A 144179-nucleotide genomic window follows, 5' to 3' on the forward strand; every position below is an offset into this window, starting at 1 on the left:
TACTTGAGAGGATTTAATTTAGATAGAATCTTGACTTCAGACGCCAATAGATAATGTCGCAATTTCTGACACATCCATACCAGAGCTAGGCATGTCTTCTCTATCTAAGAGTATTTCTTTTCATAATCAATAAAAGTCTTGCTCACATAGTAAATGGCATGTTCTATCAAGCTGCCTTCTTCGTATTGCGCCAAGAATCCGCCGCAAGCAACTTGATTAACTAAAATGTATAGCAATAGGGGGGTCCCTAATTCTGGCGGCTTTAAAACAGGAGGATTGAGAAGATATTTCTTGATGCGTTCGAACGACTGCTGACACTCTGGTCCCCATTCGAACCTCACTCCTTTTCTGAGCAAATGATTGAAAGGCTCACATCTCATGGCCAAATTAGAAATGAATCGCCGAATTGATTGCATGCGTCCTTGAAGGCTACGCAATTCTTTGAGATTAGTCATGGGCGACATGCCAATGATAGCTTTGGCCTTAGCGAGATCCATTTCTATCCCCTTCTTGCTGACCAAGAAGCCTAGCAACTTGCCTGATTCGACTCCAAAGACACATTTTTGTGGATCGAGTCTTAGCTTGTAAAGAATGAGTCGCTTGAAAACTTGATTAAGAGCTTCGATGCGATCTTCCTCTTCTTTGGATTTCACCAGAATATCATCGACATATGCATCCATAGTCTTGTGCATCTGATAATGGAATATAACGGCCATAGCGCGCTGATAAGTGGCTCCAGCATTCTTAAGCCCAAAAGGCATAACCGTGTAACAGAAAGTGCCCCATGGCATGGTAAAGGATGTTTTGGATTGGTCACGAGCGGCCAACTTGATTTGATTATATCCAGAGTATCCGTCCATAAAGGAGAACATAGCATGCCCGGCTGTGCTATCGACTAGGAGATCAATGTTTGGGAGCGGATAGTCATCCTTTGGAGTGGCTTTATTGAGATCACAGAAGTCGATACAGATTCGCACTTTCCCATTCTTCTTAGGAACTGCTACGATATTCGCCAACCAATCCAGGTAATCGATTGCTCGAATGAATCCTGCTTTAAGCAGATCCTCAAGTCCTTCCTTGACCTTTTGCTCGATTCGAGGATCCATTTTTCTCAACTTCTGCTTGACTGGTTTCGCCTCAGGCTTCAAAACGAGGCGATGTTCCACCAATTTCGGATCTAAACCTGGCATATCCTCATAAGTCCATGCGAATACTTCTTCATGCTGCTTGAGGAAATTAGTGAGCCTTTCTTTCTCTCCTGGGCTCAAACCACTGCCAATCTTGAGAATTCTAGGATCGTCTTCTGATCCGATATTGATATCCTCAGTCGGATCTTGAACTAAGGATGATGGCTCATCTTGCTTCTGAATCGATGCAAATTCTGACAGTTCATGAAGAGCTGAATCGAACTCTGCGGATTCTCCTGACTGCTTTGCAGTCTGACTACATTCTGTTCTTATTCTGACCTGATGAATTATTGCTGATTTCGAACAGGCTTTTGGATTAAAGACGAGCTTCTTGATAGATTGGGAAGACATTCTGAAAATTGGAGAATAAATTGATTTAGGGAAATTGCTCATCATGAAATAAATTGCTTTTATTGAAAATAATTGGAAAGATAAAAGAGCAAAATGATTTCAATTTTGTGAAGATTTAATATTGAGAAGTAAAGAGACAAATGGCACCAAGATAGACAAAGGAAACTGGCAACTTTATTGAAAGATAGAATTAATCAAAATGACAATGATGAAAATGAAATGGGGTATCATCCCGAATGTGGGAATAAAAGAATGGAAATGAAAAGACAAGCAAATGCCCTTAGTGCATTCCTTCAGAGATGACCGCTATATTATAAGGGGGAAATGGTTATTTCAGAATTTCTATATTCTCATCTTCGGCACCTTCTATCAGAAGATTTTTATCAATAAGGTCCTGAACGATGTTCTTTAGAACGAAGCAATTCTCAGTATTGTGCCCCACTGCTCGATGAAATTTGCAGAATTGGTCTTTGAATTTTCCCATGGGAGCGGAAGGATCAACCAACCTGGGCAATTTGACCATCTCCTTGGTCAACAGGTACTCGAGCACAGTCTCGAGTGATTGATCTAATGGAGTGAACTTCCTCTCATAGCTCCATCCTTCATGCTTCACTTTCTCTCAGGGTTTTGGTCCTTGCTCTAGTTGAAGCGGCTTGCTGAATTGCGGGATCGGTTTTCCTTTCTGGTCATTCTTGTTTGAGCCTCCTGCCCCATAACAGAAGTCTCTATTCTATCCCTTGCGATGATTCCATTTATTATTACTGACAGAATTAGTGAAATGAGTCTTCTTTTTTGACTCATTCTGATTGCTGTTCTTGGTGAAAGTGAAACCTTCGTAGAAACCATTCTCCATACTCAATTCAAGCCATTCGGCTCGTTCTGTTAACTCTATAAAGGTTCTGGATGGTGCGGTGGAGATGAGGCCTTTTAGAGGCTGCGAGAAATTGCTTAGAATCAAGGACAAAGCATGCCCTTCTGATATGGGGTCTCTCATCTTGTTGCAAGCTGACCTCCAGCGGTGGATAAAATCTCGGGCTTTTTCATTTTCTCTCTGTTTCAGGCCACAGAGGTGGCTGAGGGTCGGGAGCGCCTCAACATTGAACAGAAAGCGCTCAATAAACATATTCACCACCTTATCAAATTCTTTCACCTCTATGGGGTTGATGTGCTCCGAGTACCACTTAGCTGCCGTTCCCTCCAGACTGCGAGGGAAGCAAAGGAAGAGTGCCCGATTGTCACGCTTGAATCATGAACATTCAGCGAAAAACATGGCGAGATGAGCCTTAGGGTCGCCAGAACCATCAAACTTGATAAATTTTCTGGAGAGATTATCCAGATTGTCGTCCCCATCTAAACCATCATAGAAGTCTTCGCTGGTGAAGACTTTCTTGCCCTTGTCGCGGGCCTGCAGATCTTTGACCATTTTCATCATGTCTTTTAGCTGTGACTGAGTAGGGTCATCAACAGACTGATTTTTGGATTTGTAAGCCGACCCCTGGCCCTGAGTTGACCTTTTGAATTCATGTTTATTTTCACATTCCTTGTCAGCATCGTCAGCTGATTCTGATTCATCAGACATTTCCTCGTGACGACTCTGCTTTTTGCTGATATTCTTGACGGTATGACCCTTATCTTTCTGTTTGGTCTGAATTTGCTCAGTACTGGCCTCAGCTTGCTCTGCCAGCATCTTGGTCATTATTTTCTTGAACATGACGTACATTTGAGGATCAATGTCATCCTCAACCTGCTGTCCCTGATTTTTAGCTGATCGGGGGGAGTCCATCTCTTCTTCCGAAGCGATCGAGTATGCCACACCTTCGATTGATGAGGTTTTCTTTCCGAATCTTGTATGAACCATCGGGTATCACAAATGTTCTCTTGGATATTGCTGATGTTCTCTGCAGGGCAGAACTGATGGTTAGGCTTCTGAAGGAAGTTTGGTTGGAGGAAAATATTTATTGAGAATTTTGGTAGACAATTGAAATAATATCCCATCACTAGAGATTGAGTCGTCGCTGGAGTTACGACAATTGTGCTGCTATTCTTTGCAAAATAAACAACTGGAAATATGCCTTGTTACCTAGGCGAGGTCGTCAAACCAAAGTGAAATGTAAAATAAAGGAATTTTATTGAGGGGAAAAACATGATTTCATCAATAATACACTTGACAGAGGGGAGGGGGACAAACAATTTTCCACCACTCCGGATAATCAGAAGATACACGAGGACCAGGAAAAATAGTAAGACTGACAAAGGAATCCCAGCCATGCCTGGCAGAATGGTATGCTCCGGACCACTGATCTGATGTGAGATCAAATTCTTGTAGAACCCCTGATAGTGGACGAATCTCTACGCGCTTCTGCCTCTGAGAGAACTGCCTGACGCACCGCTCTGGATGATAGTATGCGTAGAAAAAGGGACCAAGTAGCCTGAATCGCTTGCCATATGCATAAGTATATCTGGGAGGTGATTCCTGATGATCAAAGTAATCCCATACGACTTCTTCCTCCTGAAGGTTGTCGATCAGGAACCGGTATCGCACAACTGGAAGAAGCTTTTCACCATTGTATCTGAATGAACTGGCTCGGGTTGGTACATGCCGGAGGAACCAAGATTGCAAGGCGTAGGTGCACCCTTCGACTAGGATCGACTCTCCGAGTGCAAAACGAGTCAACCCTCGGTATAGAAAGGCGAGTGCGGCCATGGCTATTGAGAGGTGGCTGGTCTGTCGACTTCCCCATCTCCTCATAAGCTGAACAATTCTGATATCCATGTAATTCCGTCCATCGAGAAAGAAAGCTAATCCCACCGTGCACAGAACCATCGCGTGTTGAATTCTCTCTCGAGCTGTCCTGGACAACGAGCTGACTTCTGCAAATGTTCCATACTGTCTATAGATTTCGAGCAGGTCCACATATTCGTTTCCATCCTCCTCTATCAATGGCCAAGACTTGCGTCCTGTCATGCGAGCTAAGGCATCCTTAGGGTCCAGACCCTTAACATTAATCAGAAACTGTTTCTCCAATGGATCTCCAGGCTGACCGGCTGGCTCGGGCAATCCCATAATCTCTGAAAATTCATCTATCAGCACCGTCATCTCGCCCCATGGGAACCAGAAGGTAGAAGTGCTCGGATTCCACCGCTCTGCTAATGCATGGATCAAGTTGCCGTTGACTGTATGCTTTCCCACTGCGGACGCCAGTTCTAACCCACAATCGTCCAAGTGATCCGGAAACATACGAGAGAAATTCTTGAACCATAAATAGTACCACCGGGGAAAGAAGGATCCGGTGCTGAGGACTCGATGTTCGAGAAGACTTTGTCGCACCTCGTAGGAGATGTGACCCTCAGGGAAGACTGAATCAAGCTGACTGGATGCCATCAGACTGGAAAACATGGAAAATTGGAATAAGACTTTGGAAAATACAGGAAATTTGAGGAAAATGCAGGCAGGATAAAAATAAAGTAGGAATTCGAGATCCAGAAGAAAGGAAAGACGGGAAATCACCTGGAGTTTTGAAGGAAATTAAGGGAAATTTGGAAAATCGTCCAGGGTTTGATGAAATATGAAGAAATAAATGGAAAATGAAGTATTTGGAAAATCGTCCAAGGTTTAAAACATGGACAGTACATGGACATAGATTGGGGAATTTTGAGAAAACCGTCCAGTATTTTTAGAAAATTGGGGAAAATATGGAAAATAAAAAGGAAATAACATATTCAATCAAATTCTGCATAAACAAGTATGCACAAACAGCATTCCCTAAAAGCTGACTCTAGATGCACAAATTTTGAAATAGCTGTAGGACCTTAATCCTAACTCTAAGGTTCAGATCATCTGTATCCAATCCAGTTATGCATATATACTCGAGCCAAGGCTCAATGTACGCTGCATAAAATCAATTTCTCCGGTTCTAGGTTCAAGTTTTCCAACATCCTTGAGCACCTGCCGATATACGTTGGACTATGGCCCTTGGTACGTGGCAGGGGGGTTTTCACCCAAATAAGTGGCCCAGTTGTGAGGCTCTGTCCTGAACTATGGTTCTGGAAGAGAGCCCAGCAACGTGAAGACCGGGACAATATAGGTGGGGTGATTTTTGAAAACATGAGCACATGCAAGCAAATAGAAGGCTCTAAGTCCTAAAGAGATAGATTTTTGAAATATTTGAAGAAGCAAGCATTGTTTTCATACAATTCCTAAATTGCGGAGTGTTGTATTAGACCTAAGTCTATGTGAGCATGAATAATTCTACTCAATATGGTCCTACCAAACCATACCTAGTCTATATGCATTCCAAGTCAGCTGGGTTCAAGTTTAGGCTCCTAGGTTCACATGATAGCATAAATTAAAAGCTGACATTCCATGGAAATCGATTTTGACAATTTGAACTAAGTAGAGCATTAGATTGATCAGGCAAAGACAGGTCCCATCACGGTCGCCAAACCTGTTATCATTGCAAAATTTTTAACCTTTTGCAAATCAAACTGACCTTTGAAAAAGATTTTGAAAATAACTCACCTCCGTTTTAAAATGCGAAAAAATTCCGTAGAATGGGACTCGCCTGTCGGTACGAGGTTCGACCGTTCCTGCCACCTTTAACAGGGGTAATCGAACCAAGGATCAATCTACTGCTCTGCTCTATTCAACTTGTCTAAATCATATTCTAATTTCTAAATGCACAAAGAATCAGGCATGTGCTATGAATTTTCAGAAAATGCACATTTGAAAACATGATGTTTGCTTTGAATGATTGAAATATTTAGAAAAAGTAAATCTTGGAAAATCGTGAATTGGGATTTGAAATGTACTTCTGAGAGAAATAAAAATGGATTTTGAGGAATCCTTGACATTTGGTGAAAATTGATTATGAGAAACTTGGTTTCTCTGAATTCAAACTTTGAAATTGAAATTCTAACTTAGAAAATTTGAATTTGGAACTTGGAAATACTTGAAATATCATTGGCAAATCCATATTCTTTTGAAAAAGACTTAGAAAAATTCTAACTTCAAACTTTGAAATTGACTGCATAACTTTGGAAAATTGAGTTTATGAACTTGAGAAACACTTGAAATATTCTTTGAAATTCAATGCTTTTGGGAAAATCGATTTTGCTATAAGACTTGGGAGATTTTGAGAAAATGAACTTCTTTGAATTGAGATTGGAATTGGAAAATGCATGAAATGAATGAATATGGATTTGAGGAATTGAGAAATACTTTTTGTATTTTTGAGAAATGCAGTGCATTTTTGAAGTTAGCCTAAGAGTGCAGGCTGAATGTGGCTAATGTGAAGATCATAAATCTAAGTATCATTCGTATTCTGACTATGGCCATAAATACAAATTCCACCAAGTTTATAAACTTCATAGAAGCTAGTGCATGTGCCATTCGTGTAGACCATAGTGAGTTTGAATGTGCATGAATCATCATCCATCACACATTAACATTATAAAAATAAACTATATGCAATGCAACCTAAGCTAAGCAGGAAATGTAAATTCTTATTCCAAAGTTTAATTACAAATTACATCACTATTGAAATTTAAATACATGAAAAATAAAGTCTTCAATGTACCTGCAAAACTAGAAAACTTGGTTAATGAAAATATGTTGGCTTTTCTAGATTTATCCAGTAATATCTAGAAATTACTGGATTTTGCTAGATATAAGCCTTTTCCTTGATTCCCTTAAATAAAAATGATAAAGTATGAAATAAAATGGAATAAATAAGGAAGATAAGATATGAAATTTCGAAATTGGGGTCCAAATGACCAAAATACCCCTAATAACAAGACTATGGCCTTGAAATTAGGGTTTTTTAGAAAGATATTTGGATAAAATGCAAGTTTTGAAATTTGAATGGAATAAGCTAAGCTAAATATGATGTGACATGATTAAAAATATGGAAATTAGGGTTAAGGATTTCGAAATTGAGGTCAAATGACCAAATTGCCCCCGATAGCAAGACTATGGCCTTGAAATCAGGGTTTTCTAAAATAGATTTTGGTAAAAACTTAGGTTTTATGCACTAAATGAAATCAAATGAGCATCAAATTAAACCTAAAGCATCCTAATATGATTATGAACATGATTAAACCCTAAAAATATATGCTTATGCACGAAAATCCAATAATATCACAAAAACTGTGATTTTAGCAGTGTTTTTGGATCTTTCAGGAACCTGGTTTTGCAATTTGCTTAATTCAGAGATCAAATGGATTCCAAAATCCATAAAAATTGGTACCTGCACTTTTTATAACCCTAATGTCGAATTGGAATTATAAAAATAATTTTTTGACATTGAATTAATCCGAAAATTGCATTAAACCCTAAAAATATGCTATTTTTGACCTAATTCACCAACCAGTCTCAGTCCAAGACCTGAACCAGGGGTCAAATCTCCATGGAAATTTATGAAATTTTACAGAGACTAACTAAGAAGAAAAAAAGAGATTTCACAATTTACAGATCGGAAAAAGCATCTCCGGTTAGGGAGAAACCCTTCCGGCAATCTGAGCTAAAATATATCACTTTTAACAGGGATTAAAACGGCTACTTCAGATTGAAAATATCGACATAAATAGCAATTATAAACAAAAATCTCTGAAATTTTAGTGGTGAACAGTAGACAGAAAAATAACAATACTCACTTTTTACAGATCATGAATCGGATCTGTGGTTTGGGATTTATGACTAACACAAGTCTGATTAGGGTTTTGGTAAACCCTAACGAGTTTTAAATTTAAAAACAGATTCTCTGAAAGGGGAAAAATACTAAACAGTGATCAAAAAATCCGAAAATTTCACAGCAGACAGATCTACTCAATGTGAATCTATAGTACTTACAGATCTAAAATCGGATATAAGATGAGAGAAATATCATCACAGCAAGTTACCTTCTTGATTTTAACCACGATTTTAAAGCTTTAAAAACCCGGTTTGATGTCTGATTGTTTTGACAGAGTTTCCGATATCCAAACCCTCTGATTTTTCTACAGTAACTCAATAACTCATGCATGCATCACATATAAAAAAATCAGAAATAAAAAATGAGTACTTCAATCCGAGATAACATTATCTTTACTGTTCTAAACCTAAAACACACAGAAATTTAAGAAACTTGAAAAACCATGCATTAACTAATGTAAATCATTAAAATAAACCATAAAACAGTAAATAAAAAATATTTCTATGCTATAGAACGTAAAACAAACATGAATAAATCATGAAAATAAAATAAAAACAGGGAATCAATGGCTGGAATTTGATATCACCTTTAAAACATAGATTTAACCCATTAAAAGAGTAAATCATATATTTTATTGGTTAATAATGTAAAGAATCATATTAAAATCAATTCTAATGGATTAAAATCCCTATGAATCACATAAAACAGGGTTAGATCACCTTCTTGGATCGTTCTTGCTGATTCTTGATGGTTCTTGAGGTTAAACCATGGTTGGATCTTCATAAGGAGGGGTGTCCAAGCCTAGATCTAGGTTTAAATCATTAAAAACACTAAATAAAATATTAAAAATTAAAGAAATTATTTACCTTGGAGTTGTAGCAATGGAGGAAGGCTGGAGAGGAGAGAGAAGCTCCAAGAATCCAATAGGAGGTGGCTGGAAAAATCATCCCCCATGGGGCCTCTTTATAAAGAAAATTTGTTTAGGTTAAAAAATCAAGTTTTCTAAAAATTTTGGACTCTCTAAGGGGGGCGATTTTGGGGTGTAAAGACTATCCTACCCCTAGCCTAAATTATCCTATTTAATACCTAATTAACCCCTAGACTCTCCTAAAAAATCCCCAAATGTAATGCCACTTGGCATTTTTAATATTTGAGTTTTAAAACACCTTTTAAAAACCTTTAAAAACACTAGTTTTAAAAACTAAACTTCAAAAATGAGTTTTTAAAATGAATTTTGACTCTTCTAAACCTCTAACACTAACCAAGACACTGACTAACCCTAGTCTAGCCCTGACTTACTCGAATATGGTGCCACCCTGAGTGGGCCCTACTTGAGTTTTTACAAAAAGATGATTTTAAAACTTGAAATTGAAGGAGTTTTCAAAAGGATTTTCAAAAGTAATCTTAAAATTAGAATTTTTGAAATGGCATAAGGTTCTAACTGAATTAGAATTCCTCTGGATATGGTGCCAACTGAGTGGGCCCACATCGAGTTTTGGAAATTTTGAAATAAACACTGAAAATGGCTTTGAAAAAGGGTTAAAATCGACATTTGAAATTCAAGATCTTTGAAAATAGGGTCTCAAGCGAACTGGAACTCCGAGTTAGAGTCCTGAACTCTTAGGACTCTGAGATTTTAAATTTTAGAATTCAAATGTAAATTTTTTTGAAAGATTTTATCGAGAAATGATGAAATAAGTCAGAAAACACAGTCAGGGTTAGACTCCTAACTCGACCGAACTCTAAAATAGAGTCCTGAACTAACTGGACTCTGTAAAATGACCTAAATGTCGAAAACAAACGGAAAAGATTGAAAATGGAAGTAAAACAGACTTCTGACCGGATTAGGACTCTGAGATAGAGTCCTGATCGGACTGAAACTTTCAAAAATTTGAGAAATTTGATGAAAAGAGGAATTCAGAAGCGACACCACCTCAATGGGTCTCATCTGTGAATTGAAATCGATTAAAATTTGAATTTGAAATGAATCCAGATTGTTTTCTTGAGAAAATATTTCGAAATATAAAGTCCTGGGGTTGGAAAATGACAGAGTGTTGAATAAAAACCCAGGTTTTAAAATTGATTTTGAAATAAAAGCTTTAAAATTCAAATCTGGATTGAATGTTTTGAAATAGGAGTGCTAGATCTCGAAAATGAAATGCAATGACATGCAACGACATGTAATGCTATGCAATGCGATGAAATGATATGCAGAATACATGTAATGATATGCAATGACACATGAAATGGACAAACATTGGATGAGGGTGAAAAGTTGGGGTGTTTACAGATGCCCCTCTTTGCTGCTAAGCCGGTTAGAAGCCGAGCTTAGTGGCAAAGAAAACACACCAAATTTGAACCATAAAAATGCCCCAGTTAGATAAATTTGACTGGGTATGAAAGAATTAGTTCAAGTGATGATGGTAGGTATGAAATGGAAAATAAGTAGAAATATTTATTTCAAAAGAAATGAGATTCAGGTTTTGCCTTTAACCTGGATGGGACGGGAAATACCTCGTATGGAACGAAGCTCAGGCTTAACCCTTAACCTGATTGGGAAATGAAATACCTCATCACGTGAGGCTCAGGTTTGTACCCTTGACCTGATTGGGCAGAAAATGAAATACCTCATCAAAGGAGGCTCAGGTTTGTACCCTTATCCTGATTGGGCAATGAAATACCTCATCAAAGGAGGCTCATGTTTATACCCTTCACCTGATCGGGCAGAAAATGAACGGAATCCTCGAAAGAAGAGACCGTGATGGAACCTTCGGATTTCTGCACAATGAATCCGATAAGGGTTTTGCAAAAGGAAGGAAATTGGGGTCCCTAAAGTTTGAAAAGGGATTGATTTTGGGCGTCTCATTGCTGAGACTAATTAACTTTTGAAATTGCCTTTTGCTGGAATTGGTGGCTTAACCTCAAGCCGAAATTGGACTGTCTATGGTGAGACAGTGGGGTCACAGGGAAGTGTGCGAATCTGAGAGCCCGTGCGCTCAGATTATACCGAAGAAGGGAAGGAATCTTGAAAACTCCCGTTATCAAGTCCTAAAAAGGGATGGTGTCAAGATGCGCCAAAGATGAACCCCAAGCTCTCGCTTCATGCCAGGATAACTAGAAAATATTGTCAGAATGTTGAAAATTGTTGTTGATTCAAAATAATTGAAAATGATGCACATTGTTTTGAAAGTATTCCCTCTTTTCTACCTGAAGTATTATCTCCGACTGAGCTTAACTCCGTAGAATCAAGATTCGAATTCAAATTGCTTGCGATTGGCTTTCTTTCAAGGAAGCTATCAATTTCCTTGATATGGACGGAAAAGAAAATATTCTTGATATTGCGAGAGCTATTGGTGAAAGAATATTGATAAAAGAATTTCACAAAATTAAAGAAGATTCTTGATAGATTTGGAAGTCTGATATCTTGGGATTCTTTTCTCATGATGATCTTTCTGCACTCTTTTTTTTAGCAGATTGAAGCTCTCTTGGATTTTTCGGGAATTACATCCTCCTTCATTTTGGAGATGTCCTGACTTGTCTCTCTCTCTTTTTTTTTTTGGAAGGGTACATCACAAACTCCTTTATCTCAGAGATGTTCTGATCCTTCTTTTCTCTCAGGGATTATCATGATGATTATTGGCTCATTGGTTGGGAATCTCTTGATGATAGCAGAAATTAAATACCTTTTAGGGTTTGTCGGTAGGCTCATCACACTCGCCTTCATCTCGACGGTAATCTGAACTTTCCCTGGAAGGATCCGTCACAAACTCCGTCATCTTGGAGATGATCCAAATCTTCTTTGGCCCCAGGGGTCGACTCGCTTAATTCGCCTTCATCTTGACGACAATTGAGAGATCCCTTTTGCAGATATTTAATTGCAGCTTAGGTGATTGAGGAGATATGGAGATTGAGTGGATTTTTTTGTATCACCCAGGATATTTCGACTGCTTTATTTTTCAAGAAAGGTCTTTAAAAATGTGCCATTGACTGCGATCAATATCAATCACTTATGGCTTTGCAACATCATTGAGTTTTCTTTACTGGCCATATCGCGGATTTATTCTTCATCCTTTTGGTTGGCCAATAGAAAGATTTTGAACTTTGAATCTTTTTTCGAGAAAGCTTTGTCCTTTCAGAAGTAATACTGAGGGTATTCTGAGGTAATAATTTTGTGCAATAAAGATTTTTGAAATCAACAAATATTTAATGACAAATTGGCAAAACTTTCTTGAAATCCTTTTGTGAAAGCGAGCATTTGAAGCACAACGCAACACATCCATGACAGAAATTCTCTTCTCCTTTCCCCAAAGGAGAAGATTCAAAAATTAGAATTTGGGAATTACTCCTCTCTTCCCTAAAGAGGAGGTGTTTGCAAAACGAACTTTCGAAGAGAAATTAAGCTATCGTCAAAACTTCCTAACATTAGGCTTCTCTTATGGAAAGGGGGCCGGAATTGGTGAGGTTGGTAAATTGGTCATGAAGGAACGAGTTCATCACACTCTCCCTAAAAAGAGGGTCCTTCATGATGAAATGGCCTAGTCTGAAATTATGGGGCCACAAGGAAAGCAAGTCTCCGTCGAGTCTCTCCCTATAAAAAGGGTTCCTTGTGTGAAATTTAGAATTTTGTTTTGCAAACGGTTCACAAAGACACGAGTCCCTTCAAACTCTCCCTGAAAAGGGGCTAAGTGAACGAATTGGATAGCATGCGGAAAGAGCGAGCTCACTCGAACTCTCCCTATAAAAAGGATCTCTCGCAAGAATTTTTTTTTTTTTTGGAATTGGGTATTGGGTGACCAAAAGGTCGAAATTTGGAAATTGGAATTTTGAAATTTGATATTTGAAATTGGAAATTGGAAATTGGAAATTGGAAATTGGAAATTGGAAATTGGAAATTGGAAATTTAAAAATTTAGAAATTTGGAAATTGATAATTGGAAATTGGAAATTGGAAATTGGAAATTGGAAATTGGAAATTGGAAATTGGAAATTGGAAATTGGAAATTGGAAATTGGAAATTGGAAATTGGAAATTGGAAATTGGAAATTGGAAATTGAAAATTTGAGAATTGATAATTGGAAATTGGAAATTGGAAATTGGAAATTGGAAATTGGAAATTGGAAATTGGAAATTGGAAATTGGAAATTGGAAATTGGAAATTGGAAATTGGAAATTGGAAATTGGAAATTGGAAATTGGAAATTGGAAATTGGAAATTTGGAAATTGGAAATTGGAAATTTGGAAATTGATAATTGGAAATTGGAATTTGGAATTTTGGAATTTGGAAATTGATAATTGGAAATTGAAAATTGGAAATTTAGAAATTGATAATTGGAAATTGGAATTTGGAATTTGGAAATTGATATTTGGAAATTGGAAATTAGAAATTAGAAATTAGAAATTTAGAAATTTGGAAATTGGAAATTTGGAAATTGATAATTGGAAATTGGAAATTGGAAATTGGAAATTGGAAATTGGAAATTGGAAATTGGAAATTGGAAATTGGAAATTGATGAGTGATCAACACGAGGACTGAACTCAAGAGGTCGACTGACATGACCATTCAGTGGAACACTAACACGAGTGCTCGATTTTGAAAAGATACCGGTATGCATACCGATTTAAAAATGTACCAGTTTGGATACTGGATTTTGGTTCAGTTCTGGTGATTGTCTTTCAATCTTGAATCGTTAGGAATTGTGATGGGATTGATAATTGAAATCTCAATACTGACCAGATCGTTATTAATGCGATTGTATGCAAATGAATACAAATTGATGCACATGAATGCATAAGTGCGTGAAATGAGAGATTTGTTTATCCTGCCTGCATACAGGATATTTGTAGATAAAAACAAAATTTTAAAATGCCCTAGTGTAACTGGGAAAAAGAATTTTGATTATTATTGAAGAAAATTTGGAAGAATTACAAAGAATAGGGAATTGTTCAAGTATAGAATTTTTTCAAATGTCGAGCATTGATGGGATCTGGTAATTCTATTCCATCAGCATTGATGAGCCGATATGAATTGCTAGGTAGTGCCTCTTTGACAACATAAGGACCTTCCCAATTTGGCGCCCATTTGCCACCCGGGCGGTGCCTGAGATAAGCTGTTGATCTGAGCACTAGATCATTGACCCAAAATTTTCTCTCAATGACAGATTTTGCATATTGTCGGGCTATCCTCTGGCGATAGGATTGAGCATGCTCTGCTGCTCTGAGCCTTCTTTCATCTAGCAAATCAAGTTGTACCAGTCGCTGTTGCTGATACTGATCAAGAGGTAATTCTAGAAGTGATGCAAATTTCAGAGCAGGTTTCTGAACATGTAGAGGTAGTACTACTTCAGTTCCGTAGACAAGTTCTGACAGAGTAGCATTCGTTGGAGTTCGAATGGTGGTTCTGTATGCCCATAATGCATCATGAATCTTTTCATGCCAGTCACGGCCCATTTCTATAGTTCGTTCCAGGATTCGAATCATAATCTTGTTGGTGGCCTCTGCCTGACCATTCCCTTGAGGATAATAAGGAGCGAAAAAATGATGATGAATTTTGAACTTTGAGCAGAATGTCCTTATTCTCTCATTCTTGAAATGACTGCCATTATCCGACACAATATCATGCGGTATACCGAAACGACAAAGGATATTCTTATGGATGAAAGAAACCACGTGTCGACCTTCTATGTGCGTAGAGTGACTGCTTCTACCCATTTAGTAAAATATTCTGTTGCGGCCAGAAAATATTTATGACCATTGGAGGCTGAAGGAATGATGGGGCCTACAACATCGAAAGCCCACATGGAAAATGGCCATGGCGAGACGACATATTGCAAGTATGTCGCCGGCGCATGAATGGAAGGCGCATGCATCTGACATTGAACGCACTTCTTCACAAAACGATAGCAATCTTGTTGCATAGTTCTCCAATAATATCCTGCTCGGATGATTTGTTTGACGAGAGTCTGATAGTCAACATGACCACCGCAAATGCCTTCATGTGCTTCTTGCACAACTTCTTTAGCTTCTTCTTCGTCCAAACATCTGGAATACTCAGAACTGAATCCACGACGATAAAGGACGTCGGCAAGAATAAAATATCGAGCAGACATGCGTTGAATTGCTCACTGCTCTCTCTTTGATAATTCTGGAGGAAATTTGCCAGTTTTAATGAAATTCTTGATATCATGATACCAAGGCTTCTTCTTCTGCTCAGCCTGGTTTATCTGCTCTACTGGGACGAAAGCGGGTTGATCAAGTCTGCCAATTTCAAATGAGCGACAAGATTCTCCACTCCTGAAAGACATGATGGATCCCAGATTAGCTAAACTGTCTGCAACTTGATTGAAATCTCTCTTGATATGGAAAAGTTGGAATTCTTTGAATTTGTTGGCAAGAGCTGAGACAATCTTCTGGTAAGGAAGTAATTTCTGATCTTTTACTTGTCATTCGACTAGGACTTGATTGACGACGAGCAAGGAGTCGCCATAAGCATGCACTCTTTTGACATTGAAATCCTATAGAATTTTCAGACCTTGTATCAAAGCTTCATACTCGGCCATATTGTGAGTGCACTGAAAATCCAGTTTGAGAGAAAAGGGAATCATCTCTTTCTCTAGTGTGATTAGCAGAATTCCGATTCCTATGCCTGCCATATTCTTGGAACCGTCGAAGAATAAATTCCAAATTGGGGATTGTTGAATATTGCAGATCCGCTCATCGGGGAAATCATCCTCAGCTTTAACATCCTCTGCTAGAGGAAAATCTACTAATTGGTCTGCAATTGCTTGGCCTTTGATAGATTGCTGAGAGACATATTCCAAGTCGTATTGCATTAATAGGACTTGCCATTTGGCGATTCGTCCGCTGAGAAATGGTTGTTCAAGAACGTACTTGAGAGGATTTAATTTAGATAGAATCTTGACTTCAGACGCCAATAGATAATGTCGCAATTTCTGACACATCCATACCAGAGCTAGGCATGTCTTCTCTATCTAAGAGTATTTCTTTTCATAATCAATAAAAGTCTTGCTCACATAGTAAATGGCATGTTCTATCAAGCTGCATTCTTCGTATTGCGCCAAGAATCCGCCGCAAGCAACTTGATTAACTGAAATGTATAGCAATAGGGGGGTCCCTAATTCTGGCGGCTTTAAAACAGGAGGATTGAGAAGATATTTCTTGATGCGTTCGAACGACTGCTGACACTCTGGTCCCCATTCGAACCTCACTCCTTTTCTGAGCAAATGATTGAAAGGCTCACATCTCATGGCCAAATTAGAAATGAATCGCCGAATTGATTGCATGCGTCCTTGAAGGCTACTGTTATCATCGCGAAATTTTTCCCCCGCCTTCCCTTCTTTGCAGAAGAGAAAAAGAGAGAAACGCTTTCGCGCTTCAAACTTGACCGGATTTTGGAAATTGTTTTGAAATACTCGCCTCCGTTTTTGAAAATTGCGGGAAAATCCATTGGATGGGGCTCGACCTGTCGGTACGAGGTTCGACCGTTCCTGCCGCCTTTAACAAGGGTAATCGAACCAAGGACCAAAAATTGTGCTTGACTTAGTAAAATCATCGAAATTGTGTTCTATCCTAAATGCACATAGAATTCAGGCATATGCTATGAGATTTGGTAAAATATAAGTTGGAAAACTATGATGTATGCTTAGAAAATATTTGGAGTTGAAAAGCATTTCTCAGGAAAAGATGGAAATCAATCTCTCAGGAAAACTCAGACGAAGAAGGTTTGAAATCTCAAGAAAGTTTATAAAGAGTTGGAAAATCTTGAAGAGATGAGAACCTCGGGAAAATCTTGAGAAAGTTTAGATGAAAATCTCAGGAAAATCTTGAGAAAGTTTAGATGAGAATCTCGGGAAAATCTTGAGAAAGTTTATAAAGATTTGGAAAACTATGAAGAAATGAGAATCTCAGGAAATTTTAAGAAAGTTTAGAAAGACTTAGAAAACTATGAAGAAATGAGAATCTCAGGAAATTTTAAGAAAGTTTAGAAAGACTTGGAAAATGAGAGAAAAAAAAAATAAGAATCTCAGGAAAATGAAGGAATTCTTGAGAAAAGATGATCGCTTGAAAAGAAAAACACTTATCAGGAAAACTTGGATTTTGAGAATTTCTTAAGAAAAGGATAGAAAATTTATAGGAAAGATTCATTGGAGAATGAAATTCAAAACTTAGGAAATTGAAATCCTGAGAATCTGGTCTTTGAAATGTTTGAAAATCAACTTGGATTCTTGAGAAAATGAGAAATTCCTTTGAAAAGAATCTTAAGGAAATAACTTTTTAAGGAAAATCACAGGAAAACATTTGATTTGGGAAATCCAACTCCGAATATCATCATAGTTTCTTGAGAAAATCGATTCCATGAAGTGAAAATCTTTTGAGAAAATCATGAGAAAAACAAATGATGCAGATGATGTGAATGAATGAATGCACTTTTGAAAATATTTCTGAAAATTTTATTGGAAAAATGTGGATTAAGCCAAAGTAAATCCTTCACATATTCTGACTGTGGCCATGAATATGTTCAGAATTTATTTGAGTTAATTCACAATATTTTGAAAACATTGGAAATATGAGGTGCATTTTCAAGATAGCCTAAGAGTGTAGGTTCAGTGTGACTAGTAGAAAGATGATGGATCTGGGTCTCGTCCATGTTCCGACTAGGGCCGTAAATATGGATTCCACCGAGTTCATCAACTCTCTAAGAGTTGGTGCATGTGCCATTCGTGTTCATCCACGGTGAATTTTGAAAAATTGAGATATATGCATCATAGAATCAGGATATTACTGAAATCAAACTATATGAGATGCGGCCTAATCTAAGCTGTAAAAGTAAATCTTATTCCAAGGTTTACATTGGATTGTTACATTGCATAACATAAAGTAAAAGAAAATTGAAATGGAGCCAAGGAATCAGCATCTTCTAGATTTTCCTGCAAAATGAGAGTTAGTACAAGATAACCAAGGGAATGGGTATATATATACTATATACAACAAAGATATACATATAGATATAAAAATACTTGAATTTGTGATGAATGATATATGACAATGAAGATATATTTACAAAAGTAAGAGAAAAGAAAAATATATGTAATAACAAGTACACATGAAGGGATATATATATATAAGTATATATATACATATATATATATATATATATATATACATATATACGTATACATATAGGTAGATATATATATATATATATATATACATATATATATATATAGATATATATATACATCTAATGAGAAAATATGTACATACTAATGGAAATTACATATAATGGGTAAAACCAGAAATTACAGGTATATGCAGTTTCTGTAGGCAATTTCACACAGCCGTATTTCCCAAATTACAAGGTAATTTTCGATAAAACTGGGTATGGAGCTTCCCTATATATCAATAACAAAGCATACAAAAGATGGTTTATAGATCATGAATGGATATAAAAATATCCATCCGTGAACATGACCGATTATCAAGACTGCACACCTGCAGAAAATGGTCAATACAACACATACGTGATGTGCAGGAAATCCACTATGGTAACAATGGGCTGTTTTCAAGAAAATTGTGATAAGGCTGTGAAAAGCTTAATGGAGAGATGTGAAGATGCTGTGGAATAGGTTAGTAGGGTTGGACTATAAAAAATTTAGATGTTCTAACCTACAGAAATTTTTATGCTGGGAATACATAGCCTTGACAATATATATTTCAACTAATACTTATATGAATAAAATTGGCTGTAGCAAAAGGTCATTATAATATAGTAATGTAATTTTTGAGTTTTAATTGGCAACTGTGGAATGGTAAGAGCATGCACAGGGCTTGAGCTACTGCTTCAGCCATGTTAAGGCCAATTGATGCACTTGGCAGCATATAGGTTGCATTTGAGGCAGTAGTTTGTTGACATATGAAAGCCTGTGGTTGCTGCCAATTCTAACAAGAATCTCAACAGACGTCCAGCTATCACCATCTGATGACAGATGTACTACCTAATGGAAAGTCTTGAGCAATGGTGCTAAGCCCAGGAGATGGAACCTTAAATATATCATAAGTTCCTGCCTTAAGCTAAGTAGTGTTTGTGAATGTGAGACTGCAAAAAAAAGAAAAAAGAAAAAAAATGTGCAAAATAGATTTTGGATGATAACATCCAAGCCTTCAACAAATCAAATTTGAACACAATCTGACTGCAGCATAGGCCACCTCAATGTTGCAGATTCAGGTTCTATTAGAAATGTGATCCAAACTATAAGAAATGTGTAGTGAAAATAGAGAGAGATCTGATCCATTAGAAACAAGATAACATGCACAATAAAGCATGAGTTCGATGGATAGAACATAGCAAATTCAGGAAATTATTTCAGACGTTGATGCTGCTATGGGTAATTCAAGATTGCACAAAGCTGTGTTTTGGGTGAACACAGCATGGGAAAAGGAAAATGTGAAAACACAAAAAAAAAAATGGGAAAAGGGGAAATAACACAGATCAAACAAGGTATGGCTTACCTTGAACCAGAAAAACCGATTTCTCTTTTGGTTTTGCAACTGGGAGGCTTTTCAGAGATCACCTTTTTTTTTAAAGATTCAAGATTTGGATGGCACCGTTAGACTTCCTTCTGCTGTAGACAGCAAGGCTGGTGGTCTTCTGCTGAGGGATTGAAGAAGAGGCAGCAACCGTGTGTTGGCTTCTACTGAGGGCTGAAGGAAAAGAGGCTTCACGCTGGTCTGAAAATGGATGAAGACTTGGTTCCTTTGTGGCTGGGCTGCAGGAAATGGAAACACGTTGGCTGAAGGTGGAAGAGCTCCACGCTGAATGGCTGCGGCTGAAGTGGGGATGGCAATCGGCTGGGCTGAAGAAGGTGGACAGCTGTTGTTGGAGGTCCTGTGGCTGACCTACGGCTGGGCTGAAGGAAGGTGGGTTGAAAGACAATAGGTAGGAGCTGGTGGAGGTCCTGCTGTTGGTGGTGATGGACTCCCTGCGGTGGGCTGAAGACCGATGGGAAGCAGCAGTTGTTTGGAGGTGAAGAAGAGCTCCCTCACGCTTCAGAGCTTCCTCCTGCAAAAAACCCCCAAACCAGATTTCAATTCCTCCCCCTTTTTCATCGGCTACCTCTCCCTTTCTTAAAGAATTTTGAATCTCCTTTCAAAAAGAAAACGCAGCCCCTTTCATTTATGAGGTTCCGTTACCTCATTTTTTTTAAAAAAAATTTGAAATGGCCGTTTCAAGAGAGGCGCATTCCCTTTTTTTCAAATTTTGGTTTTTATTTCCCTAAGTTTTAGGCAAAATCAAATGTATTGCTTTAGGGAAATTCGGCTGTGCCATTTAAGGCTGCCTCTTTCTAAAAAAATTTTTATTTAAACAAATAAAAAGAAATAAAAAAAAATGAGAGGCTTTTATGGAAATGCCACCTCAACCCACTTTTAAAATCCTTTTGAAAATAAAGTTTTGTTTTGTTTTTGAAAGTCTTTTATTTTCAATTAGGGTGCCACATGTGTGTGTGCCCACTAACTTTTAAAAATAAAAAAAAATAAAAATAAAAAAATAAGTAAATAAATAAATAAGTATTGAGAAATGAAAAAGACAATTTTGTAAATTGGTATGAACTCCAGGTGGGCCCCGCTTGAGAATAAACAACTTACCTGAGGGTCTGAGTATGATGCTAGTTCAAAGGCGGGTCCCGCTCCATTTATTTGAAGACGCGAGATAAAACATTATTTGTTTTTCAAGAATTTGGAAAAATTGGGTTTTCAGGGCAAAAATATGGATAAATGTAAAAACAAAATTTGTAAAGAGATTTAAAATCTTTTGCAAAAAATTTTGAGATAAAATCTTTAAAATCAATATCCAAACATCCAGATTGTTTTCTTGAGAAAATTTTTGTAATTCAAAGTCCTGGGGGTAAAATGGGAAAGATTGGCAATTTTGAAATCCCAGGGTTTTAAAAATCAATTTGAAAAAGTTTAAAAATCAAATCTGGATGGACAATTTTGAAAATCAGGAGTTCTGGATCTCAAACTGATATGCTATGCAGTGAAATGATGCAATGCTATGCACAGACATGTTCTATGAAATGTCACTCTGAGCTTGAACTTGGAAATTCTAACTTTTTGTCTAGAAAGATGATTTTGAAATTTTGCAATTTGAAGATGTCTCTGAACCTAAACATGGAAATTTTGAGGCTCAAGAATGAAATTTTGGACTTTCTGCAAGGTTTAATCTCGAAAATGACCATTTTGCCCCCTTTATTGCTTTCGGAGAACTGAAATGTGCCGATTGAGGGCAATGTCAGGGAGGTGAGTGAAAAATTGGGGTGTTTACAGATGCCTCTCTTTGCTACTAAGCCGGCTTATGGCCGAGCTTAGTGGCAAAGAAAACACAACAAATTTGGGCTATCTAAAAATGCCCCAGTTAGAAGGATCTGACTGGGTATGAAGAAATTAGCCTAAGGAAGATGGTAGATATGAAATGGAGAAATGAAGAGTAAAGACTCACTCTGTGAGAGTGAAATTCAGGTTTATGCCCTTGACCTAGATGGGACAGAAATACCTCGTATGAAACGAAGCTCAGGTTTTAACCCTTGACCTGATCGGGCAGAAAATGGAATACCTCATTGATTGAGGTTCAGGTTTATACCCTTATCCTGATCGGGCGGAAAATGAAATACCCCGTTGATTGAGGCTCAGGTTTTTACCCTTATCCTGATCGGGTGGAATACCTCTTTGAATGAGGTTCAGGTTTGTACCCTTATCCTGATCGGGTGGAATACCTCTTTAAATGAGGTTCAGGTTTGTACCCTTATCCTGATCGGGTGGAAAATGGGATACCTCCTTGAATGAGGCTCAGGTTTGTACCCTTATCCTGATTGGGCGGAATGAAATTTTGGAAGGTGAATAAGACAACTTTTCTTGAAGATGAACGAAGCGATGGAAATAGAATTGTAAGAGGCAATTTTGGAAAATGATCAAGACGATCTGATGAATTTTTCATCATTGTGAAATATGAATAAGGTAAGGAGTAAGACGACTATTTCGACAATGTGAAAGATGGATATGGAAATCCAAAGGAGTAAGGCGATTCTTTCGATAACGCGAAAGATGATAAAGGTAATCCTTTCGGAGAGAAGGCTAATCTTTCAACAACGTGAAAGATGACAAAGAAAACTCTCTCGAAGGGGTCAAGATGCATCAATATGGACATCAAGCTCTCACTTAACGTCAGGATAGCTAGAAAATATTGTCAAAATGTTGAAAATTTTGTTGATTTAAAGTAATTGAAAATGATGCACATTGTTACAAAGATATTCCTTCTTTTCTACCTGAAGCATTACCTCCAAACGAGATTCACTTCGTAGAATCAAGATTTAGCATCCAAATTTCTTGCGATTGACCTTCTTCAAGGAGGTTATCAATTTCCTTGATATGAACAAGAAAGAGAATTTGATATTATGAAAGCAACTGATGAAAGAATATTGATAATAGAATTTCACAAATTTAAAGAAGATTCTTGATAAATGTGGCAGTTTGATATCCTGGGAGCTTCTCTCATGACAATCTTTCTGCACTCTTTTGGCTCTCTTGAGTTTTTTGCTACATTTTTCTTCATTTTGGAGATGTTCTGACTTTTTCTCTCTTTCTTTTTCCTCTCTTGCTCTCTTTTGGGAAGAGTACGTCACAAACTCCTTCAACTTGGAGATGTTTCGATCCTTCTTTGACGATATTGGCTCTTGGGTTTAGAGATCTTTGGATGATAGCTGAAATTAAATATCTTTTAGGGATTGTCGGGAGGTTCATCGCATCTGCCTTCATCTCGACAGTGCTTTGGACTTTCCCTGGAAGGATCCGTCACAAACTCTGTCATCTTGAAGATGTTTCAAATCTTCTTTGGCCCCGGGGGTCTACTCGCTTAATTCGCCTTCATCTTGACGACAAGTGAGAGATCCCTTTTGCGGATATTTAATTGCAGCTTAGGTGATTTTAAGTAGACAGGGCTTGGATGAATTCTCTCTTTTTCTAGCGCTCAGGATATTTCCACTGCCTCATTTTCATAAGAATGGTCTTTAAAATGTGCCATTGACTGCGATCAATATCAATCATCTATGGCTTTGCAAAAACATTGAATCTTCTTTTCTGACCATATCGAGGATTTATCCTTCATCCTTTTTGGTTGGCCAATAGAAAGAATTTGAATTTTGAATCCTTCTTCACAAAAGCTTTGCCTTTTTGGAAGTAATACTGAAGGTAAACTGAGGTAAAAATTTGTGCAATAAAGTTCTGAAATCAACAAATAATTTGATTGACAATTTGACAAAGTTTTCTTGAAATCCTAGGTGAAAAAGAGCATTTGAAGTCCGGTTTAACGCATCCGTGACAAAAATTACCCTCTCCTTTCCCCAAAGGAGGCGACTATCAGTTCACTGGGAACACTATCAGTTCAATTAAGAACAACCATCGGTTCGTTGGAAACAATATCAGTTCAATTAAGAACGTCCATCGGTTCGCTGGGAACAATATCAGTTCAATTAAGAACGATCATCGCTGGGGAATAATATCAGTTCAATGAAGAATGACCATCGGTTCATTTGGAACACTATCAGTTCAATGAAGAACAACTATCAGTTCACTTGGAACACTATCAGTTCGATGAAGAACGACTATCAGTTCGCTTGGAACACTATCAGTTCGATGAAAAACGACTATCAGTTCGCTTGGAACACTATCAGTTCGATGAAGAACGACTATCAGTTCGCTTGGAACACTATCAGTTCAATGAAGAACGACTATCAGTTCGCTTGGAACACTATCAGTTCACTGAAGAACGACTATCAGTTTGCTTGGAACACTATCAGTTCGATGAAGAACGACTATCAGTTCACTTGGGAACACTATCAGTTCGATGAAGAACGACTATCAGTTCGCTGAGGAACACTATCAGTTCAATGAAGAACGATTATCAGTTCGCTGGGAACACTATCAGTTCACTGAAGAACGACTATCAGTTCGCTTGGAACACTATCAGTTCGATGAAGAACGACTATCAGTTCACTTGGGAATACTATCAGTTCGATGAAGAACGACTATCAGTTCACTTGAGAACACTATCAGTTCGATGAAGAACGACTATCAGTTCACTTGGAACACTATCAGTTCAATGAAGAACGACTATCAGTTCGCTTGGAACACTATCAGTTCAATGAAGAACGACTATCAGTTCACCTGGAACACTATCAGTTCGATGAAGAACGACTATCAGTTCGTTGAGGAACACTATCAGTTCAATGAAGAACGATTATCAGTTCGCTGGGAACACTATCAGTTCAATGAAGAACAAGGACCATTATAGAGAGTTGAATCGCTTCTATGAATGGTTTCAGGATTATCCCCTTATCCTGAACGGGGAATGAGAATCGGATGACCTGGCGGTCGAAATTGGTAATTTGAAAATTGGAAATTGGATGACCCAGAGGTCGAAATCGAAGAATTGGATGACCTGAGGGTCGAAATTTAAAGAATTATGGAAAATGATTCAGGTTTATCCCTTAACCTGAAGGGGAAATGTTGAGGTAAATTTAATGCAAATGAATATGATTAAATGCAAATTGATGCAAATGAATGCAGAATTTATGCAAATGAGTGCATGTATATGCAAAATGAGAGATTGGTTTATCCTGCCTGCATATAGGATGTTTTGAGGTAAAGATAAATTTTCTAAAAAAAAATGCCCCAGTGTGACTGGAGAGGAAATTTTGAATAAAAGAAGGATAATTGATGAATAAGGCGACAAGCTTCTTGACTGATAGATGTCTTCAAGATATTCTTCACAAGAGAGACATTATGAAAAGGAAGAGGAAGTAAATAAGACGACACCAAGCTATTGAAAAATTCGATGACTTTATTGATGCTTTAAAATCAAGGAAAGAGAATGGGATTACATTATTATTTTGAAAAAGCAAGATGGGAAATGGGAAATTGTTGGCATTATCATCTTCTTGAATGATTGTAGAAAAAATCTTTGTCAGGATGACTAGTCTTCCTTTTCATCTTCAACGAGGAGCTTCTTGTCAATGCAGTCTTGAACAATGTTCTTAAGGACGAAGCAATTTTCTGTATCATGCCCTACTGCTCGATGAAACTTGCAAAATTGTTCTTTGAATCTGCCCATAATTGCTGGAGGATCAGCAGCTTTAGGCAACCGGACAAGGTCTTTCTCAAGCATATACTCGAGGATACTCTCGAGTGTCTGATCCAGAGGGGTGAATTCTCGATCAGTTCTCCAGTCCTTGCGCTTTGATTTTTCCTGATCTTTCTTTTGATGTTGAGGGCTGGATTGGAGAGGTTTATCACTGTTGATGTCCTTCCCCTTTTGCTTTTTGATTCTCTCTAAACTATGATCATTCTTGTTGCCTTTGCTATTATTGAAAGATTTGGCCGCAAAAGTGAAGTGAGCCTTCTTCTTTTGTTCACCTTGACAGTTATTCTTGGAAAATGTGAAGCCTTCATAGACTCCATTCTCCACACTCAACTCGAGCCATTCTGCTCGTTCAATGAGTTCAACGAAAGATTTGGATGGTGAGGTAGAAATTAATCCTCTCAGAGGTTGCAAAAAATTATTGAGGATCAATGATAAAGCATGTCTTTCTGATATAGGATCCCTCATTTTGTTGCAGGTCTCTCTCCATCTGCGAATGAAGTCCCTTGCCTTTTCATTTTCATTCTGCCTTAGATTGCAGAGATGGCTCAATGTTGGGATCGCTTCAATATTGAACAGAAATCGCTCGATGAATAAATTGACCACCTTATCGAATTCTCGCAGCTCGATTGGATTGATATGCTCGGAGTACCACTTGGCGGCAGTGCCTTCTAAGCTGCGAGGAAAACAGAGAAATAGAGCTCTATTGTCTCTCTTGAATTTGGAGCATTCGGCGAAGAACATGGCGAGATGGGCTTTTGGGTCGCCAGAACCATCGAACTTGATGAATTTTCGGGGAAGATTCTCCAGATCTTCGTCTCCTTCTAAGCCATCATAGAAGTCCTCGCTGGTGAAGACTTTCTTGCCCTTGTTGCGGGCTTGCAGATCCTTGACAACTCGGGCCATTTCTTTGAATTGTGCTTGCAGGGGCTCTTCTGCGACCTGACTTTTTGATTTGTGACTCCTCCTTTGGCCACATTTATGAAATGCCGGAGGCACCTCATATTCTTCATCGGTATCATCTTCGTCTGAAGTATCTTGAACATTCTCCTCAGAGGACTTGGTTGACCTCTTGGCCACACGATCCCTAATTTTCTGACTGAATGGATTTTTGTCTGAGCTGGTGCCAGCCTGCTCACTCATCATCCTCTTCATCATCTTCTGAAACATTGCGTACATCTGAGGGTCGATACCGTCATCTTCTGGCTGCTCTTGGTCTTTGTCTGACCTTGGCGAATTCATCTCTCCTTCTGATGTTGATGAGTAACTGATATGCTGAATTAGTGCGGTCTTCTTCCCTGACCTTGTCTGAACCATCAAATGTTGCGAAGGCTCTCTGCAGGATAAGGTCTTGATTAGACTCTGAGGAAATTTTTGGATTGGGAAGAAAATTATATGGTGGACAATTGGAAGAATATCCCATTACTAGGGATGGAGTCGTCGTTGGAGTCACGACAATTATGTTATCATTCTTTGTAAGAGAAATGAACAACGAAAAATGTGCCTTGTTACCTAGGCGAGGTCGTCAACCACGAGGAAAATACCATTTTGAAGGAAAGAGATACCTCTTGGAAAAAAAATCCAGAAACAGATTTAAAGTAAGAAGAAGACAAGTGGGTAAACAATTTCCACCACAATAATCAAGGTATGCACGAGGAAAATGCGGTGAAGAATTTTGCAAGTAAACAACAGGATCGAAAATCCAATGAGAGAAAACATATGATTTTGAAAAATTGCAGGCAGGATAAAAATGCAGCTGGAAATTCGAGATCCAGTAGAAAGGGAGAATGAAAAATCACCTGGAGTTTTGGAAGAAAAGGGATATTTGGGAAAAACCATCCAGGGTTTTAGAAAATAAAGGAAAGTATGAGGATATGGATATTTGGAAAGATATTTTTGAAAAAAATATAAGAGAAATAAAAGTAGCATACAAACTCACATCCTGCATAAACATTTATGCACATTCAGCACTCCCTAAAAAGCTGACTCTAGATGCATCATTTTGAAAACAGCTGTAGGACCTTAATCCTAACTCTAAGTTCAGATCATCTTTGTCCAATCCAGTTATGCCGATATACCCGAATCGAGATCCGAGGTACGTGGCATAGAATTTTCACTCCGGTTCTAAGGTAAGGTTTTCCAACATCCTTGAGCGCCTACCGATATACTTCGGACTGTGGCCCGCGGTACGTAGTAGGGGGGTGTTAACCCAAATAGTTGGCCCAGTTGTGAGGCTCTGTCCCGAACTATGGTTCTGGAAGAGAGCCCAGCAACGTGAAGACCGGGTAATGATAGGTAATGGAGATTTTGAAAAATGATCACATGCAAGAAATAGATGGCTCTAAGTCCTAGAGAGATAGATTTTGAAAACTTTGAAGAAGCATACATTGTTTGCATTCAGATCCTAAATTGAGGAGAGTTGTATTTAGACCTAAGTCTATGTGAGCATGAAAATTTCTCCTCAATCTGGTCCTACCAAACCATGCCTAGGCTATATGCAGTCAATGTCAGCTAGGTCAGAATCTAGGCTCCTAGGCTCACATGATATAAAAAGTAAAGTAGCTGACATTTTGTGAACATAATTTCGATAATTGAACTAAGTCAAGCATAATTTAGGTCAGACAAGGACAGTGTCCCATCTCGGTCGCCAAACCTGTTATCATCGCGAAATTTTTCCCCCGCCTTCCCTTCTTTGCAGAAGAGAAAAAGAGAGAAACGCTTTCGCGCTTCAAACTTGACCGGATTTTGGAAATTGTTTTGAAATACTCGCCTCCGTTTTTGAAAATTGCGGGAAAATCCATTGGATGGGGCTCGACCTGTCGGTACGAGGTTCGACCGTTCCTGCCGCCTTTAACAGGGGTAATCGAACCAAGGACCAAAAATTGTGCTTGACTTAGTAAAATCATCGAAATTGTGTTCTATCCTAAATGCACATAGAATTCAGGCATATGCTATGAGATTTGGTAAAATATAAGTTGGAAAACTATGATGTATGCTTAGAAAATATTTGGAGTTGAAAAGCATTTCTCAGGAAAAGATGGAAATCAATCTCTCAGGAAAACTCAGACGAAGAAGGTTTGAAATCTCAAGAAAGTTTATAAAGAGTTGGAAAATCTTGAAGAGATGAGAACCTCGGGAAAATCTTGAGAAAGTTTAGATGAAAATCTCAGGAAAATCTTGAGAAAGTTTAGATGAGAATCTCGGGAAAATCTTGAGAAAGTTTATAAAGATTTGGAAAACTATGAAGAAATGAGAATCTCAGGAAATTTTAAGAAAGTTTAGAAAGACTTAGAAAACTATGAAGAAATGAGAATCTCAGGAAATTTTAAGAAAGTTTAGAAAGACTTGGAAAATGAGAGAAAAAAAAAATAAGAATCTCAGGAAAATGAAGGAATTCTTGAGAAAAGATGATCGCTTGAAAAGAAAAACACTTATCAGGAAAACTTGGATTTTGAGAATTTCTTAAGAAAAGGATAGAAAATTTATAGGAAAGATTCATTGGAGAATGAAATTCAAAACTTAGGAAATTGAAATCCTGAGAATCTGGTCTTTGAAATGTTTGAAAATCAACTTGGATTCTTGAGAAAATGAGAAATTCCTTTGAAAAGAATCTTAAGGAAATAACTTTTTAAGGAAAATCACAGGAAAACATTTGATTTGGGAAATCCAACTCCGAATATCATCATAGTTTCTTGAGAAAATCGATTCCATGAAGTGAAAATCTTTTGAGAAAATCATGAGAAAAACAAATGATGCAGATGATGTGAATGAATGAATGCACTTTTGAAAATATTTCTGAAAATTTTATTGGAAAAATGTGGATTAAGCCAAAGTAAATCCTTCACATATTCTGACTGTGGCCATGAATATGTTCAGAATTTATTTGAGTTAATTCACAATATTTTGAAAACATTGGAAATATGAGGTGCATTTTCAAGATAGCCTAAGAGTGTAGGTTCAGTGTGACTAGTAGAAAGATGATGGATCTAGGTCTCGTCCATGTTCCGACTAGGGCCGTAAATATGGATTCCACCGAGTTCATCAACTCTCTAAGAGTTGGTGCATGTGCCATTCGTGTTCATCCACAGTGAATTTTGAAAAATTGAGATATATGCATCATAGAATCAGGATATTACTGAAATCAAACTATATGAGATGCGGCCTAATCTAAGCTGTAAAAGTAAATCTTATTCCAAGGTTTACATTGGATTGTTACATTGCATAACATAAAGTAAAAGAAAATTGAAATGGAGCCAAGGAATCAGCATCTTCTAGATTTTCCTGCAAAATGAGAGTTAGTACAAGATAACCAAGGGAATGGGTATATATATACTATATACAACAAAGATATACATATAGATATAAAAATACTTGAATTTGTGATGAATGATATATGACAATGAAGATATATTTACAAAAGTAAGAGAAAAGAAAAATATATGTAATAACAAGTACACATGAAGGGATATATATATATAAGTATATATATACATATATATATATACATATATACGTATACATATAGGTAGATATATATATATATATATACATATATATATATAGATATATATATACATCTAATGAGAAAATATGTACATACTAATGGAAATTACATATAATGGGTAAAACCAGAAATTACAGGTATATGCAGTTTCTGTAGGCAATTTCACACAGCCGTATTTCCCAAATTACAAGGTAATTTTCGATAAAACTGGGTATGGAGCTTCCCTATATATCAATAACAAAGCATACAAAAGATGGTTTATAGATCATGAATGGATATAAAAATATCCATCCGTGAACATGACCGATTATCAAGACTGCACACCTGCAGAAAATGGTCAATACAACACATACGTGATGTGCAGGAAATCCACTATGGGAACAATGGGCTGTTTTCAAGAAAATTGTGATAAGGCTGTGAAAAGCTTAATGGAGAGATGTGAAGATGCTGTGGAATAGGTTAGTAGGGTTGGACTATAAAAAATTTAGATGTTCTAACCTACATAAATTTTTATGCTGGGAATACATAGCCTTGACAATATATATTTCAACTAATACTTATATGAATAAAATTGGCTGTAGCAAAAGGTCATTATAATATAGTAATGTTTTTTTTGAGTTTTAATTGGCAACTGTGGAATGGTAAGAGCATGCACAGGGCTTGAGCTACTGCTTCAGCCATGTTAAGGCCAATTGATGCACTTGGCAGCATATAGGTTGCATTTGAGGCAGTAGTTTGTTGACATATGAAAGCCTGTGGTTGCTGCCAATTCTAACAAGAATCTCAACAGACGTCCAGCTATCACCATCTGATGACAGATGTACTACCTAATGGAAAGTCTTGAGCAATGGTGCTAAGCCCAGGAGATGGAACCTTAAATATATCATAAGTTCCTGCCTTAAGCTAAGTAGTGTTTGTGAATGTGAGACTGCAAAAAAAAGAAAAAAGAAAAAAAATGTGCAAAATAGATTTTGGATGATAACATCCAAGCCTTCAACAAATCAAATTTGAACACAATCTGACTGCAGCATAGGCCACCTCAATGTTGCAGATTCAGGTTCTATTAGAAATGTGATCCAAACTATAAGAAATGTGTAGTGAAAATAGAGAGAGATCTGATCCATTAGAAACAAGATAACATGCACAATAAAGCATGAGTTCGATGGATAGAACATAGCAAATTCAGGAAATTATTTCAGACGTTGATGCTGCTATGGGTAATTCAAGATTGCACAAAGCTGTGTTTTGGGTGAACACAGCATGGGAAAAGGAAAATGTGAAAACACAAAAAAAAAAATGGGAAAAGGGGAAATAACACAGATCAAACAAGGTATGGCTTACCTTGAACCAGAAAAACCGATTTCTCTTTTGGTTTTGCAACTGGGAGGCTTTTCAGAGATCACCTTTTTTTTTAAAGATTCAAGATTTGGATGGCACCGTTAGACTTCCTTCTGCTGTAGACAGCAAGGCTGGTGGTCTTCTGCTGAGGGATTGAAGAAGAGGCAGCAACCGTGTGGTGGCTTCTACTGAGGGCTGAAGGAAAAGAGGCTTCACGCTGGTCTGAAAATGGATGAAGACTTGGTTCCTTTGTGGCTGGGCTGCAGGAAATGGAAACACGTTGGCTGAAGGTGGAAGAGCTCCACGCTGAATGGCTGCGGCTGAAGTGGGGATGGCAATCGGCTGGGCTGAAGAAGGTGGACAGCTGTTGTTGGAGGTCCTGTGGCTGACCTACGGCTGGGCTGAAGGAAGGTGGGTTGAAAGACAATAGGTAGGAGCTGGTGGAGGTCCTGCTGTTGGTGGTGATGGACTCCCTGCGGTGGGCTGAAGACCGATGGGAAGCAGCAGTTGTTTGGAGGTGAAGAAGAGCTCCCTCACGCTTCAGAGCTTCCTCCTGCAAAAAACCCCCAAACCAGATTTCAATTCCTCCCCCTTTTTCATCGGCTACCTCTCCCTTTCTTAAAGAATTTTGAATCTCCTTTCAAAAAGAAAACGCAGCCCCTTTCATTTATGAGGTTCCGTTACCTCATTTTTTTAAAAAAAAATTTGAAATGGCCGTTTCAAGAGAGGCGCATTCCCTTTTTTTCAAATTTTGGTTTTTATTTCCCTAAGTTTTAGGCAAAATCAAATCTATTGCTTTAGGGAAATTCGGCTGTACCATTTAAGGCTGCCTCTTTCTAAAAAAATTTTTATTTAAACAAATAAAAAGAAATAAAAAAAATGAGAGGCTTTTATGGAAATGCCACCTCAACCCACTTTTAAAATCCTTTTGAAAATAAAGTTTTGTTTTGTTTTTGAAAGTCTTTTATTTTCAATTAGGGTGCCACATGTGTGTGTGCCCACTAACTTTTAAAAAAAAAATAAAAAAATAAAATAAAAAAATAAGTAAATAAATAAATAAGTATTGAGAAATGAAAAAGACAATTTTGTAAATTGGTATGAACTCCAGGTGGGCCCCGCTTGAGAATAAACAACTTACCTGAGGGTCTGAGTATGATGCTAGTTCAAAGGCGGGTCCCGCTCCATTTATTTGAAGATGCGAGATAAAACATTATTTGTTTTTCAAGAATTTGGAAAAATTGGGTTTTCAGGGCAAAAATATGGATAAATGTAAAAACAAAATTTGTAAAGAGATTTAAAATCTTTTGCAAAAAATTTTGAGATAAAATCTTTAAAATCAATATCCAAACATCCAGATTATTTTCTTGAGAAAATTTTTGTAATTCAAAGTCCTGGGGGTAAAATGGGAAAGATTGGCAATTTTGAAATCCCAGGGTTTTAAAAATCAATTTGAAAAAGTTTAAAAATCAAATCTGGATGGACAATTTTGAAAATCAGGAGTTCTGGATCTCAAACTGATATGCTATGCAGTGAAATGATGCAATGCTATGCACAGACATGTTCTATGAAATGTCACTCTGAGCTTGAACTTGGAAATTCTAACTTTTTGTCTAGAAAGATGATTTTGAAATTTTGCAATTTGAAGATGTCTCTGAACCTAAACATGGAAATTTTGAGGCTCAAGAATGAAATTTTGGACTTTCTGCAAGGTTTAATCTCGAAAATGACCATTTTGCCCCCTTTATTGCTTTCGGAGAACTGAAATGTGCCGATTGAGGGCAATGTCAGGGAGGTGAGTGAAAAATTGGGGTGTTTACAGCTACGCAATTCTTTGAGATTAGTCAGGGGTGACATGCCAATGATAGCTTTGGCCTTAGCGAGATCCATTTCTATCCCCTTCTTGCTGACCAAGAAGCCTAGCAACTTGCCTGATTCGACTCCAAAGACACATTTTTGTGGATTGAGTCTTAGCTTGTAAAGAATGAGTCGCTTGAAAACTTGATTAAGAGCTTCGATGTGATCTTCCTCTTCTTTGGATTTCACCAGAATATCATCGACATATGCATCCATAGTCTTGTGCATCTGATCATGGAATATAACGGCCATAGCGCGCTGATAAGTGGCTCTAGCATTCTTAAGCCCAAAAGGCATAACCGTGTAACAGAAAGTGCCCCATGGCGTGGTAAAGGATGTTTTGGATTGGTCACGAGCGACCAACTTGATTTGATTATATCCAGAGTATCCGTCCATAAAGGAGAACATAGCATGCCCGGCTGTGCTATCGACTAGGAGATCAATGTTTGGGAGCGGATAGTCATCCTTTGGAGTGGCTTTATTGAGATCACAGAAGTCGATACAGATTCGCACTTTCCCATTCTTCTTAGGAACTGCTACGATATTCGCCAACCAATCTGGGTAATCAATTGCTCGAATGAATCCTGCTTTAAGCAGATCCTCAAGTCCTTCCTTGACCTTTTGCTCGATTCGAGGATCCATTTTTCTCAACTTTTGCTTGACTGGTTTCGCCTCAGGCTTCAAAACGAGGCGATGTTCCACCAATTTCGGATCTAAACCTGGCATATCCTCATAAGTCCATGCGAATACTTCTTCATGCTGCTTGAGGAAATTAGTGAGCCTTTCTTTCTCTCCTGGGCTCAAACCACTGCCAATCTTGAGAATTCTAGGATCGTCTTCTGATCCGATATTGATATCCTCAGTCGGATCTTGAACTAAGGATGATGGCTCATCTTGCTTCTGAACCGATGCAAATTCTGACAGTTCATGAAGAGCTGAATCGAACTCTGCGGATTCTCCTGACTGCTTTGCAGTCTGACTACATTCTGTTCTTATTCTGACCTGATGAATTATTGCTGATTTCGAACAGGCTTTTGGATTAAAGACGAGCTTCTTGATAGATTGGGAAGACATTCTGAAAATTGGAGAATAAATTGATTTAGGGAAATTGCTCATCATGAAATAAATTGCTTTTATTGAAAATAATTGGAAAGATAAAAGAGCAAAATGATTTCAATTTTGTGAAGATTTAATATTGAGAAGTAAAGAGACAAATGGCACCAAGATAGACAAAGGAAACTGGCAACTTTATTGAAAGATAGAATTAATCAAAATGACAATGATGAAAATGAAATGGGGTATCATCCCGAATGTGGGAATAAAAGAATGGAAATGAAAAGACAAGCAAATGCCCTTAGTGCATTCCTTCAGAGATGACCGCTGTATTATAAGGGGGAAATGGTTATTTCAGAATTTCTATATTCTCATCTTCGGCACCTTCTATCAGAAGATTTTTATCAATAAGGTCCTGAACGATGTTCTTCAGAACGAAGCAATTCTCAGTATTGTGCCCCACTGCTCGATGAAATTTGCAAAATTGGTCTTTGAATTTTCCCATGGGAGCGGAAGGATCGACCAGCCTGGGCAATTTGACCATCTCCTTGGTCAACAGGTACTCGAGCACAATCTCGAGTGATTGATCTAATGGAGTGAACTTCCTCTCATAGCTCCATCCTTCATGCTTCACTTTCTCTCGGGGTTTTGGTCCCTGCTCTAGTTGAAGCGGCTTGCTGAATTGCGGGATCGGTTTTCCTTTCTGGTCATTCTTGTTTGAGCCTCCTGCCCCATAACAGAAGTCTCTATTCTGTCCCTTGCGATGATTCCATTTATTATTACTGACAGAATTAGTGAAATGAGTCTTCTTTTTCGACTCATTCTGATTGCTGTTCTTGGTGAAAGTGAAACCTTCGTAGAAACCATTCTCCATACTCAATTCGAGCCATTCGGCTCGTTCTGTTAACTCTATAAAGGTTCTGGATGGTGCGGTGGAGATGAGGCCTTTTAGAGGCTGCGAGAAATTGCTTAGAATCAAGGACAAAGCATGCCCTTCTGATATGGGGTCTCTCATCTTGTTGCAAGCTGACCTCCAGCGGTGGATAAAATCTCGGGCCTTTTCATTTTCTCTCTGTTTCAGGCCACAGAGGTGGCTGAGGGTCGGGAGCGCCTCAACATTGAACAGAAAGCGCTCAATGAACATATTCACCACCTTATCAAATTCTTTCAGCTCTATGGGGTTGATGTGCTCCGAGTACCACTTAGCTGCCGTTCCCTCCAGACTGCGAGGGAAGCAAAGGAAGAGTGCCCGATTGTCACGCTTGAATCATGAACATTCAGCGAAAAACATGGCGAGATGAGCCTTAGGGTCGCCAGAACCATCAAACTTGATAAATTTTCTGGGGAGATTATCCAGATTGTCGTCCCCATCTAAACCATCATAGAAGTCTTCGCTGGTGAAGACTTTCTTGCCCTTGTCGCGGGCCTGCAGATCTTTGACCATTTTCATCATGTCTTTTAGCTGTGACTGAGTAGGGTCATCAACAGACTGATTTTTGGATTTGTAAGCCGACCCCTGGCCCTGAGTTGACCTTTTGAATTCATGTTTATTTTCACATTTCTTGTCAGCATCGTCAGCTGATTCTGATTCATCAGACATTTCCTCGTGACGACTCTGCTTTTTGCTGATATTCTTGACAGTATGACCCTTATCTTTCTGTTTGGTCTGAATTTGCTTAGTACTGGCCTCAGCTTGCTCTGCCAGCATCTTGGTCATCATTTTCTTGAACATGACGTACATTTGAGGATCAATGTCATCCTCAACTTGCTGTCCCTGATTTTTAGCTGATCGGGGGGAGTCCATCTCTTCTTCCGAAGCGATCGAGTATGCCACACCTTCGATTGATGAGGTTTTCTTTCCGAATCTTGTATGAACCATCGAGTATCACAAATGTTCTCTTGGATATTGCTGATGCTCTCTGCAGGGCAGAACTGATGGTTAGGCTTCTGAAGGAAGTTTGGTTGGAGGAAAATATTTATTGAGAATTTTGGTAGACAATTGAAATAATATCCCATCACTAGAGATTGAGTCGTCGCTGGAGTTACGACAATTGTGCTGCTATTCTTTGCAAAATAAACAACTGGAAATATGCCTTGTTACCTAGGCGAGGTCGTCAAACCAAAGTGAAATGTAAAATAAAGGAATTTTATTGAGGGGAAAAACATGATTTCATCAATAATACACTTGACAGAGGGGAGGGGGACAGACAATTTTCCACCACTCCGGATAATCAGAAGATACACGAGGACCAGGAAAAATAGTAAGACTGACAAAGGAATCCCAGCCATGCCTGGCAGAATGGTATGCTCCGGACCACTGATCTGATGTGAGATCGAATTCTGGTAGAACCCCTGATAGTGGACGAATCTCTACGCGCTTCTGCCTCTGAGAGAACTGCCTGACGCACCGCTCTGGATGATAGTATGCGCAGAAAAAGGGACCAAGTAGCCTGAATCGCTTGCCATATGCATAAGTATATCTGGGAGGTGTTTCCTGATGATCAAAGTAATCCCATATGACTTCTTCCTCCTGAAGGTTGTCGATCAGGAACCGGTATCGCACAACTGGAAGAAGCTTTTCACCATTGTATCTGAATGAACTGGCTCGGGTTGGTACATGCCGGAGGAACCAAGATTGCAAGGCGTAGGTGCACCCTTCGACTAGGATCGACTCTCCGAGTGCAAAACGAGTCAACCCTCGGTATAGAAAGGCGAGTGCGGCCATGGCTATTGAGAGGTGGCTGGTCTGTCGACTTCCCCATCTCCTCATAAGCTGAACAATTCTGATATCCATGTAATTCCGTCCATCGAGAAAGAAAGCTAATCCCACCGTGCACAGAACCATCGCGTGTTGAATTCTCTCTCGAGCTGTCCTGGACAACGAGCTGACTTCTGCAAATGTTCCATACTGTCTATAGATTTCGAGCAGGTCCACATATTCGTTTCCATCCTCCTCTATCAATGGCCAAGACTTGCGTCCTGTCATGCGAGCTAAGGCATCCTTAGGGTCCAGACCCTTAACATTAATCAGAAACTGTTTCTCCAATGGATCTCCAGGCTGACCGGCTGGCTCGGGCAATCCCATAATCTCTGAAAATTCATCTATCAGCACCGTCATCTCGCCCCATGGGAACCAGAAGGTAGAAGTGCTCGGATTCCACCGCTCTGCTAATGCATGGATCAAGTTGCCGTTGACTGTATGCTTTCCCACTGCGGACGCCAGTTCTAACCCACAATCGTCCAAGTGATCCAGAAACATACGAGAGAAATTCTTGAACCATAAATAGTACCACCGGGGAAAGAAGGATCCGGTGCTGAGGACTCGATGTTCGAGAAGACTTTGTCGCACCTCGTAGGAGATGTGACCCTCAGGGAAGACTGAATCAAGCTGACTGGATGCCATCAGACTGGAAAACATGGAAAATTGGAATAAGACTTTGGAAAATACAGGAAATTTGAGGAAAATGCAGGCAGGATAAAAATAAAGTAGGAATTCGAGATCCAGAAGAAAGGAAAGACGGGAAATCACCTGGAGTTTTGAAGGAAATTAAGGGAAATTTGGAAAATCGTCCAGGGTTTGATGAAATATGAAGAAATAAATGGAAAATGAAGTATTTGGAAAATCGTCCAAGGTTTAAAACATGGACAGTACATGGACATAGATTGGGGAATTTTGAGAAAACCGTCCAGTATTTTTAGAAAATTGGGGAAAATATGGAAAATAAAAAGGAAATAACATATTCAATCAAATTCTGCATAAACAAGTATGCACAAACAGCATTCCCTAAAAGCTGACTCTAGATGCACAAATTTTGAAATAGCTGTAGGACCTTAATTCTAACTCTAAGGTTCAGATCATCTGTATCCAATCCAGTTATGCATATATACTCGAGCCAAGGCTCAATGTACGCTGCATAAAATCAATTTCTCCGGTTCTAGGTTCAAGTTTTCCAACATCCTTGAGCACCTGCCGATATACGTTGGACTATGGCCCTTGGTACGTGGCAGGGGGGTTTTCACCCAAATAAGTGGCCCAGTTGTGAGGCTCTGTCCTGAACTATGGTTCTGGAAGAGAGCCCAGCAACGTGAAGACCGGGACAATATAGGTGGGGTGATTTTTGAAAACATGAGCACATGCAAGCAAATAGAAGGCTCTAAGTCCTAAAGAGATAGATTTTTGAAATATTTGAAGAAGCAAGCATTGTTTTCATACAATTCCTAAATTGCGGAGTGTTGTATTAGACCTAAGTCTATGTGAGCATGAATAATTCTCCTCAATATGGTCCTACCAAACCATACCTAGTCTATATGCATTCCAAGTCAGCTGGGTTCAAGTCTAGGCTCCTAGGTTCACATGATAGCATAAATTAAAAGCTGACATTCCATGGAAATCGATTTTGACAATTTGAACTAAGTAGAGCATTAGATTGATCAGGCAAAGACAGGTCCCATCACGGTCGCCAAACCTGTTATCATTGCAAAATTTTTAACCTTTTGCAAATCAAACTGACCTTTGAAAAAGATTTTGAAAATAACTCACCTCCGTTTTAAAAATGCAGAAAAATTCCGTAGAATGGGACTCGCCTGTCGGTACGAGGTTCGACCGTTCCTGCCACCTTTAACAGGGGTAATCGAACCAAGGATCAATCTACTGCTCTGCTCTATTCAACTTGTCTAAATCATATTCTAATTTCTAAATGCACAAAGAATCAGGCATGTGCTATGAATTTTCAGAAAATGCACATTTGAAAACATGATGTTTGCTTTGAATGATTGAAATATTTAGAAAAAGTAAATCTTGGAAAATCGTGAATTGGGATTTGAAATGTACTTCTGAGAGAAATAAAAATCGATTTTGAGGAATCCTTGACATTTGGTGAAAATTGATTATGAGAAACTTGGTTTCTCTGAATTCAAACTTTGAAATTGAAATTCTAACTTAGAAAATTTGAATTTGGAACTTGGAAATACTTGAAATATCATTGGCAAATCCATATTCTTTTGAAAAAGACTTAGAAAAATTCTAACTTCAAACTTTGAAATTGACTGCATAACTTTGGAAAATTGAGTTTATGAACTTGAGAAACACTTGAAATATTCTTTGAAATTCAATGCTTTTGGGAAAATCGATTTTGCTATAAGACTTGGGAGATTTTGAGAAAATGAACTTCTTTGAATTGAGATTGGAATTGGCAAATGCATGAAATGAATGAATATGGATTTAAGGAATTGAGAAATACTTTTTGTATTTTTGAGAAATGCAGTGCATTTTTGAAGTTAGCCTAAGAGTGCAGGCTGAATGTGGCTAATGTGAAGATCATAAATCTAAGTATCATTCGTATTCTGACTATGGCCATAAATACAAATTCCACCAAGTTTATAAACTTCATAGAAGCTAGTGCATGTGCCATTCGTGTAGACCATAGTGAGTTTGAATGTGCATGAATCATCATCCATCACACATTAACATTATAAAAATAAACTATATGCAATGCAACCTAAGCTAAGCAGGAAATGTAAATTCTTATTCCAAAGTTTAATTACAAATTACATCACTATTGAAATTTAAATACATGAAAAATAAAGTCTTCAATGTACCTGCAAAACTAGAAAACTTGGTTAATGAAAATATGTTGGCTTTTCTAGATTTATCCAGTAATATCTAGAAATTACTGGATTTTGCTAGATATAAGCCTTTTCCTTGATTCCCTTAAAAAAAAATGATAAAGTATGAAATAAAATGGAATAAATAAGGAAGATAAGATATGAAATTTCGAAATTGGGGTCCAAATGACCAAAATACCCCTAATAACAAGACTATGGCCTTGAAATTAGGGTTTTTTAGAAAGATATTTGGATAAAATGCAAGTTTTGAAATTTGAATGGAATAAGCTAAGCTAAATATGATGTGACATGATTAAAAATATGGAAATTAGGTTTAAGGATTTCGAAATTGAGGTCAAATGACCAAATTGCCCCCGATAGCAAGACTATGGCCTTGAAATCAGGGTTTTCTGAAATAGATTTTGGTAAAAACATAGGTTTTATGCACTAAATGAAATCAAATGAGCATCAAATTAAACCTAAAGCATCCTAATATGATTATGAACATGATTAAACCCTAAAAATATATGCTTATGCACGAAAATCCAATAATATCACAAAAACTGTGATTTTAGCAGTGTTTTTGGATCTTTCAGGAACCCGGTTTTGCAATTTGCTTAATTCAGAGATCAAATGGATTCCAAAATCCATAAAAATTGGTACCTGCACTTGTTATAACCCTAATGTCGAATTGGAATTATAAAAATAATTTTTTGACATTGAATTAATCCGAAAATTGCATTAAACCCTAAAAATATGCTATTTTTGACCTAATTCACCAACCAGTCTCAGTCCAAGACCTGAACCAGGGGTCAAATCTCCATGGAAATTTATGAAATTTTACAGAGACTAACTAAGAATAAAAACAGAGATTTCCCAATTTACAGATCGGAAAAATCATCTCCGGTTAGGGAGAAACCTTTCCGGCAATCTGAGCTAAAATATATCACTTTTAATAGGGATTAAAATGACTACTTCAGATTGAAAATACCGACATAAATAGCAATTATAAACAAAAATCGCTGAAATTGTAGTGGTGAACAGTAGACAGAAAAATAACAATACTCACTTTTTACAGATCATGAATCAGATCTGTGGTTTGGGATTTATGACTAACACAAGTCTGATTAGGGTTTTGGTAAACCCTAACGAGTTTTAAATTTAAAAACAGATTCTCTGAAAGGGGAAAAATACTAAACAGTGATAAAAAAATCCGAAAATTTCACAGCAGACAGATCTACTCAATGTGAATCTATAGTACTTACAGATCTAAAATCGGATATAAGATGAAAGAAATATCATCACAGCAAGTTACCTTCTTGATTTTAACCACGATTTTAAAGCTTTAAAAACCCGGTTTGATGTCTGATTGTTTTGACAGAGTTCCCGATATCCAAACCCTCTGATTTTTCTACAGTAACTCAATAACTCATGCATGCATCACATATAAAAAAATCAGAAATAAAAAATGAGTACTTCAATCCGAGATAACATTATCTTTACTGTTCTAAACCTAAAACACACAGAAATTTAAGAAACTTGAAAAACCATGCATTAACTAATGTAAATCATTAAAATAAACCATAAAACAGTAAATAAAAAATATTTCTATGCTATAGAACGTAAAACAAACATGAATAAATCATGAAAATAAAATAAAAACAGGGAATCAATGGCTGGAATTTGATATCACCTTTAAAACATAGATTTAACCCATTAAAAGAGTAAATCATATATTTTATTGGTTAATAATGTAAAGAATCATATTAAAATCAATTCTAATGGATTAAAATCCCTGTGAATCACATAAAACAGGGTTAGATCACCTTCTTGGATCGTTCTTGCTGATTCTTGATGGTTCTTGAGGTTAAACCATGGTTGGATCTTCATAAGGAGGGGTGTCCAAGCCTAGATCTAGGTTTAAATCATTAAAAACACTAAATAAAATATTAAAAATTGAAAAAATTCTTTACCTTGGAGTTGCAGCAATGGAGGAAGGCTGGAGAGGAGAGAGAAGCTCCAAGAATCCAATAGGAGGTGGCTGGAAAAATCATCCCCCATGGGGCCTCTTTATAAAGAAAATTTGTTTAGGTTAAAAAATCAAGTTTTCTAAAAATTTTGGACTCTCTAAGGGGGGCGATTTTGGGGTGTAAAGAATATCCTACCCCTAGCCTAAATTATCCTATTTAATACCTAATTAACCCCTAGACTCTCCTAAAAAATCCCCAAATGTAATGCCACTTGGCATTTTTAATATTTGAGTTTTAAAACACCTTTTAAAAACCTTTAAAAACACTAGTTTTAAAAACTAAACTTCAAAAATGAGTTTTTAAAATGAATTTTGACTCTTCAAAACCTCTAACACTAACCAAGACACTGACTAATCCTAGTCTAGCCCTGACTTACTCGAATATGGCGCCACCCCGAGTGGGCCCTACTTGAGTTTTTACAAAAAGATGATTTTAAAACTTGAAATTGAAGGAGTTTTCAAAAGGATTTTCAAAAGGATTTTCAAAAGTAATCTTAAAATTAGAATTTTTGAAATGGCATAAGGTTCTAACTGAATTAGAATTCCTCTGGATATGGTGCCAACTGAGTGGGCCCACATCGAGTTTTGGAAATTTTGAAATAAACACTGAAAATGGCTTTGAAAAAGGGTTAAAATCGACATTTGAAATTCAAGATCTTTGAAAATAGGGTCTCAAGCGAACTGGAACTCCGAGTTAGAGTCCTGAACTCTTAGGACTCTGAGATTTTAAATTTTAGAATTCAAATGTAAAATTTTTTGAAAGATTTTATCGAGAAATGATGAAATAAGTCAGAAAACACAGTCAGGGTTAGACTCCTAACTCGACCGAACTCTAAAATAGAGTCCTGAACTAACTGGACTCTGTAAAATGACCTAAAATTTGAAAACAAACGGAAAAGATTGAAAATGGAAGTAAAACAGACTTCTAACCGGATTAGGACTCTGAGATAGAGTCCTGATCGGACTGAAACTTTCAAAAATTTGAGAAATTTGATGAATAGAGGAATTCAGAAGCGACACCACCTCAATGGGTCTCATCTGTGAATTGAAATCGATTAAAATTTGAATTTGAAATGAATCCAGACTATTTCCTTGAGAAAATATTTCGAAATATAAAGTCCTGGGGTTGGAAAATGACAGAGTGTTGAATAAAAACCCAGGTTTTAAAATTGATTTTGAAATAAAAGCTTTAAAATTCAAATCTGGATTGAATGTTTTGAAATAGGAGTGCTAGATCTCGAAAATGAAATGCAATGACATGCAATGCGATGAAATGATATGCAGAATACATGTAATGATATACAATGACACATGAAATGAACAAACATTGGATGAGGGTGAAAAGTTGGGGTGTTTACACTGATGCGAATGCCAAATTACGATTTTTGCTACTTCAGATAATGTAGTTATCAACGTATAGTAGATCAATTGAGGCTTCACAGTGGACCAGATCTGAAGAGGCAAATGCCTTGAGTACAAATTGATTCTCTATTAGGTGTATTTATAACCGCATCCAGTTATCTCGCAAAATCCGATCATGCCTTTGGCTTACTTTTGCAAGAGCATGAGTAGATGGTGTCCTAGGATGACTTACAGTATGGGTTAAGCCCTTGAGAATTTCTTGAGAAAGCCTCCTGTCAATGGTTTCAAATAGGTGGATGCAAGTGCTTCCAAAGCACTACAACATTACCCCTCCCCACCAACACACACAGACGTATATATGTATACCCATGAGAGTGGCTCAAACTTTAGTCCACAAAAATTGAGTGTGATGCAGAAATGTTTTGGTTGAAGGCTAGCTGATAGAGTGAAAGAACAACTCCTAATTCAATTATAGTTATTTCCTTGATTAGTTACTCTATAGGCTATGAGTTTGAGTGCAGAGGCGAAGAAATTGAAGCAAGTTCTGGAACTCCAGGCTGGATCATTTGCTTCATGAGTAATTGTTGACGCTCAATATCAACATTACTAACTGTGGATGGAGTACGATGGGAACAAGATGAGATGGTGAATGAAGGTGCCATGAGGTGAAAACTACAGAGGGGTTATAATGGAGTATGCAGTGAAATTATAGATGCAGAAATGCTAGAGATGAAGTGCAATGATATGCTGGTGTAAATAAGCAAATGGGATGATGTGATGAACTAAAAGATAAGAAGCAATGCCTAGATCATGAAGATGATGTTGTGTATGTTAAAAAAAAGAAAATAGGGAATAGAAAGGGAGCGCAATGATCAGATGCATCCACACAGTGTAATAGAAATCAAGTAGAGGAACAAAAGAAAAATAAAAGCAATACGTGGTGATGCTGAATTAAGACAAAGGGTAATCTATGCAAAAAGAGTTACAACACATTGCAGAAACGTAGAAAAAGCAATAGAGAACCTCAGATGTAATAAATATTAAAACAAAAGCAATGGTGTTGTTGCAATATGTAGCATCGATGCTGCTATAGGCAGATCAATGCTACAAAACATGCTTTCGGTGAACAGTGAAATAAGAAAAAGGAAACAAAATCATGAAGATCAAAGAGAATGAAGTGAGGAGAAAGGAAAGAAATTGCATCGATCAGAAAAAGTGATGAGCTGCTTACTGCGAATCAAACGAGGTGGTGCTTCCTATGTGTATTGGGGTGAATCGAATTCTTCCACCAAATCAGAAGAGGAACCGAAAGATGGAGAAGGAAAGAAGAGGGAAAAGGAGGAAGAGAGGAAGAGAGGAAGGGGAAAAGGAAAGAGGAGAGGAAGAGAGGAAGGCAATTAAAGATGAGAGATGGATACTTGGTCGATGATGTTGAGAAACTATATTTTGATGATGCATATGTGATATGATAAATATGATATGCTTTCATATATGAAATTGAATATGTTATATTATGACAGGATATGATGTGCCATGAATCTAACGTGTATTTGATGCAAGAATCTTTCACTTGAAGATAGTGAAGGCTTTATGTTCAAGTACAACATCTTGATGTAATCATACTCATGGATTGAAGAAAAAGCTTGATGAGCCAAAGAGATGCATTAAAGACTATCCAAGATGATCGGCTACTTCAAGATGTCTTTTTTCTTCTTTAGAGTCGTATGTAACAGAACCTTCAGAAGCATGCATATTTCATATTAGAGTATATGCTTTAAAATCATACAAAGTCATTCATATACAAAAAGACAAGCTTTCATAAAAAGAACCATTATGTATATTGTAGTATTTCAAAAAAAGACCTTTTAAAAAAAATAATAATCATTATACTTTCTAAAAGCATTTATGGAAAAAGACAAAAGTGATAAGATGTGCTAGCTCAAAAGATAAGAGCTTTCACATATGAGTTGGCAATTTTTCAAAAAGCATTAATTACAAAGAAATGACCATTTGTATTTATTTACTCAAGACATGACAATTTGTATTCAAGAACATTATTTATTACTCACACATTAATTGTACCTCTAAGCATTTACTCAAGAAAAGACCATTTGTAAAATAAGCATTTATTGTACTTTCAAGTATTTACTCAACTGGCGATTTTTTTTATACTCAAATATTTAATGTATTACAAATCATTTATGTAAAAAATAACAAATTACAATATAAATCTTTAATGTACCATAGATCAATTAATTCAGATATGACGACTTGAAAAATCAATCATCACCTTTTATAATACACAAATATTATAATATACAAACCTCTATCATTTTCCAAAAAGCATTTATTTAAAAATAACAACTTGTGAAAAAGTAAATAGCACACACATTACTGTATTCCAAAAAGCACACAGTCATTTCATAAAAGAGAGGATGTCTTTGATGAGACAAGACAACTCTCATAAAAAAGTACTCTCATTTGAATAAAGTATTTTCAAATAAACTCGACTCTTCTTTTACTCTGATATATACAGAAAATACTTTTTGAGATAACACTTAGAGCTTTAAAAGAGAGAGAAAAAGACAGAGAAAGCTCTCTGACAAAAAATGAGTGTGTGTTTTAGAAAGAAGAATATTTTGTTCTCCTGAGTAATTATTCTGAATACTTTTGAAAGAAAGAACATTCTGAGAGAATCTTCATACGTGCATTCAAACTCTGCATATCATTCTGAAGGTTCAATAGAAAAGTGTTGTAACTTTCTGTTTTCTGCTGTATTCCTTCTTGGTTTAAGAAGAAGACCTCTGAGGAAGAGGGTGTTTTCCTTCTCTGTTGAGAGAAATAAACCTCTGAGGAAGAGGGTGTTTCCCTTCTCTGTTGAGAGAAGTAGACCTCTGAGGAAGAGGGTGTTGTATTATTTATCCCGTAACAAGGATTAAATAGTGGAAAGCTCAAGTGTTTTACTTGAGGACAGGATGTAGGTCAGTAACTCGACCGAACCAGTATAAATCCTATGTTTATTGTGTGGTGCCTATTGTTTTATAATTTAATTATTGATCTGTGCTCATACATCACTATTCATCCCCCCTCTAGTGGTATTTCATTTGGTATCAGAGTAGATTCTGCTGGTTTCGACATAACAAGTCTTCCGGCACAAAAATGGCATCAACCTCTTATGCTTGTGACATTGAAGGTCAACACTCACCTCACCCTCCTTTTTTCAATGACACTAACTACGGCTACTAGAAACTCCGCCTGTGTATAACTATTTAGTTATACACTGCCAATCCTAAGCCCGGATAAAGGAGGAGGGTTGCGGTAGGCTTGTGACAGCCAACATAAAAACTTAGTCATACCCTATGAATATGAACCAATATGAGAATTTTGTTGAGGCGTTCCCTACTGAGCGACACGCTGTACTCTATAGGCCCGGAGGCAGTGATAAATGGGCAAGGGTTTCTAGGTCATCGTCCGGAAGCGATGCGTCACACCGGCGCCCGGGTGTGGTGTCAAATAGGCAAGGGTTCCTTCACTTTGTTGTACGAGTGGGGGGTAAAGAAGTTAGTCCAAGACCATAAAATTAGGTTAGCCACTTGAAACATAGGGTCTTTAACTGGTAAGTTGGTAGAGTTAGTAGATGTTATGTGTAGGAGAAAGATTGATTTTTTATGTCTACAAGAGACCAAATGGGTAGGTGAAAAAGCAAAAGTGATAGAACCTTGGGGATATAAGATTTGGTATACAAAAATAAATAGGAATATGAATGGAGTAGGGATTGTTATGAGTCGTGAGTTTATAGATAATGTAGTTGAGGTCCGTAGGAAGGGTGATAGGATTTTACTTATTAAATTAGTATTAGGTACGGATATTATTAATATTATTAGTGTTTATGCACCTCAAGTAGGTTTAGATGTTCCATTAAGCGTCAATTTTGGGAAGATTTAGATAGAGTAGTACAAGGGATATTTTATGGAGAAAGGCTTTTCATTAGCGGTGACCTTAATGGGCATGTAGGCATTATTAGGGATGGATTTGAGAGTATCCATGGAGGCTATGGTATAGGAGAAAGAAACGAAAGTGGATAAAGGATTTTAGATTTTGGTTTGTCCTATGATATGATCTTAGTAAACACTTGGTTTAGGAAGATGGAGTCTCACCTAGTAACATTTAAAAGTGGGGTTAATACGAGTCAAATAGATTTTTTCCTACTTAGAAAGAGAGATAGGGGTTGTTGCATTGATTGTAAGGTTATACCGGGAGAAAGTGTAGCTACACAACATAGAGTCTTAATTTTAGATCTTAGAATTAGACAACGCCGCAAAAGGGATAGACATAGGATAGATCCTAGAATTAAGTGGTGGGCACTGAAATGAGCTAAACAAGGAATGTTTGTAGAGCAGGTAGTCAAGAAAGCTGATTAGTGTCTCGAGGAGGATTCAGAATCAATGCGAAATAAGATAGCGGGTGGCACGAGAAAGGTGGCTAAGGAGGTATTGGGTGAGTCTAAAGGCGGTGCACCACTAGGTAAGGATACATCGTGGTAGAACAAGGATGTCAAATTAGCTATTAAGGTTAAAAGAGAGTGTTATAGAAATCTAAGTAAGAGTCGTGATAATGAGAATTTGGAGAAGTATATGATAGCAAAGAAGGAAGCTAAAAAAGTAGTTCGGAACGTGAGGGATAAGGTATATAAGGAGGTTTATGACAAGTTGGATACCAAAGAGGGCGAGAAGGATATTTATAGGCTTGCAAAGATGAGAGATAAGAAATCGAGGGATCTGGGTATGGTTAGATGTATTAAAGATGAAACACAAAGGGTTTTAGTCAAAGATGAGGAGATTAAGGAGAGATGGAAAGATTATTTTGATAAGCTATTTAATGAAAGTCATGCTCAGGATCTTGGAGACTTCTCCATTCCTTTTCATGAGATGAATCGTGACTTCATGCACAAGATTCAAAAGAAAGAAATTGTAGAGGCTTTGAAGAAAATGAAATAAAGAAGGACAGTTGGCCCAGATGGTATACCTATCGAGGCTTGGAAATGCTTGGGAGAGAAAGGTTTAGAATGGTTGAAAAATCTTTTTAACAAGATTTGACGGGCAAATAAGATGCCTAATGAGTGGAGGAAGAGTACTTTGGTGCCTCTATATAAGAATAAGGGTGATATACAAGATTGCAGAAACTATCGTGGTATAAAACTCATGAGTCATACTATGAAACTTTGGGAGAGGGTGATTGAGTGTAGATTGAGGAAAGTTGTCATGATATCGGAGAATCAATTTGGTTTTATGCCTGGAAGATCAACTATGGAAGCTATACATCTTCTTAGACAACTTATTGAGAGAAATAGAGAGAGGAACAAAGATTTACATATGGTTTTTATTGATTTAGAGAAGGCATATGATAGAGTACCTAGGGATGTTCTCTGGTGGACAATGATGAAGAAAGGTGTTTCTCTCAAGTACATTAGTATAATTAAAGATATGTATGAAGGAGTAGTAACCAATGTCCGCACTTGTAGAGGGGTGACAACCAATTTTCCTATAATGGTTGGGTTACATCAAGGATCTGCTTTAAGCCCTTTCCTATTTGCTATAGTGATGGATGAGCTTACGAGATTGTGAACACCCCAAAATTTTCAAAGTTTTGTAAAAATGACCCTTTTGCCCCTAACCCCATTTTCTGAGAAAATCAAGTCATTTCTTCAGATTTTCTGAATTAAAAACCCATATTGACATATTCAAAATCAACTTCGGATCCGAATCCAATATTTTAAATCCATATTTCCTCAAAATCCGGATCCAAACCCATTTTTCTGAAGAAATTTTCTCAAAATAGTTTTTAATTCTCAGAAAATTCCTCTTTTTGTAAATATTTTTGCAAAAAACACAAAAAAATTAGTTTAATCTTTGGTTTCTCGTAAAACTTTAGGATTTTATTCTAAAAATACAAAAAAATAGAAAGATAACACCAAAAGCCAAAAAAAAAAAGTGGAAAAATTTTGAGAAAAAAAATGAATTAGTTTAAACTTTAAAAGTCAAAATTTTTGCTAAAAAACCCTGAGAGCCTCTTTTTGTAAAAACTCAAAAATTAGAGGGAGTCTTATGCGAAATACTCTTTTAGGGTTTTGAAAACCCTTCGTGAATGAGAAAAGGGGAAAGAGAGCCGCCTCCCTCACTCGGGTATCTCCACTCTCTCTCCACCAAAACCCTAAAAAGCCCTCTTCATCGCCCTTCTCTTTCTCTCTCCTCCATGGTCGATCGCTCGAAACCCCCTCTTCATCACCCTTCATCCTCAACTACCTACCTTTCCCGAACCTTCCCTTTCTTTTCTTTTTAAAAGGAGCCTGCAGGAAGCTCCATTCCTTCACCGCCTTCACCCCCGCACCCCTCTTGTCTTCATACATCGACTGCTTTCATTCCACCGATTCTCCCATTCTTCTTGACGATTTTCCTTCTCCGTTCCTTCAGCGGTAAATGGATTCCCCTCAAACAACGAGAGATTGATAACAGCTACAATATTAATGTTGATCGATTGCCTCAGCAACTAGGAGTCTCTGCGAATCAGGAACTCCCAACAACTGGAAGTCGATCAGCCACTGTAGAAACATCTCTTTCTACTGACCAGAGTACAGACCGCGATAGCAGAGAATATTGAAAGAACAAACCCATCCATCTGCAATCGGATTTTCATCAAATCACGATAGGTAATCTCTTTCCTCTCCTGCTCTTTACGTTGCTCACTGCTGTTTCGATTTTACGTTATTATTTCTTGAAGTTCCCCTTTTGAGTTTCTTTTGTTTTGTTTTAAAATTCTGCAGAAATCTCACTTTTATCGTTCTAATCCTCCCATTTCATTTTGCTAAAATGCACAAAAGGTGGGGTCGACCTGCACATAGCAGGACCGACCCACCCTACGCGACATCAATGGAACATCTTTGTTCCAACATGGTTTCTTGTCATCCTTTTTTTTTGTATTTCATGTTTTGCGTATTTCTATTAGCAGTTTATTTTGATTCTTTGATTTCATTACAATTTCCTGTTTACATTTGAACTTTTGATCCCATTTTCGGTGATTGGCTGATATTTTGATTCAATCTTCTGATAATTTTGATCCCCACTTTACTTATAATTCATTCTCTGTTATGCAATACATTGCATCATTCTCGTTTGTTTCTACATTTTCCCGCATCATTATCGCAATGTTCGCATATCACTCTTTCGTCTTTCACCATCACATGCATATTTTTGTATAATAGATCAATGCATCCATGTCATATTATAACATGATTCAGTTACATCTCGGATCCCTGCGTATGCGTCCCTTTGTACTAATGATCACCTACATCCCTGCCCTTCCTCAACTGGAAGGCAGAATCTGATGATAAAAGCTCATCGAAGATGGGGAAAATATCAGCAGGGGAATTAGATACTGGTTGCTATGATATAGAAGGCAGTTGGCGTGCTAGACATGAATAATTCTTGAGACAGAGAAACAATTCTCAGAGCCCAAAAAGAAAAGGATGTGCTGAAATCCCAAAAAAAAAAATATGGAGAGAATCGTGATGCATAGCCCCATCTATCAGAGTCAGATCTTCGGTGCTGACTTAGCCGTTTAGTGAATTTGCTATAACAGAGACAATGGGTGTCACTGTATACCCGATTTTTGAAAAAAAATGGACCACGATGCTCAGGGAGACCCTGACACCTCTCATGTGAACTGGCGAAAATAGGTCTCTATCCACCATCATGGAACCTCAGAGCCCGGAATTAAAGATGCAAACAATGTCCATTGAGTATATTTCAGTCGTCTCTAATATTCTTGCTTTGTTATATGCTATCGTTAGGAATCGTGAAGGGCCCACATTGAGATTCTTGGGCCTACTATCTTCAGGCTATTGGGTTCAACTTCATCAGATAAGACAATAGCCTGTCGCTGGATTTCTTTTTCATCTGAAGGTCACTTACAGGAGGATGCCATGCCTCAACCCTATGATTCAAGTTTATAGCATCAGAAGATCTATTGCAGAAAAGTTTTATGGCAAGTTTCATCATAGAGGATGATGCAGATCAAGTTTTCGCAGGAAGTGTCAATGGTCGCACCTGGCCCCAATGCATTCGCAGGGGTTTGAAATTAGCTGTTTAGCCTCCAACTGGCATCTTCTGAATTCATAGAGGAGTCATAACAGACATTGCGGCACATGCAAGCCTGGATGTTTTGTGGGTTTGGAAACTTGGTCATCATTGATAAGAGCCGGATTGTATTTCGATTACTCGATCAAACCCACTTCAGTACAGCATTGAAAGCACCATTTCGACCTAAGTAGCTCTGAGATTCGGTCTCCAACCATGGATTCGCTGGATCAATATAATTGACCTGATTGTATATTGCATTTGTTTCTGTTTCAGAGAATATGTGGAAAATCTCATTACTTGGAGTCCTAAATTCAACTTTATGTGTTGTAATAGTTAGACCTTAATGAAAATTTATATTTCCAGTTTTAGATAGAATGAATGAGCATTGTAGATATCATGAATCACTCGTTCTTCATGCATTTTTTTTCTTTTATTTCTCAGATTCTCACAATGGTGAAACACGAATGGCACGTGCACCATTTTGTAAGAGATAATTGATACTAAGTTGATGATCCACATCAATGGCCATAGTCAGGGTGTTGACAAAACTTAGCATTTTTTATCTTTTACAAAATAACACTGGATCCACACTGGATCCATTTTCAAAGTTCATCATATTTCCCTAAAATATTTTCTTCTTTTATCAGAATTTAACTTAAAATTAACTCAAAATATATACCAATGGCCATAGTCAGGGTATGTCGAGGGTTAATTTCATTTTAAATTCTATAAAAGCACCAAATGTATTTTATTCTTCCCTTGAATTTAAATATAGATCATTATATAATACGTTCAATGACCATAGTCAAGGATGTATTATATCTTCAATCTTGTTTTAATTCATTTAAAGAATGAAATAGCTTTTCAAAATCTAATTTCAAATTCATTCATCATTTAGGATAGAATTACATCATACTTTCAAAAATTCATTTATCAAAAACTCCAAGTAAAATGTAAATATCTTCCTCAATCTATCTTCAATCCTAATCAAATTCGATTCATCCTTTTATTTTTTTCAAAATTCTATTTTCAAATCTCAAAGTTCAATTTAACTTTGAGATTTCAAATTCATTTTATATTCAAATTCAAATCAGATTTCAAGAATCAAAGTTGACTTTGAAATTCCAAATTCATTCAAAACTCCAATCCAATCTCCAAGTTCAATTTAACTTTGAGATTCTTGATTCATCTTCTAAATTTCAAAATCAAGGTCTAATTTGACTTTGAAATTCATTTGTATATTCAAAGATTCAATTTCTAAAATTCATTTTCCAAGTTCAAAATTAAACTTGGAAGTTCTTGATTATCTTCTAAAATTCAAAGTCTAATTTGACTTTGAAATTCATTTGTATATTCTAAGATTCAATTTCTAAAATTCATTTTCCAAGTTCAAATTAAACTTGGAAGTTCTTGATTCATCTTCTGAATTTAACTCCAAATCCATTTTAGGATCCAGAATTCAACACTCATATTGGATCTCAAACTTCAGATCCAATTCCTCTTTAGGATCCAGAACCCAATTCTACATTTGGATCTCAGACTTTAGATCCACTCCATTTTAGGATCCAGAACCCAATTCTACATTGGATCTCAGACTTCAGATCCAAATCCATCTTAGGATCCAGAATCCAATTCTACTTTGGATCTCAAACTTCAGATCCAATTCTATCTTAGGATCCAGAGTCCAAGCCTATCTCAGATCTCAGATTTCAGATCCAAATACCATCTTGGATTCCAAGTCTTGAATCTGATTCCCTTCAAAATTCCAAATCCAAAATTCCACTTTAATTCCAATTCTTAAAGCCAATTCCATTTCATTCAAACCAAGTTCCTAGTTCGGATCCTAAATCCAAAAATCAACTCAAAACTCTATTCAGAATCCGGAACTTGGATTCGGATTTCATCTTGAAATTCCAACTTTTTTTCAAATCCCATTTCTCAATTCCTTTTGATTTACCACATTTCCTTCTAAATTCAAAACTTCAAAATTGGAATTCAATTCCATTCCAAATATTCATCCAAGTTCAAACTTCTAAATTCAAAATCCATTTATGACTTTGAAAATTTCCTTCATTCTCTTTTTATCTCAAGACTTCAAAATCAATTTCCAAATTCCAGATTTATTTTTCCAAGCTCTTGATTATTCTAAAAACTTAGAACTTTAAATCTTAAGTTCTAAGTTAAGAATCATTTCTTCACTTTATCAGATTCACTTGGAAATTCTCCAAAATATTTTTAAAAGAGCATACATCTTTGCATTTGCACAAGCATGATTCATTGTGCATTTAGACTTAGGATAAATACTTAGATAAATTCTTTGCAAAGCAAAAGGCATAAAATTCGACCCTTGGTTCGATTACCCCTGGTAAAGGCGCCAGGAACGGTCGAACCTTGTACCGACGAGCGGATCCCGTCTCCCAGTTTTTTCCGCAAATATTTCAAAAACGGAGGCGAGTTATTTCAAATATTTTTAAAATTAAGGTCAAGTGAGACCCGCAAAAGAGTTCCTCTTCTCTTCTCTTCTTTCTTTTCTCTTCTCTCTTTCTTTCCGTTCTTTTATCTTTTCTCCCTTCAAAAAGGAGGAAAATAAGAGGTTGGAAAGGAAAAGAGAAGGAAGAGAGAGAACATTACGAGAGGAAAAATTTTGCGATGATCACAGGTTTGGCGACCGTGATGGGACTCGTCTTTGTCCGGTCGAATTTAATGCCTTTTTATTTTTGCTTTGATATTATCTAAGTCTTTATGTCAGCTTCATTTCCATGCAAACCTTAGGGGCCTAGATCTTGTCCTAAGCTGACATCATTGCATATAGGATTTAAGTATGGTTTGATAGGACCATATTGAGGAGATTATTCCATGTTCACATTAGACTTAGGTCTGAAATACAACTCTCCTCAATTTTAGGGATTGAATGCAAAACAATGTATGCAAGTGTATGCTTCTCTTCATTTTAATCTATCTCTTTAGGACTTGCATTAGAGCCTTCTGATTTCTTGCATGTTGCCCATATTTTGAAAAACCTCCTTACCTATATTGTCCCAGTCTTCACATTGCTGGGCTGTCTCACTGAACCATAGTTCGGGAGAGAGCCTCACAACTGGGCCACTTATTTGGGTTCGCGCCCCCCTACCACGTACCTAAGGGCCATAGTCCGAGGTATATCGGTAGGTGCTCAAGGATGTTTGAAAGCCATTACTTTAGAACCGGAGGAATATTTCTATGCCACGTACTTCGAGCTTTGGCTTGAGTATATCGGCATATCTTGATTGAAATCAGATGATCTAAACCCTAGAGTTAGGATTAAGGTCCTACAAGCCATTTCAAAATATTGCATTTAGAGTCAGCCTCTAGGGAGTGCTGTTTGTGCATTCTTGTTTGTATATCTATGATTGTATGATATTTTATATATTTTCCAAAACCCTGGGTATATTATTATTCAAAATTTCCTCTTTGTTTTAAAACCCAGGTGTATTTTCCCTTTTCTTCTCTTAATTTCTTCTAATTCTTTTTTATCCTGCCTGCAATTCTTCAAAAATTTTGAAATCCTTTTCTATATTCTATTTCTTATCCTCATTTACAATAAAACATCTTTGTCAGGAGATGTCCTTTTCAAAATTAAACTTTTGTTTATATTTTACTTGTTTATCCTTTTTTTTCAGAAAAACAATGCGGTTGTCGCAAATTTTGGTGACAACCCGATCCCTCGTCATGGGATATTTTTATTGTCAAATTGTGATTTCATCCTTCATTAAAAATTCCTTCCTAAAGTCTTTTTCTAAAAACCCTCCATTCATTTACAGAGTGAAAACGTCAACGTTTCATCATGGTTCAAACGAGAGCGAGAAGAAGGGCAGCTCAGCAGCACAATGACAGCGAAGTGGAAGAAATAAACTCTTCCAAATTGTCTCGAAAACATAAATCAGAAGATAATGTTGACCCGGCAATGTATAAGATCTTTCAAAAAATGATGGCAAAGATGATGTCTGAGCAAGGAGGGGCAAGTTCAAAGAAGATATCCTCTAAGAGCAAGACCAAGAGAAAGCCAGTGAAGAAGCATATTAGGATCAACAAGAAGAGGGTCCAGCAGGACATCACATCTGAGGGCACGAAATCAGCAGACGAGGACTCCGAAGAAGAGCAGTTTGTATTCATCCCAAAACATCTGTGACAGCCCAAGAAAGTGGCAGAAGAACCTGAATCAGTCAATAAACCTAAAGATGGAATCCCGGCAGAAGATTTAGTTCAAGCATTAACTAAAATGGTCAGAGATCTGCAGACTCGAGATAAGGAAAATAGGGTGTATACCAGACAAGACTTCTACCTTGGTTTAGATAGGGACAACAACTTGGAAGATCTTCCCCGAAAGTTTATTAAGTTCGATGGGTCCGGCAACCCAAAGGTCGATCTCGCAATGTTCTTTGCCGAATGTGCCAGGTTCAGTGAAGACAATCGAGCCCTCTTCTTATGCTTTCCTCGCAGTTTGAAGGGCGTAGCAGCTAAGTGGTATGCAGAGCACATCAACCCTGTCGAGCTGCGTGATTTTGACAAAGTTGTCAACTTGTTTGTAGAAAGATTCATGTTCAATACTGAGGCATCGCCAACCCTCAATCACTTATGCAATTTGAGACAGGATGACAACGAAAAGGCCATAGATTTTATCCGTAGGTGGAGAGATATCTGCAACAAGATGAGGACCCCCGTCTCAGAGGAACATGCCCTTCAACTCATCCTCAATAACTTCTCTCAACCCCTGAAAAGCCTCATTTTCCCATACCCTTCCAAGTCATTTATTGAGTTGACTGAGCGAGCTGAATGGCTCGAGATGGGAATAAATAACGGAGTCTATGATGACACCACTCTGGCAAGGGGCAATCAAGATGCAAAGAAGAAAACCCATTTCACTCTTTCCGCTGGTCCCTCATCCGACAACAAGGGTAACAAGGAGGATCATGTTAGCAATTCAGAAGGATTCAGGGGTCAAAAAGGAAGGTCTTCCAACAACAATAAGCCTTCTCAACCTAATTCTTAGCAGCGGGAAAAGAATCAGGAAAAACCAAAGCGCAAGGATTGGGGTCCTGACCGCGAATTCACCCCTTTGGAGCAGACACTCGATGAGGTTCTGGAATATATGCTCACAAAGAATATGATTCGTCTGCCAAAAGCTGGCGATCCTTCAGTAGTCTTGGGCAGCTTCAAAGAACAGTTCTGCAAGTATCATCGAGCAATGGGGCACGACACAGAGCACTGCTTCGTTCTGAAAAATATCGTTCAGGACTGCATCGATAAACACCTTCTGATAGAGGAGAAAACTGAAGAGCAGCCCGCCGCCCTGACTTAGCCTTTTTCAGATCGTTCAAAAGGCCGATGACACTAGAGTCTTTTCTGTTATCCTCCATTTTCTTTCCTGTAAGGGCAAGTCAGCCCGAGTCTTTTTACGACCTTTCGTTCAAGAATGCTTGTAAATATTTCAGTCTTTACTATCAATTTTGCTTATAAGTACAATGACAATTTCCTTCCTATCTTTGAGGTTCAATTCTTATTTCTTTTTGCTATATTGGGGCATTAAAATTTCTTTTTCAAAAATTCGGGACAATCCTGACATCATTCATGAGAGAAATGATATTACCTATGAGGGTCTTTCAAAAATCATGAAAATTTTAGTTCAAATATTTTATTACAACCTTTTTCAAAGATCAACCCTTGTGTTGATCATATTTTTCTACAAATTGATTTCAAATCATTGCATTTCAAAGATCAACCCTTGCATTGATCATATTTTCTGAAAATTGATTTTGAATTATTGCATTTCAAAGATCAACCCTTGTGTTGATCATATTTTTCCAAAAAAAATTGACTTTGAATCATTACATTCAAAAATCAACCCTTGTGTTGATCTCATTTTCCAAAATTTGATTTCATTGTATTCAAACATCAATCCTTTTGTTGATCATATTTTCTAAAAGTTGATTTCAAATCATTTGCATTCAAAGATCAATCCTAGGTGTTGATTATGTTTTCTAAAAATTGATTTCAAATCATTGCATTCAAAGATCAACCATTGTGTTGATTATATTTTCTAAAAAATTGAAATTGATTTCATTTGCATTCAAACATCAACCCTCGTGTTGATCATATTTTCTATAAGTTGATTTTTCAAATCATTGCTTTAAAAAAATTAACCCTCATGATGATCTCTCATGAATGATCCCCTTTCAAAGATTAGCTCTCGCAGATAATCTTTCTTTCCAAAAATGATTTTCTCATCTTCTTCTCTCATTTCATCCCACATGCAGGCAGGATCAAACTCTTTTTCTCATCTTTATCAGTTTTATCAAATTTTATTCATTTTTATTATTCATCCATTTTTCTTAAATTCTTATTAATTCTTATTTCAAAAATTACCCTTTCAGGTTAAGGGATAAACCTGATGCCTCCTTTTAATGAGGTATTATTTTTTATTCTTCTCCTCCCCTTCAGGTTAAGGGATAAACCTGAAACCTCATCATACGAGGTCCTTATTTCTTCAAAACAAGGAATAGTCTTGAATGTCTTTCCTCCTCTTTTAAAGCTTCATTAATCTCTGCCAAATCTCTTCTTTATCGAATTTTCAAAGCTTTGCTGATTCTTTTGATTCTTTATCAAACCTTTTATCAATTCTTGCCAAAATTTTATTTCTGCCCCATTCAGGATAAGGGTTTAATCCTGAAAACCAGGCCACATACAGCTTAACTATGATGGTCTATTTCAATCCACAAGTTGAATCCTTTCTTTAGGTTGAATTCCTATAGAATCAAAAGCCCATAGGTTGAACCCCCTGTCAAACCAATATGGCTCACAAGTTAAATTCCTCTTGAACTAAAATTCCTTCTCAAAATAGTCGATCTTTAGGTTGAAGTCCCACTGATTCGCAGTCCTTAGGTTGAAATCCTTTAGGACCATTTCTTTCGATCTTTAGGCTGAACCCCTACTGATCAGCGAACTTTAGGTTGAAGACCTACTGATTCGCAGTCCTTAGGTTGAAATCCTTTAGGACCATTTCTTCCGATCTTTAGGCTGAACTCCTACTGATCAGCGAACTTTAGGTTGAAGACCTACTGATTCGCAGTCCTTAGGTTGAAATCCTTTAGGACCATTTCCTTCGATCTTTAGGCTGAACCCCTACTGATCAGCGAGCTTTAGGTTGAAGTCCTACTGCTTCGCAGTCCTTAGGTTGAAATCCTTTAGGACCATTGCTTCCCTCGATCTTTAGGCTGAACTCCTACTGATCCGCGATCTTTAGGTTGAACACCTACTGCTTCGCAGTCCTTAGGTTGAAATCCTTTAGGACCATTCCTTCCCTCGATCTTTAGGCTGAACTCCTACTGATCCGCGATCTTTAGGTTGAACACCTACTGCTTCGCAGTCCTTAGGTCGAAATCCTTTAGGACCATTCCATCCCTCGATCTTTAGGCTGAACTCCTACTGATCCGCGATCTTTAGGTTGAACACCTACTGCTTCGCAGTCCTTAGGTTGAAATCCTTTAGGACCATTCCATCCCTCAATCTTTAGGCTGAACCCCTATTGATCAGTGAGCTTTAGGTCGAACACCTACTGCTTCGCATTCCTTAGGTTGAAACCCTTCAGGACCTTTTCTTTCTGTCTTTAGGCTGAACTCCTACTGATTCGCGATCTTCAGGTCGAACTCCTACTAATTCGCAGTTCTCATTTTAAATTCCCTTCAGATCATTCATAAGTCAGTCTATAGGTTGAATTCCTACTAATCCATATCCTTTTTACGGTTCTTAGGCTGAATTCCTATCGAACCACATTCATCTTTCAAGAAGTAAACCTGTAGGATGAATTCCTACCAATCCATATTCTTTTGCAGTTCCTAGGTTGAATTCCTATTGAACAAAATTCATTTTTTGTAGGCTGAATCTCTACTGATCTATATTCTTTTGTTGAAATCCTATTAAACCAAGATTCATTTTTTTCAAAAATCCAATTTGTAGTTTGAATTCCTACTGATCCATACTTCTTTTGCTGTTCTTAGGTTGAAGTCCTATTGAACCAAATTCGTTCTTCGAAAATTCAGTCTATAGATAAATTCTTATTTGCCACAAATTCTTTTGCAAAATTCTTAGATTGAATTCCTATTGAATTAAACTTTATTTTTCAAAATTTCAATCTGTAGGATGAATCCCTACAGATCCAATATTCTTTACGGCTCCTAGGTTGAGTCCCTATTGAGCCAATGTTATATGATAAAACCAATATTTTCATGTTATTTCCTCCAAAATTTCAGCCAAAGGATGCATCAAAATCTATATTGAGTGATTGTTTCACAAAGGAATTCTGGAACATTATGCCAATTTGCTAAAAACAGTTGTTGACTCCAATATTCTTGCTACACAAAAAGAATTTCCTTAGATTACCTCCTGTATTTCCTTCCAAGAAGGTGAAACTCTTTGCGAAAAAGAGGTAAAATTCAAATCTTTTCCTGTTGATCAACCAAAAGGATGTAAGAAATGTCCTCGATATGATCAATGAAAGAAATCTTCAATGATGTTGAAAAGTCAGAAGTAAATTGATATTGATCGTAGCTATGGCGCATGTTTTAAAAATGACTTTCTGGCAATCAGGCAGTGGAAATATCTTGAGCTATAAAAAGAATCCACTCAACCCATATCTTCTCATTTCGTTTAAAAGTTGCAATCAAATATCCGCAAAAGGGATCTCTCAATTGTCGTCGAGATGAAGGCGAATTAAGCGAGTGGACCCCCGGGGCCAAAGAAGATTGAAAACATCTCCAAGATGACGGAGTTTGTGACGGATCCTTCCAGGGAAAGTTCAGATCACCGTCAAGATAAAGGCGAGTGCGATGAACCTACCGACAAACCCTAAAAGATATTTGATTTCTGCTATCATCTAAAGACCTTTTGAGCCAATATCATATATAATCCCTGAGAGAAAGAAGGATCGGAGCATCTCCAAGATGAAGAAGCTTGTGACATACCCCTCCCTGAAAAAGAGAGAAAAGTCAGGACATCCAAATGAAGGATGATGTGAAAAACCGAGAAAGCCCAATGACTCAAAAGAGTGCAAAAAGATCATCGTGGGAAAACACCCAGATATCAAACTGCCGAAGTTGCCAGAAGTCATCTTTTCTCATGCAAAATTCTTTTATCAATATCTCTTCATTTTCTGCTTTTATGAAATTAAGAATATTTCTTTTATTCTCATATCAGGGAAATGGATAGCTTCCTTGAAGAAAATCATCAGTGCTAAAATTTTGAATTTGACTCTTAGAACTGAGGAGTTAACCTCATTTGGGGGAAATACTCTAGGTAAAAGAGAGAATATCTTTTGCACATACGTGCACTTTTCCAAGTGTTTGAATCTACTATGATTTTATCTTATTGGCAAAATTTTCTAGCTATTCCAAAAATAAAATAAACATTCAATATCCATTTTGATGTAACCAAGCATTGTTTATATTTCCCAAAAAGAGTTGCCTCAGAAGAAGTATCTCCTCCTGTCCCACCACGGTTTTCTCATTAACGAATTCCGTATGGATGACCCACTCAGGATAAGGGTCAAAAACCTGAAATTTCTTGCGAAAGATTCTTTGATTTCAAAAGCTATTTCAGTCTCAGCAATGAGACACCCAATTTCTTCTCCCTTTTCAAAAGCTTTAGGGACTCTCTATTTCCTCCTTTCGCAAAAACCCCTCTCAGATTTGTTCGTCCAAATTCCGAAGGTCCCATCGTGCTTTCTCCATTTTGAGAAACCTGTATGGTAGATTTCCCCCACTCAGGATAAGGGTCAAAAACCTGAAATTTCTTGCGAAAGATTCTTTGATTTCAAAAGCTATTTCAGTCTCAGCAATGAGACGCCCAATTTCTTCTCCCTTTTCAAAAGCTTTAGGGACTCTATATTTCCTCCTTTCGCAAAAACCCCTCTCGGATTTGTTCGTCCAAATTCCAAAGGTCCCATCGTGCTTTCTCCATTTTTGAGAAACCTGTATGGTAGATTTCCCCCACTCAGGATAAGGGACAAACCTGAACCATTTGCGAAAGATCATTTACTTCAAAAGTTATTTCAGTCTCGGCAATGAGACGCCCAATTTCTTCCCCTTTTTCAAAGCTTTAGGAACTCTATATTTTCTCCTTTCGCAAAAACCCCTCTCGGATTTGTTCATCCAAATTCCGAAGGTCCCATCGTGCTTTCTCCATTTTTGAGAAACTCGTATGGTAGATTTCCTATCCAGATCAAGAGTTAACCCGGAACCTCGCTTCGCGAGGTATCTTCCTTGTAGGTTTGGGTTAAACCTGAGTCACATTCCAGTGAGATTCCTCGTTTTTGACGAGATGTTTTCTTCCAGTTCCACCATGGTTCTTCCCATCAAGGAACCCATGCTTCATATATTCCTCCAAGAAAGGGTCATACTCGAGCTTCATTTCACAGGGTCTTTTCCAAAATGTCCCATCAAGGTCCTCATATATTCCTTTCCTTATTTCCAAATTCATTTTTGATATATCTTCGTCCCATCCAGGTTAAGGGCTAAACCTGAATCATTCCAAAAAGAGTATTTTGTCTCACCCATGAGACCTGATCAAAATTTTCATTTCCCACCATTTCAGAACTTTCACCCAAAAGTCCCATCACGATTTTCTCATTTCTATTATTTGATTACATCATCTCCGAGGATTTCGTCTCCCCAAAACCGTTCAGGATAAGGTTCTAAGCCTGGAAAGCCATATTTTCAAAATAATTCTTCCACACCCAGTTCAGATCTACTGACTAGGGCATTTTTAAAAATTTGGAGTGTTGTCGTTGCCACTAAGCTCGGCTTACAACCGGCTTAGTAGCAAAGAGGGGCATCTGTGAACACCCCAAATTTTTCAAAGTTTTATAAAAATGACCCTTTTGCCCCTAACCCCATTTTCTGAGAAAATCAAGTCATTTCTTCAGATTTTCTGAATTAAAAACCCATATTGACATATTCAAAATCAACTCCAGATCCGAATCCAATATTTAAAATCCATATTTCCTCAAAATCCGGATCCAAACCCATTTTTCTGAAGAAATTTTCTCAAAATAGTTTTTAATTCTCAAAAAATTCCTCTTTTTGTAAATATTTTTGCAAAAAACACAAAAAAATTAGTTTAATCTTTGGTTTCTCGTAAAACTTTAGGATTTTATTCTAAAAATACAAAAAAATAGAAAGATAACACCAAAAGCCAAAAAAAAAAAAAGTGGAAAAATTTTGAGAAAAAAAAATGAATTAGTTTAAACTTTAAAAGTCAAAATTTTTGCTAAAAAGCCCTGAGAGCCTCTTTTTGTAAAAACTCAAAAATTAGAGGGGGTCTTATGCGAAATACTCTTTTAGGGTTTTGAAAACCCTTCGTGAATGAGAAAAGGGGAAAGAGAGCCGCCTCCCTCACTCGGGTATCTCCCCTCTCTCTCCACCAAAACCCTAAAAAGCCCTCTTCATCGCCCTTCTCTTTCTCTCTCCTCCATGGTCGATCGCTCGGAACCCCCTCTTCATCACCCTTCATCCTCAACTACCTACCTTTCCCGAACCTTCCCTTTCTTTTCTCTTTAAAAGGAGCCTGCAGGAAGCTCCATTCCTTCACCGCCTTCACCCCCGCACCCCTCTTGTCTTCATACATCGACTGCTTTCATTCCACCGATTCTCCCATTCTTCTTGACGATTTTCCTTCTCCGTTCCTTAAGCGGTAAATGGATTCCCCTCAAGCAACGAGAGATTGACAACAACTACAATATTAATGTTGATCGATTGCCTCGGCAACTAGAAGTCTCTGCGAATCAGGAACTCCCAACAACTGGAAGTCGATCAGCCACTGTAGAAACATCTCTTTCTACTGACCAGAGTACAGACCGCGATAGCAGAGAATATTGAAAGAACAAACCCATCCATCTGCAATCGGATTTTCATCAAATCACGATAGGTAATCTCTTTCCTCTCCTGCTCTTTACGTTGCTCACTGCTGTTTCGATTTTACGTTATTATTTCTTGAAGTTCCCCTTTTGAGTTTCTTTTGTTTTGTTTTAAAATTCTGCAGAAATCTCACTTTTATCGTTCTAATCCTCCCATTTCATTTTGCTAAAATGCACAAAAGGTGGGGTCGACCTGCACATAGCAGGACCGACCCACCCTACGCGACATCAATGGAACATCTTTGTTCCAACATGGTTTCTTGTCATCCTTTTTTTTTGTATTTCATGTTTTGCGTATTTCTATTAGCAGTTTATTTTGATTCTTTGATTTCATTACAATTTCCTGTTTACATTTGAACTTTTGATCCCATTTTCGATGATTGGCTGATATTTTGATTCAATCTTCTGATAATTTTGATCCCCACTTTACTTATAATTCATTCTCTGTTATGCAATACATTGCATCATTCTCGTTTGTTTCTACATTTTCCCGCATCATTATCGCAATGTTCGCATATCACTCTTTCGTCTTTCACCATCACATGCATATTTTTGTATAATAGATCAATGCATCCATGTCATATTATAACATGATTCAGTTACATCTCGGATCCCTGCGTATGCGTCCCTTTGTACTAATGTTCACCTACATCCCTGCCCTTCTTCAACTGGAAGGCAGAATCTGATGATAAAAGCTCATCGAAGATGGGGAAAATACCAGCAGAGGAATTAGATACTGGTTGCTATGATATAGAAGGCAGTTGGCGTGCTAGACATGAATAATTCTTGAGACAGAGAAACAATTCTCAGAGCCCAAAAAGAAAAGGATGTGCTGAAATCCCAAAAAAAAAATATGGAGAGAATCGTGATGCATAGCCCCATCTATCAGAGTCAGATCTTCGGTGCTGACTTAGCCCTTTAGTGAATTTGCTATAACAGAGACAATGGGTGTCACTGTATACCCGATTTTTGAAAAAAAATGGATCACGATGCTCAGGGAGACCCTGACACCTCTCATGTGAACTGGCGAAAATAGGTCTCTATCCACCATCATGGAACCTCAGAGCCCGGAATTAAAGATGCAAACAATGTTCATTGAGTATATTTCAGTCGTCACTAATATTCTTGCTTTGTTATATGCTATCGTTAGGAATCGTGAAGGGCCCACATTGAGATTCTTGGGCCTACTATCTTCAGGCTATTGGGTTCAACTTCATCAGATAAGACAATAGCCTGTCGCTGGATTTCTTTTTCATCTGAAGGTCACTTACAGGAGGATGCCATGCCTCAACCCTGTGATTCAAGTTTATAGCATCAGAAGATCTATTGCAGAAAAGTTTTATGGCAAGTTTCATCACAGAGGATGATGCAGATCAAGTTTTCGCAGGAAGTGTCAATGGTCGCACCTGGCCCCAATGCATTCGCAGGGGTTTGAAATTAGCTGTTTAGCCTCCAACTGGCATCTTCTGAATTCATAGAGTAGTCGTAACAGACATTGCGGCACATGCAAGCCTGGATGTTTTGTGGGTTTGGAAACTTGGTCATCATTGATAAGAGCCGGATTGTATTTCGATTACTCGATCAAACCCACTTCAGTACAGCATTGAAAGCACCATTTCAACCTAAGTGGCTCTGAGATTCGGTCTCCAACCATGGATTCGCTGGATCAATATAATTGACCTGATTGTATATTGCATTTGTTTCTGTTTCAGGAAATATGTGGAAAATCTCATTACTTGGAGTCCTAAATTCAACTTTATGTGTTGTAATAGTTAGACCTTAATGAAAATTTATATTTCCAGTTTTAGATAGAATGAATGAGCATTGTAGATATCATGAATCACTCGTTCTTCATGCATTTTTTTCTTTTATTTCTCAGATTCTCACAATGGTGAAACACGAATGGCACGTGCACCATTTTGTAAGAGATAATTGATACTAAGTTGATGATCCACATCAATGGCCATAGTCAGGGTGTTGACAAAACTTAGCATTTTTTATCTTTTACAAAATAACACTGGATCCACACTGGATCCATTTTCAAAGTTCATCATATTTCCCTAAAATATTTTCTTCTTTTATCAGAATTTAACTTAAAATTAACTCAAAATATATACCAATGGCCATAGTCAGGGTATGTCGAGGGTTAATTTCATTTTAAATTCTATAAAAGCACCAAATGTATTTTATTCTTCCCTTGAATTTAAATATAGATCATTATATAAAACGTTCAATGACCATAATCAAGGATGTATTATATCTTCAATCTTGTTTTAATTCATTTAAAGAATGAAATAGCTTTTCAAAATCCAATTTCAAATTCTTCAAATTCATTCATCATTTAGGATAGAATTACATCATACTTTCAAAATTTTATTTATCAAAAACTCCAAGTAAAATGTAAATATCTTCCTCAATCTATCTTCAATCCTAATCAAATCCGATTCATCCTTTTATTTTTTTCAAAATTCTATTTTCAAATCTCAAAGTTCAATTTAACTTTGAGATTTCAAATTCATTTTATATTCAGATTCAAATCAGATTTCAAGAATCAAAGTTGACTTTGAAATTTCAAATTCATTCAAAACTCCAATTTAATCTCCAAGTTCAATTTAACTTTGAGATTCTTGATTCATCTTCTAAATTTCAAAATCAAGGTCTAATTTGACTTTGAAATTCATTTCTATATTCAAAGATTCAATTTCTAAAATTCATTTTCCAAGTTCAAAATTAAACTTGGAAGTTTATGATTATCTTCTAAAATTCAAAGTCTAATTTGACTTTGAAATTCATTTGTATATTCTAAGATTCAATTTCTAAAATTCATTTTCCAAGTTCAAATTAAACTTGGAAGTTCTTGATTCATCTTCTGAATTTAACTCCAAATCCATTTTAGGATCCAGAATTCAACACTCATATTGGATCTCAGACTTCAGATCCAATTCCTCTTTAGGATCCAGAACCCAATTCTACATTTGGATCTCAGACTTTAGATCCACTCCATTTTAGGATCCAGAACCCAATTCTACATTGGATCTCAGACTTCAGATCCAAATCCATCTTAGGATCCAGAATCCAATTCTACTTTGGATCTCAGACTTCAGATCCAATTCTATCTTAGGATCCAGAGTCCAAGCCTATCTCGGATCTCAGATTTCAGATCCAAATACCATCTTGGATTCCAAGTCTTGAATCTGATTCCCTTCAAAATTCCAAATCCAAAATTCCACTTTAATTCCAATTCTTAAAGCCAATTCCATTTCATTCAAACCAAGTTCCTAGTTCGGATCCTAAATCCAAAAATCAACTCAAAACTCTATTCAAAATCCGGAACTTGGATTCGGATTTCATCTTGAAATTCCAACTTTTTTTCAAATCCCATTTCTCAATTCCTTTTGATTTACCACATTTCCTTCTAAATTCAAAACTTCAAAATTGGAATTCAATTCCATTCCAAATATTCATCCAAGTTCAAACTTCTAAATTCAAAATCCATTTATGACTTTGAAAATTTCCTTCATTCTCTTTTTATCTCAAGACTTCAAAATCAATTTCCAAATTCCAGATTTATTTTTCCAAGCTCTTGATTATTCTAAAAACTTAGAACTTTAAATCTTAAGTTCTAAGTTAAGAATCATTTCTTCACTTTATCAGATTCACTTGGAAATTCTCCAAAATATTTTCAAAAGAGCATACATCTTTTCATTTGCACAAGCATGATTCATTGTGCATTTAGACTTAGGATAAATACTTAGATAAATTCTTTGCAAAGCAAAAGGCATAAAATTCGACCCTTGGTTCGATTACCCCTGGTAAAGGCGTCAGGAATGGTCGAACTTCGTACCGACGAGCGGATCCTGTCTTCCAGTTTTTCCCGCAAATATTTAAAAAACGGAGGCGAGTTATTTCAAATATTTTTAAAATTAAGGTCAAGTGAGACCCGCAAAAGAGTTCCTCTTCTCTTCTCTTCTTTCTTTTCTCTTCTCTCTTTCTTTCCGTTCTTTTATCTTTTCTCCCTTCAAAAAGGAGGAAAATAAGAGGTTGGAAAGGAAAAGAGAAGGAAGAGAGAGAACATTACGAGAGAAAAAATTTTGCGATGATCACAGAGATCAATTCAAGAAAATGTGCCATGGTGTATGTTGTTTGCTGATGATATTGTTTTGATTGATGAGTCTAGAGCTGGGGTTAATGCTAAGTTAGAATTATGGTGACAAACATTGGAAGCAAAAGGTTTTAAGTTGAGTAAGAGTAAGACATAATACATGAAATGTCGGTTTAGTAAGCAACGAAGTAGTGATGAGAGTGTAGTGAAGCTTGGTGAGCAAGAAATATCGGTGGATGATTGTTTCAAATATTTGGGATCTATCATTCAAAAGTATGGAGAAATTGATGGAGATGTAAATCATAGGATAAAGATTGGGTGGATGAAATGGAAGAGTACAACTGGAGTGTTGTGCAATCGTAGAATGCCATAACTGTTGAAGGGAAAGTTTTATAGGATGACTATTAGGCCCACTTTACTATATGGTATGGAATGTTGGGCTGCCAAGAGACATCATATTAAAAAAATGAGTGTAGCTGAGATGCATATGCTGAGATGGATGTGTGGAAATACAATAAAAGATAAGATTCAGAACAAGGAGATACAGAAGAAGGTAGGCGTTGCACCCATTGAAAATAAGATGAGAGAGAATCGTTTATGGTGCTTTGGACATATTCAGCGAAGGCCTAATGATGCTCTAGTTAGAAGGATGGAGAAATGGGAAAATATATTAGTTAAAAGAGGTCGGGGTAGGCCTAGAAAGAAATGGATGAAGGTGATAGGAAAGGATATGAATGCTTTGAACCTCACCGAGGACATGGCATTGGATAGAAATGATTGGAGGAGAAGGATTCATGTAGAAGACCCAGAATGATTTTCTTTTTTGGTTCATATCACCGACCCCAATTGTTTTGGGACGAAGGCGTAGTTGTTGTTGTAACTATGGCTACTGGAAATGTATAATGACCATATTTCTTAAGTCTGTAGATTTTGTTGTATGGAAAATTGTAGAATGTCCATATTCTTCTCCTACAACAGACTATTCTTTATGGACTGATAAAGAAAGAAAAATAGCAAATCTAAATGCTAAAGCCATGAATGCGCTATACTGTGCTATATATCAAAATGAATTTAACAAAATATCTATATACGATTCTACCTATGATATTTGACATTCTTTGGAGGTTATTCACGAGGAAACAAACAGAGTAAGAGAAGCTAAGATCTCATCATTGGTTCGAAAATACGAACTTTTCAAAATGATCAAAGATGAAACCATTTCTGAAATGTTCACTAGATTCACCAACATCACAAATGATCTTAAATCACTGGGAGAAAATTATTTCCAGTTTAACAAGGTAAAAAAGGTGTTGAGATCACTTACTTCTGATTGGGAAAAAAAGACTACTACCATTGAAGAAGCTCAAGATCTATCAAAACTTACCTTAGACGATCTAATAGGTAACCTTATGGCCTATGAAGTCCATATGAAAGAAAAAAGGGAAGAAGAACAACCTACAAAGAAAAAACTAGCTTTCTCAGCTCTCTCAGAAGATGACGATTCAAAAAAAGATTCTGAAATTGCTCTTCTTACCCGACGATTTCAAAGATTCATGAGAAAGAACAAGTTGTTCAAAAAGCTCAAAGAAAAACAGGATCCAAAAGAGGAGATTGTGTGCTATCAATGCAAAAAACCAGGTCATGTGAGACGTGACTGTCCTTTTCTAAAAAGAAGATCCAAAGAATAAAATTCAAAGAAAAGGTTCTTCAAGAAAAATGCTCTCTATGCTCAATGGGATGACTCAGAACCATCCAATAGTAAAGAGTCAAGTGATGATGAAGCTGAAACTGCAAATATGTGCTTCATGGCGAAAGAAAGCCCTGTAAGTCCAAATTCAAACTTTTCTTTTGATGATCTTCTAGAGGCTTTTCAAGAGATATTTGAAGAATCTAGAAAAATGAGTCGCAAGAATAAAGTTTTAAAATCTGAAATCTTAGAGCTCTCTCAGAAAAATGAGAAACTTTCCATTGAAAATTCTGATTTAAAAAGGAAGAATCTCATGCTTACCTCTGAAATTATGTCTACTAATTCTAAGACTAAAAATCTTCAAGTAGAAATTTCAAAATTAAAAATTAAATATGAAAACCTTATGAAAACGATTTTCAAGCTTACCAAAAAAAAAGAGAACTTGGATAAACTTCTAGCCTCTCAAAAAGTTTCTTTTTACATGCACGACAATGGGTACTCTCATTTTTGTGCAAATAAAAAAACCTTTTCTGTCAAAAGCTCTGCTGATTTTGAAAAAAGTTATTATTCTTACAATAATTGTAATTCTTATTCTATGTACTCCTCTTAGATCATAGATAAACCCAAATCTAAATGGATATGGGTTCCTAAGTCTAACAAGAAGGGACCCGATTGGGTACCAAAAAAGTCTTTTACTTGATTTGTTGCAGACATTGAAAAAGAAGAACATGTGGATATTAGATAGTGGATGTTCAAAACATATGACAGGATGTCCAAAACTATTTGTTGTTTCTCAATACAAAGAAGGAAGAACTGTCACCTTTGGAGATAACAACAAAGACTTAATAATTGGTATTGGTAATATTGAAAATATCGATTATCCTCTTATTAAAGACGTTCTCCTTGTGAAAGGATTAAAGCATAACCTTTTAAGCATCAGTCAAATGTGTGACATAGGATATAATGTCAATTTCAAACATGATGCATGTCTCATAGTTGACTCAATCAAAAATATCATTTTAAATGGAACAAGAAAAAATAATGTCTATGAATTATATTTAGATAATATTTCTGAACAATGTCTCATAGCAAATAATGACTCTCAAAACTTATGGCATGAGGATGGGACATGTAAATTTTAAATATATATATAAACTTGTCAAAAATAATTTGGTTCGTGGATTACCTAAAGTATCATTTAAAAAGGATTATTTTTGTGATGCTTGCCAACTAGAAAAATTATCAAAATCATCTTTCAAGTTAAAGAATGTTGTGTCAAGCAAAAGACCTCTAGAACTTCTTCATCTGGATCTTTTTGGTCCTTCTAAGGTAGCCAGTCTTAATCATAATAAATATGCTTTTATCATTATTGATGATTACTCAAGATTCACTTGGGTAATATTTTTGAAAAATAAAAGTGATATGTTTTGTGAATTTGAGATTTTATGTAAAAAATTACAAAATGAAAAATCCTCTACAATTATTAAAATTCGTAGTGACCATGGAGGAGAATTTGATAATGATCTTTTTGTAATTTTTTGTAACTTGCATGATATTTCACATAACTTTGCCTTTCTTAGAGCTGCACCCCAAAATGGTGTAGTAGAAAGAAAGAATAGAACTCTTCAAGAATCTGCCAGAATAATGCTCCAACATAACAAGCTTGCTAAATATTTTTGGGCTGAAGCTGTAAACATTGCATGCTATATCTCAAATAGAGTTCTTATTAGGCCTTTATTGAATAAAACTCCCTATGAATTATTCTATGACAGAACTCCAAGAATAGGCTATTTTAAAGTCTTTGGTTGTAGATGCTTTATCCTGAATACTAAAGATAGTCTTGATAAATTTGATGCTAAATCTGTTGAAGAAATATTCTTAGGATATTCAAGTCATAGTAAAGCATATAGAGTATTCAATAAGAATTCTAATACTATTGAAGAATCTATGCATGTCAGATTTAATGAATCCATTTGTCAAACTGTACATAATAACACTAATGATGATGACCTTGAAAGTATAATTTTTTTTTTAGATAATACAGCTGAATCTAATGAAGATGATCATCAAAGAACATTTGTTGAAATCAGAGATCATCTTCAAACGCAGATTGTAAGACCCACAAATTTTCAATATCTTTCTGAAGAAATTCACGAGGCATTTCCAAATAAAAATATCATTTGAATCTGAAATACAAATCGAATCGATTTGTACGAACCCGTTATACTTAGAATATTCATCGCTTCATGAATATATGTTCAAACACTCTGGAAGTCATAACTTCCTACCTGAACAAAATCAAGAGATTTCCACGAGCCAACTTTCTTAGTTACGTCAATACGAAGAGAATGACGTACTCAGAATTTTTCGGAAAAAAATTGCCGAAAACCAAAAATTTTTGTGGGACCCACGAAAATGTTGGTGGAACCCACAAAAATATTTCTCAGAAAATATCTAGTGGGACCCACAAAATATCCCATGAAAATATCTGGTGGGACCTACAGGATAAGATCAAATATGTCATCTGGATAAGATCAGTGAGTAATCTGGATAAGATCAGTGAGTAATCTGGATAAGATCAGTGAGTCATCCGGAAAAGGCAGGGGCATTAAGGTAAATGGGGTTACTTAGGGGCTAAGCAACCTTGGCTATAAATAGAGGAGGCCCCCCCTTGAAAAAATCGTCTAGCCCTCTCTCTCTCCTCCTTTTTCCAAACATCCCCTACCTAGCCTAGCCCACCTGAGTCTACCTGATCTGGTCCTAGCCTGCATGACCTGATCCTAGCTCACCTGACCTGGTCCAAACCCAGTTGACTTGACTTGAACCTAGTTGGGTTTGAAGTCAAAGTCAAAATCCTTTTTGGTCCAGAAACTTGGTTTGATTTTTCTGAACCAGACCCAACCTACTTGGGCTAAGTCTGAACCTGTTGAACCCAGTTGACTTGGACCGAACCTAGTTTAGTTCAAACCACTTGGGTTGAGTAGCTTGACCTACTCTTCCTCTTTCTCAACTAGGTCAAACCCATCTGACCTAGTCTGACCTCTCGAAGGAAGAATCAAACCTCGTTTGAAGCAGTTGGAGCGTTTCAGAGTCGTTTCTTCCGCGATTTGAAGTAAGTTTGCTTAGTTGATCCATCTCTCTCAAGTATTTGCTTGTTTGTATATAGTATATACTTTCTGAAGTAGTATCTGATCTTAGTTCTTGGTTGAGCCCTCTAGAACACTTTGGTGTTCACGCGCTCGCCTCGTAACTATCGTTAGATATATACGTTTGAATGTGCAGTATATGTGTTCTTAAAAATGATCTCGCCCTAGTTTCTGGTTGAGCCCTCTAGGACACTTCGGTGTTCACTCGCTCACCTCATAACTATCGTTGGATACGGATCTTGGTGTATATCGTTTGGAAATGAGTCGTCACATCTTATATTGCCAAGGCTGTGTAATTTACCATTCACCGTCGCGTCGTATAATGCCAAGGCTCCCTGCTTTCTGCAATTTCTGATTAATGCACTTCTGATTATGCATTTACTTACGCCGTCGCGTTGAATGACGCCAAGGCTTCTACTTTATGCAAATATATATGTAAAATATTTCGTTCAGTTACACACCCTGGACACTAAATATATTTTTTCCTTTACGCCGCTGCTGTATAAGGCACAAGCTTTTGCTTATACTAAATATATGGCGCATAAGTGAGAGTTCAAATGGAGATCAAACTCCAAATCACCAATGTGATTCCCTTGCCGCAACTCATTCAAGATTTTGCTTGACGAATGAAGCCCCTATTGAAAAGGCTTCGCTTTTTGGCAAAACTGCTCTTTACGTAAAGACTAAGTCATTTACGTATGGCCTGACCATGGCTCAGGGTTCCCAACAACCTTGATGTATGCAAGGTACGCACAACAGTGAACATCCATTTCCCAAGTTAAGCGTAACGATTTCCCGCAAAAGAGGAGAGATGTCTCTGAAATGGATAAAAGAAACACACGCTTTCTCTGTCAAAGAGAGAAAGTGCTGCTGAAATTTTTGAAGAAGCTAAAAATAACTCAGAAAGAACGTAGCAGGTTACTCCGTCATATAGCGGAGTGCTACCCAGTTCATGGAATGCTTTCTACAACGTAGAAAGGATCGTCGCACCACTGCCGATAGAGCAGAGGAGGTGCTGACGAAATGGTTGGCAGAAGAGCTGCCAGAACCAGTTGAATGGCACGACGATGTTAGTTGTTGGAATGAAGCCAGAATGACTCGTATCCCTATTGCCTGTAAGGGCACCTTACTACTAAGGGACGCTACGCCAGAGTAGAGGCTGCACCTTGACAAGGCTATGTGCTCGTTGCGTAAAAATACGCCGAGCGGTCGATCTGTTAAGATCGAGTCATATGCATGCTCATTGAGAACTGTTATACAATCAAACTCGTAAGGGTCGCAGAGCCAGAGTGTGTTGTTTCCACCCAAAAGAGGTGAGATGCTCATGCTGGCCGCAATGCCGATAGCAGAGTTAAGCATACATATGAATAAAACTTAAGGTTGCACATACCCCGCGGTTGATGATCGTGTTAGGGGTATCCTCCTCGGTTGATGACCGTGCTTGGGGCATATTGAATGAGTTCGGATACATATCCGCACAGTGCTGAGGCACAGGCTGCCTAAATGGCATGCAATATCTGGCCAAGTAATCGTAAGACTGTCAGACCCCTTCAGGAATTATGCTCACTATAGAATGATAGTGATGGTATAACCTTGAGTGACACATATTAAACTTTGGACCTGATAGAGTCCACGATGGCCTCAGTCACTCATGGGTTTTGGGGTCGTGGTTATCCTTAAGATCTAAGGATTGAACCCAACTACTGCAAGTAGTAGATGTATTCCAATATGGGTCTAGTAGGGTTCTCTCGGTTGAAACACACCGCCCTACTATGGATAGGGTCAATAGGACTCTGGGGTATCTAAAATATATGGAATAATCAACCCCCAGAACGTCGAGTTGATGCCCGGACAATGCTTCGCCCGCGTACCAAGGGTGAAAGAGGTTAAATATCGAAACAATGCATTAGTTCTAGGTTCAGCGATGCTTGAATGTATGAGTGGATGGACGTTGTTGAGTCAGTCCTGCATAACCTTTGTGAAGGTATCATGATCGGTATACGACTGGACCGACTGGGCAAAGACCCGTGTTATATCCGCACGACTAAGCGAGGCTCGAAAAGTTGTCCTTAGATGCATGAGATACAGATGTACCAAGTATAAAGACTTGAGTACAATATTCATCCCGAAAGAGGCTTGCGCTAAGTCATGAAAACTTGAGCGGATGTTCAACTCATAGCCCTGAGGAGGCTCTTGCGATATACGCTAAGTCGTGGAGACTTGAGTGTCGTTATTGTGAACTGCGACCTTGAGTGGTCAACGTAATTACTTGAGTTGAATGGATGTGTGATTACTTGCTTACCAGACCATCAGTGGTTCTGACCTCGTTTAATGGGAATTTCAGGTGTTGTACCTACGTTGCGATATGCGTAACAAGGCGGCATCGAGTTCCAGGGTTTCTCTAGACAGAGTTGTACTGCTTTCTTTTATTGTACCTATACTTCTTTTTCAAGCAGTGATGTTGTAATAAATATGTGGTTTTCGATAAAATGGAACACTTTGGTGGTCAATGGGTTGCTTGGCCACATACCTATAGTGTGCCAAGAGTTTTCTAAAACCGACGACTCATTATCGTCTGATTCCGCTGCTAAAAGCTTTTGTAAGTTCCGCTGCAAAGAAAAAAAAAGAAATTTATGAAAATTTTAACTTAGCTTTGTTTTGGAAATCCGGGGCGTTATACAGATTTTGGGAGACCTAACCAAGAGAGTTCAAACAAGAGCTCAGTTGGAACGTATTGCAAATATGGCCTTCATTTCTCAATTTGAACCTAAAAAGATTGATGAAGCCATCTTAGATGAGTCAGTTCCAAAGAAATGATGTGTGGGACCTTATACCAAAACCAAAAGATCATCAAATCATTGGGACAAGATGGATCTTCAGAAACAAGCTGGATGAATCGAGTAATGTTGTAAGGAACAAGGCAAGGCTGGTGGCTCAAGAATACAATTAGAAGGAAGGTATTGACTTTAGACCCTTTGAGAAGAATCAAGAAAGATCCAGAGAGCTCGAGGGAGAGAGTGGTTGACCTTTAGAAACCGAAAGTTGTTAGGGTATTTTTAAAAACAGAGTCTGGTTTTTAGAGATTTTGAAAAAGGTGGTTCATTTTTATAACTTTTTTTTTCAAAAAGGGCGATAAAAAGCCATTTTTTTTTATTTTCTCTTTCTTTTTTTGATCTTTTGTTCTTTTTCTAATATATTCTATATTTTTTTGGTATTTTCGAAATAAAAACTATGAAACTAAGGGAAAATAAGGGATTTAAGAACCATTTTGTAATTTTTGAGAAATATTTACAAAAGAAGGGTTTTATGAGAATTCGGGTTTGATTTCTTCAGAAATGGGTTTGAATCCGTGTTTTGAGGAAATATTTGAGTTTTTAACCTCGAATTGAGAAAATATAGAGCCATGGATCCAATTGGATGCCGAACCGACTATCTGAGCCTTTCAAAAATTATTTTTGGCATTTTTGTAATTTTAGTTTGAAAATTATATAACGAGACTCAGATTTGGATTTTAATGCTGAATCCGGATCCAAAATTGAGTCAGATATATAAAAATGGAGTTTATTCCAGAAAATTTGAAGAATAACTAAAATTTATATTGAAATTGACTCAATTTTCTTAGAAAATGGGGCTAGGAGCAAAAAGGGAATATTTATAAAATTTTGAAAAATTTGGGGTGTTCACAATCATCAAATCTCCAAATCAATTTAAGTTAATGTTTTGATCCTTAATATCAATTTAAGATATTGTTTTGATTCTAAATATCGATGTTTAAGATATCAATACAAATTTCCAAATCAATTTGATATATTGTTTTGAATCTTAGTATCGATTTCTATGCTGATTCTTAATATCAATTTACGACATTGTTTTAATTCTTTATATTGATTTAAGATATTGTTTTGATTCTAAATATTGATTTTTAAGATATCAATATGAATCTCCAAATCGATTTAGGATTTTTTTCTGAATCTTAATATCGATTTTTATGCTGATTCTTGATATCGATTTAAGATATTGTTTTGATTCTTAATATTGATTTCTATCCTGATTTTGTATATTGATTTATAAGCTATCAACAGGAATTTTTATATCGATTTGTGGCCGACAAAGACGCCATTGCGTAAACCGCCTAAAATGTGAACCGCTTAAAGGTATATGTTATTTTATTATAAAATCTTTGGAGTGTCCCATAAACATTAAACTCCTCTGCTATAAAAGGAGATCCTCGCAATATTACCGTGACCCAAAATTTACTTGCTTTTGCATAAACCACAGGTTGGTTTTTTCAGAAAGATGTTGGGTGTCGACATTGGCCCGTGGAGGCTTCATGTCGCCGAGGATCTTCCTTTACAAAATAATGTCATTGATTGTGGCATCTTTATAATGAAGTATATTAAAGCAATATGCTATGAACGAGTACCAAAATTCACCATTGTATGTTGTACACTTAAACATGTTTTATTATCCTATATTATTGCTGACTACATTTCTATATCGATCTGACTTTCATTTTTTTCTTTTTCAGGATGATATTCCTGGATTTCACACAGAACTATGCAAAAAATTGATGGATTTTCTAATTGCGAAGGATACAAAACTACAGACTGCAAGATTACCTAGAAAGCTATGAAGAATGCGAGGCCCCAAGTAGTAAGAGGAAGCCTTTTTAAACGTCTACTTGTTCTCAAGGATAACGTGAAGAGGGTTATGTTCTACTACTGAGAGAGAGAGAGAGAGAGAGAGAGAGAGAGCAATTTTTGGTTCAACATTCAATTTCCTGAACATGACAATTTTTTTGTGTACAAACATTTGTAACAGATTTTGTAGATTGTGTATACAAATTTTGTAAGACTGTGTACAAAATTCACTTTGACCCATAAACCAAAATTACCCACTGGCATACGTATGTTGAATACACAAATCCCCACCTCAAGCACGCAACTCACAATAATGTCAATTCTATAGACACGTTTCAAAATCATAATACAAATATCTTACAAATTGAAACATCTTACAAAATTATGCACATGGCACTTGTTAATATCGATTTGTAATATATTATGCTGAATTGTTGTATATCGATTTGTAAGATAATATGTGTTTTATAGTGTCGATTTGTGAGATATTGTTTTGTTTGTTAATATCAATTTGTAATATATTATGCTGAATTGTTGTTTATCGATTTGTAAGATATTATGTGTTTTTTAGTGTCTATTTGTGAGATATTATTTTGATTGTTAATATTGTTTTGTAATATTGTTATCGTCGCAAAATTTTTCTCCCGCCTTCCCTTCCTTGCGAAAGGGAGAGGGAAACGCTTTCGCGATTCAAACTTGACCGGATTTTGGAAAATGTTTTGAAATACTCGCCTCCGTTTTGAAAATTGCGGGAAAATCCATGGGATGGAGCTCGACCTGTCGGTACGAGGTTCGACCGTTCCTGCCGCCTTTAACAGGGGTAATCGAACCAAGGACCAAAATTGTGCTTGACTTAGTAAAATCATCGAAATGGTGTTCTATCCTAAATGCACAGAGAATTCAGGCATGTGCTATGCAATTTTGTAAAATGCAAGTTGGAAAATATGGTGTATGCTTAGAAAACATTTGGAGTTGAAAAGCATTTCTCAAGAAAAAGATGGAAATCAATCTCTCAGAAAAACTCAGACGAAGAAGGCTTGAAATCTCGGGAAAGTTTATAAAGACTTAGAAAATTTTGAAGAAGTGAGAATCTTGAGAAAGTTTAAATGAGAATCTCGGGAAAATTTTGAGAAAGTTTATAAAGACTTAGAAAATTGCGAATCTCAGGACAATGTTGAGAAAGATTAGAAAGACTTGCAAAAATGAGAATCTCAGGAAAGTTTTAAGAAAATTTATAAAGACTTGGAAAATGAGAATCTCAGGAAAATTTTGAGAAAATTTATAAAACTTGGAAAACTATGAAGAAATGAGTATCTCAGGAAAATGGGAAGAATTCCTGAGAAAAGATGATCATTTGAAAAGGAAAGCATTTGTCGGGATAACTCGGACTTTGAGAATTTTCTCAAGGAAATGATAGAAAATTTATAGAAAATTCTTTGGAGAAAGAAATTCAAAACTTAGGAAGTTGAATTCCTGAGAATCTTGTCTTTTGAAATGTTGGAAAATCCACTTGGGTTCTTGAGAAAGATGAAAAATTCCTTTTGAAAAGAATCTTAAGAAAATAACATTTTCAAGAAAAATCATAGGAAAACTTTGATTTGGAAAATCCAACTCCGAATATCATCATAGTTTCTTGAGAAATCGACTCCATGAAATGAAAATCTTTTGAGAAAATAATGAGAAAACGAATGATGCAAATGATTTGAATGAATGAATGCACTTTGAAAAGATTTCTGAAAAATTGGTTGGAAAAATGTGGATTAAGCCAAAGTAAATCCTTCATATATTCTGACTGTGGCCATGAATATATTCAGGGTTTATTTGAATTAATTCACAATATTTTGAAAACATTGGAAATATGAGGTGCATTTTCAAGATAGCCTAAGAGTGTAGGCTCAATGTGACTGGTAGAGAGATGATGGATCTGGGTCTCATCCATATTCCGACTAGGGCCGTAAATATGGACTCCACCGAGTTCATCAACTCTCTAAGAGTTGGTGCACGTGCCATTCGTGTTCATCCACGGTGAATTTTGAAAATTTGAGATTTATGCATCATAGAATCAGGATATTACTGAAATCAAACTATATGAGATGCGACCTAATCTAAGCAGTAAAAGTAAATCTTATTCCAAGGTTTACATTGAGTTGTTACATTGCATAACATAAAGTAAAAGAAAATTAAAATGGAGCCAAGGAATCAGCATCTTCTAGATTTTCCTGCAAAATGAGAGTCAGTACAAGATAACCAAGGAAATGGGTATATATACTATATATACAACAAAGATATACAAGTAAATGTAGAAATACTTGAATCTATGATGGATGATATATGATAATGAAGATATATTTACAAAGAGTAAGAGACAAGGAAAATATATGTTATGACAAGTGCACATGAAGGGATGTATATATATGTATCTAAGTATGTATACATGCATATATATATATATATATAGACATATATATATATATATATATATATATATACGCATACATATAGGTAGCTATACAATAAATATACATATACATAGGTATATATATATTTATAATGAGAAAATATATATGCTAATGGAAATTACATATAATGGGTAAAACCAGAAATTACAGGTATATACAGTTTCTGTAGGCAATTTTACACAGCCATAATTCCCAAACTATATTATATTTTTCGATAAAATTGGGTATAGAGCTTCTCTATATATCAATAATGAAGCGTGCAAAAGATGGCATGGAGATCATGAACGGATATGGATATATCCGTTCATGAACATTGCCGATTGTCAAGACTGCATACCTGCAGAAAATGGACAGCTTAACAAATTGTTTACAAAGGGGTTGATGGATTTCCCCTTTTGTAGATATCAATGAATAGTTATATCTACCAATCAACCTATGCATAGATCCGAGGTATATCTTCTTGAGCACGCGTATGTCGTCCTGACTTGGCCTTCAAAAGAAATGCTTCATAAAAAATAATTTTCCATATCTCATTGAAACAGGTTTTTGCAGCAACTTACACAGTTTCCTTGTGTAATCATCTCCATTTAGGGGTCAAGATCTCTATCAAGAGATAGGATCAAAATCCATGTAAAAAAAAAAAAAAAAAAATTTATGCTAAGACATAACTGCATGAGAAAATGAAGCATGGCAGGTGGATGATATGTTACTGATATGAAAACTCAGCTATGCACATGACATCAGTAGACATAATGTTATGCAATAATGACTCAGCAACACGCAACTATGAGTGAAACATATGAATGAAGTGCAAAATAGGTATTATACACAAATAATAAAATGAAAGGGGAAAATGACTGCAGATATGTACATATAAACTATCGACCAAAGCCCTCAATTGCAGAGTATACAACTACCAATTTCGAATGCTGATAACGGTAGTGATCCACAAAAGTAACGATCAGCATGACTTCAAAAGAATCTTATTGTAAGAGATACAAAATGGGCAGCAAATGGAATGTACATTGAGACGCAAATATGAGCAATGAGTGTCCAAATCTGGATCTCCTTCGATATATTCAGTCAAGCAATGAGCTTGATTTTGAATGCTCAAACAGGGTATGTCTTTCTCTAAACATTAACAACATACTGGGCAATAGAACAAAGATGAAAAAGGTGAGTTTGTAACATACAGAAAATGGATGATAAAACCTGATAGCAGTAAAAAAAAATAAAAAAATGAACGTATGAATTCTTGAACAGATATCATATAGATCTACACATTAATCTCATAACAGATATGTTTATGCCAAGATTCTTATCTAAGCCATACATCAACTGAGATCATTTTAAGTCAATACGAATTAAAAAAAAAAAAAAAATATTTTGATTTCCTGTTACCTGGTGGATCCCTTGCACTGTAGGAACCTTGAAATCAGCAAATGAGGGCCATCTTCCTGCTGCTTGTCTGAAAGAATATGAGAAGGAGCTGGAACTTCTGCTGGCTGGATTGAAGAAGATCTCAGCCACTTGCTGGAGGTGTGATGGAGACTAGGTTAATCAATTCCAACTAAACAGCCGTGTAGATCCCCTGCACCACTCGACCAGATAAACAGCAGGTAGGAGGCGTTCTCTGCTGCTGGGCTGAAGGTGGATGAGAAGCCTCCTTCACGCTGGATGGCGTTTTCTTGCAGCTGATGGGCTCTGAAGAAAAGGCAGCCTCTGTGGCTGGGCTTCTTGCTGATGGATTGAATGCAAATGGGAGGTAGCTGGACCTCCTTTGCGTGGACTGGAGATCTGTGAAGGGCTGAAGAAGATGATGGGAGGCTGCCGCTGGAGATGGGTGAAACGCAGATCCTCTCGATGCTCCCCTGCGGCTGGGGCTGAAGAAGGTGAAAAAAAACCCCCCTTTACGCCCTTGAGAGCCCCCTTTATGGCTGGGCTGAATCCCCTAAAAACGCCTCTCCCCTTTCCACTTTGAGCTCCTACCAAAAACCGAAAATCTCAATCAAAAGATCCTCCCTCCTCCGTAAATGCCTTGTCCCCCCCCTTTTTTAAAAACCTTCCCTTCTCACAAGAAACGCAGCTCTCCCTTCCGTTACAAATTTTTATTTTTGAAAACTTTTCAAAGTTTTTGTAACTGAATTTTAAAAACTCGCCATTTTAGAAGCTGGACAAAATCTTAGGTTTTTAAAACCATTTTGGGTTCATTTACCTAAGTTTTAGGTAAAAATGAACATCTTTGGGAAAGTTTGGCTGTGGCGACGTTTTGGGGCTGTTTCTTTTTTTTAAATGAATAGTAAATAAAAGAAATAAATAAAAAGAATAAAATTAAATTGAAGATGCCACCTCAGCCAATCTTTTAAAATTCTTTTGAAAATAAAGTTTTGTTTTTTTTTTTTTTTTTTAAAAGTTTTTTATTTTCAATTGGGGTGCCACATGTGTGTGGGCCCACTACTTTAGAACATAACATAAAAAAAAAAAAAAGAAAAATAATAATAATAATAATAATAATAATAATAAATAAAATAAAAAATAAGAAAATAAAAAGAAGAGAAATTTACGAAATTGGTGCCATCTCCGGGTGGGTCCCACTTGAGAATAAGATACTTACCTGAGAGTCTGAGTATGATGCTAGTTCAAAGGCGGGTCCCGCTCCATTTACTTGAAAATACGAGATAAAACATTATTTATTTTTCAAGAATTTGGAAAAATTGGGTTTTCAGGGCAAAAATATGGATAAATGTAAAAACAAAATTTGTAAAGAGATTTAAAATCTTTTGCAAAAAGTTTTGAGATAAAATCTTTAAAATCAATATCCAAAATTCCAGATTGTTTTTCTTGAGAAATTTTTTGTAATTCAAAGTCCTAGGGGTAAAATGGGAAAGATTGGCAATTTTGAAATCCCAGGATTTTAAAAATCAATTTTGAAAAGTTTAAAAAATCAAATCTGGATTAACAATTTTGAAAATCAGGAGTTCTGGATCTCAAAATGACATGTTGTGCAGTGAAATGATGCAAAGTGTTCATGCAATGCGATGCAAAGACATGTTTCAATGAAATGTCACTCTAAGCTTAGACTTGGAAATTCTAACTTTTGTCCAGAAAGAGGATTTTGAAATTTTGCAATTTGAAGATGTCTCTGAACCTAAATATAGAAATTTTGAGGCTCAAGAGTGAAATTTAGGACTTTCTGCAAGGTCTAAACTCAGAAAATGACCATTTTGCCCTTTATTGCTTCCGGAGAACTGAAATGTGCCGATTGAGGGCGATGTCACGAAGGTGAGTGAAAATTTGGGGTGTTTACAGATGCCCCTCTTTGCTACTAAGCCGGCTTATGGTCGAGCTTAGTGGCAAAGAAAACACACCAAATTTGGGCTATATAAAAATGCCCCAGTTAGAAGGATCTGACTGGGTATGAAGAAGTTAGCCCGAGGAAGATGGTAGATATGAAATGGAGAAATGAAGAGGAAAGACTCACTCTGCGAGAGTGAAATTCAGGTTTCATGCCCTTAACCTGGATGGGACCGAAATACCTCGCATGGCACGAAGCTCAGGTTTTAACCCTTGACCTGATTGGGGGAATGAAATTATCTCATTAAAATGAGATTCAGGTTTGTACCCTTAACCTGATCGGGCAGAAAAATGGAATACCTCAATGAAGGAGGCTCAGGTTTATACCCTTATCCTGATCGGGCGGAAAATGGAATACCTCCTTGAAGGAGGTTCAGGTTTATACCCTTATCCTGATCGGGCGGAAAAATGGAATACCTCATTGAAGGAGGCTCAGGTTTATACCCTTATCCTGATCGGGCGGAAAAATGGAATACCTCATTGAAGGAGGCTCAGGTTTATACCCTTATCCTGATCGGGCGGAAAAATGGAATACCTCCTTGAAGGAGGTTCAGGTTTATACCCTTATCCTGATCGGGCGGAAAAATGGAATACCTCATTGAAGGAGGCTCAGGTTTATACCCTTATCCTGATCGGGCGGAAAAATGGAATACCTCATTGAAGGAGGCTCAGGTTTATACCCTTATCCTGATCGGGCGGAAAAATGGAATACCTCATTGAAGGAGGCTCAGGTTTATACCCTTATCCTGATCGGGCGGAAAATGGAATACCTCCTTGAAGGAGGCTCAGGTTTATACCCTTATCCTGATCGGGCGGAAAAATGGAATACCTCATTGAAGGAGGCTCAGGTTTATACCCTTATCCTGATCGGGCGGAAAAATGGATTGGTATGATGGAACCTTCGAATTTTGCACAATAAATCCAACAGGGTTTTTGCAAAAGGAAGGAAAATGGGGTCCTTAAAGCTTGAAAAGGGGTTGATTTTGGGTGTCTCATTGCTGAGACTAAATAGCTTTTGAAATTACCTTTTGCGACAAATGATTGTTGGTTCGACCTCGAACCGAAATGGGACTGTCTATGATGGGACAGTGGGGACACAGGGAAGTGTGCAATCTGAGAGTTCATGCTCTCAAAGAAGGGAAGGAATCAAGTCCTTCAGAGGGATTAAAATTGGTGTCAGGATGCATCAAAAACGGACATCAAGCTCTCACTTCACGTCAGGATAGCTAGAAAATATTGTCAAAATGTTGGAAATTTTGCTGTTGATTCGAAATTTTTGAAAATGTTGCACATTGTTGCAAAGATATTCTTTCTTTTCTACCCAAAGTATTACCTCCAAACAAGGTTCACTTCGTAGAATCGAGACTTGAAATCCAAATTGCTTGCAATTGACCTTCTTCAAGGAAGCTATCAATTTCCTTGATATGAACAAGAAAGAGAATTTGATATTGTGAAAGCAGTTGATGAAAGAGTATTGATAATAGAATTTCACAAGATTAAAGAGGATTCTTGATAGATTTGGCAGTTTGATATCCTGAGAGTTTCTCTCTTGATAATCTTTCTGCACTCTTTTGGGCCTCTTTGGTGTTTTGGCTATATTCTCCTTCATTTTGGAGATGTTCTGACTTTCTCTCTGTCTCTTTTTCCTTTCTTGCTCTCTTTTGGGAAGGGTACGTCACAAACTCCTTCAACTTGGAGATGTTTCGATCCTTCCTTGACGATATTGGCTTCTTGGCTAGAGATCTTTGGATGATAGCTGAAATTAAATATCTTTTAGGGATTGTCGAGAGGTTCATCGCATCTGCCTTCATCTTGACAGTGCTTTGAACCTTCCCTGGAAGGATCCGTCACAAACTCCGTCATCTTGGAGATGTTTCGAATCTTCTTTGGCCTCGGGGGTCTACTCGCCTAATTCGCCTTCATCTTGACGACAGGTGAGAGATCCCTTTTGCGGATACTTAATTGCAGCTTAGATGATTCTGAGGAGACAAGGCTTGGGTAAATGCTCTCTTTTCTAGCACTCAGGATATTTCAACTGCCTCGTCTTTACAAGAATAGCCTTTAAAGATGCGCCATTGACTGCGATCAATATCGATCATCCATGGCTTTGCAAAACATTGAATTTTCTTTGCTGGCCATATCGAGGATTTATCCTTCATCCTTTTGGCTGGCCGATAGAAAGAATTCGAGTTTTGAATCTCTTTTCGCGAAAGCTTCACTCTTTTGGAAATGATGCTGAAGGTAAACTGAAATAAAGATTTGTGCAATAAAGATTCTGAGATCAACAATTGATTGACAAATTGACAAAATTTTCTTGAAATCCTTGGTGAAAGTGAGTATTTGAAATCCGGTTTAACACATCCGTGACGAAAATTCTCCTCCCTTTTTCCCCAAAAAGAGAGACTCAGGCTTAGCCCTTACCTGAATGGGAAATGGGAAATACTCCTCTCTTCCCTGAAGAGGAGGTGTTTGCAAAACGAACTTTCGAAGAGAAATTGAGCTTTCGTCAAAGCTTCCTAATATTAGGCTTCTCTTATGGAAAGGGGGCCGATAATAGTGAGGTCTGAAAATTGGGTCATGAAAGAAATGAGTCCATCATACTCTCCCTGCAAAGAGGGTCTTTCATGACGAAAATGGCCTAGTATGAAATTGGGGGGTCACAAGAAAAGCGAGTCTCCGTCGAGCCTCTCCCTTAAAAAGGGTTTCTCGTGTGAAATTGGAAATTGTTTTGCAAACGGTTCACAAAGACGCGAGTCCCTTCAAACTCTCCCTGAAAAGGGGCTAAGTGAACGAATTGGATAGCATGCGAAAAGAACGAGCTCCCTCGAACTCTCCCTAAAAAGGGTCTCTCGCAAGAGAAAATGATTGAAATTGGATATTGAGATTGATTGACCCAAAGGTCGAAATTGGAAATTGGAAAATTGGTTGTTGAAAATTGAATGACCCGAAGGTCGAAATTGGATGACCTGACGGTCGAAATTGAGAATTGATTTGACCACAAAGGTCGAAATTGAGAATTGGTTGACCGAAAGGTCAAAATTGTGTGACCTGAAGGTCGAAATTGAGAATTGAGTGACCTAAAAGTCGAAATTGTGTGACCCGAAGGTCGAAATTTGGAAATGAAGGTCAAAGATTGGAAATTGATTGACCCGAAGGTCGAAATTTGGAAATTGATTGACCCGAAGGTCGAGAATTGGAAATTGATTGACCCGAAGGTCGAAATTTGGAAATTGATTGACCCGAAGGTCGAAAATTGGAAATTGATTGACCCGAAGGTCGAAAATTGGAAATTGATAGACCCGAAGGTCGAAATTGAGATTGGTAATTGAAATTGAGAATTGGAAATCAGGTGACCCAGAGGTCGAAATTGGAGAATTGCCTGATTTGAGGATTTAAATTGAAATTTGGAGGACAAAATATCAAATTTGAGCAATTGACAGACCCTGATGATCGAAATGACTTGGATCAATAAAGGAGAATGATGAGTTCGAGTCAAAGCTCGAATAAATAACAGAGATCACGAGTCGGAACCCGGATCAATGAGAAAAATGAAGGGCTCGAGTAAGGTATAGAGATCGCGAGTCGGAACTCGGATCAACAAAAGGAAAACGGAAGGCTCGAATCAGAGCTCAAATAAGATAATGAGATCACGAGTCGGAACTCGGATCAACAGAGAAAAATGAAGAGCTCGGATCTGAGCTCGAATGAAGATAAAGAGATCACGAGTCAGAACTCGGATCAATAAAGAAAACGAAGAGCTTGAGTCAAGGCTCGAGTAAGATAATGAGATCCCGAGTCGGAACCCGGATCAACAAAGAAAATGAAGAGCTCGAATCAAAGCTCGAATGAATAGGGAGATCTCGAGTCGGAACCCGGATCAATAAAGAAAATGAAGAGCTCGCATCTGAGCTCGAATGAATAAAAAGATCTCGAGTCGGAACCCGGATCAACAAATGAAAATGAAGAGTTCGAGTCAAGGCTCGAATAAGTTAGAGAGATCCCGAGTCGGAACCCGGATCAACAAAGGAAAATGATTTGAATAAAAACCCGAGTCGAAACTTGATTTTCTGGAAAATTGGAATTTTGAAAATGTGCTAGTTTGAGTACTGGATTTTGGAATAATACTAGTACGAGCGCTGGGTTTTGGTTCAGTATTGGCGATGATCTTTGAATCATTAGGAATTGTGATGGGACTGTTTGTTAAAATCCCAATACTGACCGGATTGTTATTAATGCAATTGAATGCAAATGAATATGGGTTGATGCATATGAATGCACATGTGCATGAAATGAGGAATTTGTTTATCCTGCCTGCATATAGAACAAAATTTTAAAATGCCCCAGTGTAACTGGGAAAGAAAGTTGGATCATTATTTGAAGGAAACAGGAAGGATTACAAGAGGAGAATAAATGTTTCAAGTATAAAACTTTTTTAAGTGTCGAGCATTAATAGGATCTGGCAATTCTACTCCATCGGCGTTGATGAGCCGATATGAGTTGCGGGGTAATGCTTCTTTGACGACATATGGGCCTTCCCAATTTGGCGACCATTTACCGCCAGGATGATGCTTGAGATAAGCTGTGGATCGAAGCACTAACTCATTGACTTTGAATCTTCTTTCGATGACCGACTTCGCATATTGCCTGGCTACTCTCTGGCGATAAGATTGAGCATGCTCTGCTGCTTTTAACCTTCTCTCGTCGAGTAAGTCTAACTGTACCAGTCGCTGCTGCTGGTATTGATCAAGGGGTAATTGCAGAAGCGATGCAAATTTCAAAGCGGGCTTTTGAACGTGTAGCGGCAACACTACTTCTGTTCCATAGACCAGCTCTGATGGGGTAGCATTCGTTGGTGTACGAATGGTGGTCCGATAGGCCCATAGTGCGTCATGGATTTTCTCATGCCAGTCACGGCCTGTTTCCACAGTTCGCTCCAAAATACGAATTAAAATCTTGTTGGTGGCCTCTGCCTGACCATTCCCTTGAGGATAATATGGAGCGGAAAAATGGTGATAGATCTTGAATTTTGAGCAGAATGTTTTCATCTTTTCATTCTTGAAATGACTGCCATTGTCTGACACAATGTCATGTGGGATGCCGAAACGGCAAAGGATGTTCTTGTGAATAAAAGAGACCACGTGTCGGCCTTCTACTGTGCGAAGAGTGATAGCTTCTACCCACTTGGTGAAATATTCTGTTGCAGCAAGGAAATATTTATGGCCATTTGAAGCTGAAGGAGTGATGGGACCTACGACATCGAAGGCCCACATAGAAAATGGCCATGGAGAGACAACAGACTGTAAGTAAGTTGCCGGAGCATGGATGGAAGGTGCGTGTATCTGGCATTGCACACACTTCTTCACATAATGATAACAGTCTTGTTGCATAGTCTTCCAGTAGTAACCTGCTCTGATGATTTGCTTGACAAGGGTTTGGTAACCGACGTGGCCACCACAAATGCCTTCGTGTGCTTCTCGCACGACTTCTTTGGCTTCATCTTCGTCTAAACATCTGGAATACTCTGAACTGAATCCACGACGATAGAGGACATTGGCCAAAATAAAATATCGAGTAGACATACGCTGGATTGCTCGTTGCTCTTTCTTTGAGAGTTCTGGAGGAAATTCGCCAGTTTCTATGAAAGTTTTGATGTTGTAATACCAAGGCTTTTTCCTTTGCTCAGCTTGGTTTACTTGTTCCGCTGGAATGAAAGCAGGTTGGTCAAGTCTGCCAATTTCAAAAGAGCGACAAGATTCTCCATTTTTGAATGCTATAATGGAGCCTAAACTGGCGAGACTATCGGCTACTTGATTAAAATCTCTCTTGATGTGGAATAACTGAAATTCTTCAAACTTGCTGACAAGAGCTGAAACAATCTTTTGATAGGGAAACAACTTCTGATCTTTGACCTGCCATTCGGCTCGAACTTGATTGACAACAAGTAATGAGTCACCGTAGGCATGTACTCTCTTGACATTGAAGTCTAGTAGAATCTTTAGACCTTGGATTAGGGCTTCATATTCAGCCATATTATGAGTGCATTGAAAATCTAACTTGAGGGAAAATGGAATCATCTCCTTCTCAGGAGTGATTAATAAAATTCCGATGCCTATTCCGGCCATATTCTTAGAACCATCGAAAAATAAATTCCACACTGGAAATTGCTGAATATTGCAAATGTGCTCATCAGGGAAATCATCTTCGGCTTTCACCTCTTCTACTAGAGGAAAATCTGCCAATTGATCTGCAATTGCTTGGCCTTTGATTGATTGTTGTGAAACATATTCTAAGTCATACTGCATCAATAAGACTTGCCATTTGGCGACTCGTCCGCTGAGAAAAGGTTGCTCCAAGATGTATTTGAGAGGATTGAGTTTAGACAAGATTTTGACTTCTGATGCCAACAGGTAGTGTCTTAGCTTCTGACACATCCATACCAGAGCTAGGCAGGTCTTCTCTATATGAGAGTATTTCTTTTCATAATCTATGAAAGTCTTACTCACATAATAAATGGCGTGCTCTATCAGGCTGCCTTCTTTGTATTGTGCCAAGAATCCGCCACATGCGACTTGATTGACTGAGATGTATAACAGAAGAGGTTTTCCCAATTCTGGCGGCTTCAGGATTGGAGGATTGAGAAGATACTTCTTGATTCTATCGAACGATTGCTGACATTCTGGTCCCCATTCGAATTTCACTCCTTTTCTGAGCAAGTGGTTGAAAGGTTCACATCTCATCGTCAAGTTGGAAAATAAATCGCCGGATTGATTGCATGCGTCCCTGAAGGCTACGCAACTCTTTGAGATTTTTCGGGGGTGGCATATCAATGATAGCCTTGGCTTTGGCCGGGTCAACTTCAATTCCCTTTTTACTGACCAGAAAACCCAACAGTTTGCCTGATTCGACTCCAAAGACACATTTTTGCGGGTTAAGCCTTAACTTGTAAAGAATGAGTCTCTTAAAGACTTGATCAAGGGCTTCGAGGTGATCTTCTCCCTCTTTAGATTTCACGAGAATATCATCAACATACGCATCCATGATTTTGCGCATTTGATCATGAAATATAACAGCCATTGCCCGTTGATATGTTGCTCCAGCATTCTTGAGCCCAAAAGGCATAACCGTATAGCAGAAAGTGCCCCAAGGCGTAGTAAAGGAAGTTTTAGATTGGTCGCGGGCGGCCAACTTAATCTGGTTGTAGCCGGAATATCCATCCATGAAGGAGAACATGGCGTGTCCTGCTGTGCTGTCAATCAAAAGATCAATGCTTGGCAGTGGATAGTCATCTTTCGGAGTTGCCTTATTGAGATCTCTGAAGTCTATACAAATCCTGACTTTGCCGCTTTTCTTTGGGACAACGACGATATTGGCTAACCAATCTGGATAGTCAATAGGTCGGATAAATCCTGCTTTGAGCAGATCTTCAAGTCCTTCTTTGACTTGTTGCTCTATTCTAGGATCCATTTTTCTCAACTTTTGCTTAACTGGCTTAGCATCCGGCTTCAAAACGAGTCGATGTTCGACCAATTTGGGATCTAAACCCGGCATATCTTCATATGTCCATGCGAACACTTCTTCATGCTGCTTGAGAAAATTTGTAAGTCTTTCTTTCTCTTCCGGACTTAGACTGATACCGATCTTGAGAATCTTGGGATATTCCTCTGAGCCGATATTGACATCTTCAGTAGGATCTTGTACTAGAGCAGATGGTTCATCTTGCTTCTGAACTGAGGTGAATTCTGGTAATTCCTGAAGAGACGGGTCAAATTCTGCATAATCATCTAACTGCTTTGCAACCTTGCTGTCTCCTGTGCTTGCTTTGACTCTGTGAATTGCTGCCGATTTCTGGAAAACCTTTGGATTGATAACGAGTTTCTTGATTGCTCGGGAAGACATTCCTGAAATTTTGGATAAGAAATGTGATTCAGGAAAAATCGTCCCTCATACGACACACCCTAAAAAAGAATTATGCATAAAATGACATTGAGTTATAAAATGAGAATGTAGAGACAAAAGAGGCAGATGGCACCCAGATAAACAGAGAAAATTGACATTTTATTGATTTGAATTGATAAAAGACATGGAGACATTTATTTTGAAAGGAATAGAAGGAAATGCAACAACGATTCTCAATGTGCCCCTCTGACAAAAACAGTCTTCTTTGGTGAGTTTCCACCGAAAAACCCTAATCCTGCTCTGTGGGGACGATGCTTTTGGATTATTGGCTCGACACGACCATCTTCATTTTTGCCCAGTCCTTTAAACGGTTGATAACCATGCTTCAGAAGTAAGTCAAATCCCTTTCTTGCTTTCATGAATTGTGGAAACAATGGATGATCTTTGACAGTGTCGTAGCTGACACGACCTCCAACTTTGAAGAACTTGGGACCTTTCCATCGGGTCATGGCTACAGTGTGCAAGGATAATTCTGATGTTGCCTGGAATATCTCCTGACTTTCTTTGAGACTGATTTCTTCATTCTCTCTGATGCTAGGAATATCTGCAGTAAATGATGGTCGAGGTATCATAGGCTGTGGGAGCCTTTCTTCTGGGTCCTCTCCGAGCACAGTTGTAATCATTCCACCTTTTGACCATTTTACGCATTGATGTAAGGTGGAAGGCACTGCATTTGCATTATGAATCCATGTCCTTCCGAGCAGCAAATTGTAGGTGGGTGGCACATTGACTACATGAAAAAGCACGGAATGTACCGAATAATTAATGAATACTTCCAGGAATATCTTCCCTTTAGCCGTCTGACCATGATTGTCAAACCCATAGATGGTAATAGGGTCTGGAATGTATTCTTCTTCCTTAATGCCTAGCGCCTTTGCGGTCATTTCACGACATATATTGAGGCTGCTACCTCCATCTACTAGCACATGGGGTACTGTCATTCCCCTGACCCGAACGACGATGTAAAGAGCATTATTGTGAAAGGAATGAGGCTTTGGAAGGTCCTCATCCGAGAAAGTGATTGGCGCATTAGTCATAGCTGAATTCACAATTTGTGCCATGTCTTCAGGGGTGGTATTGGGCTTAACTTTGATTTTTCTAAGCAGATCGTCCAGTACTTGCTGATGCTTGCAGGAACTTTTGGCCAAGTCAAAAATGGAAACATTGGACAGAGCGGTCAAAGATTTCTGACTTGAATTCTCTGGCTTGGGCTTGATGATTTGATTGAGAAAATCAGGAAATCCCTTTGACTTGGGGTCTGTCTTTACCGATGCTTCGGAGACTTTCATCTTGCCCAATGCTGAGATTAGATCCATCTTCTTAGAATCAGGAGTTGCTTGTCGAAGCACTGACACCTGATGTTGAACTTGTAGATCTTGTGTAGAACACGGCTTGATGTGTTCGTGAGGCAGGAATGGTTGGGCAGATACTACTGCTGTGGTGTGTGAAGGAAAAGGTTGCTTAAGAATGTCCATTTTTTCTTCTTCTTCTCCTTCTACCAATAGATTTTTATCGATAAGATCCTGCACAATGTTTTTGAGAACGAAACAGTTCTCAGTGCTGTGTCCCACTGTTCTGTGGAACTTGCAGAATTGATCCTTCCATTTCCCCATAGGCACAGGGGGATCAGCCAACCTCGGTAATTTGACCATTTCCTTCGACAACATATACTCGAGCACATCTTCGAGTGATTGATCGAGAGGAGTGAATTTTCGATCATAACTCCATCCTTCATGTTTAACTTTTTCACGCAATTTAGGCCCTTGGTCTTGCTGAGAAGGCTTGCTGAACTGAGGAACAGGCTTCATTTTCTGATCTCCTTTATTGTTGGGATTGCCTGCGCCGTAACAGTAATCTTTCTTCTGCCCTTTGTACTGATTTCGGCTATTGTTGTTGTTATTGTTGGCAGAGAAGGTGAAGTGAGCTTTTTTCTTCTGCTCACCTTGGGGGTTATTTTTGGAAAAAGTGAAGCCTTCATAGACTCCATTTTCTACGCTCAGCTCGAGCCATTCTGCTCGCTCAGTTAATTCAATGAAGGTCCTGGACGGTGCGGTAGAGATTAATCCTCTTAACGGCTGCGAAAAGTTATTGAGGATTAGGGACAGGGCGTGCCTTTCTGAAATGGGATCTCTCATTTTATTACAGGCTGACCTCCACCTGTGAATGAAGTCCCGTGCTTTTTCATTCTCATTCTGCCTCAGACTGCAGAGATGACTTAATGTCGGGAGCGCTTCTGTATTGAACAAAAAGCGTTCAATAAATAAATTCACCACTTTATCGAACTCCTTGAGCTCGATGGGATTGATATGCTCAGCATACCATTTAGCTGCAACTCCTTCCAAGCTGCGAGGGAAACATAGGAACAGTGCTCTGTTATTTCTCTTGAATCTTGAGCACTCTGCGAAGAAAGTGGCGAGATGGGCTTTCGGATCGCCAGAACCATCGAACTTGATAAATTTTCGGGGAAGGTTTTCGAGATCATCATCCCCTTCGAGGCCGTCATAGAAGTCCTCACTGGTAAAGACTTTCTTGCCCTTGTCACGGGCTTGGAGATCCTTAACAACTCGGGCCATTTCCCTGAATTGTGACTGCAGAGGTTCTTCTGTGACTTGATTCTTTGCTTTGCGGCTCCTCCTTTGTTCTCAGCCACGTTTCTGAAATGCCGGAGGCACCTCATATTCTTCCTCAGTGTCTTCAGTTGATTCGGATTCATCTGAGATTTCTTCTGACTGAATCTGCTTTTTGGGAGCTTTCTTATTCTTGTGCCCGTGGAACTTTTCTCTGAATTGATTTTTTTCTGCACTAGTCCCAGCCTGTTCACTCATCATTTTATTCATCATCTTTCGGAACATGGCATACATTTGAGGGTCTATGCCGTCATCCTCTTGTTGCTGCTCTTGGCTCTTCTCGGATCGGGGGGAGCCCATCTCTTCTTCTGAGGCTGACGAGAACTGCGATACCGTTGTTCTTTTGCCTGATCTTGTCTCAACCATCAAATGATATGGATGCTCTCAGATTTTGCGGCGGATGCTCTCTGCAGGGCAAAGACCTGATTAGATTATGAAGGAATTGGCTTTTGGAAGAAATATTTATTGAAAAATATGGTAGACAATTTGAAGAAGATATCCCATTACTAGGGACAGAGTCGTCGCGAGAATCACGACAATTGTGTTGTCAATTCTTGGCACGAGAAACAAACAACGAAAATATGCCTTGTTACCTAGGCGAGGTCATCAAGCCATAATAGAAAAAGAGAGAATCTTATTAAAATGAGAAAACATGATTTTATTGATCTTGACAAAGAGGTGGAGGACAGACAATTTGCCACCATTTACGATAATCGGCAGACACTCTAGGACCAGGGAAAATTTTAAGAGAGACAAAGGAATCCCAGCCGTAGCGGGCAGAATGATATGCCCCGGACCATTGCGCGGAAGTGAGATCAAACTCTGCCATAACACCTGATAACAATCGGGCTTCGACGTACTGTTGTCTCTGGGAGAACTGCCAGACACACCTCTCTGGTTGGTAGTAAGTGCAGAAGAATGGGCCCAGTAACTTGAACCTCTTGCCATAAGCGTAGGTATATCTGGGAGGAGATATTTGCCGATCAAAATAGTCCCAGACTACATCATCTTCTTGAATGTTGTTGATCATAGACCGGTACTGTGCCACTGGAAGAAGTTCTTGACCATTATATCTGAAAGAGCTTGCTCGGGCTGGGACATGCTGAAAGAACCAGAATTGAAGCGCGTAGATGCATCCTTCAACTAAGATAGATTCTCCAAGTGAGAATCGAGTCAGACCTCGATATAGGAAGGCGAGCGCTGCCATGGCTATAGAAAGACGATTGGTTTGCCGACTTCCCCATCTTCTCATAAGCTGGATTATTCTGATGTCCATGTAATTCTGTCCATCTGGGAAGAGGGATAATCCTACGGTGCACAAAACCATTGCATTCTGAATCCTTTCTTTGGCTGTTCTTGATAGCGAGCTGACTTCGACGAAGGTCCCGTACTGGCGGTACAACTCGAGCAAATCGACATATTCATTCCCTTCCAACTGGATCAAAGGCCAGGATCGGCGGCCTGTCATACGAGCTAAGGAGTCTCGGGGGTCCAAACCCTTGACATTGATCAGGAATTGATGTTCTAATGGATCACTTGGCTGACCGGCTGGTTCTGGTAATCCCATGATTTCTGAAAATTCATCCATTAAAACGGTCATCTCTCCCCATGGGAACCAGAAGGTACATGTTCGAGGATTCCATCGTTCTGCCATTGCATGGATCAAGTTGCCATTGATGGTCTGCTTTCCGACTGCTGACGCCAGTTCTAATCCGCACTCGCTCAAATGGTCCGGGAACATTCGGGAAAAGCTCTTTAACCAGGAATAGTACCACCGGGGAATGAAAGTTCCGGTGCTAAGGGCTCGATGTTCAGGACGACCTTGTCGCACCTCAAAGGAGATGTGACCTTCAGGAAAGATAGGATCGACTTGACTGGATGCCATCGAACTGAAAACAGAGAAAGACTCAGAATGAGACTTAGGAAAATATGAGAAATTTTGAAAAAAAAATTTGCAGGCAGGATAAAATGCAGCTAGAAATTTGAGATCCAGTGGAAAGGTAGAATGTAAAATCACCTGGAGTTTTGAAAGAAATGGGATATTTGAGAAAATCATCCAGGGTTTGAGAAAAAGACCTTGTGGAAAATAAGGATATTTTGAAAAAGACCTAATGAGTTGAAAAATATTGGGAAATATAAAGAATTGAAGAAATAACACCCATACAATCACATCCTGCACAAACATTTATGCGCATACAACATTCCCTAAAAGGCTGACTCTAGATGCATCAATTTGAAAATAGCTGTAGGACCTTAATCCTAACTCTAAGTTCAGATCATCTTTGTCCAATCCAGTTATGCCGATATACCCGAACCGAAATTCGAGGTACGTGGCATATAATTTCAACTCCGGTTCTAAGGTAAGGTTTTCCAACATCCTTGAGCGCCTACCGATATACTTTGGACTGTGGCCCGCGGTACGTGGTAGGGGGGTGTTAACCCAAATCATTGGCCCAGTTGTGAGGCTCTGTCCCGAACTAGGGTTCTGGAAGAGAGCCCAGCAACGTGAAGACCGGGTAATAATAGGTAATGGAGATTTTGAAAAATGATCACATGCAAGAAATAGATGGCTCTAAATCCTAGAGAGATAGATTTTGAAAACTTTGAAGAAGCATACATTGTTTGCATTCAGATCCTAAATTGAGGAGAGTTGTATTTAGACCTAAGTCTATGTGAGCATGAAAATTTCTCCTCAATCTGGTCCTACCAAACCATGCCTAGTCTATATGCAATCAATGTCAGCTAGGTAAGAATCTAGGCTCCTAGGTTCACATGATATCAAAATAAAAGAGCTGACATTTTGTGAACATAATTTCAATAATTGAACTAAGTCAAGCACAATTTTAGTCAGACAATGACCGGTCCCATCACGGTCGCCAAACCTGTTATCGTCGCAAAATTTTTCTCCCGCCTTCCCTTCCTTGCGAAAGGGAGAGGGAAACGCTTTCGCGATTCAAACTTGACCGGATTTTGGAAAATGTTTTGAAATACTCGCCTCCGTTTTGAAAATTGCGGGAAAATCCATGGGATGGAGCTCGACCTGTCGGTACGAGGTTCGACCGTTCCTGCCGCCTTTAACAGGGGTAATCGAACCAAGGACCAAAATTGTGCTTGACTTAGTAAAATCATCGAAATGGTGTTCTATCCTAAATGCACAGAGAATTCAGGCATGTGCTATGCAATTTTGTAAAATGCAAGTTGGAAAATATGGTGTATGCTTAGAAAACATTTGGAGTTGAAAAGCATTTCTCAAGAAAAAGATGGAAATCAATCTCTCAGAAAAACTCAGACGAAGAAGGCTTGAAATCTCGGGAAAGTTTATAAAGACTTAGAAAATTTTGAAGAAGTGAGAATCTTGAGAAAGTTTAAATGAGAATCTCGGGAAAATTTTGAGAAAGTTTATAAAGACTTAGAAAATTGCGAATCTCAGGACAATGTTGAGAAAGATTAGAAAGACTTGCAAAAATGAGAATCTCAGGAAAGTTTTAAGAAAATTTATAAAGACTTGGAAAATGAGAATCTCAGGAAAATTTTGAGAAAATTTATAAAACTTGGAAAACTATGAAGAAATGAGTATCTCAGGAAAATGGGAAGAATTCCTGAGAAAAGATGATCATTTGAAAAGGAAAGCATTTGTCGGGATAACTCGGACTTTGAGAATTTTCTCAAGGAAATGATAGAAAATTTATAGAAAATTCTTTGGAGAAAGAAATTCAAAACTTAGGAAGTTGAATTCCTGAGAATCTTGTCTTTTGAAATGTTGGAAAATCCACTTGGGTTCTTGAGAAAGATGAAAAATTCCTTTTGAAAAGAATCTTAAGAAAATAACATTTTCAAGAAAAATCATAGGAAAACTTTGATTTGGAAAATCCAACTCCGAATATCATCATAGTTTCTTGAGAAATCGACTCCATGAAATGAAAATCTTTTGAGAAAATAATGAGAAAACGAATGATGCAAATGATTTGAATGAATGAATGCACTTTGAAAAGATTTCTGAAAAATTGGTTGGAAAAATGTGGATTAAGCCAAAGTAAATCCTTCATATATTCTGACTGTGGCCATGAATATATTCAGGGTTTATTTGAATTAATTCACAATATTTTGAAAACATTGGAAATATGAGGTGCATTTTCAAGATAGCCTAAGAGTGTAGGCTCAATGTGACTGGTAGAGAGATGATGGATCTGGGTCTCATCCATATTCCGACTAGGGCCGTAAATATGGACTCCACCGAGTTCATCAACTCTCTAAGAGTTGGTGCACGTGCCATTCGTGTTCATCCACGGTGAATTTTGAAAATTTGAGATTTATGCATCATAGAATCAGGATATTACTGAAATCAAACTATATGAGATGCGACCTAATCTAAGCAGTAAAAGTAAATCTTATTCCAAGGTTTACATTGAGTTGTTACATTGCATAACATAAAGTAAAAGAAAATTAAAATGGAGCCAAGGAATCAGCATCTTCTAGATTTTCCTGCAAAATGAGAGTCAGTACAAGATAACCAAGGAAATGGGTATATATACTATATATACAACAAAGATATACAAGTAAATGTAGAAATACTTGAATCTATGATGGATGATATATGATAATGAAGATATATTTACAAAGAGTAAGAGACAAGGAAAATATATGTTATGACAAGTGCACATGAAGGGATGTATATATATGTATCTAAGTATGTATACATGCATATATATATATATATATAGACATATATATATATATATATATATATATATATACGCATACATATAGGTAGCTATACAATAAATATACATATACATAGGTATATATATATTTATAATGAGAAAATATATATGCTAATGGAAATTACATATAATGGGTAAAACCAGAAATTACAGGTATATACAGTTTCTGTAGGCAATTTTACACAGCCATAATTCCCAAACTATATTATATTTTTCGATAAAATTGGGTATAGAGCTTCTCTATATATCAATAATGAAGCGTGCAAAAGATGGCATGGAGATCATGAACGGATATGGATATATCCGTTCATGAACATTGCCGATTGTCAAGACTGCATACCTGCAGAAAATGGACAGCTTAACAAATTGTTTACAAAGGGGTTGATGGATTTCCCCTTTTGTAGATATCAATGAATAGTTATATCTACCAATCAACCTATGCATAGATCCGAGGTATATCTTCTTGAGCACGCGTATGTCGTCCTGACTTGGCCTTCAAAAGAAATGCTTCATAAAAAATAATTTTCCATATCTCATTGAAACAGGTTTTTGCAGCAACTTACACAGTTTCCTTGTGTAATCATCTCCATTTAGGGGTCAAGATCTCTATCAAGAGATAGGATCAAAATCCATGTAAAAAAAAAAAAAAAAAAATTTATGCTAAGACATAACTGCATGAGAAAATGAAGCATGGCAGGTGGATGATATGTTACTGATATGAAAACTCAGCTATGCACATGACATCAGTAGACATAATGTTATGCAATAATGACTCAGCAACACGCAACTATGAGTGAAACATATGAATGAAGTGCAAAATAGGTATTATACACAAATAATAAAATGAAAGGGGAAAATGACTGCAGATATGTACATATAAACTATCGACCAAAGCCCTCAATTGCAGAGTATACAACTACCAATTTCGAATGCTGATAACGGTAGTGATCCACAAAAGTAACGATCAGCATGACTTCAAAAGAATCTTATTGTAAGAGATACAAAATGGGCAGCAAATGGAATGTACATTGAGACGCAAATATGAGCAATGAGTGTCCAAATCTGGATCTCCTTCGATATATTCAGTCAAGCAATGAGCTTGATTTTGAATGCTCAAACAGGGTATGTCTTTCTCTAAACATTAACAACATACTGGGCAATAGAACAAAGATGAAAAAGGTGAGTTTGTAACATACAGGAAATGGATGATAAAACCTGATAGCAGTACAAAAAAAAAAAAAAAATGAACGTATGAATTCTTGAACAGATATCATATAGATCTACACATTAATCTCATAACAGATATGTTTATGCCAAGATTCTTATCTAAGCCATACATCAACTGAGATCATTTTAAGTCAATACGAATTAAAAAAAAAAAAAAATTTTTGATTTCCTGTTACCTGGTGGATCCCTTGCACTGTAGGAACCTTGAAATCAGCAAATGAGGGCCATCTTCCTGCTGCTTGTCTGAAAGAATATGAGAAGGAGCTGGAACTTCTGCTGGCTGGACTGAAGAAGATCTCAGCCACTTGCTGGAGGTGTGATAGAGACTAGGTTAATCAATTCCAACTAAACAGCCGTGTAGATCCCCTGCACCACTCGACCAGATAAACAGCAGGTAGGAGGCGTTCTCTGCTGCTGGGCTGAAGGTGGATGAGAAGCCTCCTTCACGCTGGATGGCGTTTTCTTGCAGCTGATGGGCTCTGAAGAAAAGGCAGCCTCTGTGGCTGGGCTTCTTGCTGATGGATTGAATGCAAATGGGAGGTAGCTGGACCTCCTTTGCGTGGACTGGAGATCTGTGAAGGGCTGAAGAAGATGATGGGAGGCTGCCGCTGGAGATGGGTGAAACGCAGATCCTCTCGATGCTCCCCTGCGGCTGGGGCTGAAGAAGGTGAAAAAAAACCCCCCTTTACGCCCTTGAGAGCCCCCTTTATGGCTGGGCTGAATCCCCTAAAAACGCCTCTCCCCTTTCCACTTTGAGCTCCTACCAAAAACCGAAAATCTCAATCAAAAGATCCTCCCTCCTCCGTAAATGCCTTGTCCCCCCCCTTTTTTAAAAACCTTCCCTTCTCACAAGAAACGCAGCTCTCCCTTCCGTTACAAATTTTTATTTTTGAAAACTTTTCAAAGTTTTTGTAACTGAATTTTAAAAACTCGCCATTTTAGAAGCTGGACAAAATCTTAGGTTTTTAAAACCATTTTGGGTTCATTTACCTAAGTTTTAGGTAAAAATGAACATCTTTGGGAAAGTTTGGCTGTGGCGCCGTTTTGGGGCTGTTTCTTTTTTTTTTTTTTTTAATGAATAGTAAATAAAAGAAATAAATAAAAAGAATAAAATTAAATTGAAGATGCCACCTCAGCCAATCTTTTAAAATTCTTTTGAAAATAAAGTTTTGTTTTGTTTTTTTTTTTTTTAAAAGTCTTTTATTTTCAATTGGGGTGCCACATGTGTGTGGGCCCACTACTTTAGAACATAACATAAAAAAAAAAAAAAGAAAAATAATAATAATAATAATAATAATAATAATAATAATAATAATAATAATAATAATAATAAATAAAATAAAAAATAAGAAAATAAAAAGAAGAGAAATTTACGAAATTGGTGCCATCTCCGGGTGGGTCCCACTTGAGAATAAGATACTTACCTGAGAGTCTGAGTATGATGCTAGTTCAAAGGCGGGTCCCGCTCCATTTACTTGAAAATACGAGATAAAACATTATTTATTTTTCAAGAATTTGGAAAAATTGGGTTTTCAGGGCAAAAATATGGATAAATGTAAAAACAAAATTTGTAAAGAGATTTAAAATCTTTTGCAAAAAGTTTTGAGATAAAATCTTTAAAATCAATATCCAAAATTCCAGATTGTTTTTCTTGAGAAATTTTTTGTAATTCAAAGTCCTAGGGGTAAAATGGGAAAGATTGGCAATTTTGAAATCCCAGGATTTTAAAAATCAATTTTGAAAAGTTTAAAAAATCAAATTTGGATTAACAATTTTGAAAATCAGGAGTTCTGGATCTCAAAATGACATGTTGTGCAGTGAAATGATGCAAAGTGTTCATGCAATGCGATGCAAAGACATGTTTCAATGAAATGTCACTCTGAGCTTAGACTTGGAAATTCTAACTTTTGTCCAGAAAGAGGATTTTGAAATTTTGCAATTTGAAGATGTCTCTGAACCTAAATATAGAAATTTTGAGGCTCAAGAGTGAAATTTAGGACTTTCTGCAAGGTCTAAACTCAGAAAATGACCATTTTGCCCTTTATTGCTTCCGGAGAACTGAAATGTGCCGATTGAGGGCGATGTCACGAAGGTGAGTGAAAATTTGGGGTGTTTACAAATATATTATGCTGAATTGTTGTATATCGATTTGGAAGATATTATGTTGAATTGTTGTAAATCGATTTGTAAATTATCAAGCCAAAGAGAAGTGAAAATTCTTACCAGCTTTCTTAGAAATGGGAACTTTTGGTTCATTAATTGATGAAATAGGGAAAGGTTCATTAGTGGGTTCAATCTTTGGCTTCTTAATGTTAGTCTGATTACTGTTTTTGTCAGCACACCTTCTCTTTCCTCGAGCAAATGAATGAGGCAAAACCGCCCCCGCAACCCGCCTTTTTGAGAATGAAGCTTCTCGATATAGTTTCAATTTATGAGATATTGTTTTGTTTATTAATATCGATTTGTAATATATTATGCTGAATTGTCGTATATCAATTTGTACGATATTATGTGTTTTCTAGTATCGATTTATGAGATATTATTTTGTTTGTTAATATCAATTTGTAAGATATTATGCTGAATTGCCGTATATCGATTTGTAAGATATTATGTGTTTTCTAGTATTGATTTGTGATATATTGTTTTGTTTGTTAATATCAATTTGTAAGATATTATGCTGAATTGTCGTAAATCGATTTGTAAGATATTATGTATTTTCTAGTGTCGATTTGTGAGATATTGTAACTGAAATTCCACTAGAGGGGGGGGGGTGAATAGTGAAATTTGTTGCAGATCGATAATAAAAAAAATATGACAATAAGGCACAACACAATAAACACAAAATTTATACTGGTTCGGCCGAGTTACTGACCTACATCTAGTCCCCAAGTAAAACACTTGAGCCTTTCACTATAAAATCCAAGTTACCGGATAAATAGTACAACACCCTCTTCCTCAGAGGTTTACTTCTCTCAACAGAGAAGGGAACACCCTCTTCCTCAGAGGTCTACTTCTCTCAACAGAGAAGGGAAACACCTTCTTCCTCAGATATCTACTTCTCTCAATAGAGAAGGGAAACACCGTCTTTCACAGAGGTCTACTTCTCTCAACAGAGAAAGAATACAATGAATAACAGAAAGTTACAATACTTCCTATAGAACCTTCAGAATGATATGAATGCACGAATGAAGGATTCTCAGAATGTTCTGTTCTTTTCACTCAGATGATTCTATTTGTCAAAGAGATATTCTTGACTTTTTCTCTTTCTTTTTCTTGGCTCTCTTTTTCAAATAATGAGTAGAAATTTTTCTCTTTGTAAGCTCACATGTCTTATTCGAAATACTGCTTTGTTAGTGTATATATAGTCTCAAGAAAATAGTCGTTGCCTTTTTGAAATGATTGTCCTTTTGAGATGTGAGATGTCAAGTCATTTCAAAAATAATTTTGTGTAAAAAAATATGTGTACTACATTGCTTTTTCGAAAAGTCTTCTTTCCATAAGTGTAGCATTTGGGGTACACTATTCGTTGTTGTATTTTAAATGTGATATAATTTGTAAAAGGTCTATTTTCATAATAAATGATTTATAGTACATTGAACGTTGGGTTGTAAGTCATCATGAAGTTTTGTCTTTACTCAATTTAATGATTTGTAATATATTAGTATTTTTCTTACAAATCGTCACTTCTTAACTTAAATGTATGTAAGTTCAATAAATGCTTTGTTGATTACTTTATTTATAAATGGTCATTTCTCAAATGCTTTTTGAGGTATTTATTTAATGTCTATAAAAAGAATGATGACTTTAAGTAAGTCGACATTCTTGTGTGGAGTTTATTATTAAACAAATAGTCATTTCTTAAATGCTTTTGAGGCGGTATTTAATGTCTACAGAAAGAATGATGACTTTAAGTAAGTCGACATTCTTGAGTTGTATAAAGTCACTAAAGTCTTTTCCAAACATAATATAATAATATTAGTTTTCTTACATTGTCAATTCAAGCTAGACGATTTTGTATTATGACTTAAATTCATTTTGTCTTTTTCTTTCATACTTGAAATCATTAGTTTTTTTTTATTTCTTTTCAAGTTGTCTTATTTAAAAATGCATGTTACAAGGTACAATTAATGCTTTTGAAATCATGAGCTATTATATCTTGTCAAAATACGTTTTTCATAAATGTTTGTAAGAAGGTACAATGATTAGTTTCCAAAAAGGTGCTTTTTGAAATATCGTATGCTTTTATGAAACATAGCTTTTGTAAATAGATGGCTTGTATGATAAAGCATGTAATATGAAATATGCACTATGCATCCTTCTGAAGGTTCTGTTACATATGACTCTAAAGAAGAAAAAAAGTCTTCATCTTGAAGTAGCCGATTTCCTTAGATGATCTTTAAGAATGTATGACCCATCAAGCTTTTTCTTCAGAGAGTATGATTGCACCAAAGGTTGTACTTGAGCAGGTTGTCTCCATTCTTTTTAAGTGAAATAACCTTGCATTAAATACTTGTTAAATACATGACAAATCATATTCAGTCATAATATAACATTTTTCATGAAGGCATATCATTATATCATATTAAAGCATGATAGTATATCATATTATGTGTCATCAAAACATAGTTTCTCAACATTCACCCCCTTTTTTATGATGACAAAATATGCTCCCCCTGTCAAAAAGCCATATGTATAATAATAATGATGTCATAAAAATGCATAAAAAAATATAAAAGTTTTAAGTATCAGAGTATTTTTCTCCAACATAGGAGACAGGTTTTTCTCCCCCTTTGTCATAGACAAAAAGAAGGGGATCAGAGTATAAAAAGAGTTATTACAGACCAAAAAATAAACAAGTTCATTCAGATTCGGATGTGAGATTAAATTTTCGAAGTAAAGCATCTTGGCCGATCTTCAAGGATTCAAAGGATTGGTTCAGAGAAGCTTGGTTCCTCAGAAGGAGATCCTGGGTATTCTGGACATCGACAATGGCTGAGAAGATGTCTAGTTCAGAATTTGCTGCTGGATCTGCTTCACCATGGCCCTCGTCGTCAGAGAAGTGTTGAGTTGATCCTTCCTCAGGGAGATAGGAGTCATCAAATGCATGAATGGAGTAGAAGACAACATCATTTTGAAGAGGCACTTGGAAGTATTGAAGAATGTGGGTGATGAAATACCCGAATGGGAGAGAGAGGAAGGAACAAAAATTAATCAAGTTATTAAAAATAACACTGGACCAATTTATGAGAAAGTTACAAAAAATTGCATAAAGGAGAAGAGAGATTTCATTAGCAATGAATCCCTTGGATGGCGGTTTAGGGATGACATTGGATGAGAAGATTTGTGACAATAGCAGAGCATGTGGCTTCAAATTGCTCGTATGCCACGGGAAGTGAGTTGAACGAGTGGAGTGGAGGATCTTCTTAAACACAGTAGGATCTATGGGAACTATGTTTGGAAGTTCAATGCCATAAAAGGAAATGTTAAGAATACGGCCTAATTGAGGAATGTCGAAGGAAATGAGTTTTCCATGAACCATGAAAGTGATAGATGATCGATCAAAGTCGACTGAAAGGTTGGTGTAGAAAATTTTGATAAGTTGAGGATAAATGGTCATAGATTGGGAAGATGGTAAAATATGAATAAAATCTGAAAGAGAGGTTTGTAGGTCGAATGAGGGGAATGCTTCAAGGTGAACTAGTTTACCGGTTTGAATTGGCAGAGAGTTAATGGAGTGAAAGTGGTGAATGAGATCTGGATATCTCAATTCAGCTGCTTCAATCATGTTGACATCGGAGGATCGTGAAGAAGATGATGCCATTTCTAGTAATCATGAGAGAATAGGAAGTTTTGAAGGAAATAAGAACTTGGAGAGAGTAATAGTTTGAAGGATGATAGAAGTATTTGAACAAATTGGTGAGGAAAGAATCATTTCATTAAATAGAGAGAAGAAAATTATTATGATAGGAAGTGAGTGACATTTGAAGTGAATGAAATTTAGATTTTAGTTGAAGTGAGAACTTGTGAGTTGTAACTTAGGGCTCTTGTGAATGATAAATCAAATCATTCTTTGGAAGATAGTGTTGATGAGAGTATATTATATTAGGAAAGATGACAAGAACATAGTTAAATTTTTTTTTCTATATAAGGAGATTTTTGATAGAGGAGAGTCCATCGAATTTTGAAGTGTGATAAAAATATGATAAAAGAATAGAGTCAAAGAGGTGTGTTTCACGATGTGAATTATGATCAATAGATTTTAAAGATTTTCATGTGAAGATGTGATGAGATGAAAAATTCGTGAAAGAAAGGTGTGTAAGAGTGTTATCATGTGAGATGAATAATGGCCTAATAAAACAAACAAGTAAAAAGTATTTTTACTTAAAGAAGATGTATTCTAAATTCGTGAGAGATGTATTTAGAAGGAGACAAAAGATATTCATGAGAGAATAGTGATGATTGCTTATATAAGCAATAGTTTTTATGGATATGTGTGGAAGGAGCAAGAGTAGACATAAAGAAAGGGTGATGTCATACATGGATTTTCGAGTAAGATATGAATGGACAAAAAGACAAAAAACAATTCATGATTGATATGAGATGAATGACATAAAATAATGTCATGATTGTCTAGAATTAATATTTATTTGAAAGACATAGTTTTTGAGAAACTCGATATGAAGGAGTTTATAGTTTTAGAGAATAAAGAATGAGGTTTTCAAATCTTGTCAAGGGGCCAAATCCGTGGTTTTTGGGATGACAAAAGAGTGGACTCAAATTTCGTAGGAGAGAAAGAGAGAGAGAGAGAGAGAGAGAGAGAGAGAGAGAGAGAGAGAGAGAGAGGACCAATGAAAAAGAACACAAAAAAATATATGAGGAAAGACATGTTTGTCGAGAATGAATCTTCATATGGTTTTTTATAGAAAAGTGTGAGATGATACGACATAAAGTAGATTATAGTTTGAGAGATATGATATAAAAGATGACATAAAACATTAATTTTTAAAAAAAACTTTGTGATGTACTTGAAATATGAAAGACTCTTTTTCAACTTTGAAAAAGGTGGTGAATGAATATAAAAAAATAATAAGAAATACAAACACTGGATTATGACAAAATAATTTGTAAATAAAAACAAGATTTGACATAAAGTGTTTTTATCATTCTTACTTGTTAATCTTTGGATAAGATGAATTTTGTCAAGTACAGTTTGTATTAATATTTGGTAGAGGTGAACTCGAGTAGACTAATCTTGTTATATCCTAATTAGTCATAAGGATTAAATTTATAAATCACTTAATTTACAGATTCCTAACTGTCTTCTAATTCTTATAAAGTCTTTATTTTTTAAAGGTTTAGTGAAAATGTCTGCTAATTGTTTATTAGTGGGAATAAATTCTAGTTCGATTATGTTGTTTAGGAATTGTTCTCTTAAAAAGTGGTGTCTAATTTGAATGTGCTTAGTTCGAGAATGTAAAATAGGATTTTTAGATAAGTTTATAGCACTAGTATTGTCATAGAAAATAGTTGTATTTTCAAATTTTAAACTAAAATCTTTTAAGGTTTGTTTTATCCAGATGACCTGTGTACATGCTAGGCTTGCAGCTATGTATTCAGCTTCAGTAGTTGATAATGATACACAATTTTGTTTCTTACTGAACCATGAAACTAGTGAGTGCCCTAGCATATGACATGTTCCACTTGTGCTTTTTCTGTCAGATTTACTTCCAGTGAAGTCAACATCATTGTATGAGATTAAATCAAATGTAGATGATTTCGAATAAAATAACCCAAAATCAACTGTGCCTTTTAGATATCTCATTATTCTTTTTACAGCTTTAAGATGTGATTCTTTTGGATTTGACTGAAATCTAGCACACAAGCAAACACTGAACATTATATCTGGACGGCTAGCAGTTTAAATAAAGTAGTGATCCTATCATACCTATGTATAACTTTGTATCCACAGTCTTACCATCTTCATCTCTGTCCAATACAGTAGTTGTGTTCATTGGAGTATTCTTTGAAGCAGTTGAGTTCATGTTGAACCTTTTCAGAAGTTCATGAGCATACTTAGACTGATTGATGAAGACTTCATCCTTGGTTTGCTTAATATGCAGTCCAAGAAAGTAGGTGAGTTCTCCCATCATACTCATTTCGAATTCTTTCTGCATGGACTTAGAAAATTTTTCACAAAGACTTTTGTCAGTAGATCCAAAGATAATATCATCTACAAAAATTTGAACGATTAGGGTATGATCATTCACTATTTTTACAAATAGAGTTGAATCTGCTTTGCCTACAGAAAATCCGTTTTTTAATAAAAAGGTTTTAAGTCTATCATACCAAGCACAAGGTGCTTGTTTTAATCCATATAAGGCATGTTTTAGTTTGAAAACATGATCCGAAAATTGTTCATTTTCAAAACCTGGAGGTTGTTTTACATAAACTTCTTCATTTATAAAACCATTTAGAAAAACACTTTTAACATCCATTTGATATAGTTTAAAATCCATATAGCTTGCATATGCTAAAAGCATTCTTATAGATTCAAGTCTAGCAACAGGAGCAAATGTTTCATCAAAATCAATATCTTCCTTCTGATTGTATCCTTGAGCCACTAGCCTTGCCTTGTTTCTTATAACATTACCTGTTTCATCCAGCTTGTTTCTGAAGATCCATCTTGTCCCAATGATTTGATGATCTTTTGGTCTTGGTACAAGATCCCATACATCATTTCTTTGGAACTGATTCAGTTCTTCAGTCATGGCTAGCATCCAGAACTCGTCAATGATAGCTTCATCAATCTTCTTTGGTTCAAGTTGAGAGATGAATGCCATGTTTGCAATTCGTTCCAGCTGAGCTCTAGTTTGAACCCCCTTGGTCAGGTCTCCCAAAATATGCTTTTGAGGATGATCTCTGATTTCAGCAAATGTTCTTTGAAGATCATCTTCATTAGGTTTAGCTATGTTATCTAAAAAACAATATGTACTTTCAACATCATCATCGTTAGTCTGCTTATGAACAGATTGATCAATAGATTCACAAAAACTGACATGCATAGATTCTTCAATAGTATTTGAACTCTTATTAAAAACTCTGTATGCTTTACTATGACTTGCATATCCTAAGAATATGCCTTCAACAGATTTAGCATCAAATTTATCAAGGCTATCTTTTGTGTTAAGGATAAAGCATTTACACCCAAAGACTTTAAAGTAGTCTATCCTTGGAGTTCTGTCATAGAATAATTCATAAGGAGTTTTATTTAATAACGGCCTAATAAAAACTCTATTTGATATATAGCATGCAGTATTAACAGCTTCAGCCCAAAAATATTTAGCAAGATTATTATGTTGGGGCATAGTTCTAGCAGATTCTTGAAGGGTTCTATTCTTTCTTTCTACTACACTATTTTAAGGTGCAGCTCTAGGAAAGGCAAAGTTATGTGAAATATCATGCAAGTTACAAAAATTTATAAAAAGATCATTAATAAATTCTCCTCCATGGTTACTACGAATTTTAACAATTGTAGAAGATTTTGAAATTCCACTAGAGGGGGGGGTGAATAGTGAAATATGATAATGATCGATAAAATAAAATAATTAAGCAATAAGGCACAACACATAAAACACAGAAGTTATACTAGTTCGGTCAATATCCAGACCTACATCCAGTCCCCAAGCAAACCACTTGAGATTCCACTATAACATCCGAGTTACCGGATAAATAGTACAACACCCTCTTCCCAAGAGGTCTTCTTCTCTCAACAGAGAAGGGGCACACCCTCTTCCCAAGAGGTCTTCTTCTCTCAACAGAGAAGGGCAACACCCTCTTCCACAGAGGTCTACTTCTTTAAACAAAGAAGGAGTACAGTAAATCAACAGAGTTACAATACTTTCTATAGAACCTTCAGAATGATATGAATGCACAAATGAAGGATTCTAAGAATGTTCTGTTTGTCACTCAGAGGATACTCTTTGTCAAAGAGCTGGACTTGACTTTTTCTCTTTTCTTTCTTTTTCTTTTTCTCTTTCTTTTTCAAGGCTCTCTTTTCAAATCACGAATAGAATATTTTTCTCTTTGTAAGCTCACACGTCTATTTCATTCCTCTTGTTTGAATAGTTTATGTGTGTGTGTTTATATAGCTTATAAAAAGTAGTCGTTACATTTTGGAATTGTAACTTTTTGAAATATGAAATGTTATGTCTTTTCAAAAATATCTTTTAGAGAAGATCGAGAATGCCTTTTTCCAGAAGAGTAAGATAGAGGGTACACTAGTCGTTGTAGTGTTTTAGGTAATACATATTTTATGTAAGAAAGTCTATTTCTTACAATAGTACATTTGAACGTTGGGTTGTAGTTTTGTCTTTATTCTAATTAATGATTTGAGGTACATTAGTACTTCTTTACTTTAAATGAGTGTAAGTACTATGAGTGCTTTGAGATATTTATTTGTACATAGTCATGTCAAGTGTATTCTTTATGTAGTGTATTTTAAAGTCTCCAGAGAGAATGAAGACCCAAAAAGAAGGTCGACATTCTTTGGGAAGGATATTTAGAAGGGATTTGTTACAGAAGGCATTTAATGCTTTATAGAGAGAATGATGACTTCAAGTAAGTCAACATTCTATGGTTATGAGAAAAAGGTAACTAGAGTCCTTACAAATTTTAATTTATTTTTCTTATGTAGCCGATTTTATGTTTTTGTCTTTTTCCTACATTCCTTTTTCATGTTGTCTTGTAAGGTACAATGACAAAATGTCTTTTTCATAAAAGGTTGTAAGAAGGTACAATTTATATGAAAAAATATCTTTTTCATAAAAGGTTGTAAGAAGGTACAATTATTATATGACAAAATATCTTTTTCATAAAAGGTTGTAAGAAGGTACACTTATTGGTTTTCAAAAAAGAAGCTTTTTGAAACTATCATATACTTTTATGATATAGTATGTATGAATGAGTATGTAATATGCAAAATGCAAGTTCCTGAAGGTTCTGTTACAAATGACTTTAAAGAGAAAAAAATCTTCATCTTGAGGTAGCCGATTTCTTCATTTGAGCTTTAGGAAAGCATGGCTCATCAAGCTTTTTCTTCAAGGAGTATGATTGCACCATAGTTGTACTTGAACAGGAAGTCTCCATCCTTATTGGGTGAGATATCCTTGCATCAAATACTCGTTAGATTTAAGGCAAAACATATTCAGTCATAATATAACATTATTTCAAGAGAACATATTATCATATCATACAAAATCAAATAAGACAGTGTATCATATTATGTGACATCAAAACCGAATTTCTCAACATTCTCCCCCTTTTTGATGATGACAAAATATGCTCCCCTTGTCAAAAAGACATTATGCATAGAAATAATAATATGATAAAAATATGAAATAATGTTTAAAGAGAGAATGCTTCTCCAATAATGGAGACAGGTTTTCTCCCCCTTTGTCATGGACAAAAAGGAGGGATCAGAGTAAAAAAGTTATTACAGACCAAAAAATAATTTAAAAGTTATTACAGACTAAAAAAAATGCGTCTATCTCGAAGGTGGAGAAGGTGAAGGCGTCCGGGTGGCACGATTCTGCTTGCGAGTCTGCTGCAACAGGGCTTGATTACGAAGGATTCGATCTTGAGTTTGCTCGATATCCATCATAGCAGAAAAGTAATTGAAGGAGGATATTGGATCTGCTTCATCAGAGCCGGGCATGTGCAGGGACCTTAGATTGAAGGTGGTAGCATCGAGGACGTGAGAGGGTCGGAGGATGACTTCGTTGTGAAGTGGTACGTGGAAGTAGTTGAAAATGGGAGTTATAAAACACCAAAAAAGAAGAGGCTCAAATTTCTGATAACGAATAAAGAGGTTGAAAATAATGGATGACCAATTTATCGGAAGAGAAGAAAGGATGGCGTAGATAAGAAGAGAGATTTTTCGAGGAACTAATCCCTGGCGGGGATGCTTGGGATAAAGGTTGTGGAAAAGAATCTGGGCAAGTAGCTGAGCTTGAGGTTGGAGATTCCTCATGTGCCACGGAAGTTGGTAGCAATTGGTGCAGAGAAGTATTTTTCGAAGTACCGATCGGTCGATTGGTACTATGGCGTTAAGGTCGGTACCGGTGGAAGGTAGATTTAGAATTCTACCTAGGTCGGAAGCATTGAAAATCATCAGCTGTCCTCGGACTTTGCTGGTGATTGAGGTTTGTTCATGATCAGAAGAGAAGTTGGTATAAAACAGTCGAACTAGTTCAGGATAATAGGCGGCTGGGGATGAAGATCCTATGAGAGGTTTGAGTTCGGGGAGATAGGTGTCTAAGTCGAAGAACATGAAGTCGTCAAAGTTGATCAATTTTCCTTCATGAATGGGGCGAGAGCAGAGTGAGGTGTAGGTGTGAAACAAATCAGGATACCTTAGATCGGCGGAGGTGATCACATTGGTAGAAGAGGAAGCCATTTTCGAGTGTCTTGAAAATAAAGCACTAGGAGAGAAAGGAGCTAGAACCGAGAGAAAATTTGTATAAGGATAGAAAAGATCGAATGGAATGGTAAGAGATGAACCAATTGATTAAATAGAAGGAAGAAAATAATTGTTTATATGAAATGAGGAAATGCGTGAGTTGTAAAATAAGAGACTTGTGAATGACAAATCAAATCAATTTTGGAAGAAAGTGTATTATATTAGCATAGATATTAAGAAGGACATAGTTTCGAAATAATTTTTCTATATATGTAACAAATTTACTATGGGCAATCTTGTTGGATAGTGAGAAGAGTCATGAATTGAGTATGGAGTGTCATATTAAACGTAAGAGAAAGAATGATTCAAGAGTTTTTAAAGTTTTTCGTGAAGATCATGAAGAATAGAGAGTGAATAATGGCCTAATAAGAACAAACAACTTTTTCAAGAATTTACTTTATGTGAAAGCATTCCAAAATCGTGAAGAGGGAGTTTGGAATAGGACAAACATGAGAGTATGAGGAAATGCAATAATTTCTTATTTAAGAAGTGTATATTTTGATATACGTGAAAGGAGTGTGAATAGATATAAAGGAGGGTGATACGGATATGTAAAAGAAATGAGAGTGGTCATAAAGGACACCAATCACTTGAAGTTGGATAGAAATTGTATGACATAAAGTGGAGTGAAGGACAAGGTTTTAATGAATCTCGATTGGAGAGAGATATAAAATATATGAGAGAGTCATGGTCACGGATGAAAAGCAACTTCGTATAATGTAGAGAGAGAGATAAAATGGTGATACAAAACGTACTAATGAGTGGAGTACAAGTTTTTGAAAAGAGAATTTTACAGTACTTTTTCGTAAAAGATGTAAACCATGAAGAGATGATAATAGATTGTTCTTAGGCTATGATATAATAGATGATATAGTGAAAATTTATGTGAAATATAATAACTTAAAAGGTGGTACGAGAGGATAATCATTTGAATTTTTCATGAAGGGCATTAATGTCTTAGTGAAGTGTCGATAGGTGGAAAGGAAGACATGATAAAAATAGAGTGTACATACTATATGATATAACAAATGATATAGTAAAATTTATACGTAAAAACATAGCAACTAGATCTTTAGAAGAAGAGGGTAAAAAGAACAAAAAAAAAAAAAAACATCATTCGATTTTGACTAAAATTTGAAAAGTAAGATTTCTCATAAAATAATATGTTATCATGTTGAAGGTGAATCAACTTATCGTAAGAGAAGTTTTCACAAAAGGACAACAAATAATAAAGGAGATATGAGATGAGTGATGTGAACAATGTCATGATAGCTTTTAATATAATTAGTTCTTATGGATATGAGTGAAAGGAGATAGGACAAGGAGTCATTATGGATGTGTACTTGAAAGATGACAAGTTGAAAGACATAAAGAATGTGTCTTATAAGAGTTTAGAGTATACGTGAATATGGAAACCTAGTTTGACTAACAAAAATTGATAAGAAGAAAAAGACTTTTAAAATAAGATTTTAACAAAACTTATAAGAAGTATTATATTAAGTGTGATTAATTTATAAGTCACTTAGTTTACATATTCCTAGTTCTCTTCTAATTCGTGTGAAGTCTTCATGTCTTAATGGTTTAGTGAATATGTCTGCTAACTGTTGATTAGTGGGTATGAATTCTAGTTTAATTATTTTGTTTAAGACTTGTTCTCTTAAGAAGTGGTGTCTTATTTGAATGTGCTTAGTTCGTGAGTGTAAAATAGGATTCTTAGATAGGTTTATAGCACTTGTATTATCACAAAAAATAGTTGTATTTTCAAAATTTAAACCAAGATCTTTTAATGTTTGTTTCATCCAGATAACTTGAGTACAAGCTAGGCTAGCAGCAATGTATTCGGCTTCAGTAGTTGATAATGATACACAATTCTGTTTCTTACTGAACCATGATACCAGTGAGTGCCCTAGCATGTGACATGTTCCACTTGTGCTTTTTCTGTCAGATTTACTTCCAGCAAAGTCAGCATCACTGTATGAGATTAGATCAAATGTAGAGGATTTTGAATAGAATAATCCAAAATCAACTTTGTCTTTTAAATATCTCATTATTCTTTTTACAGCTTTAAGATGTGATTCTTTTGGGTTTGACTGGAATCTAGCACACAAGCAAACACTAAACATTATATCTGGACGGCTAGCAGTTAAATAAAGAAGTGATTCTATCATACCTCGGTATACCTTTGTATCAACAGTCTTACCATCTTCATCTTTGTCCAACACAGTAGTAGTGCTCATAGGAGTGGATTTTGAAGCAGTTGAGTTCATGTTGAACCTCTTCAGAAGTTCATGAGCATACTTAGATTGGTTGATGAAAACTCCATCCTTGGTTTGCTTAATATGCAGTCCAAGAAAGTAGGTGAGTTCTCCCATCATACTCATTTCGAATTCCTTCTGCATGGACTTAGAAAAATCTTCACAGAGAGTGCTGTTAGAGGATCCAAAGATGATGTCGTCGACATAGATTTGAACAATTAGGGTATGATTATCCACTACTTTGACAAATAGTGTAGAATCTGCTTTGCCAACAGAAAAACCAGTTTTTAATAAAAAGGTTTTAAGTCTTTCGTACCAAGCACGAGGTGCTTGTTTTAAACCATACAAAGCACGTTTGAGTTTAAAAACATGATCTGGGTATTGTTCATTTTCAAATCCTGGAGGTTGTTTTACATAGACTTCTTCATTTATAAAACCATTTAAGAAAGCACTTTTAACATCCATTTGAAATAATTTGAAATCCATATAGCTTGCATATGCTAAGAGCATTCTAATAGATTCAAGTCTAGCAATAGGAGCAAATGTTTCATCAAAGTCAATACCTTCCTCCTGGTTGTATCCTTGAGCTACTAGTCTGGCCTTGTTTCTTATAACATTACCTGTTTCGTCTAGCTTGTTTCTGAAGATCCATCTTGTCCCAATGATTGGATGATCCTTTGGTCTCGGCACAAGATCCCAAACGTCATTTCTTTGGAATTGATTCAGTTCTTCAGTCATGGCTAGCATCCAGAACTCATCAATGATGGCTTCATCAATCTTCTTTGGTTCAAGTTGAGAAATGAATGCCATGTTTGCAATCCGTTCTAGCTGAGCTCTAGTTTGAACCCCCTTTGTTAGTTCTCCCAAAATCTGCTTTTGAGGATGATCTTTGATATCGACAAAGGTTCTTTGGTGATCATCTTCATTAGACTTAGCTGTGTTATCTAAAAATAAATCTGTACTTTCAACATCATCATTAGTTTGTATATGAACAGATTGATCAATAGATTCACAAAAACTAACATGCATAGATTCTTCAATAGTATTATGACACTTATTGAAAACTCTGTATGCTTTACTATGACTTGAATATCCTAAGAATATGCCTTCAACAGATTTAGCATCAAACTTATCCAGGCTATCTTTTGTGTTTAGGATAAAGCATTTACATCCAAAGACTTTGAAGTAGTCTATTCTTGGAGTTCTGTCATAGAATAGTTCATAGGGAGTTTTATTTAATAAGGGTCTAATGAGAACTCTATTTGTTATGTAGCATGCAGTATTAACAGCTTCTGCCCAAAAAGATTTTACAAGATTATGTGTTGGAGCATAGTCCTGGCAGATTCCTGAAGGGTTCTATTCTTTCTTTCTACTACACCATTTTGAGGTGCAGCTCTAGGGAAGGCAAAGTTATGAGAAATACCATGCAAGTTACAAAAATTTTCAAAGAGTTCATTTTCAAATTCTCCTCCATGGTCACTACGGATTTTAACAATAGAACATGATTTTTCGTTTTGTAATTTTTTTTACATAAGATTTCAAACTGACAAAACGTGTCACTTTTGTTTTTCAAAAATATTACCCAAGTAAATCTTGAGTAATCATCTACAATGACAAAAACATATCTATTATGATTAAGGCTAGCTACCCTAGAAGGACCAAAAAGGCCTAGGTGGAGAAGCTCTAAAGGTCTTTTACTTGAGATGACATTTTTTGATTTGAAAGGAGATTTTGACAATTTTCCAAATTGACATGCATCACAAAAATAATCCTTTTTAAAAGATATGTTGGGTAACCCACGTACTAATTTATTTTTAGCTAGTTTGGACATGTATTTTGAATTGACATGGCCCATTCTCATGTGCCATAGATGTTGAGTGTCATTATTAGCTATAAGACAATGTTCTGTGATGTTTTATAGGTATAGTTCGTATATATTATTCTTTCTTATACCTTTTAAGATGATGTTTTCATTTGTGTCAGCTATGAGGCATGCATCATGATTAAAGCTAACATTATAACCTATGTCACACATTTGACTGATACTTAGTAGGTTATGTTTTAATCCTTTAACAAGGAGAACGTCTTTGATAAGAGGTTTGTCTATGTTACCAAAATTTCCAATACCAATTATCAAACCTTTGTTGTTATCTCCAAAGGTGACGGTTCCTCCTTCTTTATGATGAAGAACAGCAAAAAGGTCTGGATGTCCTGTCATGTGCTTTGAACATCCACTATCTAGTATCCATCTGTTCTTCTTTGGAGCCTGCAAAACATTAAGTAAATCTTCTTTTTGGTACCCAATCGGGTCCTTTTTTGTTAGACTTTGGAACCCATATCCATTTGGATTTGGGTTTGTCTATCTCTTTAGAGGAGTTAAAAAGATCATCAATATAATACTCCTTATTTGGTTCAGATGAACTTTTCACAAATGTGGTCTTTTGATTTATACAAGAAGGTTTTTTGAAATGAGAATAGCCAATCCCATTCTTGTAAAAGGAGACCTTCTGAGAGGATAAGAGTTTATCCAAGTTCTCTTTACCTTTAGTAAACTTGAAAACCGTTTTCATGAGGTTCTCAGTTTTATTTTTTAGCTCTGAAATTTCTACTTGCATATCTTTAGTTTTGGAGCTAGTAGAAGAAATTTCAGATATAAGCAAAAGATTTTTCTTTTTCAACTCAGAATTTTCACTGCTGAGTTTTTCATTCTCTTGAGAAAGCTCTAAATTTTCAGATTTTAAAGCTTTATTTTTGAAACTCAATTTTCTTGATTCTTCAAATAGTTCTTGAAAAGCATCTAGAAGTTCTTCAAAGGAAAAATCAGAGATTTCACTTACCGAACTTTCGTTTGCCATGAAGCACATATTTGCAGTTTCGGCTTCATCATCACTTGACTCTTCACTAGTGGATGGTTCTGAATCATCCCATTGAGCATGCAGAGCCTTTTTCTTGAAGAACCTCTTCTTTGGTTCCTCAGTCTTGGACTTTCTTTTGAGAAGGGGACAGTCACGTTTTAAGTGCCCTGGCTTATTACACTGAAAGCACATGGGATCTTCTTTAAGATCTTTTCTTTCCTTGTGCTTGTTTGGAAGCCGGTTCCTTCTCATGAAGCGCTGGAATTTTCTGGTAAGTAGCGCAATTTCTGATTCTTTATCTGAGTCTTCATTCTCAGATAGGGCTGGGAAAGCTAGAGTTTTCTTTACTGGTTGCTCTTCTTCCCTTCTTTCTTTCATGTGGACTTCATAGGCCATAAGATTGCCTATTAAGTCGTCCAATGTAAGCTTAGATAAATCTTGAGCTTCTTCAATAGCAGTGGTCTTTCTCTCCCAATCAGTTGTGAGAGATCTCAAGATTTTCTTCACCTTTTCAGTCTGGGAATATGTTACACCCAGAGATTTCACATCGTTGGTGATGTTGGTGAATCTGGTAAACATCTCTGTGATGAGTTCATCTTTGTTCATTTTGAACAACTCATATTTTCTAACAAGAGATGATATTTTGGCTTCTTTAACTTTGTTGGTTCCTTCATGAATCACCTCCAAGGAATGCCAAATGTCATATGCAGATTCACATATAGATATTCTGTTGAATTCATTTTGATCAATGGCACAATATAAGGCATTCATAGCCTTTGCATTTAAGTTTGCCATTTTCTTTTCTTCATCAGACCATAAGTTATAGTCTGCGGATGGAGATGTGTATGGATGCTCAACAATTTTCCATACAGCAAAGTCTATGGATTTGAGAAAGTTAGCCATTATGCACTTCCAATATCCATAGTTGGAGCCATTGAAGAAGGGAGGACGAGATGCGTGTTGACCTTCAATATCACGAGCATAAGAGGTAGATGCCATTTGTGCTGGAAGACTTGTTACGTCGAAACCAGCAAACCTGCTCTGATACCAAATGAAATTCCACTAGAGGGGGGGGTGAATAGTGAAATATGATAATGATCGATAAAATAAAATAATTAAGCAATAAGGCACAACACATAAAACACAGAAGTTATACTGGTTCGATCAATATCCAGACCTACATCCAGTACCCAAGCAAACCACTTGAGATTCCACTATAACATCCGAGTTACCGGATAAATAGTACAACACCCTCTTCCCAAGAGGTCTTCTTCTCTCAACAGAGAAGGGGCACACCCTCTTCCCAAGAGGTCTTCTTCTCTCAACAGAGAAGGGCAACACCCTCTTCCACAGAGGTCTACTTCTTTAAACAAAGAAGGAGTACAGTGAATCAACAGAGTTACAATACTTCCTATAGAACCTTCAGAATGATATGAATGCACAAATGAAGGATTCTAAGAATGTTCTGTTTGTCACTCAGAGGATACTCTTTGTCAAAGAGCTGGACTTGACTTTTTCTCTTTTCTTTCTTTTTCTTTTTCTCTTTCTTTTTCAAGGCTCTCTTTTCAAATCACGAATAGAATATTTTTCTCTTTGTAAGCTCACACGTCTATTTCATTCCTCTTGTTTGAATAGTTTATGTGTGTGTGTTTATATAGCTTATAAAAAGTAGTCGTTATATTTTGGAATTGTAACTTTTTGAAATATGAAATGTTATGTCTTTTCAAAAATATCTTTTAGAGAAGATCGAGAATGCCTTTTTCCAGAAGAGTAAGATAGAGGGTACACTAGTCGTTGTAGTGTTTTAGGTAATACATATTTTATGTAAGAAAGTCTATTTCTTACAATAGTACATTTGAACGTTGGGTTGTAGTTTTGTCTTTATTCTAATTAATGATTTGAGGTACATTAGTACTTCTTTACTTTAAATGAGTGTAAGTACTATGAGTGCTTTGAGATATTTATTTGTACATAGTCATGTCAAGTGTATTCTTTATGTAGTGTATTTTAAAGTCTCCAGAGAGAATGAGGACCCAAAAAGAAGGTCGACATTCTTTGGGAAGGATATTTAGAAGGGATTTGTTACAGAAGGCATTTAATGCTTTGTAGAGAGAATGATGACTTCAAGTAAGTCGACATTCTATGGTTATGAGAAAAAGGTAACTAGAGTCCTTACAAATTTTAATTTATTTTTCTTATGTAGCCGATTTTATGTTTTTGTCTTTTTCCTACATTCCTTTTTCATGTTGTCTTGTAAGGTACAATGACAAAATGTCTTTTTCATAAAAGGTTGTAAGAAGGTACAATTATTATATGACAAAATATCTTTTTCATAAAAGGTTGTAAGAAGGTACAATTATTATATGACAAAATATCTTTTTCATAAAAGGTTGTAAGAAGGTACACTTATTGGTTTTCAAAAAAGAAGCTTTTTGAAACTATTGTATACTTTTATGATATAGTATGTATGAATGAGTATGTAACATGCAAAATGCAAGTTCCTGAAGTTTCTGTTACAAATGACTTTAAATTGAAAAAAATCTTCATCTTGAGGTAGCCGATTTCTTTATTTGAGCTTTAGGAAAGCATGGCTCATCAAGCTTTTTCTTCAAGGAGTATGATTGCACCATAGTTGTACTTGAACAGGAAGTCTCCATCCTTATTGGGTGAGATATCCTTGCATCAAATACTCGTTAGATTTAAGGCAAAACATATTCAGTCATAATATAACATTATTTCAAGAGAACATATTATCATATCATACAAAATCAAATAAGACAGTGTATCATATTATGTGACATCAAAACCGAATTTCTCAACAGATTTTTCATTTTGTAATTTTTTACATAAAATTTCAAATTCACAAAACGTATTACTTTTGTTTTTTAAAAATATTACCCAAGTGAACCTTGAGTAATCATCAACAATGACAAATGCATATTTATTATTATTAAGACTAGCTACCCTAGAAGGACCAAAAAGATCCAGGTGGAGAAGCTCTAAAGGTCTTTTGCTTGACACAATGTTCTTTGATTTGAAAGATGATTTTGACAATTTTCCTAATTGACAAACATCATAAAAATAGTCCTTTTTAGGTAACCTACGTACCAAGTTATTTTTAGCCAATTTAGAAATATATTTAGAATTAACATGTCCCATTCTCATATGCCATAAATTTTGAGTCATTATTTGCTATAAGGCAATGTTCAGAGATATTTTCTAGGTATAATTCATATACATTATTTTTCCTTATATCTTTCAAAATAATATTTTCGTTTGTGGCTACAATGAGGCATGCATCATGTTTGAAACTAACGTTATATCCTATGTCACACATTTGACTGATACTTAAGAGGTTATGTTTTAAACCATTAACAAGGAGAACATATTTAATAAGAGGTTTATCGATATTACCAATATTGTCAATCCCAATTATTAAACCTTTGTTGTTATTTCCAAAGGTGACAACTCCTCCTTTATGATGAAGAACAACAAAAAGATCTGGATGTCCTGTCATATGTTTTGAACATCCACTGTCTAGTATTCATTTGTTCTTCTTTTTCAGTGCCTGCAATAGATCAAGTAAAAGTTCTTTTTGGTACCCGATCGGGTCCCTTTTTGTTAGACTTTGGAACCCATATCCATTTTGATTTGGGTTTATCTATAATCTTAGAGGAGTACAAGGAATTAAAATTAAGATTACAATACTCTTTTTCAGGTTCAGAAGAACCTTTGACAAAAGTGGTCTTTTGATTCATACAAGAAGGTTTGCTGAAATGAGAGTAACCAATATCATTCTTGTAAAAAGAGAATTTTTGAGAGGATAGGAGTTTATCCAGGTTCTCTTTTCCTTTAGTAAACTTGAAAACCATTTTCATAAGGTTTTCAGTTTTACTTTTTAATTATGAAATTTATACTTGAAGATTTTTAGTCTTGGAGCTAGTAGAAGAGATTTCAGAAGTAAGCATAAAATTTTTCTTTTTCAACTCAAAATTTTCAATATTGAGTTTTTCATTTTTCTGAGAAAGCTCTAAATTTTCAGATTTTAAACTTTTGTTTTTTAGACTCATTTTTCTAGATTCTTCAAATAGTTCTTGAAAAGCATCTAGAAGTTCTTCAAAGAAAAAGTCAGAAATTTCACTTACAGAGCTTTCGTTTGCCATGAAGCACATGTTTGCAGTTTCGGCTTCATCATCACTTAACTCTTCACTGGTGGATGGTTCTGAATCATCCCATTGAGCATGGAGAGCCTTCTTTTTGAAGAATCTTTTCTTTGGTTCCTCGACTTTAGATCTTCTCTTTAGAAGAGGGCAGTCACGTTTTACGTGACCTGACTTATTGCATTGATAGCACATGGTGTCTTCTTTAGAATCTTTCTTTTTTTTTTGCTTTTTGGACAACCTGTTCTTTCTCATGAAACGCTAGAATCTTTGAGTAAGTAGCGCAATTTCAGACTCATTTTTTGAGTCCTCATTCTCAAAGATGGCTGGGAAGGCTAGATTTTTCTTTGGAGATTGTTCTTCTTCCCTTCTTTCCTTCATATGGACTTCATAGGCCATAAGATTGCCTATTAAGTCATCCAAAGTAAGCTTGGAAAGATCTTGGGCTTCTTCAATAGCTGTAGTCTTTTTCTCTCAGTCAGTTGTGAGAGATCTCAAGATCTTTTTCACCTTATCAGTCTGGGAATAATTTTCTCCTAGAGATTTAAGATTATTGGTGATATTGGTGAATCTAGTGAACATTTCAGTAATGGTTTCATCTTTGATCATCATGAAAAGTTCATATTTTCGAACCAATGATGAGATCTTAGCTTCTTTTACTCTGTTTGTTCCCTCATGAATAACTTCCAGAGAATGCCAAATATCATGAGCAGAATCACAAATGAATATTCAGTTAAATTCATTTTGGTCTATGGCACAGTATAGAGCATTCATGGCTTTTGCATTTAAGTTTGCCATTTTTCTTTCTTCATCAGTCCATGAAGAGTAGTCTAATGTAGGAGAAGAATATGGACATTCTATGATATTCCATACAACAAAATCTACAGACTTGAGAAATATGGTCATTCTACATTTCCAATAGCCATAGTTAGTGCCATTAAAAAAAGGAGGGCGAGATGAGTGTTGACCTTCGATGTCACGAGAATAAGAGGTTGATGCCATTTTTGTGCCGGAAGACTTGTTATGTCGAAACCAGCAGAACCTGCTCTGATACCAAATGAAATTCCACTAGAGGGGGGGTGAATAGTGAAATTTGTTGCAGATCGATAATATAAAAAATATGACAATAAGGCACAACACAATAAACACAAGATTTATACTGGTTCAGCCGAGTTACTGACCTACATCCAGTCCCCAAGTAAAACACTTAAGCCTTTCACTATAAAATCTGAGTTACCGGATAAATAGTACAACACCCTCTTCCTCAGAGGTCTACTTCTCTCAACAGAGAAGGGAACACCCTCTTTCACAGAGGTCTACTTCTCTCAACAGAGAAAGAATACAGTGAATAAAAGAAAGTTATAATACTTCCTATAGAACCTTTAGAATGATATGAATGCACGAATGAAGAATTCTCAGAATGTTCTGTTCTTTTCACTCAGATGATTCTATTTGTCAAAGAGCTATTCTTGACTTTTTCTCTTTCTTTTTCTTGGCTCTCTTTTTCGAATAATGAGTAGAAATTTTTCTCTTTGTAAGCTCACATGTCTTATTCGAAATACTATTTTGTTAGTGTATATATAGTCTCAAGAAAATAGTCGTTGCCTTTTTGAAATGATTGTCCTTTTGAGATGTGAGATGTCAAGTCATTTGAAAAACAATTTTGTGTAAAAAGATATGTGTACTACATTGCTTTTTCAAAAAGTCTTCTTTCCATAAGTGTAGCATTTGGGGTACACTATTCGTTGTTGTATTTTAAATGTGATATAATTTGTAAAAGGTTTATTTTCATAATAAATGATTTATAGTACATTGAACGTTGGGTTGTAAGTCATCATGAAGTTTTGTCTTTACTCAATTTAATGATTTGTAATATATTAGTATTTTTCTTACAAATCGTCACTTCTTAACTTAAATGTATGTAAGTTCAATAAATGCTTTGTTGATTACTTTATTTATAAATGGTCATTTCTCAAATGCTTTTTGAGGTATTTATTTAATGTCTATAAAAAGAATGATGACTTTAAGTAAGTCGACATTCTTGTGTGGAGTTTATTATTAAACAAATAGTCATTTCTTAAATGCTTTTGAGGCGGTATTTAATGTCTACAGAAAGAATGATGATTTTAAGTGAGTCGACATTCTTGAGTTGTATAAAGTCACTAAAGTCTTTTCCAAACATAATATAATAATATTAGTTTTCTTACATTGTCAATTCAAGCTAGACGATTTTGTATTATGACTTAAATTCATTTTGTCTTTTTCTTTCATACTTGAAATCATTAGTTTTTTTTTATTTCTTTTCAAGTTGTCTTATTTATAAATGCATGTTACAAGGTACAATTAATGCTTTTGAAATCATGAGCTATTATATCTTGTCAAAATACGTTTTTCATAAATGTTTGTAAGAAGGTACAATGATTAGTTTCCAAAAAGGTGCTTTTTGAAATATCGTATGCTTTTATGAAACATAGCTTTTGTAAATAGATGGCTTGTATGATAAAGCATGTAATATGAAATATGCACTATGCATCCTTCTGAAGGTTCTGTTACATATGACTCTAAAGAAGAAAAAAAGTCTTCATCTTGAAGTAGCCGATTTTCTTAGATGATCTTTAAGAATGTATGGCCCATCAAGCTTTTTCTTCAGAGAGTATGATTGCACCAAAGGTTGTACTTGAGTAGGTTGTCTCTATTCTTTTTAAGTGAAATAACCTTGCATCAAATACTCGTTAAATACATGACAAATCATATTCAGTCATAATATAACATTTTTCATGAAGGCATATCATTATATCATATTAAAGCATGACAATATATCATATTATGTGTCATCAAAACATAGTTTCTCAACAATAACTTCATAAATCATAAAAACACATGGTTACATGAAACTCACCGAGATGGCAAATCATATATTATATGTTTTCTCAAAACAAGTAGGTTTGTGAGATATTGTTTTGTTTGTTAATATGGATTTGTAATATATTATGCTGAATTGCCGTATATCGATTTGTAAGATATTATGTGTTTTCTAGTGTCAATTTATGAGATATTGTTTTGTTTGTTAATATCTATTTGTAATATATTATGCTGAATTGTCGTATATCGATTTGTAAGATATTATATGTTTTCTAGTATCGATTTGTGAGATATTATTTTGTTTGTTAATATCGATTTGAAATATATTATGTTGGATTACCGTATATCGATTTGTAAAATATTATGTATTTTCTAGTATTGATTTATGAGATATTATTTTGGTTGTTAATCTCGATTTGTAATATATTATACTGAATTGTCGTATATCGATCTGTAAGATATTATGTGTTTTCTAGTGTCAATTTATGAGATAATGTTTTGATTGTTAATATTGATTTGTAATTTATTATGCTGAATTGCCGTATATCGATTTGTAAGATATTAAGTGTTTTCTTGTGTCGATTTTTGTGAAATATTATTTTGTTTGTTAATATCGATTTGTAGGCTATTATGTTGAATTTTCGTATATCGATTTGTAATATATTATGCTCAATTGTTGTATATTGTAAGATTTGTGGTTCTAGGGACGCGTTTTATGATATTTGTAGTATGATTTCTATTGTAGAATTACAACAAAGAATTATAACATTACAACAAAGAATTATAGATTTACAACAAAGAATTATAGAATTATAAGAAATAATTATCGATTTACAACAAAGAATTATAGAATTACAACAAAGAATTATAGAATTACAACAAAGAATTATAGAATGCTAAACATTACAATGATTTACACTAATAAAAGTTAAATGCTACAATTATTTTGTAGCTGAAGAATCTACACGCGATTTCTGTATTGCGTTGCTCACTTTTGAATTGAACTGAGCTTGTCAGTAAATAGAACAATATCAGGCACTACATTAAGTTCAACAAGAAATGCAAACATCCTCCCAAAATTGTTACATACCAAAAGACTTGTCAAACTCATGCCATCGTTCCACTCAAACAGGTCGGGGGGATTGCAGGTTCCAACATTGTAATGCACGTCTGTAGGGTATTGCTGCATGTTGAAAATTACACAAGTTAGATATTAATAAGTTGCACGTAATACAATTTATATGGGAAGCAATATACTGTATTACATACCTATTCATGTGAAGGGCTTGGTTGCTTAGGAGTTGATTGTTTTTTAAACATTTTCTTGCAAATCAAATCCAGTGCACCCTTTGTCCTCTAACGACTGCGATCAGAGGTAGGTTTCCTTTTGATACCCTTCGCTAGGTGAATATTTCTATCATAATCTACAAGGTTTACTTCTGACTTGTCGAAGATGATGTTGATGCTTCAACACAAGTTATCATAAGGGTCAAGGAAAATATGAATTCCACCTACATTGTTCGATCTCATTTTCTTAGATTGGTCTTCATGAGCTGCAACAGACTCATGGTGAATAACTGCACTTTTTTAAGTAATTCTCTTGACACTTTTCTCATACATGCATAGGCTTCTTCGCTTTTTGATGCCAAATCTGCAACATGCATAAGTGACCTACATAGTTGTTGGTAACGGGAGGCTATGTGACACTTCTCATCAACACCAGATGGACTGGTATTATTTCTATCCAACAGTTCATTCTTTACTTGTCGCGTCCATCTTCACATTATATATGACTCAGATATTTCTTGTATCTTCTCTTGATTAAGTGCCTTTAATGCATGACGACATAAAATACCTTTGAATTCAAACATTATATGTAACATTTGCACATACATTCAACTATTTTGTTGTCAACATTATACGTAACATGTGCCTCTTTTCTTTTTGGTTGCTCTTCGTCCTCCCATACAATATGGTATTTGTGCATATTCGTATATTACATACGTCATTTTATGTTACAATTCATGACCTGTATAACCTCATTCTTATTTCATTCAAATACAATTAGTGTATACAGATCTGCAGGTCGCGTCAATATTTTCATGCCTAAAGTTACAGGGCGGGTGTTGAAGCATTTCACATCTTGTTCAAGCTCATTATGTCTAAGACCGTCTACAAATAATTCATATTATTTCATGAAGTGAAACATTGTTAAACATGAATACAAGGTTTTTTGTGACATGCATAGATTTAGCTCTTTGTGTGCTTATCATACCTACAGAAAAGTATTGTCTTCCATATGCCAATGCCCACTTCTCTTTGTCAGCATATAAATTTTATAACCACACACAATCTTCAAGGTCGTATATCTGAATCATTTGCTCTCAATCAGCCAGAAAAGTGACCTCATCCATGCTCTCAAGTATACACTTTCTAAACATTTTATCAAACCCTGTCTTCTGATTAAAATTGTGTCCTATGTTATTTGCTGCATTTTGAAAGATATGCCACAAACATAGGCGATGATGTGCATATGGCCATACATGAGACACTGTCACCGCAATTGCATGATCACCATCTATAAGTACAGCTCCAGGGTGCTTCACATTCATTGCCTGTGTAAATACTCTGAACAAGCACTCAAAGGTTTCCTTGGTCTGGTCATACAAAAAGTGCCGCCTAATATGCAACTTCGTGAGTGATGGTTCACTCCAACAAACTACGTAAATGGCTACTGTTTCGTAATAATCTTCATTGTCGTATAAAAAATAAGTACATCATTGAAGCATTTATAATCTACTCGTGACTTTGAATCTGCTTAAAATATATTCATAGCATACACATCTTCATCCAGTTGCATTGCACTAAAGAAACCAAGGTCATTGCTTGAATTCTTCTGTAGGTAATCAACCAAAAAACATATTCCTCCATTTTTCATGTTGTCTGACCTCTTCCTTCACAAATGGTTTCTTAGATCCATAGGTGTGAATGGTATAGTCTCGTGACCACCATCTATGTGCGCGCACAAATTGTATGACTTCCTTGGTGCAATACCGCCGCTATCAGCTATTTCAGCAATTGCAACATGCACTTCAGTTACTTTACGATGTGACCTTAACATAGGAGTCATAAATGAAGGGGCTAATTCATGGTTATGATCATTGATTAAAGTACGAACTACATATTTCCCATTCGGAAGTCTTCTTAACACCATTCTCGCTGGACAACCACATTATGAATCTGGCTTGCTCCTTGTTGGATTTCCGCTTGACATCTTTCAACCTTGCTTAGAACAAACATATGCCTTTCTCACCACGACACCCTGTGCATTTTTTGCCCAAGAATACCTTCTAACACTGAAACCAAGTTTTAAGGCATAATCATTATAAAATTTGTATGCAGCTTCCTCATTATTAAACTGCAGTCCCTCTACGGGAACAAAGTCAAGTGTACTATCATGTAGACTTGAGGTGCTTGCACCTTTGTCAAGTGCACTGTCATGATCGTCTACCTCATTATCAAATTGACTTTCGTTTGATGGAATATCATTATCAAATTGCATTTCGTCTGCTGGAATATTCAAGTCTAGAGCGAATCCAATGCCTGCACCCTTCTTATCATGTGCATTATTAGTGCACATATTCACTTCTTCAGGTGCGTCGATAGTACGAATGTCCGTTGCTCCATGACTTTTCAGTGATTGAGACATATCATCTTCACTACAACTAGTTGATATGCTCAACACTATCATGAGCAAAATATCAATTTGTGTTAGCCAACACATACATTTATTATGATTTATTCAAGATGCATATAACAACGACTACTGATTAGTTAAGCAAGTCAAAAAAACAATTGAATGAATCACAGTATCAAAGCAACAACATAATAGCTTACAATTAGATAATAACAAACAAAACCATATCTCACAAATTGACACTACAAAACACATAATATCTTACAAATCAATGTACGACAATTCAGCATAATATATTACAAATCGGTATACAACAATTCAACATAATATCCTATAAATCGATATACAACAATTCAGCATAATATATTACAAATCAATATTAACAAACAAAAAAATATCTCACAAATCGACACTAGAAAACACATAATATCCTACAATTGATATACAACAATTCGGCATAATATATTACAAATCGATATTAACAAACAAAACAATATCTCACAAATCGATACTAGAAAACACATAATATCTTACAGATCGATATATGATAATTCAACATAATATATTACAAATCGATATTAACAAAAAAACAATATCTCATAAATTGACACTAGAAAACATATAACATCTTACAAATCGATATACGAAAATTCAACATAATATATTATAAATCGAGATTAATAACTGAAACAATATCTCATAAATCGACACTAGAAAATACATAATATCTTACAAATCAATATAAGACAATTTAGCATAATATATTACAAATCGATATTAACAAACAAAATAATATCTCATAAATCGACACTAGAAAACACATAATATCTTACAAATCGATATACAACAATTCAACATAATATATTATAAATCAATATTAACAAATAAAACAATATCTCACAAATTGACACTAGAAAATACAAAATATCTTACAAATCGATATATGGCAATTCAACATAATATATTACAAATCGATATTAACAAACAAAACAATATCTCACAAATCGACACTAGAAAACAAATAATATCTTACAGATCAATATATGATAATTCAACATAATATATTACAAATCGATATTAACAAACAAAACAATATCTCAAAAAATGATAGACGTGATACTACAACTACGATTTGCGTTACATTGCATATACTGAGTGAATGTACGATACAGGATGGGGTAGAGGCCCTTGCTCGCATCTGTAACCAAGCATTCTTGTCAGCAGGTCCCAGCGTCTTACAAATATCTTCAAGTTTCCAACCGTCGAAATGATAAAATCTATCTGCAATAACAAAACAATGCCTTAATGACACTCACGACGACATACGTTCTTCAACAATATCATGATGACATGGAAAGGTACTCACCACGCTTTAATGACACTTGTTGGAATGTTTGTGCATCATTGTTTTTTTCCATACTGCCTAACGAAAATGAAGAAGAAGAGATGATTGTAAAAAGAGATGGCTGACAAATCCCTCGATGACGCCCACCAATGATCGAACCAGTCGTTCGATTTATAGTTATCTCGACGAGGTAGGAACGAACCCGAGAATGTTTTCTATCTAACACAAGGCAGGAATGAGAAGACGACCATGTGTTATAACACAAGCTAAAAACAAAGGTGGAACATGCAAATCTATATACGGGGAGCGGGAGGACATTTTTGTCCAACGCATATCTATCTACGGGAGGACATTTTTGTCAAAAGCATATCTACCTTTTTCATATGTTATTTTATTATAAAATCATCATGGGCAACATTGGCATATGAATTATCGCGATGGAGAACACACAACACCCTCTGTTTGGATCGAGATACCACATTTCCTTATCGAGTGTCATGGGAGATGCATTGTACGCTTTATCATTCTTTTGAAATTATAAAGTCTACACCTTGTTTGCCTCATGCTTGGCAAACAAGAATAGAACCAAACCTGTTGTTGATATGTTGGATATCACACTAAAAAGGTTTTAAAAAAATAAACAAGGTTTTGAAAATTAAACTTTTGAAAAGCGTGGGTGCTCGACCTACAAGTTGATTTCCTTTCCTCTCCAAGGGGTAAAGGTTCAACTCCTATGGGACAATTGCCCTATTGCTTGGTTAGTTTACATATCTAGTGCTTTTGTACCTCTTTTCGACCTAAAAATAAAAAAATGAGATTATAATGGTGCTAGACACCACCAAAGCTTAGGAAAAACACAAAAATACAAACAAAGTAGACCACACAAGACAAAGCTGAACATAAAATAATAAACAAGTTAAATGAGAAAAGGAAATTAAATAAAAGAAAAGAGAGCTCACCATAGGCTTAGGCAGCCCTCCTGGACGACTTGGCGAGCGTGGGCGAAATCCGACAGAGCTTTTACAAGGCTAATGTAAGACCCACGATTTTTTCTAAGGAATTCACTGTTTGTGTGAAGTTGAGGTGCATACTTTCGAATGTTTACAAGGTGGTCGCATGCATAATTAGATATTATGTGAATTATGCTTTGAATTTCGGTTCGTAATGAGTGAGATATGAAATTGCGTAAGTATAATATATGAGTTAGAAGAGCACAATTCTGGACGAATTAACTTCTGAAAATTTAAGGGTAAGTTCATAATATATGTATTTAGTTTGTCCCCGAAATTGGGATCTATATGACGAAAAAAATCCGTCAGTGCATGTGAATTACTGGAATTGCTTATCTATAGTATGTGAGTCATAACGAGAGCATTTCTCGCAAACGATGGAAAATTTCTCTATGAAGCTTTGAAAATTTTATGGTGATTAATAATTTGAAAATGAATATATTATGTGATGAAGTCAAATTTTATTTTAAAAGCATTAAATGAGCATTTGTTTTTATTATTTAATTATCGTTTTTGGATCTGGAGATGACCCAGACCCATGGGATGACCAAGACTCTTTTTGCGCCCCTCTAATAGACGTTTGTGGCCATGAAGACCAGCTGATCAATGGTTGACCAGCTGGGCGGTGGCATGAGTGTAAAAACCCAACTTTCCATTTGAATCCTAGCCGTGGGTTGGCCAAGTGGGCGGCAGCCTATGGCATTTTCGTTAGAACTTAAGTGCAGCCTAAAGGGCGCACATGCACTGGTTGTAAGGGGCAACAACCTTAGGACATCCCTTGAAAATTTTCCATAACTTTAATGGCATTTTAAAACCTCAAGGAGTGGCATTTTTGAAAGGGTTTTCAAGGATTTCAAATAGAGGATTTTGATAGGTGGAGTGGGCGGCTATGGGGGGGGGGGGGGGCGTGGAGCACCCCAGCCCTTCATCTTCCCTCAATTCATCCTAGCCCCACATTTCCAAAACCCTACCTTTTTAAACCTTCAAGAAAGAGAGAGAAACCCATTTGGCGATTTTCTTGGAGTCTCTCTCTCTCTCCTCTCTTCACTTTCTTCTCTCTATTCCCCCAACTGTGGGACTTCTCCACCATTGGAGTTGTGCACCTCCCTTGAGCTTAGGTGTAGTGGTGGGTACCAAGACGGGACTCCCTCCTACACCACGAGCTTGGTTGAGCCCTTCTTTCTTGTCCGTTTGGCACGCAACAAGGGTGAGTTTCCTTTTCACATATCCATGTATGTGGTTTTTGGTTGAGCAAGCTGCTATGTTCTCGTGCGTTTTTGTGAGTTTACCATTCTGTTTCCTTATGTGCTTGTAACCGTGTGATGGCATGGAGTTACTTTCTTCTTTTTCTTGCCTTGCACGTTGATTTACTTTGTATTTTGCCTTCTTTTTGTATGATTTGTGTTAGCGGGTCGGATCTGGACAGACTCCCGCTTAGCCTTTGGGATTTTCTCCCATTCGTCGTGCTTTTTAGCCTTGTTAGCGAGCCTCAAGGCTGCAGCTTTTGGGGCTGCATAGGAGTATCACACTGTTCCAATTGACCGATAAATCCATAGTTTCGACTCATCACATTGTGGACGAAGAGTGCGTGATTATCCAAAGTAAACTTATATATACATAGTTATGTATGCATAAAGAAATGGTAAACCCGTCGATATGCGTAGTGTGGTTTCACACTTTTGTGAGTATGTCCGCTTTTGCATAGAATGCAAAGTGCTTGCAAATGATACCTTATTGAATGCCTTCAAATAATATAAGGTTTTTGCATAATTAAGAAACTTATGGCGTATGTCAAACGAAATAATGCAATTATGGCGCTTCTCTTGTCATACGTTACTGGCACCATGGCACGTCACAAATTATTTATTTTAAGCGTATCATCATGTGTTATGTGACGTAGTGCTATGAAGAAGTTCGTGTAGCATGTACACTGTCACACACTCTAGCATAAAAGCTAGCGCACAAATGAATGCAATCACATGCTTGTATTTGTTATATTTGGATGTACGAATCACCTTGGCAATTAAATGTGTTTCCTAAGTACGAAGGGATCTTGTGACACATATATGGAGACTTTAGTCTTTTGAGACTTATGTGATATTTGGAACGCCTTGGCGAGTTTTGGTGAGGGTGATGGCCCCACCTCGTGAGATGACCTCACTTATGTTAGAGATACATAGTTTTTATATACTTTTACATGTCTCGTGATTCGTTTCTAGAGACACCTTACCGTAGCTGAATGTTTCTAACTGTCTCATCATGATGCACATTGCTTTGGATTGCTACATTGCTTGTTCTCGTACTTGTTGCAGGATGCACAAGTATGTTCACACACACCTATGCTTTGCTTGCATAATTCACTGAATTGCATTGACTTATGTTCTAAAAGCATGTTATTGCTAGTACTTATCACTTATTGCTCCATGTGTAGTTTTGCCACTCTCTTTATACTTGCTTATGCTATACCTGTTCAATTATTGCGAATGAATGAATGAATAAATGATAATGTTAAGTGTATCATGATAGACTTGCTTTCATTTTCCACATATTGGTATATTGTGTTTCGGTTCGCCTCACCACCTCGCAAGAGGTCTGACCCCGTTTCATGGGGGTGCAGGTGTTTGCTTATAGGTGCGCGATGGATCTCGATGTGCGGCGGAAGACATGAACCCACACTTCTAGAACGTCGAAGATCTTGACAGTGTTTTTGTAAAGGGAAGGATTATATTATTTTGTAAAATGTAGTAATAATTGATGTTTCATGTTTTTTGTTGCTTCTCTCTGTGATCCGCCCAGAGTTTTCCACTTGTTTTCCCTTTCTGGTTTTTCCGCTTTGCGCATTGTTTAAAAATAAAAAAAAAGTTTACCCTAAAATCTAAAGGATTTTTCAAATCGGAAATTCTGGGGCGTCACAAGTTTTGGTATCAGAGCAGTGTTTTAGAAGTGTGGTTCAAGTCTCTGCACGCATTGACCATCGCACTGTAAGTATGCTTAGCTCAATAGAATTATGTTTTTATTGCTTAATTACTTCTCCTGCATGTTTTGATCAAATTCTATGATATTTCGGATGTCGTTCAATGCGAGGCACAATTTTGTGTTTAGGCCTTATATATCGAGCTTAAAGTACCGAATGTTGGAACCAAAGGGTTTGTTTACGCTGGTAGATATAGTTTCCTAAGCTAGTTTGAGTCGACTCCTGCGAGAGTTAAAGTTCATGACTGAGACCTAGGGAACTAGTTGCATAGTTTGCCCTTCTCGTTCCACATTGTGTTGGTGGAGACGATTGAAGAATCGTAGCGACGATTGAAACTTTTATCCTAATTGTGTTAAAGACGATGTGGTTTTGATGAAAATTGTCATGTAAGGCTCTAAGCGAGTGTTTTCTCTCTTTTCCAACTTGTTGGAATTGTTCGTAACCCTGTCTTTGACGAAGGGTATCTATTCGGATATGACCTTTTTGGACAGAAGGCTAAAGCCTTGTATGTATCAGTTGAGCCTCTGTGTATCCCGTTGAAGGATGCTGTAGATCCCCGTTGTTCTTAGTGATGAGAACACATACGATGGTTTGCCCTTAGCATGTTGCTTTTGTGTTGCCGGTGATGGCAATTGACTCCTGAGGGGGTCATTGTTGGAGATAGCGTAACACCGATCTTCAGGGTGTTGTTGCTCTTGAGAGAGCGCTGCAGGAACTTTTGTTTCCCAACCACTATCGGGAGGATTGTGGTGAGTTGGCTCAGGTAGTGATTCCTGGTAGTGCCAACTATGCCGTTGGAGTGGTGATTCTCTAACGATGACGTCAGGGTGGTGATTCTCTGATGATGCCATTAGGGTGGTGATGCTCTAATGATGCTGCTGGGGTGGTGATTCTCCAGTAATGCCGTCAGGGTGGTGATTATCTGATGATGTCGTTAGAGTGGTGACTTGATGTCTTCTTTTAAATCGTTGTAATTTTTAAAAGATTTTTAAATGAAAAACATGTGAAAACCAGACATCAAATAATAAAAATCGGTTCTCACTAGTGGATGAGACCGGGTCGAACTCAGGGAACAGGAATATTTCGTATTCAAGTACACAAATCTAAACTATTCTTTATTGCCGAATTATTTGAAATGTAAAATGTTCAAGAAAAGTAAAAACAACTAACTATTACAACAAATGAATACCCTTCTCAGAGGGCGTAAAGTGCAATATTTACAACCCAATTAAATTCCTAACTCTAAAAATAAAAGCAAAAAGAAGCTTTATTCTTAGTACTTCGTGTCACGTAATCACTTCCGCTCCAGTCTGTGCTATCCTGCACAATTCAGATGAACACGAGCAGTACAAGAGAGAAAAGTAGAAACAGTGCTAAACGGAGAATACTAAAACAATGGAAAGTAAAATAAACGAAATCTAAATGACAATAACTAGATAAACCTAATGACAATTAACTAAGTAATTAAAAATACAAATTGCTTGTATCAATCAAATATGCTAACAACTAATAGCTAACAATTCAATGAACTAACAATGCAATCCAGCCATCTGATCACTCCTTCCACAATACTGATTTAAATTCTAAACAGCCACCACTGGAAAATGAGCTAAAAACAACACTGTAAAAAAAAATCAATATACTATACTTCAGATCAATGAAAATCAGATAGATCTTTAAAAATTTGAAATTACATTGATCATTCAAACTGATTCAGAGATCAAACTAATTCAGAGAATAGCAGTGATCGTCACTTTTGATCCAGTAATTCAAAATCATTCAAAATGGTTGAACACCTTTCTCTTTCATTAACCAGGCCTTCTACTGAAATCACATAATCAACCAGAAATTTTAGGTGGTACTTCAATCCGAGATCAGTAATATCGGATCAGAAATCATTCAATGAGCTTTCAAACAATCCCTTGCTGGAGAAATCATTAAACAAAAATCCATCTCCGGATTTGCAGTAAACCTCATGCCATCTGATGGAACTCAATACAGATATATGATGATCAGTAAAAAAAAACAGCAATAGAAGGAATCCAGATATCCGATCAAGTGAAATCAACACAGAAATTAATGTAAAAAAAATCTGTAACTAAATCACGCTATGAACAGAATTTTTAGAAATGAGAAAAAAAATAACAAACAGAAAATCAAAGACAGCACGAAATTGATTATCATATGAAAAAAAATTTCAGAAACATCAATGATCGGTTTAATTTTTTTTCTATTTTTTCTTTCTTTTTCATACAAAAACAATATAATCGGACAATTTGAAAGAAGAAGAAGAAGAAGATGAAGAAAAAAAAACAGATCAGAAGAAGAATAAAATCAGAAAATATCGGATTCTATTGACTGTATTTTTTTTTTCTTTTTCTCGTTTTTAAATTTTTATTTCGTTTTACACAGAATAAATGGAATAAAAAGAAGAAAAAAAATGAAGATCGGAGGAAGAAGAAGAAGAAGAAGAAGAAGAATTGGAAAAAGAAGAGGAACTGAAGAAGAAGAAGAAGAAGAAGAAGAAGAAGAAGAAGAAGAAGAAGAAGAAGAAGAAGAAGAAGAAGAAGAAGAACAGAATGAAATTAGAAGAAGAAGAAGCTGAAGAAGAGGAAGAAGAATAGAAATAAGAAGAGTTTGAAAAACTTACCGTGAACGGAAGGATTAGAAGAGAAATCGGACTCCTCCCTCACGCCATCGCCCGACTGAGAAGAGCCTCCACCGGATTGAAAGAAAGGGAAAGAGAAAGAGGGGAAGAAGATATGGGAAAAGAGAGGGAAGAAAGGTCCGGTGGTGGTTGAGAAGGGAGGAAAGAGAAGGAAAAGAGGGGAAAAGAAGATTGGGTTTGGGGCACAGGGTGAAGACCCTGAAATTTTCGATTTTGGGGGTTTTAAAACAAACAAACTGGCTGGAACCGGTTTGAAAAAAATGCAAACCGGTTCAAGCCGGTTTTGTTTATTATTTTTTTTCAGTTTTTTAAAAAATGCAAACCGGTTTGAACCGGTTTGGTTTATTATATATTTTTTTCAGTTTTTAAAAAAAAACAAAAACTATGTAAACTAATTTATTAGAATTTTTTTTAAAAACTCAAATCAAAACTTATTTATAAAGAAACTAAAAAAAACTATTCTAACTATTTATATTTATATTTAATTTTTTTTCTTTTCTAAAAAAAACAAACATTTAAAATGATTTTTTAAAAAAAAAACTATTTTCTCTATCTTTTATTTTTAATTGAAAACTAAAACTAAACTACTATGAATATAACAAAAACTAAAATATGTATAAAAAATGTAAAATAAAACTATTTTTCATGCATTTTTTATTTTTAAATCATTTTAGCACATTTACTCGAAAACTATTATAAAATTGGGTTTTTGAAACATTATTTTATAAAATCATGCATATTTAAATGTTAATAAACCCTGAATTATATGCATGATCAAATACCCCCATGCTTATGTTTTGCTAGTCCTCGAGCAAACTAAAAAAATGCAAGAAATCAAACTATCACCTAACTCACTTTCGTAGGAATCACGGTTGCATTTAGCTTATGCAACAAGCCCTTTCAACCCTTGGGTTACCCCAGTGGACGAGTAAGGTCTCGTGAGGGTTTGCAGTGATGCTACCCACAAACATCTCTGTCATGTATGCAAAATATTACACATCCTCATAAGCAGTAGGTAATCAAAGACATTATTTTCACAAATATTTCCTGTTATTTCAAAATCACAATATAATTAGAATCTTTTATATACCACCACAGAAAAAGAATTTCTTTCACTTTTCTAAATATCACAATTATTTATGTTTTATTATTAGAAAATCCAATAAAAACATATTATTATTTACTTATCCTCACTCATATGTTTTCTGCACAGGTTTTCTCAATCACACTTCTAAGCACTGAACTTTTCTCTCTTTTTCAGCTCTTTTCTCAATTTTTTCATTTTTTCACGCTTTTTCTTTTTGCGTATTCATTCTTCTCTTATAGCTTGCGTGTGGTCTGCTTTTATGCCTTGTGCAATGTCAATATCTTCTATACTTTTTCAATACATACCAAAAGATATCAACTAAGACATAAAAGTGACTTCCTTCATTCACCTTTATAACATGAGAGTCAAATATTTCAACTTGTATCTGTTCTCAGTTACTTAGGATCACAAAGTTTTCCACTCTCCTTTTCGAAAATGGAATTAAAAGTTTCAACTTACATCTAAGTTCCATCTACTAAGGATTGTGAAATTATCCAAACAACCTAACGCATGCGTTTTCTCACTTTTTGAGCTCATTTTTATGTTTTTGTTCATTTGCTTAGTTTTTCAAAAATAGCACTGTGCATATTCATATTTATGATTCAAAATAAATTCTAACATGTATCTATCATCATTTCTTTGAAATCCGCATAAACAACCATAATTTTTAGATCTATGTCAGAAAAAATTTTCGTGGGGGCTTAAAAATCCTCTAAAAACATCAGATTTGAAATAACATTCATATAAGTTCAAACTCTTTCTTTAAAAATCTACTTTTCATGAGAGATGTGTACACATGTGCAAGAACGTAAACAGAAATATCAAGGTGTGCACTCTACACCCTCCCCCATGCTTGAATGACACTGTCCCAGTGGCACTCCCCCATGCTTGAATAAAACTAAGTGAATGCACATGAGAGAAATAAATGAGGGAAAAGAGTAGAATGACCTGACATGAATTAAAAATATACATTCTATGAATGTAATGAATGCAATATATACATGACAAAACATGAAACTCATACAAAAAGATAGAAAACGAAAAATAAAACCAAATAAAATCTACAAATCCTAACAACAAATGTAATATTGTACAGAATATGGGTTGCCTCCCATAAAGCGCTAAGTTTCACATCCCCAGCCAGACGGATCCCTGGAAAAATCCTTCATCGTCCATGAGATCAATGGACATGAAGTATCGCTCAATGAGGCTCTATAAAGAAAAGAGTGTCATCTGTGACACTACGCACTGTGTTTCCATCCCTTCTACCTCCAAATGTAGTATCATGACTCTCTTGACATGAAGAACAGAGATTAGTCTCATCTGAGAGACTGGTCAAGAAATGAGAGTCCAGGACCGACCGACTATCAATGAATGCAAATTCAGACAAGTGGTGAATATGATTTGGCTTGACTTGGTCAAGCACCTTCTGCATCTGCACCTCTTGCTTACTAAAAACAATCGGTGATCCTAAAGGCTGAGAAAATGGGGCTTTATATGATGATAATGAAATTCCACTAGAGGGGGGGGGGTGAATAGTGAAATACGATGCAGATCGATAAAATAAAAAATAAGGCAATAAGGCACAACACAATAAACACAGGATTTATACTGGTTCAGCCGAGTTACTGACCTACAACCAGTCCCCAAGTAAAACACTTGAGCCTTCCACTATAACATCCGAGTCAACGGATAAATAGTACAACACCCTCTTCCTTAGAGGTCTACTTCTCTAAACAGAGAAGGGAAACACCCTCTTCCTCAGAGGTCTACTTCTCTCAACATAGAAGGGAAACACCCTCTTCCTCAGAGGTCTACTTCTCTCAACAGAGAAGGAAAAACACCCTCTTTCACAGAGGTCTACTTCTCTCAACAGAGAAGGGAAACAACAGAGATCAGAAAGTTACAATACTTTCCTATAGAACCTTCAGAATGATATGCAGAGTATGAATGCACGTATGAAGATTCTCAGAATGATCTTTTTCTTTTCTTACACACTCTTGTATTTTTCTGAGAGCTTTTCTTGACTTTTTCTCTTTCTTTTTCTAAGCTCTTTTCTCAGAGTGTCAAGCAGGAATTTTTCTCGTTGAAAGCTTGCTTGTATTTTCACACTGTTCTGTTTGTATATATAGTCTTTAGAAAACTAGTCGTTGTCTTTTTGAAATGATTGTCCTTTTGGGATATGAGAAGTCAGGTCATTTCAAAAACAACTTAGTGTGAAAAGATAAGTGTACTATATTGCTTTTTCAAAAAGTCTTCTTTCCATACGAAGCATTTTTGGAGTACACTATTCGTTGGTGTATTTTAAAATGAGTTATTCTTTGTATTAGGTCTTTTCTCATAATAAATGTTCTGTAGTATTTTTGAACGTTGAAGTGTAGTTTATCATGTAGTTTTGTCTTTATTCTAATTAATGATTTGAGGTACATACGTACTTCTTTACTTTAAATGAGTGTAAGTACAATAAATGCTTTGAGATATTTATTTGTACATAGTCATGTCAAGAGTTTTCTTTATGTTGCGTTTTTCAAAGTCTACAGAGAGAATGAAGACTTTAAACAAGTCGACATTCTTGAGAAGGATATCAACAAGGATTTCTTACAGGAGGTATTTAATGCTATACAAAGAGAATGATGACTTCAAGTAAGTCAACATTCTATGGTTTTGTAAAAAGGTAACTAGAGTCTTTTCAAAACATATTATATTTGTATTTTATGTTTATGAGTAAGTCGACATTCTATGGGTTTGTAAAAAAGTAACTAAAGTCTTTTCAACATATATTATATTTGTATTTAATGTTTATGAGTAAGTCGACATTCTTGAGTGTGGGTTTTATTTATAAATAAACAGTCATTTCTCAAATGCTTTTTCAGGTGGCATTTAATGCTTAAAGAAATAAATGGTCATTTCTTATTTTAATAAAATAATATTTATTTTCTCAAATCGTCAATTCTAAAATGAATGGTTGTGAAGTACACTAAATGCTTGAGTAATACTTATATTACAAATAGTCATTTCTCAAATAAATGCTTGTGTATTATCTTTTCATAATTTGTCTTTTCTTACATAAATGTTTATGTATTATGAACCAAAATTTCTTACATAAATGTTTGTGTATTATGAACTAATGCATTTTGTCTTTTCTTACATAAATGCTTATGTATTATGAACCAATACATCTTTTCACATTTTGTCTTTTCTTACATAAATGCTTATGTATTATGAACCAATACATCTTTTCACATTTTGTCTTTTCTTACATAAATGCTTATGTATTATGAACCAAAATTTCTTACGTAAATGTTTGTGTATTATGAATTAATTCATTTTGTCTTTTTCTTTCATATTTGAAATCATTAGCTTTTATATCTTTTCAAGTTGTCTTTTTCATAAATGCATGTTAGATGGTACAATTAATGCTTTTGAAATCATGAGTTATTATATCTTGTCAAAATGACTTTTTCATAAATGCTTGTAGGAAGTACAATGATTTGTTTCAAAAAGGTGTTTTTGAAATGCTACAATATACATAACGTATCCTTTTATGAAAGCTTAACTTTTTGTAAATAAATGACTTGTATGATTTCAAAGCATATAGTCTAATATGAAATATGCATGCTTCTGAAGGTTTTGTTACATATGACTCTAAAGAAGAAAAAAGTCTTCATCTTGAGGAAGCCGATCTTCTTGGATAATCTTTATGAATGTATGGCCCATCAAGCTTTTTCTTCAAAGTAGTATGATTGCATCAAATAGTTGCACTTGATCAAGTTGTCTTCACTCTTCTTAAGTGAAATAACCTTGCATCAAATACTCGTTAAATACATGGCACATCATATTCAGTCATAATATAACATATTCAGTTTCACATATGAAAGCATATCATATTTATCATATCTCATGAAAGCATATCATGTATTTATCATGTATCATATATATGCATCATAAAATCATATCATATTTATCATGTATCATCAAAACATAGTTTCTCAACATTCTCCCCCTTTTTGATGATGACAATATATGCTCCCCCTGTCACTAAGCCATATATATTATGATGATTTAAATATGATATCAGAAATAAAACGTGCATAGAAATAGTAATCATAAAAAACACCAGAATTAACATAAAAAAGTTTGTCTATACTTCATGTGTATGAGATAAAGTGTTAAACGTTTTTCTCCTACATAGAAGAGGTAAGTTTTCTCTCCCCCTTTGTCATTGACAAAAAGGAGGGATCAGAGTCGAAGAGTTAATATTATAGACCAGGTTGAAGTAAGTTGAAGACAACAAGTCAAGAAATGGATTTCAAATAATACAAGGATAGAGAAGAGGACAAAAATAATTAATGAGTGATATGAGATGAAAGAGATAAAGAAATGTCATGATTGCTTATTTAATATAGAAATAGTTTTTATGGAAATAGGTCATAGGGTGATCATGTGATGTGTACTTTGAAAGATATGACATTTTTGAAAGAAAAGAATGACTTAAAAAAATGTGTCATGATTAATGTGTTTTCATATTTGTAATTTTTATGAGTATACGTAAATATGAGAAGGACACACTTTGACTTTGAATAGTGGTAAGAGAGATGATGAGATAAAAAGAAAGAGTCAAAAATATATTAAAAAAAAAAGAATTGATAAATGATAGATTAAAAAAATAAGAATAGACATGGATGAGTCGGATTCAAAAATCTAAAATATATACTAAAAAAATGTATTCGAGAGATGAAATGAGGAGACAAAAGATATTCATGAGTGAAGAGTAATAATTGCTTATATAAGAAGTATTTTTATGGATATACGTGGAAGGAGTAAAAGTAGACATAAAGAAGGGTGATACGAATTTGTGGAGAGATAAGAGTGGTCATAAAGGACAACAAACACTTGATGTATGGCATAAAGTAAAGTTATGATTGATAGGAATTGATGTTTTGCTTGAAGGACATAGTTTTTGAAAAAGATAAATTGTAAGAGGTCAAAGATCACAGATGGAGTCTCACTTCGTATGAGATAGAGAGAGAAAAAAAAAGTGGTACTAATAGTACTTATCAGAATAAAAAATGAAGGACAAGTTTTTCGAATAATTTTTCATAAAAGGTGTGAAGGATGAAGGGACGATAATAGATTGTACTTAGGATATGATATAACAGATGATGTAGTAAGATTTTACGTGAAATATGACAGCTTGATTTTGAAAAAGGTGGTGAAGAAAATAAGAAGGATAAACACTCAATTTATTTAACATAAAGTTTAGTGAAGTGTCTTAATAGGAGGAAAGGAAGTCATGAAAAGGGATATATCACTTGAAAAAATAACATAAGTGAGGAACACAATATCATGTTGAATCTCGGATAGCTTATCGTAAGCGAGGTTTTCACAAGAAGACAAAAGTGATAAAAGGTGTTATGAGATAAGTGATGTGAACAGAGTCATGATAGCTTTACTTAATATTAATTTTTCTTATGGATAAGAGTGAAAAGGAAATAGGACAATGAGTTATTATTGATGTGTACTTGAAAGATGACAAGTTGAAAGACATAAAGAATGTGTCATGATGAATGTGTTTTTATGAGTATTTAGAGTATACGTGAATATAGAAGCATAGTTTGAAAAATATATATAAGAACTTGATTAGAATGAAACTGATTAAAATAAAATTTTAATAGAACTCATAAGATGTTTTAGTCTTAGTAGGTGAGATTAATTATAAGTCACTTAGTTTGCATATTCCTAAATCTCTTCTAATTTGTGTAAAGTCTTCATGTTTTAATGGTTTAGTAAAGATGTCTGCTAACTGTTGATTAGTGGGTATGAATTCGAGTTTTATTATGTTGTTTAAGACTTGTTCTCTTAAAAAGTGGTGTCTAATTTGAATGTGTTTAGTTCGAGTGTAAAATAGAAAAGTTTTAAGTCTCGTATCACGCACGAGGTGCTTGTTTTAATCCATATAAAGCACATTTTAGTTTAAAAACATGATCAGGAAATTGTTCATTTTTAAAACCTGGAGGTTGTTTTATATAAACTTGTTCATTTATAAAACCATTTAGAAAAGTACTTTTAACATTCATTTAATATAGTTTAAAATCCATATAACTTGCATATGCTAAAAACATTCTTATAGATTTAAGTCTAGCAACAGGAGCAAATGTTTTATCAAAGTCAATACCTTCCTCCTGATTGTATCCTTGAGCCACTAGCCTTGCCTTGTTTCTTACAACATTACCTGATTCATCCAGCTTATTTCTGAAGATCCATCTTGTCCCAATGATTTGATGATCTTTTGGTTTTGGTACAAGATCTCACACATCATTTCGTTGGAACTGGTTAAGTTCTTCAGTCATTGCTAGCATCCAGAACTCGTCTATGATGGCTTCATCAATCTTTTTAGGTTCAAGTTGAGAAATGAAGGCCATATTTGCAATATGTTCCAACTGAGCTTTTGTTTGAACCCCCTTGGTCAGGTCTCCCAAAATCTGCTTTTGAGGATGATCTCTGATTTCAGCAAATGTTCTTTGATGATCATCTTCATTAGATTCAGCTGTGTTATCTAAAAGAAAATCTGTACTTTCAAGATCATCATCATTAGTCTTATTATGAACAGATTGACCAATAGATTCATTAAAACTGACAGGCATAGATTCTTCAATAGTATTAGTACTCTTATTGAAATATAGCATGCAGTATTAACAGCTTCAGCCCAAAAATATTTAGCAAGATTGTTATGTTGAAGCATAGTTCTGGCAGATTCTTGAGGGATTCTATTCTTTCTTTCTACTACACCATTTTGAGGTGCAGCTCTAGGAAAGACAAAGTTATGTGAAATACCATGCAAGTTACAAAAAAATATCATTATCAAATTCTCCTCCATGGTCACTACGAATTTTAACAATTGAAGAGGATTTTTCATATTGTAATTTTTTCATAAAATTTCAATTTCACAAAACGTATTACTTTTGTTTTTCAAAAATATTACCCAAGTGAATCTTGAGTAATCATCAATAATGACAAAAGCATATTTATTATGATTAAGACAAGCTACCCTAGAAGGACAAAAAAGATCCAGGTGGAAAAGCTCTAAAGGTCTTTTACTTGACACAACATTCTTTGATTTGAAGGATGATTTTGACAATTTTCCTAATTGACAAGCATCACAAAAAAATAGTCTCTTTTAAATGGTATTTTAGGTAACCCACGAACCAAGTTATTTTTAGCCATTTTAGAGATATATTTAAAGTTAACATGTCCCATTCTCACATGCCATAAATTTTGAGAGCCATTATTTGCTTATGAGACAATGTTCAATAATATTATCTAAGTATAATTCATATACATTATTTTTCTTTATACCTTTTAAAACAATATTTTCGTTTGTATCCACTATGAGGCATGCATCATGTTTAAAACATACATTATATCCTATGTCACACATTTGACTGATGCTTAAGAGATTATGTTTTAAACCTTTAACAAGGAGAACGTCTTTGATAAGAGGTTTATCGATATTACCAATATTGCCAATACCAATTATCAAACCTTTGTTGTTATCTCCAAAGGTGACGGTTCCTC

Source organism: Nuphar pumila, chromosome 11 (assembly GCF_984573655.1).
Source record: "Nuphar pumila chromosome 11, dmNupPumi1.hap1.1, whole genome shotgun sequence".
Classification (NCBI taxonomy): Eukaryota; Viridiplantae; Streptophyta; class Magnoliopsida; order Nymphaeales; family Nymphaeaceae; genus Nuphar; species Nuphar pumila.